This window comes from Cricetulus griseus, chromosome 3, assembly GCF_003668045.3.
Source record: "Cricetulus griseus strain 17A/GY chromosome 3, alternate assembly CriGri-PICRH-1.0, whole genome shotgun sequence".
Classification (NCBI taxonomy): Eukaryota; Metazoa; Chordata; class Mammalia; order Rodentia; family Cricetidae; genus Cricetulus; species Cricetulus griseus.
Genome location: NC_048596.1, coordinates 277036322 through 277164203, shown reverse-complemented (window position 1 = coordinate 277164203; position 127882 = coordinate 277036322). Strand labels below are relative to the sequence as shown.

General features: G+C 47.9%; 1 protein-coding gene and 1 non-coding gene across 2 annotated transcripts; both read left to right on the top strand.

Annotated features, from left to right (window-relative positions):
• Nucleotides 1-11550: 11550 nt before the first annotated feature.
• Nucleotides 11551-126187, top strand: LOC100753683 (kelch-like protein 3). Its single transcript, XM_027409730.2, has 15 exons — nucleotides 11551-12160; nucleotides 32831-32950; nucleotides 41230-41336; nucleotides 57594-57715; nucleotides 65613-65775; nucleotides 79063-79172; nucleotides 93784-93900; nucleotides 96131-96280; nucleotides 107303-107420; nucleotides 107807-108004; nucleotides 109740-109841; nucleotides 113731-113859; nucleotides 117192-117332; nucleotides 119494-119637; nucleotides 125815-126187. Exons 1-15 carry the CDS (start codon nucleotides 12123-12125, stop codon nucleotides 125841-125843), a joined length of 1788 nt encoding a protein of 595 aa, XP_027265531.1. The 5' UTR covers nucleotides 11551-12122; the 3' UTR covers nucleotides 125844-126187.
• On the top strand, nucleotides 104080-104159 carry Mir874 (microRNA mir-874). Its single transcript, NR_105269.1, has one exon. It is a non-coding gene; the product is annotated as a microRNA mir-874 (primary transcript).
• Nucleotides 126188-127882: the final 1695 nt, after the last annotated feature.

Sequence of the window (127882 nt, the reverse complement as noted above, 5' to 3'; positions counted from 1 at the left end):
ATTGCTCCAATGTAGAGATTCTTGCATTTCAAATACTTTGAGTTTAAATTCTAAAGTAATCATTAGTTGAAAGATAGTTGAGAAGATGGTCACATTTATGTTGTGTGAGTGTATGTAAACCTGTGCCTTTCACAGAGAGCACCTGTGAAGGTCAGCAAGTCTGCCCTCCTACCCTCTGGGTCCTAGGGATCAAACTGAGCCGTCTTGATGGACCTGGAAGATCTTTCTTTAAAGATGGTAAAGTTTAAAATCTGTCGTCTTCTTTTTTTTTTTAAAGGTACCTGGGTGTGTGTGTGTAGGTTTGTGAGTGCAGGTTCCTGCAGAGCCCAGAAGGTATTGAATCCTTTGGAATTGGATTACAGGCGATTGTGAGGTGACAGATGTGGGCCCTCTTCAAAAGCAGACACATGTCCAGACCCCAGAATTCCAAATCTTTAAAGCTTAGAAGTGGTTGAGGCTCACAAGGTGCTGAGGCTCTGGATGACTGTACTCCTGGCTGCGCCCTAATGTCGAATCTGCTGTTAGGAGGGAGCTTAAAGGATGAGGGACGGCTGAGGATGTGCAATTAGGGTCTTTACCTCAAGACCCCAACTGGAAGTCAGGTGATGTATACACTTGGTTGTTCACACTACAAATTGGACCACTTGGTTTTAGATTGTTCTCTTTGTGTCTGGTAATTGAATGTGTGCTCTGGGGTGTGGGTAGGTTTGCCCATCACCTGCCTTTAGCTAGTGTAGGGGTGTTGCCTGTGGAACATTCACACTTGAAGGCTTCATCAGTGTGGTAGGGAAGAGCCCCTATCAGCCTTATTTTGGCTTTCTTGTTCCCCTCGCTCCCATTTTTTTACTGTATGTTCCTAGCTGCCTTGAAAACTGCTGTGTAGACCAGGCTGGCCTTGAATTTTAAGCATCCTCCTGCCCACCTAGTGTTAGCATTATGGACATGTGCTCTCCTGCATTTTTGGAAGGACCAGCCATGACTGGAGCTAACGGTGGGACAGGTTCTATTGCAGAAGGACTTGAGGCATACCTCCCTCCCTCCCTCTCCCTCTCTCTCTCTCTCCTCTCCTCTCCTCTCTCTCTCTCCCTCCCTCCCCCTCCCTCTCTCTCTCTCTCTTCTCCTCTCTCTCTCTCCTTCTCCCCGTCCCCCCACTCTTGAGACAGGGTTTCTCTGTAGCTTTGGAGCCTATCCTGGAACTCACTCTGTAGATCAATCAAGATAGCCTCAAACTCACAGAGATCCACCTGCCTCTGCCTGGCTTTTCTTTCTCTCTTAAAAATACAAATATAATTTTTTCAATAAGAAGTTGCTTGAGAGCCTAAGAAGTAGTGTGTGTTGTTGATTTCTGTTCTCAGTCAGTTCATGAAGAGAGCCTGTTATCTCTGTTCTGCCTGCTGGCTACAGGCTTTTAATTTAAGCAGTTAGTCTAATATGAAGGATTGAAAATAGGAGATAGGGCCGGGCAGTGCTGGCCTTTAATCCCAGCACTCAGGAGGCAGAGGCAGGTGGCTCTCTATGAGTTTGAGACCAGCCTGGTCTACAAGAGTTCCAGGACAGGCTCCAAAGCCTCAGAGAAACCCTGTCTCGAAACACACACACACACACACACACACAAAAAAAAAAAAAGGAGATAGGAATTTTTTTTTTTGGTTTGGGACAGGCTCTCCCTTATTGGGCCTAGCTGGCCTGGAACTCAAGAGATCCGCCTGCCTCTGCCTTCTGAGTGCTCCAGCTGCTGTTCTGAAGGATTACACAGTGAGGTCTGAGGTCACAGCAGTAAACATCACTGTTTATCCTACATAGTATTCCGGTTATATGTTAATATATGTGATAGCAGCATTTGCTTTTGCTTGAATTGTAAATTTGCCGAATACGTCTATGAGGTTTTCTCAAGAAGTTGGAGAAAATAAAGAATGGGAACGTGCCGTGAGGTTTGCTCTGGGTCAGAAGTGTGTCAGCAAAATGTGAATTTCTAGATTGAGACATAACTTGAGTTTGCTATTTAACCTGGTAAATCAGCTTATTTCCTAGATTATGCAATTGTTTAGATCCTGGCTGATTTAATATGGTTTTCAAATCGTTCTTGGTAATTAAGGCTTTGAGAGAAACCCCGAGATTCATTCTTATGATACATTCAGCAGAAAATTAGAGGAGCACTGAGTTGAAAGGGGTTAGCCTTTTCTCATAAGGTGGCCACAGGTTTGTCTGGATGATGAGAACGCCAACATTCTGACTGTATCAGCATCTGAGTTGGACCTATAAGTAGTAGTGACTGTATCACAGGAAAATGTGACAGGTGTGTGAACTGGCTTTAACATTTGGATTAGGAAGACAAGCCACACTCCCACTGCTTAGCTGAAATGCAAACCATGGTGTACTGGGTTCCCTATGTCATTCTCCCTTTTGAGTATGAGGGCACAGAGACCTTTGAAAAAAGCCATTTAAATTTTATTATTATTATTATTTTGCCAAGTACTAATAATAGCAAAACCAGCTGTGGGACAGACAATTCAGTTTGGGAAATACCAGCCACCCGAGTTTTTAGTGAAAGCCGACAAAGGGGCTGGAGAATTGGCTTAACAGCTGAGAACACTTGTTGCTGGGGTGGAGATTCCCAGCAGCCCCGTGGCGGCTCCTAACTAATTCTAGGCCTAGCCCTCTTCTGACCTTTGAAGGGCACAGGGCTGCTCGCACACACACTCACACACAAAATGCTCATACACAAATAAGTCTTAAAAAATGACAATCGTGGTAGATTAAGAAAGCATTCCACACAGTGTAATTGGTAGCTTGAGGTACCCTGTGAAGGTACAGTCTCCATGATTCGCTGTTCTGTCAAATCACAACTCATTCTGACTCGTTTTACTAGGAACAAGCTTTTCCATTGGTTTCACCAGTTTCTGATGAAAATAAAAGTCTATTTGCTGTCATTGAAGGGATGTATATGTTTGGACTTTCCTTTGTAAGATGAAGTCATGACATTTGGGAGAAGCGAGATAGTTTGAAAAGTAGTAAATGAGCTGGAATTACTAGCTTCAGGTTGGAGTCTAGTGCACCATGGGTGTTCCTGATTTTTAAATTCGATCTCTTACTAAATATAATTATAGCAGGTTTTAATTTGGAAATTTACTAGGGTGGCTATAGTTGAGGTAAAAAGGAGCAAGGGAGTGCCCAGTGAGGCGAGAAAGTACTGGATCATATTTTGGGATTTGCAGGCCATTTTGTCTCTTTGTGGTGGTTAATTTGGTTGTTGACTTGACACACCTGGGAAGAGGGTGCCTACTTGGGGAGAATTGCCTCCATTGGATTAGCCTGTGTGCTGATCTGTGTGACTTTGTCTGGGATGAAGATATGGGAAAGGCCCAACCCACTGTGGGGGTGCCCTGAGCAGGTGGGCCTGGGTCTTTTAGACACAATAGAGCAAGCTGAGCCTGAACGAGGCAAGCTAGCCAGTAAGCAGTGTTCCTTGATGGCTTCAGTTTCCGCCTAGAGTTCCCGCTTTGGTTTCCCTTGATGATGAACTGTATAACCTGTAGGCCAAGTAAGCTCTTTATTCCTCCAAGTTGCTTTTTGGCCATGGTTTTTATCACAGCAACAGAGAAGCAACCTAAAACGCCTCTGAATTAATGAGTAGAAAGCCACCTGAGGGTGCTTGTGGTTTTGTTTTTGAGACAGGGTCTCACTTGGTATGTAGTCTGGCTGGTTGGGTACTGACTGTGCAGCCTAGGTGGCTTTGAACTTACAATAAGTTTCCTTCCTCCACCTCCTGAGGGCTGAGATTACAGGCGTGTTGCCTAGCAATTTGAGGGTTTTGAGTAGAGGAATGGCATGATCTGAATTTTAAAAGCTGCTTTCTGGCTTTGTAAGAATTTCTATTCTTTTGGTGTAACTGTTTTTGATGATAGTTTATGAGGAGAGCATTTGGTTTTTAGCCAAAATGAACCCTCATTTGGTGGCAGTCAGTAAAATGTTAGCATATCTCCCCTGATGATGCTATCATTTTAGATGGCCTATTTGTGATCTTGACTTTTACCCAGACATTTGAACTTAGGGAGTGTCCTTACCATTTTGTAGCTTATAAACAAAGGTGGTTACTGTGCCCTGGCTGTGTAGCAAGGCAATTAATGTTAAACCCTTGCATTCCTCTTAGGAGCATATATTTATTTATTTAATTTTTTAAAAAGATTTTATTTATTATGTATGCAACATTCTGCTTCCATGTATATCTGCACACCAGAAGAGGACACCAGATCTCATTACAGATGGTTGTGAGCCACCATGTGGTTGCTGGGAATTGAACTCAGGACCTCTGGAAGAGCAGTCAGTGCTCTTAACCTCTGAGCCATCTCTCCAGCCCCCAGGAGCATATATTTAACAGTGAACTTTAACTATGAGTTCAGCAAGTCCTATTAAATATCTGAACATAGGAGTTGGGCTTGAGGGTCGCTGACACAGGTGTGTGTGTGTGTGTGTGTGTGTGTGTGTACTGGAAAGAAATCAGGTTGTGGGATTGGCAGTTTGGGGCGGTGCTCACACTCAGCCAGCCTTGTCCAGGGGAGAACTTTCTCCAAACATTCTCTCTGGGGTTGGTGCCACTGAAACTGCCAACACTAACTTCTCTACCAAGCAGCAAGAAGCATCAATGAGGAGAGGGGTGAAATACAGTTCACCTCTGTTTAGTAAGAAACAATGAAGCCTTCAGATCCTTTGCTCCCGTGGTGTGAAAGTTCAAGGAAAGGGAAACAAGCTTTGCCTAAAGAAGATCACTATGTTACAGCAAACACCTGGGCACCATTTAAGTGTCAGCATTAGGGAGCTAGAGTTGGCTCTACCCTACGGTGAAACACTAACCCCGTGTCCATTAACAAGCAGACGGATAATCAAAATGGAATATTGCCAAGCTGTAAGGGATAAATTTAGGTTCATGCCACAACATGAACGAACATTGGAAATAAGGTTAGCTAAGTGAACAAAGTCAGATGAAGGAGAAGACAGACTTTATTGATCAATGCCTGTACTTTACAAGAGATACCCTAGAGATAAAATGTGGCTAAGTCTGAGGTACAGTGTCACAGTGTCACCGTAGGGAAGTATCTGTGAGGCCTTCTTCCTAATCCCAGAACAATAAAATAAAAGTACCAGCTAGGTGATCTGAGAAGTTCCTGTTTAAGGGCACACAGGCAATAATAGACGGGTTCTGGAAGTGGATAGAGGTGTAATGGGTGTATTCAATGCCATGGAATGGTATATTGCATAAAATGACAAATTTTACTTTTTTAATATAAAATTAATGCAATACATATGTAAGTATATTAAAATTATATCTTAAAATTATACACGTGAACTATGGGAAGCTGAAATTATCTAGTTGCAACTATTGATAATGATAAATGCCTGCTTCTTGCTTTTTTTGAGACAGCACCTCACTACATAGACCCGGCTGACCTGGAACTCTGTGTAGTCCAGGCAGGTTTCAAACCCACAGAGATCCCATCACCTCTGCCTCCTGAGTAACGGGGTTAGAGGCATGCACCACCATGCCTGGCCTTGATAAATGCCCTTTGTGAAAATTTCACAGACCCAGTATCTGATGCATTAGAATACCATGCATTAGAGCGTAGCCTGGGCTACACACATGGAGACCTGCTTTAAAGAGATGAGACTGGGGCCTGGAGACAGGACTCAGCAGTGAAAAATGCACACTGTCCTTGCAGAGGACCAGAGTTTGTTTCCCAATGTTCAACATTGTGGCTCTCAACCACCTGTAACTCCAGGTCCACAGGATCTGATACCTTCTGACCTCATATGCACATATAAACATATATACGAGTAATTAAAACTAAAAAATTACCAAAATTAAAAAACAAAATAAAAACTAATAGTTTTTTTGTTTTTTTTTTTCAAGATTTTATTTTTATGTGTGACTATTTTGCCTGCATGCATTGCTGTGCACCATTTGTGTGTAGTGCCTGTGGAGGTCAGAAGAGGGTGTTGGGTCCCCTAGAACTGTAGTTACAGAAGTTTGAGCTGTCATGTTGGGTGCTGGGAATCGAACTCCTCTGTAAAAGCAGCCACTGCTCATAACCACTGAGCTGTCAGAGCAACAACAACAAAACCCTGACACAAATCTAATAGGATGTAAATGTTGTTTCTATTTCTTGTTTCCACTTTCTCCAAGCTGGAAACTATCTCCCACTGAGTTCTGATGGGCACTTCTCTTGAGCCCTCAGTTATTACCATTGTGGGTGGAACCCTTTGTGCCAGCCTGTGAGCTCTCGGGCTTTCTAGTCATACCCAGATTATAGAACTTTATGCCGTAGCCACCTGTTGTAGCCCGTTGCAGAGTTCAGTGAGCCTTGGCCGAATTATAAGCTACCAAGTGACTGTAGACATTCACCAATTCTTTAGCTCCCCGCCCTTCTATACTAGGGATTGAATCAAGGACCTCAATAGGCTAGGAGACACTCATCCACCGAGTGACAATATCCCCAGGCCTGCTTTTTACTTTCTTTTTTGAGACAAGGTTTTACTAAATTATTCAGGTTGGCCTTGAATTCCGTGGCTAAGGAAGGGGTTGAAATTAGGATCCTCTTGCCTCAGCCCCCCTGCTCCTATCCCCCACCCCCCTCCAAGTACATGAGATATAGGCCTCTACCACTATGCTCAACTGCAGGTGGGATTTTATGTTATTTTAAATGTGTGAATGCTCTGTGCCTAGCTGGGCTTGTGGCGTCCACACACAACCTCGGTGCTGTGTGGGGCCAAACCATCACAAGATCCACTCACAAACACAGCCTTGGTCCTAGTAGGTAGCTGGTTGGTGTCTGCCCACCCTGTGCAGGGCCTGGGTTTCGCCATTAGCACTGTAGAAAAAAACAGTGTTTTGGACATATATTACGGTATGCTTGATTGGTGGGGGAGACTGTGTCATCTGTATTTAACCTTTTTATGCGAAACAGTTAGTTAGGTTTCCCCTTGTATCCAGAAAAGAACTGAGAGGTGAGGTGAGAGCGGCAAACACAACATCACTGCCATGGAAACTGAATCCATGCTCCTTCCCAATCTTGTCTGTGGCCCGAGCAGGTTCCCTTTCTAGACTGCAGTTGTGAAAAGCGGTTTCACTTTTGCTATGAGAGATACACAGGTTTGCCAGCAGAGGGCACCAGTTGTGGGCTGCCGCTCTGGGAAAAGCTTGACCCTTAGGTGTGCAGAGGCTGCTCTCTGGGGCTGTAGTCAGTCCCTTTGCCTTGGCTCTTGGGGGCCCGTGATGCTCATCTGCTTTCCTGGCTGGCTAACCCGCTTGGGGACCAGAGGACCTTCCTAAGAGGTGTTTGGAAGCTTTGGGTGCCAGCTCTACGTAACGTCTTTAGGATCTCCTAAATCGGAAGTGAGGTTGCAAGTATCTGGGCCAGGCGCCCTTGGTCAGGCCTTGGTTAAGTTATTTGACCCTCAGAACCTCTGTCCCCTCATGTTTACAGCCCTGAGCCCAGTGGTTCTCAACCTTCCTAATGCTTCGGCCCTTTAATACAGTACCTTATGTGGTGGTGGCCTCAGACCATAAGTTTATTTTTGTTGTCACTTCATTACTGTGCTTTTGCTACGCTCATGAATCGCAATGTAAATATCTGATATGTGACCCCCTCCAAAAGGGGTTGACACCCAAGGGTTGACAACCACTGCCTTAGAGGGTGTGAGTCAGCCACTGTGGTGAGTGTCGCCTGGCTCTGGTGATGATGGGAGAGGGGGAATGGGGGCCGAGCTATTGTGCTTACTCGAGGTGTCAGCTGGAGTCGAAGGAGAAGAGAACCCTGTAAAGGTGGAACTCACATTGCATGTGTAATCGACCGTGCCCGAGGCGGCTTCTCCAGGACGTGGGCTCTTCTGTCTTCAGAGCAGAAGGTGAAGGAAGTCAGGTGTCCCTGGGGACCAGGTTGTGGTTTGTTTGACTGTTTGGGGCCCTGGGTGTTTTTCCAGGGCAGTTTAAGTAGTTAGAGTCCATTCAGCAAGTGGCCCAGAATGTGGTGGGATTTTGGTGGCAGAGATGAGGGTGGGCTGTACCCTAGCCCCGGTCCTGTCTGGCCTGTTGGCAGTAGTGGTTACTGGGGGTGTCTGATGGCCCACAAACACCCTCTCACCCTGACTAATTTTTCCCTTGGGTCCAAGATCATGGGTCAAGGATGTTTCATAGCCTTGAAGAAGACAGAGGAAGTAGGTGCTACTAGAGTTACAAGATGCTCCCCATAGAGCAGGGTGTTTGCTGGGAGCTTCACCTCCACATTTAAACCTTACAAGTCTTGGAGGTAGCTACTGCTGTTAGCCTCTTTTTATAGAAGGAAAAAATCAATGCTCCTGAAGAAACATGCTCGGGGCTATCTATCTGGTAAGCTCACTTGCATCGTGCTCTGTTAGGATATCCAAGTCGAGGTGAGCTTCTCGTCTAACTGTGCATTCCAGTCATGTATGGGGTTCATTAAAATTCCTCATCCTAGGTTCTGATGTCACAGGCATGAGGTAGAGAGAGCCTAACCATCTAGTATTCTTTTTGTAATATAAAAAATTATGTAGAATTTCCCCTTCTAAGTGTACAATTTTTAAAACAGTAGTTCCTGGTGCACGCCTTTAATCCCAGCACTCGGGAGGCAGAGGCAGGCGGATCTCTGTGAGTTCGAGGCCAGACTGGTCTACTGAGGGAGTTCCAGAACAGGTTCCAAAACAATACAGAGAAACCTTGTCTCGGAAAAAAAAAAAACAAAAAAAAACCCCAAACCAAAAAACAAATAAACAAAAACCAAAACAACAACAAAAAACCATTAGTCTCTTTTAAAACAGATTTTTACTTTCAGTCGTACAAATATGTGTAGGAGTGTGTTTGCATATGTGCATGCCTGAATGTAGATATTCATTCTGGAGCCCCAGGTGGGTTGTGAGCCACCTGCCCTGGGTGCTGGAAACAGAATTCAGGTCCTTGGCAAGAGCAATGCATGCTTTTAACCACAGAGTCATTTCTCTGGCACTCCCCAGACCGTCACCCTGAAAGTTCCTTTGTGCCCTTTTGATCCCTGATGCTTTTAATGAGCTAGGTAGGTGGCTCAGATACACAGTGTGTCTTGAGACACAGTGCTGTGTTATGGTACCTGCAGGTGTAAGAAAGCAAAGCATTGGAGGAGGGGAGAAGAAAACCAGAAGAGATGAAAAAGGGCACTTACAGGAAACATGGTTGGCCTAGGTATCTCCAGATGAAGTCCTGCCTCCCTGTGCTGAGGCAGAGCGCAGAAGGAAGAACTTCCTAGACCAAAAAGTTTTCCTTTCCAACACTGGTTCTTCTCAAGCAGCCAGGAGCTGGAGGGTTCTGAGAGAAGCTGATGCATGACATCATCATTCTGAATGACGACCAATAGGATACATTGCTTCGGGGTGGAGGTCTGGGGTCACCAGTGTGCTTGGCTGACTGGGAGGGAGCCTGAGGCATGGAGGAACCTGGGCAGTGGCGGTAGCGGGCTGTGGTGTAACTTCAGGACAGTTCACAAAGGGAATTTCCTCCAGGTAGGCACATCTTTGGGCCCTTTGCTTCCCCTGCTAAAATCCGAAGCAGCCCCCTCTTAATCTGAGTCCTGTCTAGAGGATCAGCCCAGACAGAGCAGGTGAAGCTGTGGCCAGGCACTGTTTGGATAATAGACAGAAAACGTAAAATGTAGCGGAGACATTTCCAGCAGCACTCCAGAGAAGGGCTCTTGGCTCAGCTCTGCCCCTAGTTTGGGTAGATGGCTTTCCTGGGTGGCCTTCTCCGCTCTGGCTCATGGATAATGGGTGGTGGGAAAGTGTGGGTTTGATTCTGGCACACTGCAGTGACACTGCTTAGTGACACTGGCAAGAAAAGGGTGGTGAGGAAACCACTTGGAGCTTTATATTGGCGCTAATAATTCATTTTGAATGGTGAGTATGTCCAGACCTTAAGTATTTCCTTTTTGGATTTGTTTCCCCTTCCTCTTTCCGGTACAGTGAGGACATGAATGAGGGCATCCACAAAGGGAAGTCAGGTTTACATCCCTCTTGTGACTCACCCAGTTGCCCCCCTACGCTAGTTACATGCTTGCACTCTGGCACGGATTCTGTGGGATCCCACTTCCTTATTTGTGCTGCTCAGCTACTGTGGCCCCTGTGATTGATGGCCAGAGGAAATATCTGGAACAGAACCATGGAGCTGATTAGAGGAGGAAGGGAAGTGGTGGGAGAAAGATAGGGGTTTGGTTGTGAAAAAATGAAGATACAGGGCTCTTGGGTGTGACCATCACTCAGGGCTCTTCTCATCTGAGAGAGAGTGACTTGGGGAGTGGTCCTAGCCAAGAGGACACTGGGGTGCTGGGGAGATAAACTTGGAGACTCACACCTTAGGCAGTTTGTGGTCAGAATGCTATGTCGAGTTCAAGTTGTTCATACTCCTAGTTTTCATGCCTGCGTTTGCTCTTTGCTTGATTGCTTGAGGTCTGTGCAACACTGAAGGAATCTAACAGGTCAAAATTAGGGCAGTAACACATGTAGTGAGTGTCTCTTATATTTTCATGTACATCGCTGTATCCCCACAAACATGAGAGCCCAGTGAAAGCTCCTTTGTAAGCAGATGTCCAGGGCATACTGAGAAGGAAAGCGGGACATTTCCAACTTTGGTAGGATCACAGCCCTTAGAGCTGAAGGGCACTAAGGATTGTCTCATGAATGAGGGATCAAGTACAGCATCAGGAGCAGAGACCACGGAGCCGAAGGTCACTCAGCCAGTGTGTGCTTGAGTGACTCCAGAGATGCCAGGTGTATCTATCGGTGGGCGAGGAGTCCTAGAATAGTTACACCCTGCGCTGTCAGGGAAGCTGCTGAGCCGATTCTCATTGCTAATTGACCCAATGACCTCTGAGCCCATTGGTTATGCCCAGGAGACACAGGTAGCTTCCATGTGCACAAGACTGTCCTCTAGCCTGAGAAACTAGGCATGCAAATAACGAGCTCCCCAAGACACTCTTTTCAGGGACGATGCCCTTTGGAGTTGTTTTGGAGGTCATTGGCTGCCATTGATGTGACTTAGGGAAGGTTTTAGAAGACCCGTGATCTATTGCCCTTCCATAAAGATTCAAGGACCGAGGTTGGAGGAGCCATTCCAAGTAGGGCCAAAACTGGAGAGCACAGAAACTTTGGTTGGACTCCGCGGCTCAGCAGGAGGCAAGTGAGCAGGAGTCACAGCTGCCTAAGTCTCAGCATGGCAGACGGTAGAAAGCTGTTCCTTTACGGGGGTCTCTCAGTGTTTCCCAGGACGACAGCTTGGCAGTGTTCTCCTGGCGATCGCTGCAATGATCTTTGGTGTTTTTTGTGTTACGGTGTGTGTGTGTGTGTGTGTGTGTGTGTGTGTGTGTGTGTGTGTGCTTTGTTTCAGTTGCACCCCCCCACCCCGTACATAACAAAGCAATCTGGCTCCAGCTTCCATGTCTAATTCTTCTTATTTATCTCAATTCTGTGACACCCACCCACCCAAACCCCACTTGTCTTATTGTTACATGTCAGAACAACCGAGGGCTTGGGGAGGGGAATTAGGCAGAGCTGATGCTATTCACAAGTGGATTTCCCCAGGTGGGTAAACTCCACCGCAGGCCACAGAGGGGCCTCCTCATTCCAGCAATCTGGCCAGGCCCACAGACTCAGGCTAGGAGGAGGAGAGAAGCAGGGGCAGCTGCTCCCCCTCAGTGAGGATTCCTCTGGTCCTTTGCTTGTGGCAGAGGAGGCAGGAGACCGTGGGGTGGGCTAGTCGCTAGGGCTGGGGATGCCTGAGCAGATGAGGAAGCAGCTGGAAAGGTGGCGTAGCCCTTGGGTAGCCGCCGAGGCTGTGACTGTTCCTAGGAGACAGAGAAGCCAGCCTGCGGGGGAGGGGGAGCGAGTGGGTTGCTGCTTTTAGCAGCTGAAAGAGCTGCGGCGAGCTCCGGGTAAGACATTTTCTACCGCCGCTGCTTCTGAGTAAGTCGGAGGAAGGAGCACCGGAGGGAGGAGGTCTCAGTTGCAGCCATGCTGAATCACTGTTGCTGATCAGAATCCGTCACGGGGCTGCTGGGAGAACCCGGAGAGCAGCGCCAGTTCCCGGGTGCATGCACCCCGCCGGGCCTCCCACAATGGAGGGCGAAAGGTACGTATGTGTAAGCATGGTGTGTGCAGCATGCATGTGTAAGCAAACGTGAGCTTACGGTGCAACCTCCGGCATCTGTGTCTGCATCAGCGAGACAGGGTCACCAATCCTGACCACTACGGGATCCCAAAGCCGAGTGAGGGCAGGAAAGTCCCTTTGGAAACCTACCTCTTCCAGGGCTCAAAGCTACAGAGAGCCGGCTCCTGCCAAGGCAAGTCTGGGTTTGCTGGGCAGTAAAGCACGCCAGAAGAAGCAACTTCCTGGCTGGTGCCGGGAAGAGTTTCAGCACTTTGGCTTGAATCAGGATTGCCCTTTCAGGCTGCTTCAGGGAGGCGTTCCCTTTCTCCAGGGTGTCTTTCTTTGGTGGGAGGTTTTGATGTCATTGCACGGCTGGTTTTAGAGAGCGAAGCACTTGCCGAATTCATATCGGTGTGGACGAATCTTCAGGAAACATGCCAGGTGGATGGCTTTCCTAAAAAACGAGTCTGTATATGTATGTTCCTGGACACTGGCTGGTGAAGGAGGAATCCAGTCAAATGACATTTGCACACAACCGGTTTTGTCTACATCAAAAAGTTTAAGGTATGCTGCAAGGTCTGTCTTAGAGGAGCCGGGAGACTTTTTAGCAGAATAGGAATCAACAGAAGACATTTAAGTGCTTGTGTCGGGCAGGAAGGAGCTGGCCAGTGTTTGTCTCCTGGCAAGCAGGAGCATATAGAGTTTTACTTTGTCTGGGGAGCTGCTCCTCCCATTGTGAAGGCTCTCAGTGCAGACTACAGATCACAAGTCTGAGCGCCGCCACCTCCTCATCTGTGGGTTGGTGCAGAGAACAGGCTATGCCATTTTCTTTGAGGAGAGAAGACCACAGGGAGGGCCAGAAGGCTTTCCCTCCAAGTTGGGAGTTTGCATGGATCTTTGGAAACAGGCTCTGCTCAGTCAGGGCTGACACCTCTGGGAAACACCTTGATGAGAGAGAGCACAGCTTGCCCTGACTCCGATGAAAAAACAGCTGGGGTTCCCTTAGCTCTCCTGTCTGAAAAAGCCTTAGAAACCAGCACTTCTTGACAGCCTCTCTCACAGGAAGAGGCTAAGCCAGTGGTTCTCAACCTTCCAAACACTGTGACCTTTTAACATGGCTCCTCATGTCCTGGTGACCTCCAACCAAAATTATTTTTGTTGTTACTTCATATGTGTAATTTTGCCACTGTTACGAATAGTAATGTAAAAGTCTGATATACAGGATGTCTGATGTTCAACCCCTGTGAAAGGGTCATTTGACCCCAAAGGGTCATGATCCTCAGGTTGGGAATCACTACCCTAGGACTTTTTAGGTTTCACGGCTGTTTTCTTTCTGGTCTCTCTTCACAACAGCCCTCCGCGCCCCCCCCCCCCCCAGCAATGGGACATCTAGAGGCCTCTGGGCAGAGGTGCATGGTGTCCTTGCCCTCTCTCATCCGTCTGTAGCTAGCCGAGGAAGGAGTGATGTGATGAAGGTGTGAAATTCTGGACCATGTCTGTTACATGACCCAGAGCATATCTGGGCTGAGGTTGGCATGAGACCGCTGCCACCGAAGCATTTGGGGACAGCGATTGTGTCTACAATTCAGTGCTCACAAGCCCTTGTATCAGAGAACTTCTTACTGGTCAGTGGGGGGAGCAGATGTCTATGGCTGAGCACCCGGTGGTTTTGTCTATTAGAAGCTGCACACAGACAAGAAATCCAAGTTGAGACTTTCCAACATTCTCCAGGTTTCCTGGGTCATTACTTTTTGTTCTTATCCTAGGGAACAGCCTACCAGCCAAACAAATAAGTTCTTTGATTTGTCTCCTGTCTCTTTTCCAAGCGTACCCACCCACCCACCACCAAGAGCTCTGTTGGCGTCCTTCATGGCCACTTGCACTCCTTCCCTCTGGCCACAAATCCTTGTTCTCAGAGCTCCTTGTGTTAACACTTCTCTTCCCATCTCATTGGAAAACTCAGCTTTTCTAGTCTTCATTGATGTTCTTACACACAAACTTCTTTTTTGGTGGGTTGTGGTGGTGGGGGGCATTGAGACACAGTCTCTCTATGTATTCTTGACTGTCTTAGAACTCATAGGTAGACCAGGTTGGCCTTGAACTCACGGAGATCCACCTGCCGCTGCCTCCAGAGTGCTGGGATTAAAGGCGTGCGCCATTCTTACCTGACCCGACTTCTTGTTTATGCCATAGACCCAAAAGTCCAGCACTTCTGTTTCATGTAACTTATGAGTCCTCATACCTGGGGACATGTCCTCATATATAGGGGTGGTGACTTACACTTCTTCCTCAGTATTTCTCACTGGCTACTGTATGGTTCCACCAGCAGCAGGTGCTGGGTAGTGATTTTCCAGTTAACTGATAACTGATAGTATAAACGAGTTTTATTACTTCTTTGAGAATTTCTTACAATATATTGTCTCCCTTCCCCCCCCCCACTCAACTCCCTGATCCATTCCTGCCTTCTTAATCCATCAATCTTCATGTTTCTGTGCCCTCTCTCTTGTACTACCCCCCCAACCACCGGAGTCTAGTTTGTCTTATCCAATTACCACTGTGTGTGGGCTCACACCCCTAAAGAAGCCCGACCTCCCCTCCCAGGGGCTATCAGATGCTGGGTCTCCTTGGGTAGGGGTGAGGCTTTGTGCTCCCCCGCCATGTTGGGATTTGTCTGGCTTGAGTTTGCACAGATCTTACGCATGTCATCATAACTGCAGTGAGTTCACGTGTGCAACTGCCCTGCCATCTGGAAAAGCAGCGTCCTTGAGGTCCTCTGCCATCTTTGGCTCTTGCAACCCTTTCCACGCCCCTCTTCCACAAAGACTCATGGGCTTTTGGGGGAGGGGTTACTATGTAGACATCCCATTTTTTCTTATTCTCTTCATCTTGACCTTAGCTGGTGACTCTTGTGAGGAACTCCGGTAACTAAAAAGGTGGGAGAAAAGATTGACACCTGAACATCCTTGGCTATCAAGCTGATTATCTCAGCTCCCCGCCAGATGCCTTGACACAAAGGAAGACGCAGAAGTAGCTCTGGCTCATAGGTTTCCTGGAAACCCAGGGTTAAAGCGGAGTGATTGGCCCAGGTCACTAGCCCGACCTCCAGGGAATAGAGGGTTTCTGATCCTCCTGCCTGTTCCACATTTAACCTGCTCAGACGTAATTGGGGCTATTTTTAAGCATTAAAACATTTCAGCCAAAAGATTTCTATGAATAATTTTCTTTCCTTGCTATGAGGGTACGAAAATACCTTTTTCCCTTGAATATTATTAATTGAAAGTGTGGGCTTGGGAGTAACACAGGCTTAGTGAAGTAAAATATTTTACAAGCCATGTGACCTTGTGTGTATTGTATTTTTACTGAGCTATTTTTTTTATTTGTAAAGGGAATAATAACATTATTCTTGGTGGGGTTGTTGTGAAGAGTAAACGAGCCAGCATGCTTACAGTACCAAGTTCTGTTTTTTTCTAGCGTGGTATTTATGTCTTACAGTAGGACAGCTGCTGTTATCCCTGGACCCTCTGTTACTGTGCTGTGCCCTGAGATGCTAACCAAGCCTTTAGGATTTTCCTATATTAATTATCCAAGGCAGATTATATGGGACTGTTCACACAAGGGACAGAGAGGGAAAGCTTAGCAGGCATCACCTTGCTTAGGTGATCTTTACAGAGTGCGGTGCCTCTTTTCATTTTATTTTATTTTGTAAGGGTTCACCAAGATCTATTTTTACCCCCGTTTACAGATGCCATGCAGCACACAGATGTCCCAGGGGGCATGAGCTGTGTGCTCCTTGCTCAGGCTAAGACCTCAAGAAGAGCCTGTGGAGCCGCACTTTCTCTGCTCCATCGCAGAGCTCTCCAGCTCTCTGCTAGGTCTTCCGATGCTAAAGCTTCCTCTGTGGGGAATCACCAAGGCTTGACGGGTGGTGATTTGGGGTTCTGATCCACAAAGGGACTCCAGCTCTTTGTGACTCCTTCTCTGCCCCCCCCCCCCCACTTATCTCAGACCCTAAAATGGCAGTTGCCTTTGCTGTTGGGGTTTTACTTTAGATTGGGAAATCAACCTTGTGGATGGATTAAATTAAATTTTCTGCTTTCAAGATAAACTCAGTTCATAGCAACAGAAAGTGAAGTGGTTGCCAGGGGGTGGAGAAAGGGGAGTAGAGATTGCTTCCCAGGTGTGGGACTTCAAATCTGGAAGGGAAGTTGTAGGGATAGATAGTGGTGATGGTTGTATGGGCAATTCAGTGGGCTACACGATAAAACTTAGACATTTTGTTGTGTATGTTAGACATACATAGACACAGACAGACAGATACAGACACACACAGACACATGGACACAAATAGACACAGACAGACACACAGGCATGACACACACACACACACACACACACACACACACACACACACACACACACACACACACCACACACACACACACACCACACACACACACACCCTGAAGGTTCAGACTGGCAGATCTGCGGTGGTTCCAGAGAAAGGCATCTTTTATTAGAAGAAGGAGAAAGTGGCTGTTCATTTTTCTTGAAGTTGCATGATTTTCTTCACAGAAAGGGTGGGGTGCTCCTGCCTGAGAAGGCTTTCAGTCCCAACTCTGCTGTGACCACCTATAAGGTGCCCTTAGGGGATGGTCTTCTTGGCTGGCTCTTATTGATGGGAGCCTGCTCCTGTGCCTCAAGAAGCCCCTGGGATGAAGGTGCTTGTGGTATGTTTGTCCTTGAGAGCAGCAGACAGAGAAACACTGTGGAGACAGCCTGGACGGACAGCCATCCTTCCTTCCCCAACCCTGAATTTGCATTGACAGGTAAATGCAGCTGAGACCAGGTCACCCAGTCCTCTCCCTGGCCCTGAAAGTCATGCGTATACACTTATGCAGAAATGTCTGCTCTCACACCTCAATACTGTGTATCATTACAGTGGGGACAACAAATCAGGTTTTCCATTTGGATCCTGAGCTTATTTTTTCTTTTTTCAACATGAAAAGGGAACAAAGTCAGCAGAGGGGCCTTTTCATTTTTTTCCACACCAAGATTTGGCTTTTTAGGGTTTCTTTGATAAGTTTTAGATTGTTAAGGCCGAGCCAGGCAAGAACATTTTTCTGTGTGTGTTCCAAATCATCTGCTTTATTTGATACATCCCCACTATGGAAATGACCTATTTTTTAAAAATTTCTAGATGAACCCTAAAAATAGGTCAAACTGAGCAGACCAGAGAGAAACTATGTAAAAAATGGTTTGAACATGTTCGTTCAGAGATTTGTTTTCTTGCTATGTAGGTCCAGTGAATGGACCATATGACTTCCTATGATCTGTGAGGATCTTAGGCTGCATTTCCCTTGGGAAAAAAGGACTTGTTTATTTTTGTTGTGTGTGTGTATGAATGCTTGCTTGCATGTATGTCTGTGTACCAAGTATATCCCTGTTGCCCTTGGAGGTCAGAAGAGGCCACCACACCCGCTGGAAATGACATGATAGAGGTGCTAGGAATAGAACCTGGGTCCTCTGTAAGGGCAACCAGTGCTCTCAACCACTGAGCCATCTCTCCAGCCTCCCACCTCTGCTTTTACTTGTGAATTCACACCGTGGCTTCTGTCACAGTGGCGTACATGGCGAGTTCAGCTCTCCCATTTAAGCCTAACACAAGCGTGGCTTTCACAAAGCCACGTCACAGGGAGTGTGTCTCTTTCCTTGGCTAATTCTATTTGTATGAACTCAAGTGTTTTATATCTTTATATCACGTGTTTTTCCTATCATAATTTTAAAGAAAGCCATCAATTTGGCCTTCAGGAATGTGATTTGTAACACCTGTTCTTGAAGTTGGCCAGGGAGGAGTGTGTGCAGTACAAGCGACAGCAACTACAACAGCTTTTGTGAACCGTGGCTGCCAAGGTCAGGAAAATTAGCGTTATGCAGGATTGTCTCGACAAATTTTATCTCAGATCCTCAGGAGATAGTTCCTGCTTCACACCATTGTTCTGAAGATGAAACTAGGTAATGGATGTAAGGCCCTTTAGCGTAGTCAGCTTCCAGTCAATGTTGACTGTGACTAACTGTCCTCTGGGATTCATAGCTCTCTGACACATGTCTATTGTGTGCCTACGGGCTGTCTCATAGCGTCACTCTGATGCTGGATTGAAGGCGGTCCTGCCGAAACGTAGCCTATGTCCTATGTGTAAATGATGCCATTTGACGGCAGGGTTTATTAAGGTCTGGATCCTGGTGGCTGGACATACTCAAGTGCCAAGGTCTTCATCAATCAAGAAGTAGACAACTAAATTTTGAAGTGTTTATCTAATTATTCTTTATCAATAAAAACTCGGGAGTCAGACCTTAGGGTCAGAACCTGAATGACCAGAGAGGCAGCGGAGAAGCGGCCAGTGACCTATTCTTTCTCTCCTTCCTCAGTCCAAAAGGGCCGAGAACCCTTCTAAGAGCCTTCTTACTGCTTCCTTGTGTATCTCTGTGTAGCCTATGTCCTACAAAACATCTATGGCTAATTTTGTTCAGCTAGTAGCTAGCTAGCTCTACCCTCTGATTCATAGTGTGATCAAAATATTCTACAACAAAATTTGGTAATTTTTTTCTTGAACTTTAGGATTGGGGTAATTCCTAGATCTGTAGTTTATCTAAGGTCTCATGGGTTCAGAAATCTGATCTTTTTATATAATTTTATTATTTATGTCTATGAATGTTTGGCCTGCATGTATGTCTATGCACAGTGTGTATGTCTGGTGCCCTTGAAGACCAGAAGAGGGTGTTAGATCTCCTAGTTTTGTGCTGCCATATGGGTCTGGGAATCAAACCCAGGTCCTCTGGAACAACAGACAGTGCTCTTAACCATTGAGCCGTTTCTCTAGCCTGAAAACTTTGATCTCCTTAGTGTCCCAGATGACTCTTGCTGGTGACCCAGTGAGCGCCTACGTACAATGGGCAGCGTGCCCACCATCAACCTGTAGGGAAACTGGTAAGGTATTACTGACAGTGGCTACTGCTTCTGTTCTCTCTGAAGGGGACCCTGCAGGAGGCACAACTCGGCCTAAAGGCTGTGTAGTGAGTTACAGGTTTCAGGCTCTGTACTCTGGCCTGAGACTTAACCAGGGACATTATCTTTTCTATATAGAGTGAGATGAGACAGACCTATGGCTAATTTCTGGTTTCTGCCTTTTTCCTTTCTTTGTGAGAGAATTCTGTGAATTCAGTGTGGTCCTGCTGGACCTTCCTTAGTGTGGCCTTCCTGAGGTGACTCTGCCAGTTTTTATTGTCTCATTGCTAGTTTGACTATAACATTCTTGGGCCCCACGTATTATGCCTGGCTGAACCGACTGCTTCTGAACTCTGACCTGTGAAAACTTGTAGAGGGGAATCATTAATATATAAGTTTTGGCTGACTTGCCCTGGACTCCTTATTCCCTGGGAGATCCTCCTCACTGCCCATATTCTGGAGGTCCTTGCTCCAGAGGGCTCTAACCCTCCCTCTGCTGGTAGCTTACTAGATGCCCTCTCCCCCCTCCCCCTGCCTTTTACCTCCTCCTGCCTTTCCTTTGGACTCATTGCCTAGCATTTTCCCAGATGAGAATCCAAAGACTCACAAAGTAAGCACTGGTTTATCTGCCTTTCTCTCTCTTCTTGCTGGCCTTTTCTCTTTCCCAACCCTCCCATTTTTGTATTACATGCAGGGGTCTAGGCTGTGCCTCCTCCCCAAGGTGACAGGATAGCAGGGGACAGAAGTAGATAAAGCCAGGCTTAGTTTCAGAGCAGGGAGTAAGGAAGTGCACACATGTTGTTAGCTTCAGCCCACGGAGCCTTCATTTCCCCAAGGCTCGCTGCTGAGTACCTGTCGAAGGCTCACTATTGAGTAGCTGTCCGTCGTATGTTGCATGCTAAGAAGATGGAATTGAGGCCCCATCTTGGTTCTCAAGGAGCTCAAAGTCTCATGGAGTCAAACTTGCCAAAGCCACTTATTAAAGTTTTAGGAATTTAGTGACTCAGTTATTCAATTTGGCTATTAGGAAAAATCAGATAACATAAACAAATTATATTGAAATGTTCAGAGCCCACAACTCTCAAACATTACTCTCATCTACATCTTTGAATTTAGATCTGTTGAATCTCACAGGAAGTGGCTGTATGCCTGTACAATAGCAGCACATGCCTCTTTCCAAACCCCAAGAGACAAGGCGGTATTTTGAAATCTCTCATGAAGGGACAGTTTATAATAGGGGGAATGATAAATAACCATAATTAGTCAGGGTGCCTTCCCCTCATCTGGCTGTACCCATCGAGCAGCACACACTGTGTGGAGAAGACGGACAGGAACTCTTCAGGAGATGACATAGAGAGGTTTGGAGTGCGACGGGAACACGGAGGACACCTGGCCAAGGGGCTACTGGTGGGTGGTGGGGACGCCTCTAAGTAGACACGTGAGGGTCTGGGGCTGAGACACACCTAAGAGATCCAAGGTGGTGATGAGAAGTGTGCTTTAGGCAGACACACTTCACCAAGCCAAGGAGCACTGGTATTTAGGCTGTTGCAAATATGTTAGTTATATGGTAATAAAGACTCCCCAGGGCAATGATGAAAGACCATGAGAGTTCTCTGAGATTTGTAGTGTTATATGTATGATTTATTAAAGCTTGTCTGAGCCTTCAGAAAAGCAAAGTCAGTCACAAGCCGTAGAAACCAGGCACACACCTTTAATCCCAGCAGCCAGAAGCTAGGAGGTGGCGGTGCACACACCTTTAATCCCAGCAGCCAGAAGCTAGGAGGTGGCGGTGCACACCTTTAATCCTAGGACTCAGGATTAAGAGGTAGACGGGTCTCTGTGAGTCCAAGGCCACCAAGGGATACATGAGATTGAATCAGCCTAAAAGAGTAACAGATCACATGCCTTTAATCCCAGAACTCGAGGGGTAGAAAAGATAGAAGCAGGGTCTTCAGTACTCAGTAGGAGGCCTTCATTCTCCAGCCATGCTGAGGCGAGGTTACAGTCTGAGTGTTGGTGAGAGCTCGTGGAGACAGGATCAGCCCATTCAACCTGAAGTAGAGGTAAGAAACTAGTGGCCGGCTGCTTTGTTTTTCTGAATTTCAGCTTGAAGCTTGAGCCCCAGTATCAGTCTCTGGGACTTTTATTATTTGTGTTATGGAAAGTTCATTCTGAATCCTGTGAGGAATTGGAAGAAGCTTCATGTAGAAATGCCTTGACCAAGCTGACACTGGAGGGGGTAATGGTGCTAACCCAGGCAATAGATGAGGCAGAAGGGAGGCTGTGGTAGAGCGACCAGGAGAAGAAGATGGAGAGCAGAGATGTTAGAGGAATAGACTTGTATCTGATGTGTGTGACAGGTGTGTGCATGTAACAAGCTATCGAGACAATGCCCCAGATCCTGTCTCAGATAGAGGTGTTTGTGGGTGTTACATCTCTGCTCAGGGGTGTGTGTGTGTGTGTGTGTGTGTGTGTGTGTGTGTGGTTTCCCCAATGTGTTACAGCTCTGCTCAGGTGTGTGTGTGTGTGTGTGTGTGTGTGTGTGTGTGTGTGTATGTGGTTTCCCCAGTGTGTTACAGCTCTGCTCAGGTGTGTGTGTGTGTGTGTGTGTGTGTGTGTGTGTGTGTGTGTGTCTGTGTGTGTGGTTTCCTCAATGTGTTACAGCTCTGCTCAGTGTGTGTGTGTGTGTGGGTGTGGTGTCGTGTGTGTGTGTGTGTGTGTGTGTGTGTTGTGTGTGTGTGTGTATGTGGTTTCCCCAGTGTGTTACAGCTCTGCTCAGGGGTGTGTGTGTGTGTGTGTGTGTGTGTGTGTGTGTGTGTGTGTGTCTGTGTGTGTGGTTTCCTCAATGTGTTACAGCTCTGCTCAGGTGTGTGTGTGTGTGTGTGTATGTGGTTTCCCCAGTGTGTTACAGCTCTGCTCAGGGATGTGTGTATGTGTGTGAGTCTGAGGTTTCCCCAATGTGTTACAGCTCTGCTCAGGGGTGTGTGTGTGAGGTTTCCCCAATGTGTTACAGCTCAGATGGAAAGGTATCCTTGGAGTCAGGAGCCAGAGAATACCATAAAGTCACACCACACTCAAGAGATTTATTGAGAGGGACAATCCCAGGTGGGTAGCTGCCTCTGCTTGGGTGAGAAGTGATAGAGGACTGAGCAGCAGATAGGGTTTATATAGTATTTCTTGGGGTGGAGCTTTCCAACATAGAGCTTTCCAGGGTAGGGATTAGTGGGATTTCAAGCCTAGAGCTTGAGATAAACTCAGGGATAGTAGCATTTTGAATCCCGAGCTTGGGCTTTTTTCTCTGAAGGGCTGGGTCTGTGTCGAGCAGTTAAGGCAGTTAGAGTATTCTGTCGGTGGAACCTGGTAGTTGGCAGTCCTCAAGGGGCTTCCGGTGTTCCTGTTGGTTACACCTTGTGAGGTAGAGAATACAGAAAGAAAAACCAGCTTGAGGGAGGGCAGTTTGAGATCTGTGTGGATTCACTTGTGGGAAATCTCAGTACTGGAGAAGGTAGGAAACTGGCTATGGGATTTGGGATGTAGTAGGCAGGGAAAGTATTGACTACAGAGAGGCAGAATTAGAATGTGTGATTTTTCGAGACAGGGTGTCTCTGTGTAGCCTTAGCTGTCCTGGAACTCACTCTGTAGACCAGGCTGGTCTCCAACTCACAGAGATCTGCCTGCCTCTGCCTCCTGAGTTCTGGGACTAAAGATATGCACCACCACTGCCCAGCTAGAGTGTATGTCTTTTATGTATGCTTTTCTTTTTTTATTGGTTTTGGTTTTTCGAGACAGGGTTTCTCTGTGGCTTTGGAGCCTGTCCTGAAACTAGCTCTTGTAGACCATGCTGATCTTGAATTCACAGGGATCCACCTGCCTCTGCCTCCTAAGTGCTGGGATTAAAGGCGTGAGCCACCACCACCACCTGGTTATGTATGCTTTTATAATAGTTTCTGTGTATTCATTTCAGCTCCGAGGCCTACTCTACTGTCAGTATCTGCGTTGTTGGCGGTGTTGAGTCAGACTGTGTATCCCTACTGTGCTTTACTGTTGAACATCTGTAAGGACAGATGAAGGGTTCAGCTCAGAACCCATCCATGACTCACCAAGGGGGCCTTCTGCATTGTGATCCCGTGCTGGGTGGGCTGAGTGGCCAGTCATACAGCGTTGTAGGGGATCCACCAGAGAAGACGACTCAGACATGGGTTTAAGCCAATAGAAAGTCTTTATTAACCGGCTGGAGACTACACTGTGAGTTCAGGATCTCAGTGTAATCCTGAGTCTTTCTCAGGATGAACTTTTTTTTTTTTCTTTAAAGACAGGGTTTGTTTGTGTAGCCCTGGCTGTCCTGAAACTCACTTTGTACACCAGTACACCAGGCTGGGGCTGGCCTTGAATTCACAGAGGTCCACCTGCCTCTGCCTCCCGAGTACTGGCACTAAAGGCATGCGCCACCACTGCCCACCTTGTCTCAGTGTGAGCTTTTAAGCACAAAAATCATATCCTGGGTTTTCACACTTCAGTTACCAAGAGCGGTTAGCCAGAAGTGGATCTAACTGCAGAAGCTCAAAGCAAGGTAAGTACATTTAGAGACTTTCCCACAACTACAACTTTGACAGATTAGGCTGTGGTTTTCGTTTTTTGGCAGGTGGTGCCATCTACATGCCAAGTTTTATGACCTGAATGGCACCTCCATCATGGGGTCAGTTGTGCTAATGCCTGAGGCCCTGTTACAACAGTCTGTGACACATGGTTCCTACCCGCCAATGTGTTGACTCTGGTGTGAGGGGAAGATGGCCAGATAAGTAAATGAAAAGCAATTAAACACAGCCACGTTCTACGTCCTGGTTGGGTCACAGGTTAGGAATCCAATAGGAATTCAGGGAACAGAACAGTTGGGGCTGAAGTATCCCAAGGCTGCCTAGAGGAGGCAGAGCAGACTTGGTCCTCACAGGACAGACATTCAGGTTGTGGTACCGGGAAAGGGAGAGGCATTCTGTCTACAGCTGGCCGTCCATCCACTTGGTACACAACAGTAAACGTTGGAGTAAGGAAGGTCAGGTTGGCAGCTCAGGCTCAGTTCCGAGAAGAGTGGTGACTTAGGGTGAGGACTGTTGAGACTTTTTCTTTATAGCAAGCAGTTTTGGAAACATAGTCTTACATGGCTAGTAGATACGGAGAGCAGCTGGCCACTGTAGAGAGTCCTGCGGGTGGTGAGGATGTGACGGGCCCCACTCACCTTTCAGAAGAGCACTTTGGCAGTGGTGTGTGGTATGCAGGAAGCCTTGAAAAGAGGATGTCAGGTGGGAGGGGACAGTGTAACGGTTCAAAACAACAACAAAACCAAACAAACTGCTCAAGAAGGAAGGATAGCCGTGTCTGGCCCTTTCTGAGGCTCGATGTCCTAGTCTGACTTTTTGAATGGAGTCAGCAGACACCTGGGAGAAGCATATACAGTGAGCCAAATTGTAACACTTCCTGTGAGCTGTTGATAGGTTCCTAGTCTTTTTTTTTTTAATGTTTTTATTTTCTTCTTTATGTGTGTGTGTGTGTGTATTCGTGCGTGCACATGCTTTCTGCTGTACCAGAAGAGGGTATCAAATTCCCCGGAGCTGGAGGCAAGAGGTTGTGAGCTGCCCAATGTGGGTGCTGGGAACACAACTCCAGTCCTCTGGAAGAGCAGCAAGTGTTCTTTACCCCAAGCCATCTGTCCAGGTCTGGTTCTTGGCGTTTTTTCCACTTGGGCTGAAGGAATCATTACAGCCTGGCATCAGTGTTGGTTCACACAAGTATGACTAGTCAGTGGGACAGCGTGTGAAACTGTTGAGACAGATCTTTAGGCATTTGCTCAAGTGGATTAATCTGGTGTGTTGTAAATCTGCTGAAGCTCAAATGGAAAGCAGTGTAGGTGACTATCTCTTTTGAGTACATTCATGGCTGGTTACCTGATTTACTCTTAAGTATGGTCTGATTCAGTGTCACGAAACCCTGGACATTGGGGTGTAGATGAACGTTCCATTAATCAGCAGCCAGAGCTTCAGGTCCACTAAGAAGGGCACAGACAAACTGATTACAGAGGAAATTTAATAGGCTGGGTGCCCCTTGCCAGTTCATAAATCCTGGAAGGCCGACAAGTGGGTTGGGAAGTCTGACCCTGGATGAGAGAGCCGCAGCAGCACTCAGCGTGGCCTATGTTTCATAGATGAGAGGAGAGGGTCCACCAGCCTTGTTTAGGGGTCGAGACACAGAATGCTGCAGTGCTGTTGGTCTGTTGGTTGATGAACTATCATATCTGGGAGAAAGACCTACGGGAAAAAATGACAGGGTCTAGTAACTGGGCCTGTATCCTAGGCTGAGATACTGTGTGTGTGTGTGTGTGTGTGTGTGTGTGTGTGTGTCCATGTGTGCATTTGTGTGTGCGTACATGTGTATGTGTGTGTGCATGCATGTGTTTATGTGTGTGTGTGTGTGTACACTTTTGTAAATGCTGCACCATTTGCTGAAAGTATAAGCTGCAGCACAGAAAGTCTGGGACTCTGAACCTGCCCTGCTCCTTGCTGCGGGTCCCACGTTGGATTGTAAACGTCTCTGAGATGAACAATGGTGAAGTCACCAAGAAGCTTGCATCTTTGAGAACCTTGGATTGGTTGTGTCTTCATAGACCTATTGTAGGGCATGAGGAGACAGCAGCCTGGAGTGCTTGTGGTGTCAAGACTAGCCTGTGTCAGGGTGGGCAGGGCACGTGGGCAGTCGTTGTCCTTTCAGGGAGGCCCCAGTGTGAGTTCCACTTGGTGGACGTTATAGGCGACCGTGTTGGAGGCGCCCTTGTGAACAGTGCTGCAGTAACAGGCTCAGGGGTTACTGCTGGACAGTCCTGGAAGGCGGGGAAGCGAAGCAGCAACCGCAGAGAACACCGTGTCAGGTTCTCCAGTATCTCCCTTTGGTCTAACCCTTCGTATGTTTGTGAGGTGGAGCTAACAGCTGTCCTGAGTTCTAATGTATGAGTTCCCTGTCTAGGACCCTCAGTGGTTTCTCGATTTGCTCCATATTAGGTCTTATCCTGGTGTTTCCACATTGACAGGTGAGAAGGAATATCTACAAGTCATCATTTTATTATATATGTAAGAGCATTCGGTACAATGCAGTATAAATACTATTTAAAAGACTAAAAATAAACAAGTCTTTCCCTCCCCTCCCCTTTTTTCCCCCTCTGTTCCCTTTCCATTCCTTCCCCTCTCTCCCTCCCCTCTCTCCCTCCCCTCTCTCCCTCCCCTCTCTCCTTCCCCTCTCTCCTTCCCCTCTCTCTCCTCTCTCCTTCCCCTCTCTCCCTCCCCTCTCTCCCTCCCCTCTCTCCCTCCCCTCTCTCCTTCCCCTCTCTCTCTCCTCTCTCTCCCCCTCCCCATCTGCTCTTCTCCCCACCCCATCACTGTCCTCTTCTCTTTCCTTCCGAGTTTGACTGTATAGCCCAGGATGACCTTGAACTCACAATCTTCCTGCTTCAGCATATGATGGGATTAAGAACATGTGCCACCATACCCAATTTGGGAGTCTCCTTAACTCTATAATACATTTAGCAGAATCCTATAATTAGCATATGCAATCTTTGAAGTCGGGATTATGTCAGGAATATTCACGATTGCTCTATCTCTTGGGTGTTAATTTAACATCTTAGCCCGTGCAAAGTTTCTTTCAGTAAAGAGATGCATAAAGATGATTAGAATTATGTATTCTAACTGGTTTAGAAAAAAAAAAAAAAAAAAAACCTCAAGAGGCTGGAAAGACGGCTCAGCAATTAAAAGCACTGGCTGCTCTTCCAGAGAATCTGGGTTTTGGTTCCAGCACCTGTGTGGTGGTTCACAAACATTTGTAACTCCAGGTCTGGGAATCGAGATGCTCTCTTCTGGTCTCCACAGGTACCAGGTACACACTTGTGGTACACAGACACACTGCAGACAAAATACCCCTAAGCCTAAAGTAATTTAAAAAAATAGAAGCTAGGCTTAGTGGCACAGCCACTCAGGGAGTTGAGGCAGGAAGATCATAATACAAACACACACACACACACACACACACACACACTCACACAGATACACACACACACAGATACATACACACTCACACACACACTCACACAGATACACACACACTCACACACACTCACATAGATACACACACAGATACACACACACTCACACACACAGATACTCACACACTCACACACACACTCACACAGATACACACACACACACACTCACACAAATACATACACACACACATATACACACACAGACTCACACAGATACACACACACCTATACACACTCACACAGATACACACACACACTCACAAACACACTCACACAGATACACACACACACACACACACTCACACAGATACACACACACAGATACACACATACTCACACACCACAGATACACACACACAGATACACACACACACACTCACACACAGACACTCACACAGATACACACACACACAGACACACACGCACACACACACACAGATACACACACACACACAGATACACACACACACACACACACATACACACACACACAGACTGGGAATATTATCTCTGACATTATATACTAATACTATAAAGTTTATCTGCAAAGAACATTGAATTAATGGCAAATGATTTGATACAATGAGATCATCTGGTATGGAGGCTGGCTAGAAGATCAATTTGTAAATGTAATTTTATTTCATAAATTGCAACAACCAGAAAATATATCTTAAAAAGGCTTTTTCTTTTGGGCCACCAACCAGCTCCCAAATCATGACACAGACTGATTAGTTTTGAATCTTGGCCTAGCTTAGGCTTGTTTCTGGCTAGTTCTTTTAACCTAAATTAACTTTTCTTGATGTCTCTATGTCTGGCTGGCTGATGGCTGCCTGACTTCTGGCTCTGGGTGTCTCCCTTGTTCTTTCCTCCTCCTCCTCTCCTTCTCTTCCCTTCCTTCTCTAGCCTAGATTTCTCTCTGCCCACCAGCCCTACCTATCCCTCTCCTGCCTAGATATTGGCTGTTCAGCTCTTTACTAGACCAGCCAGGTGCTGTAAGCAAGCAAGGTGAATCAGTTGCAACACATCTTTACAAAATTAAACAAATGTAGCATAAACAAATGTAACGCACCTTTACATGGTTAAAGTAACACTCTGCAGCATCAAAAAGTGTAACACATCTTTGCTTAGTTAAAATAATATTCTACAACAAACGGACAATTTCCTCTCTCTCTCTCTCTCTCTCTCTCTCTCTCTCTCTCTCTCTCTCCCTCTCTCTCTCTTCTTTCTTGAGACAGGGTTTCTCTGTGTAGCCCTGGCTGTCCTGGAACTCATTCTGTAGACCAGGCTGGCTTCAAACTCACAGAGATCCGCCTGCCTCTGCCTCCCAAGCTCTGGGACTAAAGGTGTGCGCCACCACCACCCAGCTAAAAAGGACAATTTCTATCATAAAATAATAAGAAAAACTGTAATATACTTAGGGTAAAATCTAACAAAATGTGTATAAGATATTTAGAAATATATATATATATATATATATATATATATATATATATATATATATATGAGTGAGATTAGAAAGGACCCACAGAGGCTGGGCATTGGTGGCACACACCTTTAATCCCAGCACACAGAAGGCAGAGGCAGGCAGATCTCTGTGAGTTTGAAGCCAGCCTGGTCTATAGAGTGAGTTCCAGGACAGTTAGAGCTACACACAGAGAAAACCCTGTCTCAAAAAACCAAGAAAACAAACAAACAAACACCTGAGTGAGGTAACTAAGACCCAGATTTGCAAATATAATATGTACTGACTCATAATTGGATGTTAGACATAAGGCAAATGACAACCAGCCTATAAGCCACAACCCCAGAGAACCTAGGTAACAAAGAGGACCCTAAGAGAGACATGCATGGATCCACCTAAGAAGGAAAAACAGACATGATCTCCTGAGTAAATTGGGAGCGTGAGGGGCAGGGGTGAGGGTGGAAAGGGAGAGGGAAGAAGGGAAGGGGAGTTGGGAAAATGCATAGCTCAATAAAAACAAGGTAAAAAGAAAAGTACCTACGGGGTTGGAAAGACGGCTCAGGGGTTAAGGGCGTTTACTGCTCTGGCAGGGGCCTGAGGTTCAGTTCCCAGCACCCACATAGCAGCTCATAACTAACTGTAAGACTGGTTCTGTGGATCTGAAGTCCTCTTATGGACTCTGTGGGCTTCTGCATGCATGTGGTGCACATATGTACACTCAGGCACCCCCCCCACACACAAATAAAAAATTTAAAGGACTACATGTAAGTAAATAGAAGATCTCCCATGTTCATGGAAAAGGAGAAATAACTTAAAAGAAGTGTTGGTTCAATCTAAATTGATGTATAAATTCAATGCTGTCTCTACCACAGGCCTATCAGGGTTTCCCATGGAACTTGACAAGCTGATTTGTAGAAAGAATAAAGGGACCAGATAGAATATACAGGTGATTTCTCAAGAACAGTCAAAGGCTTGAGGACTCAACTATCGGAAATTAGACATTATGAAGCTACAGAAACAATGCATTTGTGTAAACTGACCTCCACAATTGGCTAGAGAGACACAAACAGAGCACTATGCACGGGAAGCCTTGTGAACTAAGGTGGCATGACCGGGAATGGGAAAACTGAGAATCAATAAATAGAACCCACTGGGAATTTTCCTTTTGGCACTGTGACATGCCATTCAGGGTCTCATAAATGATGAGATTGCATATCAAAGTAAAAAATTCCACTTTTACCAGGAAATAGGATGTATCGGCAAACTTTTTGTCTTTGCCTGGCGCTTCCTCTCTCTGGCCACGTTTTCTGGCTTGAAGAGGGTGTCAGATCTCCTGGGAATGAAGTTTCAGGTGGCTGCCTCATGGCAGGGACTCAAACCAGGGTCCTCCAAAAGAGCAGCCCTAACCACAGAGCCATCTCTCCAGCCCTTTGGGATTTTTAAAAACATGCTCGAATACTAATTCTAATAATCTTTGTGCATCTTGGTATTTATCTTCCTCTGTTCAGTTGGTTTCCTTGTGCAAGGACTCCAAACAGCCCCAGATCTCTCTGGCATGCTCAAGTGAAGGGAGGGGAGGGGAGGGAGGTGGGGAAGGGAGGAGCTAAAGGAGGGGTCTGCGATGGTCAGACAAACCGTGGGTCTGGCATTTCAAATAGAGACAATTCCAGTGTGAACTCTCTGAAGAGTCCCAGGGCTTGGCACATCCTCTTTAAAAGCATCTTTGTCCCCAACAGCCTGCAAGGTGAGGTGGCAACAGATGGAGGATGCTTGACAGGGGAAATCTAAGGACCACATTGGAGGTCTGAGAGCTGGGGTAAACTGCAGGCCCCCAACTCCACACAAATGGGAACATTTCTGTTTTCCTGCTCACAGAGTGGTGTCTGGCCTGAGTGGTTCCCTTCAAGGTTCTGGGTTTGACCTTAGAGTTCCTGTCTCAGGAGCATGCCCTTCCTTGGTCACTCTTTTGACCCCTCCTCCCTAGTCCCATGACATTGCAACACATTCTAGTGCAAGCAGTGTTGAGACAATGGGTATTTGTAACAATAAGTCTTTCCGCCAAAGCCCTGCCATCATGTGGGCTCTTTCTGCTAGGCCACCCAGGTTTCGTCTGCTGCCACGTTAAGGTCCCAAGTAACACATAGAGACTTATATTAGGTACAAATGCTGCTTGGACAATAACTAGGATTTCTCATCCACTAGCTCAGTCTTAATTATCATAAATCTATATATTTTATAAGACTTATCTTATTGAGGACACCTCCCACTGGCGCCCTCTCTTGACAGTGGATCACATGGCGACTCCAGAGCAGAGACCAGGAGGAAGAGAAAAGGGATGACTTCCTTCTTGCCCTTGCTTGTATATGAGTCTGCCTGCTATGTCATTTCCTGCCTGTATCACAAGACTTCCTTTTACTACATTTCCCAGAATCCTCCTCGACTCCTAGTCCTGCCTAACTTGCTGTCTCATTGGCCAAACAGTACTTTATTCAACAACCAATAAGATGAACATATGCAGAAGGACCTCCCCCACCAGGTATTGGTTGCAGCTGTTCACACAGGTCATACAGTCTGTTTCCCACAATCACCACAGACTCCTATTTTTGTTTTTAAAATTCATACTTTTACTTTGTTTTATGTAGATGGGTGTTTTGCTTGGATGCATAGTGGGCACCATGTGTCTGTGTTCATGGTGACTGTGGAGGCCAGAAGCAGGCTCAGATCCTCTAGAACTGCAGTTACAGTTGTGAGCCACCATGTGGACACTGGGAATTGAACTCAGGTCCTCTGCAAGAGCAGCCAGTGCTCTTAACTGCTGAGCCATCTCTCCAGCCCCATCACCTGTCCTGCTATGGATTTATGGTTTCCCAAAAGCTTTCACAGGCAAGTCCCTGTTCTCTAAACTCCAGCCATTGTGGTTTTTTAGATTATAGAAGTGTTTATTTGCTTTCTGTTTAAAACCCATTCCTGCCCTCCCCCTGGTCCAGGAGGATGATTCCTCTAACATTTCCTCCCATGGCCTCATTTCCCTGAGCCACCAGCACTTAGAACACACTTGGTGTTTTCCCCTTTGGTCATTGTGCCTGCTGTTGCTGTTGTCTGGGTCACAGTTGCTTTTCTAAGTTACTGGCTACTCTATGTTCCTCTGTCAGGCCTCTGCCTTCAGGCAGTTTTCTCTACTCCAGCATCACTGAATTGATCTCTTGTACTGCTGTAGCTCCTATGGAATTGTAATGTTTAAAACATGATGTTTGGGGGCTCAGAGATGGCTCAGAGATTAAGAGCATTGGCTGCTCTTGCAGAGGATCTGAGTTTGATTCCCAGCCATCACATGGTGGCTCACAACCATCTGTAGTGGAATCAGATTCCTTCTTCTGGTGTGCATGAAGACAGAACACTCATATACATAAAATACACGAGTAAATAAATCTTTTTTTTTTTTTTTTTTTTGGTTTTTCGAGACAGGGTTTCTCTGTGGCTTTGGAGCCTATCCTGGTACTCACACTGGAGACCAGGCTGGCCTTGAACTCACAGAGATCTGCCTGCCTCTGCCTCCCCAGTTCTGGGATTAAAGGTGTGCGCCACCAATGCCCATCGAGTAATTAAATCTTTAAAAAAATGATGTTTGACTGTTACATGGTTTTCTGCTTCGCCGAGCTCTGAATTTTGTGATGGGAGGGACTGGCCTTTGTTTACCACCATGTTTCCCAGAAGTGAAATAAACACCTGTCACATATTAGCTCCCACTAACTGCTAAGTGGACCAATATCCCCATATAGTGAGTGTTAGAGCACTTACACCACCCCCTTTTTGGGGAGGGAGGGAGGGTGGGAGGGAACAGTGAGGGTAAAGGCCTCTGTTCACAGAGTCCAGTGCCCGATGGGAGAACCTGAGCTGGAGCCTGGCTTCCCGCAGAGAAAAGCCCTGTGCACTGGAAGGTCCTGCAGAAGTGCTGTACTATGTATGTCCTCCACTGCTGCCTTGGGTGAAGACAACAGGCTGATGGAGACGCCCCTTGTGGGTGGCTTAAGTCCATCTACTCGTGGGAGATGTATGACTGCCCTTGCTAATTCGAGATCTCTCTTTCCCTCCCTCTTCTGCTCACAGTGTCAAGCTGAGCCCTCAGCCCACGGTGCAGGCCCAGGATGAAGAGCAGAGCCAGAGGACAGTCACCGTCAACCCTGCCCACATGGGGAAGGCCTTCAAGGTCATGAATGAGCTGCGAAGGTACTTTCCCCCTTCCAGCATCCTTTCAGACAGACCCTGAAGGGTGAGCTTCGTCAGGGGCTGAGAAGTTGGGACAGACCACCTACTGGATTCTGGCTTCCTGGCCCACTCTTGATCTACTCTTTTCAGTGAAACTGAAATCTCTCCCTTTATAATTATTTAATATCTACATTTCAGTGATTAATCACAGGAAGTACTCATCCGTGGTTAGAGCAGGTCTGTGGATAACCCTGAGAATCGATATTGGAATAATTGAACACTGACACACAGTGGCAGAGGAGAGGTGTCAGGTGGCATGCATTGTGTAGCTTCTCTCTACCATTCTTTGACCGAGTCTGGCTTGGGAAGGCAGCTGCACAAATGGACTTCCAGATTTTCCCACCTCAACCCCAGCTTCTACACCCCTTCTTTTTATATTTTGAAGTCACCCTGGTGCCCTGTTGGTTCCTGGATTTCGTGTCTTTCTCCACGAGTGTCTTCTTGACTTGGGTCTAACTGCCCAGGAGTCGTACTGTTCCTTCCCCTTTTAGGGTTCAGCACTGCGGACATCCAAGGGATGAATGCTAGCTCCTTCTAGACACTGGGAAAACAGAGTCTTGTCCTCAGGCCTGACATGTACATAGGCTGTGTCAAAGCTCTGCTGAGCCAGACTGAGCATTTTCCACACATGCTTGGCTGAGGCTCAGGCTAGTGTTTGGGAAAACACCGGTCTGAGCGCCACAGTCCTTCACTGAGATTTAAATGAGTAAGATTGTCCTTTCCCTTCCTGCTTTGTTCAAACAGACCACCTTCTGTTTATATTTGAAGTTTTTAGTTCAGGTTTACGCATGAGTTGCTTCTGCCCTCTGTCTTCGTGTTCCTCTCTGAAACATTTAGAAGATGTGAATGATCAAAAAATCAAATATAGCGATGGCTCAGTGGTTTAGAGCACTGGCTGTTCTTGCAGAGGACCAGGGTTCAAATCCAAGCACCCATACAACTGCTCACAACCACCTGTAATTCCAGTTTCAGGGTGCCTGACACCCTCTTCTGACTTCTACAGGCACCGCACGCACACTGTACACAGACTTTCATCTGGTTGCAACACTCATATACATAAAAGAAAAGTAAGGTTAATTGTTTTAAAGCCACATATGTGTTTGTTGGTGACCTGTTGCTGGGCTGCAGGGGATCACTTCATCTTCTTTAGTATATTTACAGACCTGACTTCTCTCTTAGTTCTGTCCTTGAACAATTTTTTTTTTCCTGTGTCACTATTCTTAACGTCAATCAAATGGATAGGTAGTGTCCACTTTCGGCATATTTAAAATAAAAGCCAGTTTCCTGCTGAGGGATATTGCTATTTCCTAATGACTCATGTAAAACCCCACTCTCAGCAGTTACTTTCTATCAACCTGTCCCTCTCACAAGCACAGACTCTGGTACCAGTATTGGTTTTAGGACATACTGACCATGTGGCTGGGGGCAACTCAATCTCCCTGATCTCACTTTTGTCAAACAGAGGCTAATAATAATAATAATAATAATACCAGTCTTGCTGGGTTGTTAAGAGTGTTAGTGAATAAAGTGCCCAGAACAGTGACAGCACACGTGGTGTATTTATTAAATACATGTGCACCATGGTGATTGTGTCTATAAGATCAGTTCCTGGAAAGAGAGTGGATTCAGCAACCTGGAAGACAGTGGTAATGATGCATTAGCTTCTGCTAAGGTCTGGCCCATGAGCCTTCTGTCACTGAAAGTTTGACAAACAGTAGCACTGTGTTTGGTTGCAGATGTAGGGCAGTGGGTAAGATAATCCAAGCTTTGCCCCTCGGGGAAGCTTGTGTTCTTGTGGTATTGAGAGGCAACATCAGGTCCCAAGGTATTCAAAGGCTGTCTTCGAAAAGTAGAGTAGATGGGTAAGGCCTGGCCTGCGCGGCTGTGTTACTGATACGGGTGACTTTATTGGGATTTTAGTGGAGAGCGGGTAGGCAGACTTTGCTCTGCTGAGGTGATGCTAACGAGCTGCTCGGGAGTACCCAGGGCCCCGGCTTGTGTCTGACATTGTCTCCACATTGCCTCCCTCACTTTTGAGCTATTTTAGTTCAAGCACACATGCTCTTTGCAATTTATGAATCACACAACTCCTGAGTTTCCTATTCTTTTTATCTCTGGGGCGGGGGGAGAATGAGTGGTTGGCATGGCAACCACTCAGCCTTGCTCCTCCTTTGCCTGTCAGTGCTTGGCTCTAACTGTGTCGCTTGCTTTTGGGTGGCAGAGCTCCGGTGACTCTGGCTCCTGATCTAGAGACCAGAAGGTAGCGGAGACTTAGTTCTTTCCAGAATAGCACACGCTGACCAGGCCTGAGATGGGAGAGCAGGAAGCACGGAGCAACCAGCCAGCGTTGAGGGCTCTCTCTCCCTCTCTGGGGGAGGTTGCTTGTGCTTGCTAAGGATGCATCCTTTCACTGAGCTGCGCCCCAGCCCCTGGGTGGTTTTCACCACCATCTCCATTGCTACAAACAGTTCTATGTCCTCTTAAAAATTACTATTATTTAGCAGGGCAGTGGTGGCGCACGCCTTTAGTCCCAGTACTCGGGAGGCAGAGGCAGGTGGATCTCTGTGAGTTCAAGACCAACCTGGCCTACAAGAGCTAGTTCCAGGACAGTCTCCAAAGCCACAGAGAAACCCTGTCTCAAAAAACAAAACAAACAAAAATTATTATTACTATTATTTGTGTGTGTGTGTGCATGCGTGTGCGTGTGCGTGTGCGTGTGCGTGTGCGTGTGTGCGTGTGCGTGTGCGTGTGCGTGTGCGTGTGCGTGTGCGTGTGCGTGTGCGTGTGCGTGTGCGTGTGCGTGTGCGTGTGTGTGTGTGTGTGTGCGCGTGCACTCAGAGGCCAAAAGACAACTTCAGGTGCCTTTCCTCAGGTACCATCCAACTTCTTTAAATTCAGGGTCTCAGTGCCCTGGAGCTCACCTAGGAGGCTAGGCTAGCTGGCCAGTCGGCCCCAGAGAGGTTTTCTTGGGATTACAAGTGTGTGTCCTCACACCTAGCTTTGTTTTCCTTTTCTAATTTATTTTGTAATGTGGGTTTTGGAGACCTAGGACCTGCTTCTAAGGCAGAAAACTTTACCCACTAAGCCATCTCCCCATCCTATTTTTGAGTTTTTGACTCTTGTAGCCCAGGCTAGACTGAAATCCTGGTTGTCTTGCCTCTATCTCCTAAGTGCTGCAATTCTAGGTATGTGGGTCACACTGCCTTATGCAACGATTTGCAGTTTATCTGTGTTGTAATGCAACTAAGTATTTTATTCCTTTTCTTTTGGACAATAGTGTTTCATCCTGGCCTTTGTCTATAATGAGCACTGCTTGCCATTTGTTAACTTCGCAGACAGCACGGGTGTCTGTGTGATGTGTGTCTTCATATGTTGGGTTGGATGTAGGAGTGGGATTGCTCTTTTCCAAGTTCTCCAGTTTCTCCCTAATATTTGTTGGTAGATATGACTTTGTTCGTAGGTATTGCAGTGGGTCCGAGGTGACAGCTGAGGACTTGGAATTTCTGTGACAGTTATGAGCATTGTGTCCTGCGATTAATGGCCACTTCAGTGTCTTATTTAGGAAGGTATGTTTTGAAATCCCTTTTTAAATTAGTTTATTTCCCTATTGGTTATTCAGGTGTAAGTTTGAGTTAGTTTCATATTCTGGATGTATGTCAGTTTTCATATGAATGTTTTGCCAAAAAAAAAAAAAACATTCTATGAGTTGGAAATCTGTATTTTTCCAATGATGTCCTTTAAAGTGCAGATGTTGTTGTTCATAGTTTTGGTTTGATAGCTTTAAGGCTGTTGCTTTATTTGAGCCATGATTTCCCTTCTAATAGGCTGGTATTTCTGACTCTTACACTTAGATGTTTGGTTTACTTTGAAGTAGTTTTTATATATGGTGTGAGGGAGCGTTCCAACTCCATTCTACTAATATCCAGATATCCTGTCACTATTTGTTGAAAAGACTGTTATGTCACTGTTATCATCTGGTCATGGTGCACTTGTAAAAGTTGACTAAGGGACTGGGGAGGTGGCTGGCTGGGTAAAGGGCTTGCCAGGCACAGGGATCTGAGCTCAGCTCTCCAGCACCCAGGGAAAGCCAGCTGCAGCAGATTTTGTCTGTTGACCCAGTATTGAGGGTGGGGTTGGGAGATGGAGACAGAGACAGACCCCTGGAGCGAGGCAGCCTAGCCAATGGGTGGTGAGTTCCAGCTTCAGTAAGTGACCCTGTCTCAAAAAGGAGTTGGAGAGCTCACAAGGTGTCTCAGTGGGTAGCAGCTCTTGTCAAATTTGATGGCCTGGGTTTGATCTTTGGGACCCATGTGGTGGAAGGAGAGAACTGATTCCAACCAGTTGTTCTTTGACCTCCATGTGCACACATGCTTGCCATGGCATGACCTTCTCATGTACATACATGCTTGCCATGGCATGACCTTCTCATGTACACACAGGCTTGCCGTGACATGACCTTCACATGTACATACATGCCTGCCATGGCATGCCCCGCCCACCAGAAAAATGCATAAATGTAATGAACTTCAAAAATAAGGTGGAAAATGACTGAAGAAGACACCTGACATTGACCTCAGGCCTCCACATCAATGTGAACACGTGTGTGTCCCTGCACACACATGTACATCTACACAAACTTGCACCCTCTCATAAGTTAACTGACCATAAATGTCATAAAAATACATTAAAAAGTAACAAAGCCCATTATTTTATAGGCTTCTAACTCTTTTCTGTTGATCTGTATAGCTATCTTTGTTACTATTCCTGTTGCTATGATAAAATACTCCAGTAAAGGCAACTTAAAGGGTAAAAGTTCACAGTCTGAGGTTACAGCCCGTCAGTGTGGGGAAGTCACAGCTTCAGGAGCTTGAAGCAGATGACACTGTACCTACCGTCAAAAATCAGAAACAATGATGGCCGGTGATCAGTTCATTTTTTCCTTCTTATGCAGTTCAGAATCCCAGCCTAGGGAATGGTGTCGCTCACAGTGGACAGGATTTTCCATCTCAGTTAACCCAATCAAGTTACTACTCTATAGGCATGCCTACAGCCATCTCCCAGGAAATCCTAGGTCTCATCAAGTTGACAAGTGAGATAGCATCACAATAGCTGTTTTTATGTTAGTATATTCTTTTCGGGGGGGGGGTTGGTTCTTTCCCATTTTTTTATGTCTATTTTTAGACAACAGTCTCACTGTTTTACCCAAAGTGGCCTCAAAACTGGGCCCCACAATGTTTGTCCCAGCTAAGGCAGTCAAGAAAATGGTGGAGATGCATTTGCTCATGTTCTTGTGGCTAGTTAGGGCAGAGTTGGTTCTGTCCCCTTTTGTGCTGTCTGCTACAGAATAGGTCCTAATGGTCTTGACTGCTTAGTTCCCAGAGGCCTTACTTGTCCCAGAAGCCCCTCTACTGGCACTCTATCCCTTGTCTTTTCTTACCCTAAGTGCCAGCCAGTGATAAAGCCTGGGGATACCTTGGAGAAAACCTGTATTTACAGTCTAGAGAGCTGTGTTCAGGATCCGGCCTTTTGATTTGGGCATCACTTCCCTTCTTTGGGTTTCAGAGGACAAATGCTGTCCAAGGCCAGTGAGAGCACTTGAAGTTCCTGCTGTCTCAGGCTCTTTGATTCTGTTTCTCCGAGAGAAGCTGAGACAATGCATTAGTGAACAATGGCCAAATGTACTGCTTTGGAGACAGCAAATGCATAACTTCTCTTCCGGTCTGTCAGCCATGACAGACCCATTGATCCAGCATCTTCAGACAGAAGCCAGACATGAGAAAACTGAGGTGCTCTTGTCTTCTTGCCTCTCACCCTGTTGCTAGCACTTTAAGGAAGTGACTAGTGGTGATCAGGGTATCATGGAAGGAGCTGGGGGATTCCCTTACTTGCCTTAAAATCCCATCTCCACTTTCTCGTGTGCCTTTGAGAAACATATTGATTTCCCCGGGCCTCAGTTCCCTCATTGCAGGATGAAGGCATAGCACTTAGCCTTACTTCTGTGAGTTAGCTGTAGAGAGGATTAATTGAAATCGTGTCTGGGGGTGGGGGGGTGCTTAGACAAGAACTTGGCACTGCTCACTCAGCAATTGCTATTATTACATTAGTGATAGGTGAGGTAAGAACTTGGAAGGCTGATGGAAAAGTTTTGGGATTGGCAAGGTCTTGTAGCACCTTAAGGTGCTCTAGTATCCATTTTTTGGGTCTTTTTTTAGGGTGCTGGGAATCCAGCTATAGACAAAGTTTCCTTTTCTGCATGGTCCCACAGCCAGTTAGACCAAAATAAACACACAGAGGCTTATATTAATTACCAACTGTTTGGCCAATGGCTTGGGCTTCTTACTAGCTAGCTCTCTCTTAACCAGTTTTTATTAATCTATGTATTTCCACATGGTCTTGGCTTACCGGAGAACGTCCTAACTTGTTACTCATTTGTCGGCTACATGGCGTCTCCCTGGTGGCTCCTCCCTGCATCCTCTCCCAGATTCTCCTCGTCTAGTAGCCCCGCCTATACTTTCTGCCTGGTTACTGACCAATCAGTGTTTTATTCATCAACCAATAAGAGAAACATACACAGAAGGACAACCCCCATCACCCATCACCACTCACCTCAAATCTTACATATATTAGCAGGCATTGCTCTACTGACCTATACCCGAAGGCCTATTTTACCTTTTGTTTTGAGACAGGGTCTCACTAAGTTGCCTGGGTTATCCTTGAACTTACTCTATAGCCTTGAAATTGAGATCCTCCTGCCTCAGGCTCCTGAGTACCTGGAATTACAGGCGTGTGCCATCAAGCCTGGTTATCAATTTCCCATTGATGAGTGTGGATTGATTCATTTCATATATTTGCTTGTCTGAAAACATGTCGGGCCCACTATGTAGCAGGTATGTAACCTAGTGTTCAGGGTACAAGATTAACTATGCTAAGTCCTTTTAATGTGGTAGTGACAGCCACGTAAAAAGATAGTTGCAAGATTCTGGTGTGTGTGCGTGTGTGTGTGTGTGTGTGTGTGTGTGTGTGTGTGTGTGTGAGTGTGTGTGTGAGTGTGAGTGTGTGTGTGTGTGAGTGTGTGTGTGAGTGTGAGTGTGTGTGAGTGTGAGTGTGTGTGAGTGTGTATGTGTGTGTGAGTGTGTGTGAGTGTGTGTGTGAGTGTGAGTGTGTGTGAGTGTGAGTGTGAGTGTGTGTGAGTGTGAGTGTGTGTGAGTGTGAGTGAGTGTGAGTGAGTGTGTGTGTGAGTGTGAGTGAGTGTGAGTGAGTGTGTGTGTGAGTGTGTGTGAGTGTGAGTGAGTGTGAGTGAGTGTGTGTGTGTGTGTGTGTGTGTGTGTGTGTGTGTGTGTGTGCATGAGACTGTATTCAGAGGGCAGAGGAGGACATCACGTGTTGTACTTTGTCAATCACCCTATCTCTGTTTCTGTATCTTTTGGGATAGGGTCTGTCACTGAACCTGGCGTTAGATTGGCAGCAAGTCCTAGTGATCTTCCTTTCTTCATCCCAACTCACAGGCTCTGGAGTTACAGGCATGCTCACAGTCACACCTGACTTTTTAAATGCAGGAGCTGGGGAATATGAACGCAAATCCTCATTCCTGCACACCGAGTGCTTTCACCTGCTGGGCTATCTACCTGGCCCAGACAATGGTTTCATATATATCATATCATATCATGTCATGTCATGTCATGTCATGTCATATCATATCATATCATGCCATATATACATACATATATATATATATATATATATATATATCAGTAGAGAAGATTGAACCTATGACTTTATGCGTGTTATACAAGTGTACTATGTTGCCTCAGGCAAGATTCTTAGGGATTGCAGCAATTGGAGCTTGCCTGAGATCTCTGGGAGTACTGTGTGTCAGGCTGTCTTTTGGTGATGGTGTTAAATCTGGGTGGGAGGAGAAACACCCGAGTCTGACTGGTTTCTTACCAGTCTTGCATGTGGAGTGGAGCCTCTAGAGGGAACTTCTAGTACCTGGTGTTGCTGTTGGCAAACCTCAGTGACATGCTCATGCTCCTTGGCATGAAGTCAGTCCTCAGCCGCTCTTGTCTTTATTTACTGCTGCAGAACTTGGGGACCAGAGTGATGAGGATAAATGAAGTCCCGGAATAGCCGGGCCTCTCTTCATGCCATGGGAAAGTCCGGATGTTAGTGTGTGACCTGGGTGGGGCAGGGGTGGGTGTCCACGCTGTGACCCTTTCTGTCACCTCACTGGTGTCTTACAGTAAGCAGCTGCTGTGTGACGTGATGATCGTGGCAGAAGATGTGGAGATAGAAGCCCACCGTGTTGTCCTGGCGGCCTGCAGCCCTTACTTCTGTGCCATGTTCACAGGTACGGCGAGGGCACACAGTAGCCTAAGGTGTGGGAGAATGCTGAGGGTGGCCTCGTGTGGTGGGGGAGAGACGGGGGAGGGAGGAGAGGCAGAGTTATGCAGCCTGCTACAAGGAGCATCTGTGTTCTGAGCTTTGCACATGGAGAACTTGAGAGGACAAAGCCTCAGCCAGGCCAGCTGGACATGTAATCTTTTGGTCTTCACTGGGAACAAAGGCAGAATCAAAGGGCGTACAAGTCTCACACGTGGTGCATTGGCAGTGGTGTTAGAGCCTCAGGGGGCAGAACAGTGTGGGGAGCTTGTGGACAGTGTAGACCTCTGACTGTCTACTGGGCCTGCTGAAGGCTCAGGCAGAGGCCATCCCGCTAGTAAGGACTTGCTTCTTGATGCCTGCCCAGCACTCTCCCCCAAGGGATTGTTCCTGTGCGTCTGTCTTGTGCATTTCTGGTAATTTTTCCCAGGCGAGAGCCAGGGCCTCCTGTAGTCTCTCTAAAGGTGTGGACATCTGGAGAAGCGATGGTAGTAGGACTACCAATGTCTGCCATGACTCCAGCACCTTTGCTAAGCTTTCAGGGAAGAAGTTGGCTTGCCTAAGGATCTTGCTTATGTTACGCCTGGGCTGAGTCCCTGAATCCTGTGGCTGAGCTGTCAGGCTGGAGCACTTCCTTGTACCATATACAGTGCTCTGATGACTGCTGTCACAGGACGCCATCTGTGAGACACCAAGCCTGCTCAGGGGTCCCTGCCACATGCTTCCTCCGTGGCCCATGCTTGCTCTGAGTGTGGTGTCCATCCCCTTACATTCTGGCCTGTGCCCTGGTATCTGCAACACTTGCACCCTGGCCCTCATATAACTGCTGTTGTCACCCTGCACATGTGTTCCCCTCAGAAAGCCCCTTCCTGTCATGGTCATAGCTCTACACCAAGCCTCTTTCCTTCCCATATTATAAATACTTAACCTAGATGGGCGTTGGTGGCGCACGTCTTTAATACCAGCACTTGGGAGGCAGAGGCAGGTGGGTCTCTGTGAGTTCAAGGCCAGTCTGGTCTACAGAGCGAGTGCCAGGATGGCCAGGATGTTACACAGAGAAACCCTGTCTCAAAAACAAACAAAACCAACCAACCACCCCCACAAAAAAACTATAACCATCTTTTATTTTTTTAACCTGTCTTCTCATTGCTTGTGAAGATGGGCCTCTTGCTTGTTTGTCTCCATATCTTAAACGCTCATAGCAGGACACCAGGATGTTGGTAATGTGTGGATGAAGTGTCACCTGCTTGATGGTGAGCTTCAGGTGCCCGGGAGATGTGTCTTGTCAATGCGGAGGCCACACTGCCCACTCCAGGAGACAGTGAATGGGTGAAGGGAGGAAGAACGAGCCTGAGTTTGCAGAGAGTGGTGAACGCAAACATTTCTACCCAGCAGAACCAATTTTTTCCCTACTATGGTGCACAGTTGGGCAGGAGTGAACTTTCTGGAAGGGCCATGGTATTGTCCTGTGAGAATCCCCGGTGCATGCATCCTCGGGCTCATCACTCGAAGGAGTTGCTCTCAGCTTGGAGTTGTACACTGGCTGAAGTACGCCAGGTGTCCTGTAGCCCTGGAGCCAGGGCGGGGTTTTTACCGTGTAACCTGGAAATCTGGGAATCTCAGCCATCCTCTAGAGTGGCGTCAAGCTCTAACTGCAAGAACTTTGTTTCCTTCTCCTTCTTTCCTTTGCCTGCAACTAGCTATTTTGGAATGATTTATCTCTCTCCAATAGTTACTCAGCCACAGTTTCAATACACAGCTTGGCCAGTCACTCTCTGTATGTGTGGTTTTGTAAATTCAGTATCAACAGAGGAATCTGCTCATAAATATAATAAATTGAACCGTTGGCTCCAACAAACATGCCTGTGGGTAGGAGAAATGCCTTAGAAAGCGGAAACAGTTGGGGGAGCGCGTGCTCCTAGGACGAATCTTGGCCTCTAGTAATTGAAGCGAGGAAAGAATGGAGAGTTCTGAACATGGTCTAATGTTCTCCCTGCCCAAGCCCTCACATGACCTGGTTACCATCCATCCCTCACCCTTTGTTCACCCTCCCCCCATCCACCCAAATACCTTCCGCACATATTGACTACAGAAAGAAAAACCAGAAAATGGGAGCAAGCAGAAGGTTAAAAAAAATAAATCCATGCACTATAGCATTTAGCTGACTATTCTTTCAGATATATATATATATATATATATATATATATATATAATATATATATGTGTGTGTGTGTGTGTGTGTATGTATAACTTATCTTTCAGTATAAATGGGTTCATATATCTTTGAATAGCCATGATTTAATAAATTATGTAATATTTAAAAATTGCTACTAATATGAAATATTTTCTTTCCCATTTCTGTTCTGCCTAGCTCCTCTCCATTCTTAGTGGAGTCTTGCATGGCCCCTCCAAACTTTCTTTTCTTTTCTTTTTCTTTTTTTTTTTTTTGAGACAGGATTTCTCTGTGGCTTTGGAGGCTGTTCTGGAACCAGCTCTTGTAGACCAGGCTGGCCTTGAACTCACAGAGATCTGCCTGCCTCTGCCTCCTGAATGCCAGCATTAAAGGCGTGAGCCACCAACACCCAGCTCCTCCAAACTTTCTTAAATCCCTGTCTCCGATTTCAAGGTGCCTGTGTTTCTCTTTAGTGTTATTGCTTACCTTAACACATCCCTAACCTCTGCTTTTCCTTGTCAGTATCTGAGGTTAAGAGCCTGTGCTTAGCAAGTACTACCCACTGTGAGCAGGTGCTCTGTGAATGCTAACAGCACTTCATATCTATCCTTGACATGTTCTGTGTCTGTGAAGCCATGTCTGTATCCAAATTTCAATAACGTCATAAGACTCCATCCTAACTGAAAATCCATCCCCTTATTTGCTAGAAATTATAGTTTTTCCTAGCATTTTCTGTTACAACTAATGTTTCCATGGGAATCTGCATCTTAATCGTTACTTATACCTCTAATCATTTTGTTAGACTAGATTCCCATGACAGGAAGTACGTGGCAATCTATTATTAGATCTCTCTGTTTTGTGCATATGAGTGTTTTATCTGCATGCATGTATGTGCACCCTGTGCATGCCTGGTGCCCACAGAGGGTAGAGAGGGCTCACATCCCTTGGGACCGGAGTTATGGATGGTTGTGAGTCACCATGTGGGTGCTGGGAACTGAACCTGAGTCTGAACCTGGAATCTTCTGCAAGAGCAACAAATACTCTGAACTGCTGAGCCATGGCTTCAGTCCGAGCCATGAACAATTTGAAGACCCAGGAGACATAAATACTTCACACACACACACACACACACACACACACACACACACACACACACACACACACACACACGAGTCCAATTGGAAAGGGTATGCACCTAAATGCTCCAGTACATATCATTTCTTACTTATTGTTTGTTGACATTTTTTCTGACTTTCCTTTCTGTGCTTTTGCTGGCACATTTCCTTCAGAGCCTCAGTTGTCCCAGCCTGTGCTTCTGTCAGCACTACCTAAGCCTTGCATGTGCTTGAGGCCTCTTGGTTCTGCTTAAAACCTGGTAGAGGCAAAAAAAAAAAAAAAAAAAAAAAAAAAAAAAAAAAAAAAAAAAAAAAAAAAAAAAAAAAAACCAAATCATTGCAAAATGTTCCTACTTATCAGATCTGGCTTTAAAATGTATAAATTCACCAGGAGAAGGCCCAGGTGGCTCCTGTGGAGTCTATTTCTCTCAGTGTGTTCAAGGCCAGAGGAAAAGGAAGTACAAATGACCTTTTTTTTGACTGAGGAGTGTGATGGATGTCTTTCATTCAGGCTTCAGTGCTGCTATTTTTTACATTCCATGGTGGTTCAGAATGGGAATCCACATCCCTGACCACACCCACAATAGCACGGGAGACGTGTTGTAAACTAAAGGTCCTAGTGCTTGCTAGAGTACCTACATCCATCCTGCCTGCAAAAAGACATGGAGTGTGTCAGTAACTTCATAGCCGCCACCGCTTTTAGTGTAGATTGAGTAGAGGCCAGCAGGGCTATGTGCTCCCCATCCTTTAGTTGTGAATATGGAATGCATGTGACTTCCTCCTGCGTTCCAACACCTCACATCTCTACTTCAGGGGACACAAAGTTCTCATGACAACTGTCAGTCTGGCCAGCTTTCTTCTCTCCCTTTAAAAGGAGATTTCTTTATTGTTATTTATAAGTGACTTGTCTAGGTGTGGGTATGCACACATGAATTCAGGTGCCCATAGAGGCCAGAGGTGTGGTTCCCTGGAGTCTGACTTACAGGCGGTCGTAAGCTGCCCAACGTGGATCTGGGAACTGAGCTTGGATTCTTTGCAAGAACCACACATATTTTTAACTGCTGAGCCACCTCTTTTTATTGTGATCTTTAACCTGCATTCTGTGTTCTGCTGTTTTTACTCAGAGGTCTTTGATGTATGTGTCACCTAGACACATTGAAAACAAGCCTCATTTTATGGTATTAAAGGAACTGAGGTCTAAGGAGTATGTGAACTTGGGGTCTTAGTCCTACCATAATGGCTAAAATAAAACACATTTGGGTTTTCAACCCAAATAAAACCTTGGGAATAACCTGGCTCCATTCTTCGGATCCTAGTGTGTTAGAGTCATTGATGACGGTGGCAGTGGTGATGGCGGTGGTGGTGATCATGATTATGGTAATGATAATGGCAGTGGTGGTGATGATGATGATGATGGTTGTAATGTGAGGTTTTCTTGGCCCAACTAGGTCCCGCCACAACTTCAGCCCCCAAATAACACACAGAGACTTTATTAGTTACAATGCTGTTGGCCATTGGCTATGGTTTCTTATAGGGTATCTCTGACTTAATTATTAACTCATTTTTATCAATCTAAGTATTCCCTCGTGGACTTATCTTACTGGAGAAGGTCCAGGGACCTTTTACTTCTCTGGCGTCCTACATCTCGCCTGTTCATCGTCTCAGCAGAGAGAAGAGAAGAGAACGATTTCCTGTTTGTTCTTGCTTATATATTGTTACTGCCTGCTACGTCACTTCCTACCTGGATCAGATGGCGACTTCTCTTTACTACATTTCCCAGAATCCTCCTCATATCCTAGCCCCACCTATCTTGCTTCCCTATTGGCCAACAGTGGTTTATTCAACAACCAATGAGATAAACACACACAGAAGGACATTCCCCATCAGATGGTAGTATAATACAAATAATAAAAACCTAGAGACAGATATTAGGGTTCAAGCTGAAGGATGAGAGAAGCCAAGCTGTAGAGATTTCTCACCTCTACCAATGCTCAGCTGGAAGGTGTGATTGTGTCTTCTGATTGCATCTCCAAACTGCAACAAGCCTCAGACCGAAATCCTAGACTGCAATGCTCCTTAATGTGGCTAGAGACTAATTGCCCCAGGAGACCCCTTGCTTCTTCCTTATACACCCCTCTAGTGCTGGGACTGAAGGCGTGAGCTCTCTTTCTCCTTTGGACTGATTCACTCCCGTGTAGCCCTGGGTGGCTTTGAACTCAGAGAGATCCATCTGCCCCAGTCTCCCGAGTCCTGGGATTAAAGGTGTGTGCCATCACTGCCTAGCTTCTAAGGCTGTCTAGTGTTGCTGGCTTTTCATTTTAGTTCCTAGGCAGGCTTTATTAAATAACAAACAATATATCACCACATGGTGATGATGATGGTGGTGATGGTGGGTGCTGGTGTTGGTGGTGATGATGGTGATGATGGTGATGGTGATGATGATGATGATGATGGTGGTGATGGTGGTGATGATGGTGATGATGATGGTGATGGTGGTGATGGTGATGATGGTGATGGTGGTGATGGTGATGATGGTGATGATGGTGATGATGGTGATGATGGTGATGGTGGTGATGATGGTGATGGTGGTGATGATGGTGATGATGGTGATGGTGATGATGATGATGGTGATGATGGTGATGATGGTGATGATGATGATGGTGATGATGGTGATGATGGTGATGATGATGATGGTGATGATGGTGATGATGATGGTGGTGATGGTGATGGTGATGGTGATGATGGTGATGGTGATGATGGTGATGATGGTGATGATGGTGATGATGATGGTGATGGTGGTGATGATGGTGATGATGGTGATGATGGTGATGGTGATGATGATGGTGGTGATGGTGGTGGTGGTGGTGATGATGGTGGTGATGATGATGGTGATGATGATGGTGATGATGGTGATGGTGATGATGATGATGATGATGATGGTGTGATGGTGATGGTGGTGATGGTGATGATGGTGATGGTGGTGATGATGGTGATGGTGATGATGATGGTGGTGATGGTGGTGGTGGTGATGGTGATGATGGTGATGATGGTGATGGTGGTGATGATGATGATGATGGTGATGATGATGATGGTGATGATGAAGATGGTGATGATGATGATGGTGATGGTGATGATGGTGATGGTGATGGTGGTGATGATGATGGTGGTAATGGTGGTGATGATGGTGATGATGATGGTGGTGATGGTGGTGGTGGTGGTGATGATGGTGGTGATGGTGGTGATGGTGGTGATGGTGGTGGTGATGGTGGTGGTGGTGATGGTGGTGGTGGTGGTGGTGGTGTGGTGGTGGTGATGGTGGTGATGGTGGTGATGGTGGTGGTGGTGGTGGTGGTGGTGGTGGCAGTCACAGTAGTCACAGTCACAGCATAGCATGTGCCGTCTGAGAGTGGTGATGGAGAATGTGAAGTGTCTTTATGGCCACACAGGGATTTCCTTCTGTTATCAACTAAGCAGGTAGAGGAGGGATGAGGCTCCAGGGGATCTGGAAGTTGGGGTCATCTCCCTCACTGTGGCATTGCTGAATCCAGAGCCACAACCTTCACACTCTCATTGCCTTTTTTGGTTCCTACCCAGCCTAGGGATAAAGGCAGGGCAGGAAATATCCTTATTTCCCAGGAGATGGAAGTTAGACTTTGCAGTAAAATGGCTCAGACCACCAATTGCTGGAGAACTGGCTAGGATTCAAGGAGCAGGTAGACTTTTTTTTTGCCATGTGAAGTTAACAACTGAAGTGGGCCTTACACCTCAGGTCTTGGTCACTGAGTTGGCAAGGCACATCTTAGAGCCTGGGTGAGGGTTAAATCCACCATCTTAGCACTTTTGCGGGATCACTGAGTAAGCATTTCCCTGTTTTCTTTCTACCTAGTGCGCAGGACTAAATTACAGCAGAGACCATTCAAGCAGGAGAAAGGGGGAATTCTCTAGCTCAAGGACTCTTGAACACAGCTCTTTCTTCCCTCCAAAAACATGCTCTTCAGAGACCCTATGCTAATCTACCTCTTCTTTCTCATTCTCATGCCTTTATTTGCTTAGCAACAGGATTGGACTTGTCTGGAAGAGGAGCCACTGATTTTTCTAGACTTCTTGAATCTTGTATGATAATTCAAGATTTTTCTCTTCCTTGCTTGATTGATTCTCTGCCCACCTGGTCCTGCTTGGCAGTCTTTGGCCTGCCAGACAGGAACATGTATACATTTAGTTTGCTTGTAGAATCTAGAATGTGGACTCATATCTGATAGGCTGTGAAACTGTTCTTTGAGGCTTTTTATGGTTCTGAGAGAGGGATGAGTTCAAAGTTTAAATGTGGAGCCCAAAGACTTCAAGGTCAGACCCTTTAATCTGGCACTAGACCCTCCCTTGCTTGCTATAGGGACTTTCTCATTGGCTAATCTGCTTCTAGGCTTTGTCTTTGACCCCAAACCACCTAACTGGTGTAGCTACAATGATCCTCTCCAAACAAACATGGTGCATCCCTCAGCGACTTGAAACCTCCTAGGGTGGCTTTTTCTGCTACCTCCACTTGGGGTCTGTTAGCACACAGGTAGGCCAGATCCTGCACACATCTCCAGGCCTTTCACTATTTACCCTTGCTCATGTGTGCTTCAGATAGACTAGAGCTTATTCTTTCAATATTTATTTATTTATGCCGTTGTTGTTGTTGTTGTTGTTGTTGTGTGTGTGTGTGTGCCACACAATATGTGAGGAGGTCAGAGGATAGTTTTGGGCCCTGGTTTTCTCTCTCCACGAATCGCAGGGCTGGGACCAGGTTGTCAGGCTTGTATTGTTGGTGCTTTTTCTTGGTTCACCTCACTGATCCTGCACTGAACTTCTTAGGGGTCTGTAAAGGCCACTTTCTTCCTCACTTCCGGACTTTTTTTTTTAATATTCTATTCTCTCTTCCTGGAATACTCTCCCCTTATTCTCACTTCTTTTCCAATCCAGTGGGAGTAGTGGACTCCATGACCGGGGAAGCAAATGTGTGCTCTTGTGTGTTCACCGTCTGTGTCTTAGGGTACAGGGATCCCTGCCTTCCGAAGGTCTTTCTAAGCAGAGCCCCCTTTTTAGCATTTAACACCATCTGTAGTTGTGGGTTCGATGCTGTCTGTCTCTGTCTTATGTAAGCTCACACCAGACTTAGCTCAGTGAGGACAGAAGGGTGACTTGGTCACCGTACGTCCTATAGGTTGAGCATGTGGGATGCATTTGGTGTGTGCTAGCTGAATGAGCAAATGCCTGTCCCTCATGGGACATGAATGTTAACATATGACAAGCGGAGATAGAGCCAAAAAGATATGTGAGGTGAGTTTCTCTGGGGGTGTCTGCCAGAGCCCCCCTCCAAACCCAGCCTAGGGGGCTCTTTTTGAATTGAACTCAGGGATGGGAAGAGTTATGGGGTTCATGCTTCTATTTTCTACAACTATTTTTGTCAAACTTTTAGAGATAAGTGAAGAATCAAGAATGGCCAAGTTCATAGCTTGATGTGGTGGCACACTCTGTTATCTTAGTACCTGGGAGGCTGAGGCAGGAGGATTATGAATTTGTGGCCAGCCTGGGCTACATAATGAGAGGCTGTCTTAAAGAACAAAGCAGAACAAGAATGAGCAAGTCTCTGGATGGCTTCTCTCCCTCAGGAATGACCGCAGCTCACGCCATGAGCTGCCAAGAGCAACCTCTTTCTTCAGCTCAGTGGAATCCTTCCTAGACGTTTGTTTCCTGCCAGCTCCCATGTCATGTGACCAGGCTGCTGGGTCACAAGCTAGGCGAGATCCAAGCCCTCTTGCTTCTTGCTTGCCAAGTGTTACATGGTGACTTCTCCTTAGACTTTTGACCCATGTTTTAAGTTTTACAACTCTTTTGTCAAAGCTGTTGGTTAGAGTCAGGTTCAAAATATGGAGGGGTTTATTAGCTAGAAGTCTTTTATTATATATGAGTCTAGGTTAAGTCTTGAGTTGGGCCAGCTTCAAGTCCTAGCCCTGTCCCTTTCATCTGTGTGTAAACACCTCTTGAAATGTCAGCTCAATAATTTGTCAAGTGGCCGTCATGTCACCTGGCTCTGGAACTGTTACAGGGTTAAAGGACCTTCTGTGGATAATCACTTAGCAGAGGGCATATTACACTGGAGTGACTGTCATTACCGCCTTTTTTTCAGGGCCAATTTAAATTAAAATCTGAATTTGTTATAGTCATTTCTGCTGTTTCATAAGAAATAATAAGATTGGGGCTGACAAGATGGCTCAGCAGGTAAAGGCACTTGCTGCCAAGCCGGAAGATAGGAGTTTGGATCCTGGAATCCATTGGTAAAAGGAGAGAAGCTACTGTTGGTCATCTGACCATTACAAGTGTGCCAATGCATGTGCATGCAAGCATCACACACACACACACACACACACACACACACACTAGATAAACACAGAAACTTTTAGAAAATTGTAGAATTATTTTCTACAGTTATGTGTGACAGTATTCAGGCATCTGTACTGACCTGCTCTTGGGGTTCTGACAAGATGCAGCCTCAGCTGCAGGCACAAAAAGCACCTCCGGTGCATATTCACTCTGTTCCCTTTGAAAAGGGCCCTGCCCACCTCCCATCCTCCTCCTCCTCCTCCTCCTCCTTCTCTCTCTCTCTCTCTCTCTCTCTCTCTCTCTCTCTCTGTTCCCCCTCTCTGCCTCTCTTCCTCCCTCTGCCTCTCTTTCCTCTCTCTTTCTCTCACTCTCTCTCTGTTCCCCCTCTCTGCCTCTCCTCCCCCCCTCTGCCTCTCTCTCCTCTCTCCCACTGTCCTGTCCTCGGGGGCTGGTCTCCCCCGTCCCCTTTCCCTTTTTATGATCTTTTCCCCTTAATAAAAACCCTTCTGCTTGAACTGTGTTGCACGGTGTTTTTCTCTCTTGAGCGCATTTTAAAAAATTACAACAATGTGACCAGTTAGTCTCTTAGTTTACTACACAGGAACTTTCTTTTTAAACATTTATTTTATTATTTATTTATTTATTTATTTATTTATTTATTTATTTATTTATTCAGTGTGTGTGCATGTGTTCTGTGTTCTGTGTGTTTTGTGTGTGCGTGTGTGCGTGTGTGTGTGTGTGTGTGTGTGTGTGTGTGTGTGTGTGTGTGTACATCATCGCATGTGTGCGGAGATCAGAAGGTAACCTGTGGGAGTTGCTTCTCCTCCTGTGGAGATTGAGAGCCACGGTGTGACTTGGGGTCAGGAGCCTTTGCTCACTGAACTGCCTCTCAGACCTCCACAGATCACGCTCAGAAAGTCACTGCGGCTTTGAGCCCCAAGGTTTTCTTTCACAGTGTCATTTTCTCATTTACTGAACTCTCACAATTACCCAAAGAAGCAGGAAAAAAAAATCCCCAGAATAGCATTTCTTAAACTTTTTCTACTGGTGACCACGGTACATACAAAAATATAAAGAAGCTATGTAAAACAGACATTAATTGATAATGTCATAGAGAAATTTATTTCAAAGCAGTTCTTTTTTATTCTTATTATTTTTTGAGACAGTAAGCCTGGCCTAGATACTCACTCTGTGGCCAAGGGCGACCTTGAACTTTGTGTTCTCTCGCCTCCAATGTGAGATCAAGATAGGAACAAGAGAAACACACAGCAAAAGTCACTGGGCGACCGGGTGGCGGGGGGGAGGGGGAGTAGACCTTGTAGATTAAGGGTTCTGTTTGCAGATAAGACAGGTAAGAACGAGTTCCCATTTGTCATGTTTGTTTGATCCACCTGTACCGGATGTGTTTGATCACATGTGGGCGGGAGGTACGTGGGCAGGAAATACGTCAGGATGTACAATTGCCTCTGATTGGATGTAGGTGGGAGGCAAGTGGGCAGGAAATACGTCAGGATGCGTGCTTGCCCCTGATTGGACCTAATGGGAAATATGGTGGTCCTGTGGTTTTGTCCTTGTTAAGCCTCCGCAAAAAGTGACTCGTGGCCGTTTCCTGGGAACCCAGGAGTGGAGCTGGCCAGAGTCCAACTTCCTCCCAGTGTGTAATTAAATTTGCTTCAAGTTTGGCTCAAAATTGTAAAACTGGTTTTTCTCTCAAAAACTCAGGATTAGCTGTATGTCCATTCATTTCCTTAAAGTAAAATAAATTAGAAGAAAAATATTCATAGAGTAGATGGTAAAATTGTGTGTATGCCAAAAATTTGTTCATAGACCTGAGGATGTAGTCCATTTGGAAGAGTGCTTACCTAACGCCCAGGAAGCCCTGGATGCAACCCCAGCAAGGCTCAAACGGGATATGGTGGCACAGTCTATTAACCTCACCACTTCCGGCGAGATGGTGCCAGTCCTGAGATTTTTGAAAGAAAAACCGGTTTCAGAATTCTGAGCCAAACTTGAAGCAAGCTTTAGTTACACACTGGCAGGAAGCTGGACTCTGGCCAGGTCCACTCCTGGGTTCCCAGGAAACGGCCACGAGTCACACTGGCCGCTATATTTCCCTCCATCCAATCAGAGGCAATCGTGCATCCTGACGTATTTCCTGCCCACGTACCTCCCACCCACATGTGATCCATCACATCTGGTGCAGGTGGATCAAACAAACACGACAAATGGGAAGTCGTTCTTACCTGTCCCAACCGCAAACAGAACCCTTAACCTACAAGGCTTATTTTCCCAGCCTCCCTGCCCCCATAAACATTAAAAACTAGGAAGTTAAGATCCACATACTAAGAAAGAACATACAATATTTGTCTTTCTGAACCTGGGTTGCCTTGTTTAATAGAATCTTTTCTTGTAAACTTTATTTTGCTTTATATAGGAATAAAATCCCATTGTGTATATGGGCCACATCTTCATGTTCAACTTGAATGTTTATTGGTGGACGTGTGGGCTGACTCCATTTCCTTTCGATTGTGAACAGAGCAGCAGTGAACATGGCTGTGTTTGCTGTGAACAGAGCAGCAGTGAACATGGCTGTGTTCAGTGTGATTACAGCAGTGAACATGGCTGTGTTCAGTGTGATTACAGCAGTGAACATGGCTGTCTTCTTGGTGAATAGAACAGCAGTGAGCATGGACATGTTCAGTGTGTGTTCAAGATGGATATGGTTGGGTCAACAGGTAATTCTGTTTTTAATTTTCTTGGAAACTGGTGACCAAAATGACTTCACCAGCTTACATTTGTACCAGGCATAAATACATTTCTCCTTCCTCACATGCTCAAAGCATTTATTGTCACTGGTTTTCTTGGTGATAGACATTCTGACTGGGTGGTAATGGAATCTCAAAGTAGTTTTAATACATACTTCCCTGATAGTTAATAATATCAAACAGCTTAAAAAACATTGGCCACTTTTGTTTCTACTTTAGATAAATATTTTCTTAGCCTTTTTACTGACTCACAGTGTGTTTGTGCATGTGTATGTTTAATTTGTAGTTAGCGTTGTGTATGCATGCATGTGTGTATGCATGCATGTGTGCATGTGTGTATAAACACACATGTGTGGAGGTGAGGATGGCTTTTGGGTGTTGATGCCTCCCTTTTTACCTTATTTGAGGCAGAATCCCTTCACCACTGAGGAGTCTGGACTGGACTTTCAGATTCTGGAGATCCCCTGTCTTCCCTCTGACTCCTGCAGGGTTGCTCTGGGATTGCTGACAGCTTCAACATGAGCTCTGAGGATCCAGGCTCAGGCCACCTGCCTTGTGTGGCAAATGCCTTTCCTGACTGATCCATCTCCACAGACTTTTAGTTCTTTGTATCATGTATCCTAAATATTAACCTCATGTCTAAGGCATAGCTAGCAAATACTCTTTCCTATTCTCTGTTTTTCTCTGTTGTAGTTTCCTTTGCTTCAGACAGCAATCTTCAAAACCAAACATTCCAACACAACACAGTGCAGAGATATGCACTACTTTGGTGTATGCTGAAGAATGACAATAGGGAAATACTTCCAACTCTTCGTTTTCCAGATTCAAATGATTATGTTTCTGTAGGTGCAGAACAACTTATGTGTGCAATAAAAACAAGTGGTCCATAAAACATATTCCTGAGGCCAAGCCAATGTGTTTCAGGCAGTTTCTTGGTGTGGCAGGGTGGTGGCGTGTGCGCTGCACAGTGCACACACGTGTTCAGGACGAGGCTGGAGCAAAGCTGAATGGCCATACGCTGGTAAGCACCTCCAGAGACCATGTGGGTTCTGGGTGTGCTTGATTCTGAGCACTGTGCACAATGACGTTCACAGTCCAGGAAGCTCTGTCTGGAGAAGCTTGCTTACCTTTCGAGGGCCATAGAAACCTGAAGGAATCCGCTAAATCTGTTATCATCCCAGAAAACGGATCTCCTCTTGACCCTGCGCCCAAGGGTGTGTGAATACACACAGAGGTTTTCATGCAATTTCAATAGTTTCTGTTTGTTTATCTGAAGTTCTAAGGACTGGGCTTGACTCCCACACACAGATTCCACAGAGGGAGGGCGGTCAGTCCAGACCTGACTGCGTGCCTCTGAATTCTTTCTTGCAGCCAGCTGCTCTTTCAAAATCCTATTTCTCAGGCCTAAGTTCTTAAGCCTAACATTATTTGTGATACAGTTAGCAGTTGGGCCCTAATCAGAGAACTCCTAAACAGCCACTTGGAAGAAGAAACACTAACTTCTACCTTCTTTGCCTGTGCTTGGTTTTGTTTGTATGACTCAGTGTGAACTCAGGAGGGTCAGGGCCCCCATCTTAGGGGCAGGTAGGGGGAGTCTGCCACCTTCCCCTATTTCCTCCTCACCTCTGCCTCCTGAATTCTAGATGTTGGCCTTCACAGTACCCAGAGAGGGGAAAGACAGTGGGGCTCCTGGCCAAGCTGGCCTGACAAGGAGACTGTGCAGGCAGGATTTGGCAAACCCAACGCCATCCATTCCCCCTGTTCTACAGTCATTCAGATCTGGGGCTGTGGTAGGATGGGTGCTGTGGACTGGTGGTGTGTCCCTGTAGCTGGGAGGAGGGTGTCAGAAGCCTGTGAGTTGTGCTCTACTGAATCATCTGGGCTCTGGCATGGATTTGAGAGAGAACAGGGACCAGGCTGTTTGCACACTCACAACAGCTTTTGGCTGTGTTGTTTCTTGTGGTCAGATCACCCTCCCCTTCAGTGTTCTACTGCCTTTGTGGCCTGAAGTTCCCAGCCCTCGCTGAAGAGGCCGGTTCTAGATCAGCACTGGCATCGTTTGGTCTTGTGGCTGAGAATATGGTACGGACATTGCTCTTGCTTCCTGGCCACCTACTCTTTCTTGAGTTATTATCAGGGTCTCCAGCTGCTCTTCCTGCCTCCAGTGCAGCTCTCTCCCATCCCTGCACCCAGAATTTCATTCAGAAATTTCCATCCAGAGACCATGAGAGAAATCTACAGCTGGCCAAAATGCAGATAATGGCTGAGCCTACGGTACCCACCTACAACACAACTCCTATATCTAAGGCTCATGGAGCATCAGGGAGGAAAAAGCAAAAGGTTTACAAGAGTCAGAGGACCAGGACTTGTCTGCTAAGGGATAGTTTCTTCTGATTTTGACAGGGAGCTACACCCATGAAATCACATCAGCGTAGTCATCTAAGCAAGATCTCCAAAATGAGAACACCAGGTGACATTCATTTCACAGTGCCCCACACCTAGGTGAAGAGCTACAGTCAGTGAGTGGTGGATGGGAAAGAGAGAGAGAAAGAGAGAGAGAGAGAGAGAGAGAGAGAGAGAGAGAGAGAGAGAGAGAGAAGACAGAGAGGAGCCCCTTGAGAGGTTATCCAATCCTGAATGGTCAGCCCTAAACACACAAATGTATGAACAACACTAACTGGACTCAGTAGGTTGTATTTATATATACATCTGTGCGGAAGAAGAGGTCATAAATTTAAGAGGGCTTTGTGGGGCACAAGAGGAGTTGTGGGGTTAGGGGTGGAGAGGGAAGGGTGGAACTGATGTAAAAACAGTACTCATGTATAAAATTCTCAAGGAAAATGTTCCATCTGTTCTTGTTCCCATTTAGAACCTCTCAGTGGTGCTGCCCTTTGGATGAAGCTCCTTTGTATGATGAATAGGGCTCTGCCAACTATGGCCATGTGTACCTTTCTCTAGTGTGATGTATGGGGCTCTACCAGCTACAGCCATGGGCACCTCTCTGGCTTCCTCCCCCACACTGCACCCTGTGCCCAGCCACACTGGCCTCTCACTGTCCCTCGGATACAGTGTTCTCTTGGATCTTTTCTCCGTTTCACTTAGCCCGCACCCCCCTTCCCACATTTGCTATCTTGGGAACATCTCTTCATCCTGTCACCCCCACATAAATGTGCTCTCTCTTGGGAGACCTTGATATAGCTCCCAGGTATGGTCTGTTGTTCCTTCTCTGTGTTTCTAGAACTCAGGATGACATGGTACTTAAAGCTGTGGATTCTCAAGTCAGATTCCCTTTCAACCACCTCGGCCCTCTAGATGCATGAGCACAACAGGACGAATGGGCTGCCTTCCTGGGCCTTGCTTTTCTCTCCCTGTAAGATGAGGCTAATATTACAAACATCACACGTCTCTGTGAGGTTTGGAAGAGGCAAGAATTTAAAGCGCTTCACTCAGTGTTTGGCCATAGTTTCCACTCAACAACAAGTACTCGTTTTTCACGTTGTCACTGTAGCTTGTGCATATTTCTGTTCCTCTTATAAGACCCGCCGTGCATCAGGGTTGGTGGAGAGTTTGCTCACCATACCTGGTCCTGGGTGCAGTTGTCAGTGAGTGTTGCTCCAGGCCTTGTCTACAGAACAAGCAGCACAACACAGGATGCCTGCAGTCGGTTGATGAGTGATCCGAGGCCCAGGGTCATTATGACCCTGATGTCCGTGCCCGACTCTCTCCCTGGCAGTTTCCAGGACAACACAGGAAGCAAACTGGCCTCAGGTGTCAAATCTGTGTCCTTTGTGTTTTGCTGTGAACTCTAGGTGACATGTCTGAGAGTAAAGCCAAGAAGATTGAGATCAGGGACGTGGATGGACAGACACTCAGTAAACTGATCGACTACATCTACACCGCAGAGATCGAGGTGACCGAGGAGAACGTGCAGGTAACCTTAGCCAGTGGCCCGGTGCCACACACTCTGCACCTGCCATTTAGCCCTCACAGCTCCTCAGGGGTCACTAAAGAGAAAAGCAAGCTGCAAAGAATTAAGCCACTTAACCTTCGTCACATGGCCAACCAGTGGGCCAGCTGGCCCTAAGTGCCTATGTCTGGCCTCAGTTGCAATGCTTTTCAGCATTGGGTCACATGATACCTCTGTGTGAGCCCAGCCCAGGAGTGAGGAGTTTTAGCTCATGTTATGTTTAGCTTATGAAGGAGGAACCAGCTTGGCGGCCCCTCTTTGTCCAGGCTGCCCTTTCATCCCAGGGTATGAGAGGCTGGTAATGTTTCTCATCTTCTAGCTGTGGTCATGTAAAGGCCCTGAACTTAGGGATGTAGTCTCAGCCAGAGTGTGTGGTTATGACGTAATGTGTGCATCTTTCCCTCCTTTCTCAGCCCCGCCTGGCCCTCAGCCATCTGAGGCCTGGGAGGGAGAAGTCAGTGAAGACAAAGAGGACCCAAGAGAGGACCCATACTGTGCTCCATTTGGGCAGACAATGGGGAGGCACTCTGGGTCTCCCCATATCATGGGGCTAGCCAGACAAGGATACATTCTGTTGCTTTTACTATTTAACAAGACTAATGGAATATATATGATTTGAACTTTTTTTTTGGTTACTGTTTAGTTTTGCTGTTTGGTTGTTGTTTTGTTTTTGCACAGATCTACCTAATTTACTTGAGGCAAACACCTTTCCCTTATTACAAACACCACACTCCTGTTAGAGCTGTCTGAGAGGCTGAGTTGGTAATTGCTTGTCCTTTCAATTCAGCCCCGATGTTCCTGTTCCCTGCCACACCCCCTGTTGGGCACTGTAGAAGTATCAGCACTGGTCCCCTGGTGTCTGCAAGTGGAGGGGTGAGGACTGATGAAGCAAACACACAAGTCACATCCGTGCACAGTTCCTGGCAGTGAGAGAGGATGTCGAGGGACACTGGCCTTGAACCCATAGAGATCCACCTGCCTCTGCCTCCTGAGCTGGGATTAAAGGCGTGTTCCACCATGCCTGGCTCAGCATACATTTATCCAAGATAAAATGTGTAATTTGAATCATAAGGACAGGTTCTGCTGTGTTCTTATTTCCTGGCAGGGATAAGATGATAACAGCAAGGAGGTAATAATAATTTATTATTAAGAGATTAGTTAAGAAATTAAGGTATTAATTTATAAATAAAAATAACAAGGGATCAATCAGTAAGAAGACTGTTCTAAGAACCACAATATATGTCTACATATATATAATTTTATCTTTATCTTTATATCTCTATCTATATGTAAATTTATTAAGGGATGCTATGGGTAAAACAGACTCACAGATACAGAACAAGGTATAACCGGTTACAAAGTCCTTCCATTTTGCCCAAGGGAGCTGGGAACCGGCCACATGCTGCTTCATGCCTCCTGACCCTGTCTTCACAACCCAAGAGAGCCTGTGACCTCTGTCTCTCTCCTTCTAAGAGATCACATCCACAGACTACCCTAGGGCCAGTACCACAAAGTTATTGGCAGAATGAATTCCCACAACAGAAGGCAATCTTTACAACTCTAATCTAAGCCAGTGCTGATCTCTCGGGCTCACAGATGTGTGTGTAAAGGTGGGTGACAGGAGCTACCAGAGCCAGGGAGCTCTGTAGAAAGTGACTTTGCCATTACTTTTAGAGACTACTTTGTCTAGGAGGGAGGTGTGGGGGGAGGACAGAGTGGAGGGAGAGATCTATGGGATTAGTGGGGAGACAGCCCTGACCTCCTCCATCATGACTGGTTCATAGCACCCTTACCCCAACTGTGACTGCTGGGGAAGCCATGGAGTTGGCCTGCTTGCTTCTCCCACCTACCAGAGCTGTGTCACTCTCCCTTCCCTGACACCCTGTTGCCAAGTTCCGTCTCCCCCACATAGCAGTCTTCACTCCACAGAGCACCCATTCTGTGGGAATTCGTAGACTGTGTTCTACCCCAAGCTACTTGATCAATCTGTGCCTCATCTTTGCAGTGTTTCCCTTTCATCAGTGTGGGCATGACAATATCATTTAATCTGATAGAGCTGCTGTGAGGATCATGACAATATCATTTAATCTGATAGAGCTGCTGTGAGGATCATGACAATATCATTTAATCTGATAGAGCTGCTGTGAGGAGCAAGCATGTTGACATAGCCTTAGAGCCGGGCCTGGCACACGGTGCATATAGCTGTGGTGCCTTTACACAACCACAGAAGGCATTGGATGCTGACGGGGACTGAGGCTGACGGTGGCCAGGTGGCCAGGTAGGGAGCAGGAGTAATGGGGAAGGGTGGGAGGCTGACCCTAGATCTAGAAGTGTCTGGGAATTCCTCCAAGTAGGAGCATAATTTGGGATACCCATTGGGGTTTGCCCAGAGTGCTTGGCATGGACAGAGGCTAGGCCCAGATACCAGCTATTCTTCTGAGGGGAATGGCCTTTGGCTAGAAGGCACAAGGCTAGGGCTGTCTTACTCTTCTTCCTTTGTGCTGGGCTATATCCCTCCATTTGACCGGTCATTAGGCACCTTTTTTTTTTTTTTTTTTTTTTTTTTTTTTTTTTTGCTACTACCCTGCACTGGCAGACAGTGTCTACAAAGAATTTGCTGTGACAGGCCGCTTCCACAAGGAACAGCTGCTCTGTGGGCAGAGACAGATGGTGGGCCTGGGTGGAGGCATCCAGGAGGAAGTAGTCTGCTGCTGCCTGAGGGGAGTAAAACAAGGCAGAGCACACTCAGGAAATGTTTGGGCCAAACTCTGAAGGAAGAGGGGGTGGTCTGGTTTGCCTCTTCTGACTTTGTGCCCCTCCCCTCCCCCAGGCTGTGAGTCCCCTGAGGGATCTACCTTCAGGGACCGGGGTTTGGTTGAATGGCCCTGAGAGTGAAAACTTCCTCCCTCCCTAGTGGCGTCCCTTTGGGGCAGTGGCTCTTCCATGGTGGCGAGAGGTCTGTCTGTCTGTCTGTCTGTCTGTCTGTCTGTCTGTCACTAATGCTGTCAAGACCCAGACTGTGCCAGTCCTTCCATTTCATCCTCATTAGCAACTAGTAGGAGACTAACACAATCCCTGTTTGCAGCGGATGCACAAAAGGACTTAGAAACCTGGGTCACAGTGGGAGAGAGGGGACCTGACCCTGGCTCCCTCTGACTGACCTTTGTGGCTGTGCTGAACTCAATTCCCCGTTGAGTGAGTGGCCGGAGCCTTGTTTTCTGCTCCTAGTGGTTAATTATAATCAAAACCGACAGTGGCTGTGCACTCTCGGGGCTGGCCGTGGTCACTGCTATAAGCCCTCGCCTGCCTGATTCTCACAAGCTGTTATGGCGCTCCTGTGACCATGCCCCCTGTGCTGTTGAGACTGAGAATCCCAGGCCGCTGTCCACAGCCGCGTGGCCAGAATCAACAGTCACACTCTGATGACCGTGCCGGCCTGTCACCTGAACTGTGCTCCTCTGCTGTCCCTTTCCCTCGGCAGGCTCTGACGGGCACGGCTGCTCAGTCTGCCTGCACCTGCCCTGAGTGCAGCGTCCAGGTGCACTGGATGCCTGCCCTTCACCTGGCACTCTGGGGTGCCCTCCTTGGTGTCTGGCCCTGCTCCCTCCCACACCCCTAGATGCAGTTCCAGGACTGGGCACTTTCTGAAGCAGGGCATTTCCTCTTGTTTTTGCAAAAGGAAGCGAAGCCCATGACGGGATATCCTCTGCTGTGTTTTGTGTTATCGGAGGGAGAGAAAAAACAAGACAGGCCCAGCATGTGAAAAATGGAGACTTGAAAAATGGAGACTTGGTCATTTGCAACCTGGGGAACCTGCAAACTCTGCGCCCCCAGGCCATTCCAGGGTCTTTGAGGAATGAGGCAGGAAAGGCAATCGGGAGGTTTTGACCCAGAGTAATGTTTCAGGCTGATAGGCAGCTCCTGCTGGCTCCTCCTTCCAGGACTTGGTCTTCTGTGCCCCAGTGGCCAAGTGGACCATCCTATGGCTGTACCCCCACAGTTCACTTCAAAGTAGAGGGCAGAGCAGAGAAGAGGAAGTGCTCAAGTCCTACAGATGTGCAAGACAGGGCTGACTAGTCACCTCATACATGGGAGTGTGTGTGCGCGCGCACACGTGTGTGTGTGTGTGTGTGTGTGTGTGTGTGTGTGTGTGTGTGTTTGTGTGTGTGTCCCTGTCTGATGAAGCCTCAGTCTATCCCTGAGCATGTGTGTGTGTGTGTGTGTGTGTGTGTGTGTGTGTCCCTGTCTGATGAAGCCTCAGTCTATCCCTGAGCATGTGTGTGTGTGTGTTTGTGTCCCTGTCTGATGAAGCCTCAGTCTATCCCTGAGTGTGTGTGTGTGTGTGTGTGGTGTGTGTGTGTGTGTGTGTGTGTGTGTGTGTGTGTGTGTGTGTGTGTGTGTGTGTGTGTGTGTGTTTGTGTCCCTGTCTGATGAAGCCTCAGTCTATCCCTGAGCATGTGTGTGTGTGTGTGTGTGTGTGTGTGTGTGTCCCTGTCTGATGAAGCCTCAGTCTATCCCTGAGCATGTGTGTGTGGTGTGTGTGTGTGTGTGTGTGTGTGTGTGTGTGAGTGTGTGTGTGTCCCTGTCTGATGCGGTCTCATTCTATCTCTGGCAACAGCACGTGGGAGACGACTAATCTCTCGTTCTCCCCATCCTCTCCTTCGATACTCTGACCACCCCCACTTTCCTTCCTGCCCTGAGTGAATTGGGGGGAAGGGAGGAAGAAAAGGGCCCTTGAGTGTGAGATCAAAGAGTATAGGAGCCATTAGAGAAACCAGAAGCCAGTTCAAGGTGCTCCGGTGGGAGTGGGCCAAACAAGATGAAGGCTGGGGCGTGGGCTACAGACAGGCAGAAGTCTCACTAGCTCTTGTGTATACTGGGTGGGATGTGTGAACAGTAGGGAAGCTGAGAGCTATGTGGGCAGTCTGCCCATAGAGGTGCTAGGTGGCGAGAGTGTTCTCGAAGGAAATACTTTGTTATTGCATTTCTCGAGATGGTTGTCACGAGCTTGAAAACTCAAGCACTACACTGTGCTTTCTTCCTGGAGAGAAGGGTGGAAGAGAAGAATCTGTGTCTCTGGCATGGTCTCACTGGGGCTTGGCAGGGAACACAGTCTGGGAATAGACAGGATTCTCAGTCACCTTGAGAGTCACCGGTAAGACGGAACCCCCATCCTAACATGAGTACCTGTCCCAGGTTGCCTAGAACTTGGGGGCGGGGTCCCCCTGGGACTTGTTCTAAAACTAGCAGGGTCAGACAATGCAGGGGGATTGGTCAGGGGCGCTATGGGGTCACTTGGTGTAGAACCTTCCATTCTCAACATGTATTCAGCAAGAATGGCTAACGGGCCTCCACCTGACTGGCAGGCACAAACTAATCTGGTCTTGGAATCTGCGTGGCCAGGCTGAGCTGCCCACAGGTTAATTGAGTTTTCCAGTTTATGGCTGCTTAGTGGGCAAAGGCTGTGTGGTGGGGCTGGCGCTCTAGTGGTTAGATTTGGGCTGTAGTTGGGTTCACCTATGTTTTAAAACTCTGAGGCGAAGGAGATTTTTATCTTTTTCTTCTTCAGAAATGAGTCAGTGGGGCAGAAAACACCAAGGATACTGCCTTGCTGGGGACACAGTAGGCAGGAGGGGACACAGCAGCAGGAGGCCAGCTAGAGGACAGGAGTGGAGTGGCTTTTCTAGGGAGGAGGTGAAGCTGTATGTGGGAGGAATTGTTGCTGTAGAGAGGAGATGCCTGGTCCCCAGCACACAGTGCGTGCATTCTTGGGTGGGCCCTTGATGCGTTTGGGAAGGGATGAGGACGAATGGGGCACAACTGTCCTTCCACAGCACAGGACGTCCTGTGATGTCCCTCAGTCCCATTGGCCCAGGAATGTTCAGTGGGACATTGTTTTGGGCCTAAGCACGTAGGGGTGATGGGAGTCTGTATGGAATATCTATATCTATATCTATATATCTACGTCTGTAATGCCCAGAATAAAGAAAACAACAGCAGACGTGCCTGCCCGCCTGCTGCCTTGTCTTCCTGGGCAAGCCTGGGAACAGCTGGAGTTGGTCTGGCTCTGATTCTCTCCCTGAGAACTCGGGGAACAGCTGGGAAGGAAGGACCTGGAGACAGGGAATTGCTGTGAGGAACTGGTGCTGGTCTACAAGTTACAGAATCTTAAATCAATGCTCTGGTATCCCCCTAAGTTTCTTTTTGGTAAATTATCCCGGCTGCTTGCCTCTTCCACAGAGTGAGTGGGACAGCAGAGCCGGGAGGGGGGCATGACTTTTATCTTGTTTTTATGATCTAGAGGGCAGGTTGGGTAGCCGTGGGAAGCTTGACAGGGATTGGTAGTGAGTGCCCGGCAGGCCTGCTCAAGCCAGTCTTCCCTGGTTCTAAGGAAAAACATTGCGCATGCCCAAGCAAGAACTATTCTGTTTTCCATGATGCAGAATAAGTTAAGTGTCCTGTGACTTTTAAAACGAAAACCCAGCCCTGCTCTCAGTCAGTTGATAAGCACCATAAAAGTAAGATCTGGTTGTTTTGCCTGCTACTGAATCTTAGAGCCTTGACCAGAGCCTGGCACATAGACGCTGGACAGTTAGGTAAAATGAGCTAGCGAGCAATGCAGCAAGGGCACACTGTCTGAGTGAAGACAGCACACTGGACTTTGCAGGGAAGTGGTTCTCAGACTCAGCCATCTGAAGCAGCATGTACGGGAACCTTAAACATCTCGTTATGTCCAGGTCACACCTGTTGTGTAACACTATTCCAGGGGAGATGCAAACAAACACCTATTTGCCCCAGACAGGGAACCGACAACAGACCAAAGTACAGATGTCACCGAAGTCTAACATGGCAAAGTCAATGAGTTTTATTGGGGTTACTTACAGGAACATAGGTGACCTACAGCAGCAGAAATGACTCAAAGACAGCTGCACCACCAAAGCCCACCCCAGCACGGGTGACAGCTCACAAAGCTGGGAACCTGGAGCACATGGCATGATCTACAGGCAGCTCAGTAGGTTGGAGTCCTTGGCATGTAGCTCAGTTGGTCTGAACCTCTTCCAGGAAGCTCCGCTGGTCTCCTCTTCCTCTAGGCAGCTTGTCTGAGAGTCTCTCCCCAGTCCTTATGCGTATACAAACCTGGGGAGGGAGGGCCTAGGGGATCTGGTGAGTTTCAGGGACTTCCTATAGCTGCTGGGTTATTTGCTCTCTTAGCTTAAGAGCGTTCCTGAAGGGTGGGATGTTTCTCCTCTCCTTAGGCCATCTGCTGTTTTACCTCTCTGCCTGCAGACATCTGTGTTGCAACCAGCTCTCCTCCAAGATGGAAGATTTTAATCTCAGAAGAAACCACACAAACAGCCCATACCTGTCATAATCTCGGAACAGAACACCCAGGCATCCGGATTTGTAGTTCTGTGGGTTACACCAGTGTGTAACCAAGGATACCGAGCCTCTGTATATGTTGTACATGTGTTACACATGTACACACATTTTGTCACGCTGGGTGTGGCACCTGCTCTAGCAGGTACAAGGTCGCTGGAGTTCTTAGTAATGTGTAGGTTCAGCCTGCCTTCCTGCCGAGTCTATACCTGCATTTTACTAAGGTCTTGGGATGGAGACCACCCTGGGAGACTTTATAGGTTGGAATGACACCGAGACCTCACTTTCGGGTGCAGTTTTAAGGGCAGAGCAGTGGAACGTGAGGCTGCAAAGCAGACTGGGAAGTTTGGACCACTCAGTGAGAAGGCAGTGGACAGCCATGAGAAAATCTAGAGTATAAGGCCACGGAAGCATGATGGGAAGAGTGATTTTGATGAGCTCCTGCTATGGGACCAGGATCTCAAAGTGTTACCTTGTCTTTCAGGTACTGCTTCCGGCAGCCAGCTTGCTGCAGCTCATGGACGTTCGGCAGAACTGCTGTGACTTTCTGCAATCTCAGTTGCATCCCACCAATTGCCTGGGCATCCGCGCATTTGCAGATGTGCACACTTGCACTGACCTTCTGCAGCAAGCTAATGCCTATGCAGGTAAGGCAGGGTGGCCCCATCTCCTCTGACCTCATGGATTTGGTCACATGGCCTGTTGAGGACCCTCAGAGGTTTTGAGAATCGGTTTCTACTGTGAGCGGCTATGATTTGGCTAGGGAGACAAAACACAGATAATTAACAATGGACAAGTTTCACACATTGCCAAGTGGAAAATGGTTAATTTGTACATGGATGGTGTAGCCAGCAGAGAAGTCTTGGGAGTGTCAGTGTGCGTGTGAGAGAGTATGAGAGTGTTAGAGTATATATGAGAATGTAAGTGTAAATTTGTGTGTGTGTGTGTGTGTGTGTGTGTGTGTGTGTGTGTGTGTGTGTGTGTGTGTAGCATAAACTGAGCTTAGGGTTGAAATAGATTTTTTGTTTGTTTAAGACAGATTTTCTTTGGTCAAATTGTTCTATGTATGATATTGGAAGTTAAATACGTTCCAGACGCCTGGTGATTAACGAGTATCTTCTTTACATACTGTCTTGCTTTCTAGACTCACTGATTTTTAATCACACCTGTGACTCAGCATTGCAGTGTCAGGAGGATCACCACAAGTTCATGGCCAGTGTGGGTTACATGATAAAACCCCATGTCAAAACCAAAACCAAAGCAAACAAATCAACCAACCAATCCCCAAGCAAGCATGAAAATGCAGGCAGATTCACTGGAAAGCTGGTTCGTTTGGGGTGGGAGAGACGGCTCACCAGTTGAGAGCACACCCTGCTCTTGCAGAGGACCCAGGTTGATTTCCCAACACTTTGGTGGTGCCTCACATTACCCCAGCTCAAGGGATCTGATGCTCTCCTCTGGTCTCCAAGCATGCTTGCAATCACATGCACACACCCACACAAAGACACACACATAAATATCAAATCTAAACAAAAAGCTATTTCACGTGTTGACTTCTTCCATTTACCTCAGAAAATTGGGAACACTGTTAGTTTTAGATTTATTTGTTTTAGATTGATGTATTGACTTCTCCAGGAGAATCAGACCAGGCCTTCACAGACTTAACTGTGCTTCTCCTCAGTCCATCTTCCTCACAGCTGAGTTACTCAGTTACTACAGTGAGGTGTCTTAACCAGAGAAGATGTTCACAAGCATCGGAAAGGCAGCGAACAACTGTCTTAATCTTCAGGATGTGTGCGCACCTGGACACAGCAGACCAGCCTCAGGCTGACATCATGTTTTCTGGGCAGCACTGTCCCTTCGAGAGAGCTTATCATCCTGGTGTTTGAACAGACTGTTGGGGAGGAGAAGAAATGAAAGGAGCCATGCAGTCTGCCATGTTTAGCAAGACACTTTCCCTCTCTGTTCATTGCAGCAAATGGAAAGTTAACTAGGAAATGGGTCTGGCCACTTTAACTGCTCAGCTTGTGCACAGCTTCCTCCTTGCCTGTCAGTGAAAAGTTTTATCTCGTCCCACACCCAGCTAAGAACTGCCATGCCTGCTCCCCTCTTCTGCTTCCTGTCTAGCCAGACCTGAGGACCTGCTGTCAGCCCTGTGCCCATGAGATGACAGCACGTCCACTGTTGCTTTTTGTTCTCTTATCAAATCCCTGGCACAGAGGCACAGGTGACCAATGGCCACAGACTGTCTGTCCTCACTGTATAGACACACGTGACCAATGGCCACAGACTGTCTGTCCTCACTGTGCAGACACACATGACCAATGGCCACAGACTGTCTGTCCTCACTGTATAGACACACGTGATCAATGGCCACAGACTGTCTGTCCTCACTGTATAGACACACGTGACCAATGGCCACAGACTGTCTGTCCTCACTGTATAGACACACGTGACCAATGGCCACAGACTGTCCTCACTGTATAGACACACATGACCAATGGCCACAGACTGTCTGTCCTCACTGTATAGACACACATGACCAATGGCCACAGACTGTCTGTCCTCACTGTGCAGACACACATGACCAATGGCCACAGACTGTCTGTCCTCACTGTATAGACACACGTGATCAATGGCCACAGACTGTCTGTCCTCACTGTATAGACACACGTGACCAATGGCCACAGACTGTCTGTCCTCACTGTATAGACACACGTGACCAATGGCCACAGACTGTCCTCACTGTATAGACACACATGACCAATGGCCACAGACTGTCTGTCCTCACTGTATAGACACACATGACCAATGGCCACAGACTGTCTGTCCTCACTGTATAGACACACGTGACCAATGGCCACAGACTGTCTGTCCTCACTGTATAGACACACGTGACCAGTGGTTAAGATAGCCTTGAAGCTGACCCATTTGAAGGATTTCTCTAATAGCCCCAGTTCCCAATCCTGCTGGCCCATGTTGGCTGTGAGCCTCAACTCCCCTGCTTGTTGTCTGTCCACTTGAGTTCTTTGTTCTCCATCTCTTCTCAGGATGCCTTTTCTCTCCTGGCAAGGGTCTCCAGGGAGGAGAATACTTCCCTGAAAGATGTTGTTCAGGTTTTACTTAGCAGGTGCTGGACCAGAGCAATTGTCTGCACACGTGTGGTCCCACTACAAGCATTTGTCAGTATGGCGAGGGCACCTCCTTGTCCCCTTCACCAGACCCCTCTGTAACCCACCTAGCATGTACATGAATACATCACAGTGTTTTCTTCATCCTTTCTTTTCCTGTCTGATGGTAAGCCAGGTCTTTGGGGGGATGGAGACAATGCATCACGCTGATGCTGTCAGAGTGATTGGCTGGTGCCTGTGTGTCTGTCTGTCTGTCAGTAGCCTAGGGAATTTCCTTTGCTAGTATTTGTTGAGCTTCTACTTTGGTCACCTCCTATGCTAAGCACTTCATGAACATCCTGGTTGAACGCATCCAACAGTTGAGGAAACCAAAGACCCAAGAGGTGAGATGGTTTGAGGACGTGCAGCGAGGAAGGGCAGGGGCAGAATTCAAACCCAGAGCCAGTGCTTGTAGCTATTGCCTTCCACAGCCTCCAGTTTGCACATAAGGGTTGCTCCGTGAGCCATCAGGGAGGAATGCAGGTGGCTGGAGCGGGCCTACTCCATTGAAATGGTGTGCTTGGTAGCCTGTGTCACCAAAATTCCAGCATCAGACAGGACGGACGGACAGACGGATGGACGGACGGACAGACAGACAGACAGACAGACAGACAGACAGACAGACAGCTTGGGGTTGGGAAAGTGCAATATGGATGTTGTCTTCTCTTTCTGGTTGCACCGTATCCTAGCAGACACACAGGATTGCCCCCTTCCCACGATCAGTTAGCATGCCTGGCAGACAGGGAGTCTCCTCTCTGGGGTGCAGGCCTGTGGTCATCTCCAAGATGTCCCTGTGCAGCTGCAGCTTTGTACAACGTGGGGGTCACGCATTCAAGGTGCAGATATTGCAGAGCTTGCAACCACGGTGGAAAGATGGCAGAAGGGGGAGACGGCGGTGTGCAGAGGCGAGGGTAGAATGTGTCAGTCCTCTTGGACTGGTGCCCGCCTGTATTTGTGTTTATGTGTATATTGTGTATGTGTGTGTATATGTGTATGTGTGTGTATGTGTGTCTGTGTGTTTATGTATATATGTATATGTGTGTTTATATGTGTATGTATACACGTGGGTGTGTTTATGTGTATAGGTGTATGTGTGTGTGTGTATATGTATGTGTGTGTATATGTGTGTTTATGTGTATATGGGTGTATGTGTGTATATGTGTGTGCTTGTGTGTGTGTGAATGTGTGTGTAAGATATGGGTATGCCATACTTAACTAGTATTCTGTTGATTGATATTAATGCTTCCAGGTTTTATAAAAGTATTTATAGAACATACTCAGTGAGCATGAAGTCTTTTTGCATTTATTTGACTTTCGGTGGGAGCTCCTGGATCCCATGGTGCTTGCAGAGGTTAGAGAACAACTCAGGGGAGTCAGTTTTCTTCTTTGACCCTGTGTGTTCTGGGGATCGAACTCAGGTTGTAGGCCTTGTCTGCACATCTCTGATTGCTGGCCCTTGGCAAAGTAAGCATTCTTTTTTTTTTTTGGCAGTGGGGTTTCGAGACAGGGTTTCCCTGTGGCTTTGGAGGCTGTCCTGGAACTAGCTCTTGTAGACCAGGCTGGCCTCTAACTCACAGAGATCTGCCTGCCTCCTGAGTTCTGGGATTAAAGATGTGCACCACCAATGCCCAGCCAAAGTAAGCATTCTTACACATAATATTTTGGAGTGTACTTGGCAGGATATAATCTTGGGAGCATAACAGGACGGAAGAAAGTATACATTTAAAGCGATGTGGCTGGAGCTACAGCATACGGTCAGTGCTTGCCTAGTGTGCGCGGGCCCTGAGTTTGGTTACCAATTCTGTGTCACAGAAAAATAGACAATGTCAAGTTTTTCTCTTTTTAAAAGAAGAAAGGAAAAAAGCCGGCTCTTGCTTTCTGGTAAGTCTCCCGCCTTCCAGGTGAGAGGAGAACTCAGGGCGTGTGTGTGTGTGTGTGTGTGTGTGTGTGTGTGTGTGTGTGTGTGTGTGTGTGTTTCGGGGAGCATCACCCACTATTCTGCAGACTGTTTGGTTTCCTGTTTGGAATGACCCTGGCTCTTGCAGCTGTAGCACTCCTTCCTGCTTCCTCTGGGTCCAGTTTTACTCGCTGGGTGATATGCTGTGACTTCTGCCCTAATGCTGCCGTGTTTATCCCGTGTAGGAGGAGTGTGGGTCACATTTGGAAGTTGACTGCTCAGACCTCTGCCCTCAGCCAAAAGTATCCTAGTCCTTCTGGGTCTCTGGAGGCTGGAGAAGGTCAAGGTCTGCACACCCTGTTTCTTATCCTTCGTAATTGTGGCAGACTGCTTAATCTTTAACCTCAGTGGCCAGGGCCAGGTTATGAGGACTTTGTTGTTTGGTAGCTAAAGGGCCATGTGCCCGGACCGTCAGTGGAGCTGCTTAGGGGATTTTAATGGGGCTTCATTAAGGCAATGGCAATTAAAATTCTTTGGGTACGTTGTTTACATCAACCTGCCAAAGCTGGGCTGAAACCCTCCAGCCACAAGATGGAAAAGCCATTTAATTTCCGTGCTCATGAAGAGAAATGTCCCCCCTTTTGATTGATTAGGTCATTTGGTGAACGAGGTAATTAAATCAGGAGCCGAAAAGTTTTTACAAAGCATTTGAGAAAGTGAACCCCTTTGCCTGGTGAAACCCTCTTGTGACTGGCTGCACCCCACTTGGCATGAAGAGAAGGTGGTGGGAGCGTCTACTGTTCTGAAAAGTTGCTATGACCCCGACACAGTGACTCAATAGCACTGATGGCTGGGTGGTTTTAAAGAGTGTGTGTGTGTGTGTGTGTGTGTGTGTGTGTGTGTGTGTGTGTGTGTGCACTTGAGAGAGTAAGAGAAGCATACGTGTGTATCTTGTAGGGAACATGGCACACAGGCTACACAGAAAACATTTCCTACCTTCTGTGGGGAGGGTGGAAGAAATATTTGGAGTCTGAGGGCTCGTGGCTCTGCCCCTTCTGGGAAGAGGTCAGGGTGAGCTCTGTTACTTCCCTGTGGAAGCCTAGCTTTCTCCTTGGAGCAGAGAAATGGCAGGGCTGAAAAATCAAATCCTGACTCAGGAAACCTGACCTCTGTTCTCCAAAAACCAGGACAATGAGGAACCGGGGTGGGGGGCAGGGGGGGGGGCAGGGGCAGGGGGCAGGGGGCAGGGTAGGGACAGGGGGCAGGTAGGTGGGAGGACAGGGTAGGGGAGTACCTAGGCAGTTATTTTAAAGTTTTCTTTCCCTGCCAAGGGCTTTGATTCTACTCAAGCCCTTTGGTGTCAGTCAGGGTTCCAGTGGCTGTGTCCAGTAGCTTAGTTCATGGACCTTCTTCACCGGCCCTGGGGCCTGGGGGTTCACGTCACCTCTATAAATCAGCCAAGTCACAGATGGGCTATAAGTTCCTTTATTCTGAGCGCATAGCTTAGTTGGTCCAAAGCAAAGGTTTGGCTCATTTCATCTCATTAAGAGAAAGGGCTGGGTATAGAGCTCACTGGGGAGGTGGCTCCAAAGCCTGACTCTCAAGCCATCCTAAAGAACTCGATGGAAGTGTGATGATAATTGTAGAAACAGCTATCTGGCTTGGGCACTGAGAGGTTAGCTCTGAGTGAGACAGACATGGTGCTTGCTCTCATGGACTCCCCAGTCAGTCCCTCTACTGTGGAAAGACCTCATATGATAAAGCACAGGACGCGGGTATTTCCCTGTTTGGGGGGAATCTTTGGGAACATGGGTGATATACTTTGTCTAGCCTGGTGGACAGGGTTAATTCAGACGTGATTTTAGTTACTTTTCTGTCCCTGTGATCAGACACCATCAGACACAGTTCCAGAAGTTAACTGCCCATGACAGCAGAGGTAAAGGTGAGGGCTTACATCTTGAACCTCAGACAGAAAGCAGTGAGAACACACAGGAACCAGTTCTTGGCTTTGGAAACCTCAGAGCCTGCCCCTAGTGACCTACTTCCTCCAGCAAGGCCACACCTCCTAAACCCACCCAACTAGGGCTATGAATTGGGGACCAAGTATTCAGATGCCCAAGAACAGGGTGGGTGGGGGAACATCTCATTTAAATCACTATAGGGGTTATGCCTAAATTCTGATCCCAGGACTGATTCCACAATGCTTAGAACACTATCCTTTTTTGTTTTTTTGTTTTTGTTTTTTAGGGTCAGGGTTTCTTTGTATAACAGCTCTGGCTGTCCTGGAACTCACTTTGTAGACCAGCCTGGCCTTGAACTCACAGAGATCCTCCTGCCTCTCTTTTCCCTTTAAAAATGAAAGTTCTTTGTATTCATATCCTTTGCCTCTCTGTTTCTCTATGTGTTCCCCTCTCCCATCTATCTTTATCACATCTAAGAGGGAAGTTTAGGATTTTCTAGTATCTATATTTAATTTTACCCTAATGGCCTGCTCAAGTTAGTTTTTCATGTGTGTTGGTGTTTTTCCTGCATGAATGTTTGTGAACTATGTGTATGCAGTTCCCATGGAGGCCAGAAGAGGGCATCGGATCCCAGGAACTGGAGTTATGAGCCGTTGTGAGTTGCCCTGTGGGCGCCTTGAGTGGAACCAGGCCCTCTGCAAGAGCAGCCAGTGTTCTTAGCCTCTATGTCATCTCTCCAGCCCTAGGGCTGCTTTTATCTTAAAGACCAAGGCACTCCTCGAACATTTGTTACTGTGAGCAGGCTGTCTAGCTTTACGTTTACTGTCGTGTGGACTTGAGCAGCAGACACAGCTTTTGAGCCTCTGTTCTTCTGTCTCTAAAGTGGGGAGATTGGTATTCACTTTGTCAAGGCTTTGGAGGAGATTAAATGACTATATGTTTCCCAGTGCATGTTAGGCATAATTAGGAGATGTCTCATCCATCCATCCTTCTCTGGGCCTTCGTCATGGAAACGACCCAGGTATGCCCCAGAGAAAGCCCTTTCAACACTGAGTGAGCACACGTGTTGCTTGGCTGGAGATTCTCTCTCTCTCTCTCTCTCTCTCTCTCTCTCTCTCTCTCTCTCTCCCCCTCTCTCTCTCTCTCTCCTCTCTCTCTCTTCCATCAATTCTCATGCAAATGGACAGAAACACACACACACACACACACACACACACACACACACACACACACACACACACACACAGTTCCATTCACCCACACTTGGGATTCAAACTGTGCTTGTTATTGGTAGTAAAGGTTGGTTAACTAGAATGGTAGCCAGGACCCTTAATTCTGTGGACTGCTTTTTTATGTTATTCCTTCTAGGGAAATAAACAACAACGAATTTCTTATTGGAGGGTTTCCCTCACTGGGCTGGGCCATGGTTGCAGGGTATGATGTCTCTGTGAGTACCTGTCTCTCCAAGACCTAGCTCTCCTTGGCATCTCCCATGGATGACATGGGGCCCCATGTATAGCGTGTGGCATTGGATGAACAAAATAAAGCCCGGGGCCTCATTGGACCCTGCTCTGTGTTCTCTGCACATTCTCTAATTTCCCCCATGGTTCTGCTGTTTGGTACTCGAGGCACCCCTTCTAGAGGAAACATCTAGTCCCAGTCCTCAGCCCCGAGTCCTCTGTTATCAACATGTTAGAAACAACAGGAGAAGCGGGCTGGAGAGGTGGCTGAAGCAGATGTAGTTGTCATGGCCACCAACGTGAGGCCGGGGTGGATGGTGCTCCAAGCCTGTTTGCGGGCATCAGCTTGGTTCTCTTGGTTTTTAAAGATGCTGCATTTGGTACATCGTATGCTGACTGTTACATAGCACTTGGAGGTTCTCAATAAATGCAAATCTTAGATATTTTCTTATTTTAATGCTCATAATACCTTTTTATCAGATATTCTATGAGAGCTGAGAAAATAGTAGCCTCGGGAGACTGAATACCTGTATGACTAGAAAGTTTGCTGAATTCAATGGAATTAAATTTGAGGTCTGAGACGTTTCAGGACCACCGCCCCACAGTCTCAGAGGGCGCCCCATGGCTGTGGCCAGGTATCTCTGTCAGAGTGGGACTGCCCACATCTAGACTCTGTGATGGGGGAACAGGCTGGTAAACTTCATTTCCAATGAGTTACTTAAGGAATCCGATTAAGTCAGGAATAGATTAATACACACTATTGCTTTTGAGTCTTACAATATGAACTGTTTCAAGTGTTTTAGTTACATTTTACCAATGAGGAGCCCAAAGTCTGGAACAAGTGACTGTGAGGTAAACTCAAGCAACATTAAAGGGGCTGGGGTAGCTGTGTGTGCCTACCCCTGGAAGCCTGAGACGGGAGGGTTGAGAGATGAAGGCCAACCTGGGATTCATAGCAAGGATTCGTGTCAAAACAACACCAGGAAACAACCAGCAGCAGTAACAATGAAATCTACAAGTGAAGTAACTATGCAAAGGGCAAAAATAAAAACAACACAAAGCACATCTAATTCAAAACAAAACAAACAAAAATCAGGCAACTGTAAAAACAGAAGATAATTCTCAGGAAAATCCCTCTTGGAAGCAGAGTGGGTGCTTTCTCGGGAGCATTGAGGAAGAGGGTTAACTGGGGTCCACATTCTTCAGGGGACACCCTTTTTCCCAGGAAGCTGAGTTTGGTGACACATTTCTTTTCTTATCTTGTTTCTTTTTAAAAAATTGAAAACAATTGTGAATCTGTTTGCCTGAATATGCAGCAGTGCAGTGCCCACAGAGGCCAGGAGAGGGCGTCAGGTCCCTGGAACAGATGGTTGTGAGCCACCGCCATGTGAGTGCTGGGAACTGAACCCAGGTCCTTTGAAGGGGGATCCAGTGCTCTGAGCACTGGGCACCTCTCATGCCTCTTTAGCCCACTGTCTCTAAAGAGTTGCTATCAGAAAGTGGACTCAGGGCTGAAGACTGGGGCTGACGTCTCGTCAGACTGAATCGAGGGACAGGACACTCCCCAGCCTTTCCCCTTCCACTTTTTATTTCTCCCCCCTTCTTATTTTAAGGCCTCAGAGGGGCACAGCATCATGAAGGCTCTGCGGTCCTTGGAAGAAAGTTGCTTCCAATTTGGGCACAGAAATGCAGTGCTGTTACCACGGTCACGAATCACTTTCCCCTGGACTCCTCTAGCGTTCTCTGTCATGTGTTGTTCTTTGCTTTAAGCACACAAGTGTCTCTCTCGCTCACTTAGGGCTCAGTTTCTCTCAGGCACAAGCACCTTCAGTTCCCAGGAGAAGAGATCTCTGCTTATCCACCTCCCGAAACTCTGCTCGCAGCTACTAGAACGGCTTGCAAACCATTGTGTCCCAGCCCTCTCAGGCTCAAGGGTGGCAACAAGCCGTTCTCCCCCCCCCCACGTCACCCTCAACTCCTTTTTCTCACCCCCTGTACTTCTGAGTCCCTGCATCCTAGCCTTGGATGAGAAGCCATTGCTCCTCACTCCCCCTGGTGCTCCTCACTCCCCCTGGTGCTCCTCACTCCCCCTGGTGCTCCTCACTGCCCCTGGTGTTCCTCACTCCCCTTGGTGCTCCTCACTCCCCCTGGTGCTCCTCACTCCCCCTGGTGCTCCTCACTCCCCCTGGTTCTCCTCACTCCCCCTGGTGCTCCTCACTCCCCTTGGTGCTCCTCACTCCCCCTGGTGCTCCTCACTCCCCCTGGTGCTCCTCACTCCCCCTGGTGCTCCTCACTCCCCCTGGTGCTCCCCACTCCCCCTGGTGCTCACTCCCCCTGGTGCTCCTCACTCCCCCTGGTGCTCCTCACTCCCCCTGGTGCTCCTCACTGCCCCTGGTGCTCCTCACTGCCCCTGGTGCTCCTCACTCCCCCTGGTGCTCCTCACTGCCCCTGGTGCTCCTCACTCCCCTTGGTGCTCCTCACTCCCCCTGCTGCTCCTCACTGCCCCTGGTGCTCCTCACTGCTCCTGGTGCTCCTCACTCCCCCTGGTGCTCCTCACTCCCCCTGGTGCTCCTCACTGCCCCTGGTGCTCCTCACTCCCCCTGGTGCTCCTCACTCCCCCTGGTGCTCCTCACTCCCCCTGGTGCTCCCCACTCCCCCTGGTCCTCCCCACTCCCCCTGGTGCTCCCCACTCCCCCTGGTGCTCCTCATTCCCCTTGGTGCTCCTCACTCCCCCTGGTGCTCCTCCCCATCAGACACCACACTGTGGATGGCCTTCTAAGGGGGGTTTCAGTGGGTGGTTCCTTCAGGGATAAGAAGCAGCTCACTGCAGCAGGAAGGGACTTAGGCCGACATCCCACACCTCTCCTCAGGGAAAGAGGCAGGAGGCTGTTTGCTGGCTTCATTGACCTCTGGGGCCTCTGACTTGGTTGTGATCCGTGAAGAACATGCAGTGTGGCGCTCCCCCAAGCCAGGTACTGTTGGCCTCAGGGGCCATAAGGAGATTATTTTTCCTCAGTGTAGACGTTTGGGTCTTACCTCCCATTCTCTTCATGTCCTTCATGTTTTCCATGTTTTGTCAACCAAAGCTGAATGTGGACGGCCAGAGGCCGGCTGTGTTGGTAGTGTAAGGCTCTCCTGGAACCCAAAACCTGAAGGTCCAGAGGAGCAAAGGCCAACAATTGTCCCCTTCACCAACAGTACCACTTCCAGGTTTGTCCTGTGGAACATTGCTGAGTTCCAGGGAAGGCAATCATGACCACAGTGATGTCATCAGGCTGACTACGTTTTCTCCAGGGAGCGGGGAAGAAAAAGTGTTTATAAATCCATATCTAAGAAAATAATAACATTTGGGCAATCCAGATAAAGGCAGGAATTCATACAGGAACTTACTAGGCCTGAAATTTTCTCAATCTAAAATTGAAAATAAGTTTTGTAAGAAAGGATTTGAGCAGGGACTTGATAGCTCAGTGGTTAGGAGTACTTACTGTTCTTGCAGAGGACCTGGGCTGGGCCCCACATGGTGGCTTACATTTGTCTGAAAATACAGCTCCAGGCATCTGATGCCCTCTTCTGGCCTTTATGCGCTCCTGCATGTGTGTGGTATACATGCATACACTCAGGTACACACACACACACACACATACACACACACACACACACACTCTGTCTCTCTCTTACACACACATTAAGAAAACTAACAATTTGAATAAATTCCTTCTCAATGTTTTTGAGATGGTGACAAATGTGGGAGGGAATTAATATGCTCTATTTTTTTTTTTTGCATTATGTAGTTTTACCAGTATTTTAGTAGCTTCCTAGGGCTGGAGGATGCTAAATCTTATTTGAGAGATCAACCAGACCAGGCTGGGAAACACTAGTGGGAAATGAGCTGTTAGAATTATGCAAGAGGCTGCCAGTCGAGGGGCAACGGGGTGAGGGATTGTAGACGGACCAGTCGAGGGGCAATGGGGTGAGGGATTGTAGAGGGAGTTTCTGTCCCTCCTGGTCCCCTGGTCGCTTAGTCCCAAATAAACACACAGACACTTATATTAATTTATAAACCGTTTGGCTGATGGCTCAGGCATCTTATTGGCTAGCTCTCTCTTGATTATTGGTCCATTTCTATTAATCTAAGTATCTCCACGTGGTGGTCTTGGCTTACTGGAGAATGCCCAGACATCCTACCTTCTGGGTGGCTACATGGCGACTCCTGGTGGCTCCTCTCTGCCTTCCTCCTCCCAGAATTCTTCTTGTCTGGTAGCCCCGCCTATACTTCCTGCCTGGCTACTGGCCAATCAGTGTTTTATTCATCAACCAATAAGAGAAACATGGGGGACATCCCCCATCAAGGGGGCAATGTGGGGAGGGCTTGGTGAGAGCTGAAGTGGAGCAGTGGGAAGGTCTTGTAAGCCTCTGAGCTGCCTAAACTGAAGAATACCATCTGGGTAAACTGACATGGGAAACTCTGGCACAACACTTCCAGATGGGCTCTCACCATGAAACCCACAGACATGGTGATGCTGGCTCAAGGATACAACTCATACATGGCAAAGCCAGGCCTGCATCTAGGCCCTTCTTGCCAAAGTGGGTGGCATTTCAGTGAACAGTGCTCTGGCTGATGGCCTGGGAGAACATGGGGCTGGAATGGTCTCTTGTGCTCTCCTTCTGTGCACCTCAGGCCTGTGGGGTTTGTCTTGCTTCAGCTGTCCCCAGATTGTCCTTCTCTTGACATCTCCCTAGGCTGGATGCTGTGGACAGTTCAAAGTGTTCATGCAGCCGACCCGTTGTCACCCAGATGAACACTAAACCGGGCGGGATGATGACTCAGAATAGGCTTGGTGTGGGGCTAGAAAGAGTGATGCTGCCTCCTGACTTCCTAATGTTGATGTCCTACAAGAGCCCCAGTGACTTTTGTGAACTACTTCTATGTGACTGAGCTGCAGGGGGCACTGCGCTTGTGCCTGGACAGCAAATGAGCTCAATTATGTAAGCAGGTCCCAGTGAAGCTCTGCTCCCAGGCTTTGTCCGTCTTTTTTTTTTTTTTTCCTGAGATAGGGTTTCTCTGTGGCTTTGGAGGCTATCCTGGAACTAGCTCTTGTAGACCAGGCTGGTCTCAAACTCACAGACATCTGCCTGCCTCTGCCTCCCAAGTGCCAGGATTAAAGGCATGCGCCACCACTGCCAAGCTGGCTGTGTCTGTCTTACAGAGTGCAGACAAAATACAAACCCAGACCTCTCTGCCCCACTTTCGTCTATGTCATTCAGGGCAGGATAACACAGGGTGACACATGTCTTCACTTCTGAATTAAAAGGCTGCTCCCCCCACAGCCAGGATGCTGTCTTTCTCTCTGTCTCTCCCTGGTCCTCCAGCTTTCTCCTCAGCTTCTACCCTGCTGCGGCGTTGCTCGTTGGTCTAATGTTGTCTTAACTTCTTGTCTTGGAGCAGAGCAGCACTTCCCGGAGGTGATGCTGGGGGAAGAGTTTCTGAGCTTAAGTCTGGACCAGGTGTGCAGCTTGATATCCAGCGACAAGCTGACTGTCTCTTCAGAAGAGAAGGTACTGTGCCCTCTGGTAAAAAGAGAATCTTACTTTAAAAATCCCTTTAAACTGAAAAAGAAAATGGAAGGGCCTTTACATTCTGAGTCCCTTAAAGAGGTGACAGGGATGCCGATGACAAGAAGCTTCTACTGACCCGGCACGCAGATCACCGTGCCCAGCACTTAAGTCCTCTGCTGTCTTTTCCTTCTTTCCACCTTCACTGTAGCCCAGATCTTCTTAGTCCACCCACTATTCAAGTGTCAGGCCCTTTCCTGAGGAAATATCCAAGGAGAAATACACACAGAGGAGTTTATATCGTGGATGATTTTGTTGGATGGTGTGTGTCTAGAGGTAAAACTTGCAAGTCACTGTTTTCCTAGGAAAGTTTGGTTGGAAGAGCAGTTGCGTTTGGAACTATGGGTCCTGGGCCCCCAGGACATCCATCAGGTGACTGGCACAGCAAAGTAGATTCTGCCCTGGCTGGGGGAGGGCTCAGCTGCCATTACTACCATAGACACACCCTTCAATGAGAAGTGTCTCCAGGCAGGCTGCAGGCTTCTTCCTGCTGTAGCCCCAGAAGCCAGGTGGACACTTGTCCTTTTTGCTAAGCCTGTTGATTATCCTGGCTGGATTTTTGCTGCCAGATTAACACAACTGAAAGATATGAACTGTGCGCTAGTTTATGCCAACTCGACACAAGCTAGAGTCATCTGAGAGGAGGGAGCCTCAACTGGGAAAATGCTTCCATAAGATCTGGCTGTGGGCAAGCCTGTAGCACAGCATTTTCTTAATTAGTGATTGATGGGGGTGGGCCCAGCATGTTGTAGGTGGGGTCACCCCTGGGTTGGTGGTCCTGGGTTCTATAAAAAGACAGACTGAGCAAGCTATGAGGAGCAAGCCAGTAAGCAGAGTCCTCTATGCCTCTGCATTAGTTCCTGCCTCCAAGTTCCTGCCCTGTTTCAGTTCCTGCCTTGGTGTCCCTCAGTGGGCTGTGATTCAGGGTATGTAAGCCTTTGTTTATTTAAAACATTTCCTCCAAAACTTGCTTTTGGGGCATGGCTTTCTAGAATCCCGCCAGTGTACCCTGATCAGAAAGCACAGTGAGTCTGTTTGCTGTGGCAGGGTGGGAGGCTTGGGTGGGCTGTTAGGGGGGTGGAGGCGTCACCAACCCTGAAAACCACCAGGGCTTGGGATTCAGGTGAGCCTGGGCCCAGTCTCTGCTTGCTGCCTGTGTAACTCTGGGAAATCTCCTTAAATATAAAATAATAATAATGCCAAGAGCAGTACCTCCCTCTGAGAGTTGGCATGAGCATTAGAAGGACAGATAAAAAAATCAAAAGAAAACAAAAAACCCCAGCACTGTTCACCCCATGCACAGTAAGCTCCATTTGCCAGCACAGCTCTGAGCACAAAAGGAAGAAGACATTTTATTCTGGAGCCAAACATGAGTAGCTGTGGCCCAGGAACGCAGACACAGGTTGCCCCAAATACTGTGTTCTAACAGGGGAATTTATTGAAGTCTTTAAAGATATATATATATATATATATATATATATATATATATATACAGAACAAAGAAAGCCATCAGTCAACACACTTTTCAAATGCATTGCTGGGAACATCAGGTAGGCAGGTGTCAGGAAGGCGAGAGAACTTCTGCTGGAGGCCCCAGATGCTAATGGATGACATCCTTGGCCTTGGGTTGCTGGACACTAAAGGTCTCCAGAAGAATTTACCCAAGAGTCGCAAGGATTACACACAGAGGTGGGCACAAAGTGGCTGGTTTTGTTTGCTTTTAAGATTGATTTATTTGATGTGATGGGTGTTTTGCCCATTTGCATGTCTGTGTACCATGTGCAGGCAATGCCCTTGGAGGCCAGCAAGGGTAATGGGTTCACTGGAACTGGAGTTATAGATGGTTTTGAGTCACCATGTGGGTGCTGGGAAGCCAACCTTGGTCCTCTGGAAAAGCAGCTGGTGTTCTTAATTGTGGAGCCATCTCTCCAGCTCCAATAAATGGCTACTTAAGAGGCTAAGCTAGCCCAAGATAATTTGGCTCTTCATCTGCAATGTTTCATCCTTTCCCTAATCACCGAAGATTTAGTCAGTCAGCCTGGAGAATAGCCAATGGTTCAGTCAGGGACTGCTTACCTTCTAGGCACTCCAGCTAACGCCATGCGATTACCACAGTTCTGTATTTTGGGGTTAACAATAATGCAACCGACATGACCAAGTCATGATGATGTTAAAGTGTGTTCTTGTGGAATGAGGTGGCTGGGTGGTCAACATGACAGACTGCTAAGGTGAGCACCCAAGGCAGAGGAACATGAACTTAGTGTCTCTCATTACCTCATGTCCTTTGGGGTGAGTCACTCTTTTTAAAGTAGAGTTTAGAATGTGCCTATGTATGTTCACACTGATGAAATTCTGCCTGCGAACCATTCCTGGAAATTGTGAGGACCTTCAATTTTAGGGGACACCTTTTCTAGAGTGAATTGTGATGGTTGATTTGATGGTCTACTTGAATAGATCAGGAAGTGCCTGTGGTGTTAGTGTGATACACCCTTGGGTGTGTCTGTGAGGTTTCCCCCGGGAGAAATAACTGAGAGGATGGCCGTTGTCATCCCTGTGGGCTGGGTCCCAGGCTGAACAAAAGGGGGATGGGAAAGGCTGAGTGCCATCGTTTGTCACTCTCTGCTTCCTGTCCCGTGGAGCTGTGAACCAGCAGCCTTCCCCTCTCCACCATGATGGGCTGTGCCCTCAAACTGTGGCCAAATGAATCTTTTCCCCTTAAATAGATGCTCGTCAGATATTTTGTTGCACTAATGAAGAAAGTAGTCAATTCAGAAAATTGGTATTAAGAAAACTTGTCATTGTTGCAATAAAGCTGGCATTGGGTTGCTGGGGCTTTGCAACTAGTCTGCATGGGGAGTGTGAAAGACTTTACTGCTCCATGCTGGCATACCCCTGGAACACTGTGAGCTAAGGCCAGTGGGCCATGCGGGCCACTCTCTCGGGGGTTTAGAAAAACCAGAGTGATGCCTAACGTGTGGGCAATAAAAACTGTGCTCAAGAAATTTTAGGGAGCAAAAGGACTGCATCAGGAACCAGGTTGTAAGAAATTCACGGTCCATTCTGGCAAAGAATCTGGCTGCTTTTTGCCTGTGTCCTGGCCATGTGAGTGAGACTAAGTTCACAAGAAATGGACAGAGTTGTGGGGAGGAGGCGAAAACATTCAGGCTGTGGCATGGCGGCTGCTTGCTGCTTTTAATTAGCTCTACAGTGTGTGTGTGTGTGTGTGCGCGCGCGCGCACATACATGTATGAGAGAGAGAGAGAGAGGGAGAGAGAGAGAGAGAGCAGAAATATGTGAAAGATGTGTAGCTTGCTGAGGAAAGGAATAGAGCGCAGCTAAACACGTAGACAGCACAGACAAAGGCAGGTGTGGGCACAGCAGCTCTGTTGAAAACATGAGTGTAATTTAGGACATGCCTCCCACACTTTGCAACTGGGGGAGTAGAAAATTGCCTTAAGAGCAGTACCCCACCCACTGGAGGCTTCAGGATATAATAGTAAAAATGCATTTGAAAACAACAACAACAAAAGTCAGAAACAGAATGCCCGAACCAAGACAGCCCAATCAAGCAGGGCCACCTGAAGAGGCATTTCACAGGGTCAGCACCAGAGGCACACGGACTATACAGCTGTTGTCCTCGGGGCCAGGGGACCTCATGAGCAGATTGATATTCACATGGTGCTGATCTTGGAGACATCCAAGGTGTCAATGTGAGGAAAGTCCCAGGGCCAGGGCACCTCCAGCAGGACCAGATTCCTCACAGTGGGAGCACCTGAGAAGACTTGGAATGAGAGCTGAGGGCAAGCCCAAGTTGCAATGAGTATCCCCAACTGGAGACGCCAGAAAATTAGAGCATTGGATGCAGGAAGCCACAGATACCCACTGGAGCTGACCCTAGAGAGAGGCCACAGCCGTAGCAGGCAACAGAGTTGCAAGGTAGGGGCTGCTCACATCAGAGAGCCTAAAGCAGCTGTCTTTTCCCTGCTGGGTTTTGCTTTTCTCTGGTCCCAGCCTCTTTACTAGCCTCCTGTTCCTCTCTTTTGGGATGGGATTGTTTACTCTATGACTTTATATTTTGGATGACATGAGACTCTTGGGGCCATGGATGGAAAGCTGTGGTTTAAAGTGGTTATGTTTGCGTGTCAATTGACAAGGGGGTAGGCTGGTGATGGTAAACTTGGGTTGTTAAATGGTTTAAGAAACACCTAGTCCCAGGGCATTAGTGAGGCAAATATTTGGGTGTGTCTGGGAGGGGTTTTCCCAGGGAGGATTAGTTGAGTGGGAAGACACACCCTGAATGTGGATGGCATCTCCCTGTGGGCTAGGATCCAGATTGAGTATGAAGGGGAGGAGGGAATGCCGGCCAAGTACCAGGATTCTTTTCTCTCTGCTTCTGGGTCCATGAGGATGCAAGCAAGGAGCTTCAGGCTCCTGCCATGGCAACTTCAAGCTGCTCCTACTGCCGTGCCTTCCCCGACGTGACAGACTTACTCTCAAACCATGAGCCAGATAGGTTAACTCTCCACTAACTCGTTCGTTTTTTTTTTTTTCTTTCAAGGATGTGGCCACAGCAACATGACAAGTTACTAACACAAATGCTATCTATTCCTTTAATTGCTTTAGTATATTTAAGAGTGAGGCTTATCAAAAAGGAGAGTTTGGGGGCTCAGTAGTTAAGAACACTAGCTGGATTTTTTTTTCCCCTGAGTACTGGGTTTTGTTCCTGGCACCCACATGGTGGCTCACAACCATCTGTGACACCAGCTTGAAGGAGTTTGGTGTCCTCTTCTAGCCTCTGCAGGCACCAGGCACATAAGGGGTTACAGATACACACGCAGGTAAAGCACCCATGCACAGAATGTTTTTTTTTTTTTTTTTTTTTTTAAGTAGGATTTAAAAAAATAGCTGCATTTTCTTATTAACTGCACCCTCTCTGACAAGGTCTTACTGTGTGACCCTGGTTGGCCTGGAGTAAACCAGGCTGGTCTGAAACTGAGAGATGCACACGTATGTTTGCAGGTCAGAAGCAGGCATTGGATCCCCCGAAACTGGAGTTAAAATGGTAGTGAGCTGCCACGAGGGGGCTGAGAAACCAACCGAGGTCTTCCGCAAGAGCAGCAAGTGCTCTTAACCACTGAGCCATCTTTCCAGCCCCTAAACTCAGGGTTTTGTTTTTCTTAGTAGATCAAATACTGCTTGCTAGAAGCCAAATAGCTCAAAAACTCGTGACGAGTGTTTGCCATCTGAATGTCGGTCCTTTGTGCTTTGGAAATTGTGCCCCAGATTTTATGATTCCTACTTCCTGTAATTACACTGGATATGATAAGTGATCTCTGGCACACACAATAGCTTTTCCTTTCAATTTTGTTTCATAGTTTTTTTTTTTAATGTATTTGAAGTAATGTTAGGGATCTTAAGTTGAAATTCAACTGGGCGTGTAATTCAGAACCTGGGCTTGCCTAAACCCACCCTTAGACTGTCGTGTTAGCTACTCTTGACACTCACTCTTTTGCCTGTAGCTCAGAGGTCCTTGTGAATGTATTATAAAGTACAGCCGGGTTGCAGACATCAGCTGAGGAGGTGGGTGTCTCACTGTTAGTGGCCAGTATATGCAACATCGAGAGAAGCTCACTTCTTCAGAGCTGGGAAGTCGCTAAAATAGGCAGCTTCTGTCCTGCCAGAAAGTGTCCACCACGTGGTCAGAGGTGTGGGCTGCTCTCTAGAGTGATGCCAGGCTCCTGAGAGACAATGAAAATATTTTCTGAGTAAGAGACCAGAAGACACCTTCCCAGGCTCAGCATTTTCGTCTGTACAAGTGGGTAGTGATGGTGCAGGATTTACCCTGCAGCGGTGTCCCTGGGAGAGGAGTGAAGCATGCATGGAATTGCCTAGAGCGCAGAAAATACTGATTACTGGAAGATTCTATCCTTGCCACTGTTAGGAGTCCCGCTGTGATTCCCAGCTTGCCCACTGGTAGCTTTAGGGTGCTGACTCAGGGGATGCTCTCTGAATACCCACACTGGTTTGGCTTATGGGTGTGATGTGGAGTTCAGACTCCCGGAGGCCTGCCAAGGGCACTACAGCGTTCTCTGCTGCACTGTGCACAGTTCCTGACTCCCTGTGGATGCTTGGCTCTTGTTCCCAGTAGGACTGAGGGAGGCAGTCTGAGAATGGACCTGCTGGCTGGACTCATTGCAGTACTTCCTCAGAGAAAAGAGGAGGCATGTGGGGGTGGGGGTGGGGGTGGGGGTGGAGGTGGGTGGGGTGGGGGTGGGGGTGGTGGATGTGCCAGGGCAGGGTACTAGCGGCAGATGGATATTCGCTTCTCTTGTTTCTTTTTTCATTTGGTTTTTGTTTTAAAAATTCTTGCTGCTTGGGGCTAGAGAGACAGCTTAGTGGGTAAAGTGCTCTTGTCCAGGCATGCATTCAGATATCAAAACACCTGTATTGGAGCTGGGCTGGGCATAGCAGTGGGTGTTTATAACCCTGGTGCTGAGGAGATGAGAGACTGGAAGATCCCAGGAGCTCACTGGTTGGGAATCCTAGGTGAAGCTGGGATTCCTGTTTCCTGTCTCTAGAAATAAGGTATCGAGTAACAGGAGATAACCAGTGTTGTCTTTTCACGCCTATAGGTTCATGCACAAGTGAACATACTCCTACGCATGTACGCATGTGCACACCACACACACCACACACACACACACAGACAGACACACACACACCACACACACACACACACCATCCTCACACACACACACCACACACACACACACACCACACTCACAACACACACACACACACCACACACACACACACAGACATACACACACACACCACACACACACACCACACACACAACACACACCCCATACCACACACACACACCATTCACACACACACACACACACACCACACTCACACACACACACACACACCACACCACAACACACACACACACACACACACACACACACACAGACATACACACACACCACACACACACACACCACACACACAACACACACCCCATACCACACACACACACCATTCCACACACACACACCACACACCACACTCACAACACACACACACACCACACACACACACACACACAGACATACACACACACCACACTCACAACACACACACACACACACACACACACACACAGACATACACACACACCACACACACACACACCACACACACAACACACACCCCATACCACACACACACACCATTCCACACACACACACCACACACCACACTCACAACACACACACACACACACACACACACACACACACACACACACACACACACACGTGCTGTTCCTTGAGATAAGACAAATAGAGCCGGCAGAATCATACAGTATCACTAGTTCCTTGGGTAGACTTCCCATATGTACCCTCCGGGGTTTTACACAGTGGGTATAGTGGGTCAAGTCTAAGCCTGTAAGTAGATGGTTGCTTGTTTATTGCATTCCGTCCTGAGAGGCTCTGGCACAAACTCCTGGGAGACCCATAGAAGGGTCTATGTAGCACACTCCAAGTTGTAGTGCTGTTTGCCATGGTGTTGCTGTGGGCTCAGCAAGTCAGTGGGTGTATCTGAATCTCAGCTTCCTTCAGCTCAGTTATTCCACGCCATCTCATGAAACATGATTGTGTTGGCTGCATCTGTGTCAGCTTGACACAAGCTGGAGTCGTCTGGGAAGAGGGAACCTCAGCTGAGGAAATGCCCCACCATATTGGCCCGTGGGCAAGTCTGTGGGGTATAATCTTGCTTGGTGACTGATGTGGGATGGTCCAGGGACTGATGTGGTGCCTAAGGCACCTGATTGATCGAATAAAAAGCAGGGGAGGAGGTATAGGCAGGACTTCTGGGCAGAGTGAGTAAGTGGGAGAAGGAATTTAGGCTTGGAGAAGAAAGAAAAAGAGTCACCAGGGACCAGCTGACCAGACGTAGAGGAAGCAGGGAAATAGGACATACAGAATGAGAGAAAAGTAAAGAGCCCCGGGTAAAGCATAGATGAATAGAAGCCTTAGGTTAGATTACGTTAAAAGCCCAAGCCAAGGCTGAGCATTCATAACAATAAATCTCTGTGTCTTTATTTGGGAGCTAGTTGGCAGCCCAAAGAAAATTCCAACTATCACCCCACCCCCTGCCACTTCCCCAAGCCCCCACTCTCCCGCCATCCCCCCTACCAAAGAATGGGCCTCGATTCCAGTCAGTAAGTGGCTGGTTATCCCCATAACAGACTTGCCCTGATTTGGTCAGTGGACGCATCTTGCCTGGTCACACATTTGCCTATGTCCGGCAACCAGGATGTGTGGTGTCTTTAACCACAGAGTTTTACCATCTAGTTCTCATGGGCAACCAGCAGCAGTAGCAATTGTCTGTATTGTTTTAGGGACTTCATGACCAACAGCTGGTAGGGAGGTAGTTAGTTCAAGGCTACACTGAGCTACACGAAATTGATCCAGTCCTAAAGAGAAACAGCTCACACAAAGGTGATCTCAGCACTTGGGATCACATACCTTTAGTCCCAGGACTCATGAGAGGTATTTAAGACAGGAACAGGGTCTCAGAGCTGGCACTCATTGTCTAGCCACATCGAGGATAGGAAGGCATTGATTCTCCAGCTACGCTGAGGAGAGGCAGCAGTCAGAGGGTTGGTGGAGAGCTCGTGGAGACAGGATCAGCCCTTTCAACCTGAACTAGAGGTAAAAGCTAGTGGCCGGCTGCTTTGCTTTTCTGATCTTCAGCTTGAAGCTTGAACCCCAATATCAGTCTCTGGGTCTTTTATTTCTCCTGTTACAGTTTCCAGTTTCTGGCTATTATGAAGAAAGGTGCTATGAACATAGTGGAGCAAGTGTCCTTGTGTTAGAATGGAGAGTCCTTTGGGTATATGCCCAAGAATAGTATAGCTGAGTCTTGAGGTGGATTGATTCCCAATTTTCTGAGAAAATTGATGTTGATTTCCAAAGTGTCTGCACAAATTTTCACTCCCACCAGCAGTGGAGGAGTGTCCTTCTTGCCAGCATAAGCTGCCACTTGTGTTTTTGATCTTAGCCATTTTGATAGGTGTAAGATGGAATCTCAGAGTTGTTTTCATTTGCAGGAAATTAATCTTGAATTACCGATGGGGCAGAGTGACTTTTTAGGGTTGCATATTGCCTTCATATCAGAAAAACAGTAAAGGAAAAGCAAGGGAAACAATCAAGAGGGCCTCAGGACCTGGGAGGCTGCCAACACCCACAGTTATCCACACCAGCTTTACCACCGAGTTAAGGAGGGGGCAAGAGTTCACCTCCGAGGGGTAGATGTTTGCACAGACATGGAAAGAACATTCTCCACACCATTTCCTTGCTCTCTCTACCTCATGGTGTATTGTCAGTTAGCTTTGTAGGGTGCCCAGGAATCCTGGTACATTCTACACAATGCTTTAGGTTGACTTTTGAGAGACAAAATTAATACATATTGATGATTACAAAGTGGAGTCATAGATAGGTTAATAACTGGTAGTTTATTAGGGTAAAATACTCACGCAAGGGAACCAGTGACCAGGTTTGCACCTGAGCAGGATGGACCCAGAAATGCTTTTCAGTCAGCTCAGACAAGGGAGAGAGAGCCGAGTACTCGCCTCACTGCTTCTTAGACCCCTTGACTATGCCTAAGTGGGCGTGGTCAGCGGTACCTCTAATCAGGGTTTCTCCCTACAATACATTGCTTTAAAAAGTCTTCAAAATGGTTTATTGGGAATGGGAGAATTAATTTTCACCAGCAACAAGCATTTTAATTGGTTATCCAATACTAAGTGGTCAGCTGGATGTCACATACATACAAGCAACGCTAAATGGATAAAGTAGATTGTGTATGTGTGTGTATGCATATATATATGTGTGTGTACATATGTATATATGTATAGTGTACATACACACACACAGGACATGCATTTGAGAGGGAGAGGGGTACGGAAGGGTTTGGATGGAGGAAAGGGAATGGGGAAATGAAGTAAATATATTTTAATTTAAAAAAAATCAAGAAAAGAAACAAAACCCCAATTAAAAAAGTGTGCAGCAGACTTGGCAAATGCCCTTGCCCCTGTCCCTCCCCTGGGCTGATGTCCCAGGACAGTGTAGGTCTATAATTAGTATTACAGGCTTAAGAACTTGGCTCCCAGCTCTGCAGCTGGCACAGGGTTCTTAGCGACTCAAGACTGAGATGCACTATTTGCACAGCACTCAAACTTGGGGTTCAGGGTTCGAGGTGAGTTTGCATCTGGGTCTCCTCCCTGGAGCTTGCTAACTTGTTACTCTCCAAGGCTGTTTGATCATCTCTAAAACACAAACTGTCACATCTCCTTTGGAAGTTTCCTGTGGATTAAATGAGGTTATGCTTGTAAGAAGTCCTTGATCAAAATCCTCAGGTCCTGATTAAACAATCAGGGCCATGGGTGGGGACCTAGGTTTTTTCTTTGGAATCGTTTCATGAGCTTCTCCTCTGGTTCCTGCTGTGGGGTCACTTTACTGGTTTACCATCCCTTCTGTTGCTCTTGAATCCCTCTTATTGATTTTCAAACAACGTTTTGAAAGCTAGCATCAGTGCCCAGGCCTCCAACTTGAAGCATCAGATCCAGTCTGCTTTGGCTGCCTGTGTAACCAGAGTGGGGGTAGGCATTTACCTGGGATGTTTATACCAGAGGACTGAGGGCCCAAAACAATGAAAACTCTGCCTCAATCCTTTTGCATTTCAGCATCCAAGAAAGTGGTCTAGCAGTGTAGGTCAGTGAGGGAATGACCCTGTTTCTTTAAGAGTGAGACCCCAAGTGTGAGCAGCTGTGTTTCATCAGGTAACCCGAGAAAACACTTGTCATTGAGAAAGCATTTCCCTGTCCCATTCCTGAAGCCCTGGACCTCTGTAGATGTTCCTGAGTGCAATCGAGCATACACTCATTCCTGTCAGGAGAAGCGAGTAGCTCAGGCCCTGTGCTGGGCAGCTTCTCATCTCTGCTGCTGGGCAGGAAGCAGTCTGGAGAGTCTGAGTGAGTGTGGCGCTGTTCCAGTGAAATTTTATTTTCAAAACAGGTGCAGGCTGGATTTGGCCTGTGGGCTCTCTGCTCTGCCACACCAGGCTAGTAGACACTTGAGAGGCATCTGAGACTAATGGGAAGAACAAACAGGAAATCACAGCTGGGTCTGAGGGGGACCGCACATCTGCCTCTTTCCAGTTCTGGTTTGGATAAGTCGACAAAGGGTCAAGAGTGTTGAGGCTTATCTTGAGAATTCAGGAGAATGGTGTCTTTGAGGCCTCCATAGGAAGAGCTGTTGGGGACAACTTCAAGTCCCCTCAGGGCTAAAGCTATTTGCTTGCTTATTTGTTTGTTTTCAAGCATAAAGCCCACGTGAAAGAGATGTGTGGTCTTGGGTAGGTGCTGTGGAGGTTGGTGCTGTTACTGGTTGTGGTTTTCACAGCTGAGCAACTGATGGGAGCCGGTTAGGCTGGTCCAGCCAAAGTAAAATATCACAGCATTGGAAGAGAGGTCTTGTGTTTTCACCTTAAAGCAAAGATCAGGCTGGTTGGTGGAGAAGAGTGTGACCCATGAGTCAACTCTACCTACCCAAGGCCTCATAATCTGTTCCTCAGCCAGACTTTGTCACCCAGCCACTTGGTGTCACACTACATGGGGCAAGGGATCAGACGGCAGACTTCTCAGTCCTGTAGGAGTTCACAGTCAGGGGTAGGGAGAGGGGTGGACAGCATGTTCGCCAGCCTTCCCTGCCAGTCTCTGTTCTACCCACCAAGATCCCAGCCCCTCCTTCCCAGCCCGGCTGTCCACATTAGCCTGACCAGGGGTCACGGCCTCCTCCTAGGCTTCCTCTGAGCTCGCTCATCCACCCTTCACTGACAAGAGTGAGTGAGTGAGTGTATGTACCAGGACACACTGCTGGGCCTAAGGGACAAAACTATTGAGTTTACGACTTTTAAGAGATGCAAGGAGGATTTCCAAGATATTCATGTGTTTATGGTTAATTAATATATAACTTATCAATTCAGAAACAAGAAAAATACTGTACACATATACTGCTCATTTTCTTTAGTTCTGCTTTATTCTGTTTTTGAAAACGAAGTTCTTGCCGGGCGTTGGTGGCACACGCCTTTAATCCCAGCACTCGGGAGGCAGAGGCAGGCGGATCTCTGTGAGTTTGAGGCCAGCTTGGTCTCCAGAGTGAGTGCCAGAATAGGCTCCATAGCTACACAGAGAAACCCTGTCTCGAAAAACCAAAATAAAAATAAAAACAAAGTTCTTGGCTGGAGAGATGCTCAGTGGTTAAGAACACTGAGTGCTCTTGCAGAGGACCCAGGTTTGAGTCCCAACACCCAGCTGCTGGCTCACAACTATCTGCAACTCCAGTCCCAGGGGAAGTGATGCCCTCCTCTGCCCTCTGTAGTTACTGAATTTGTCTGGCAAACAAATAAAATAAATCTTAAAAAAAAAATACAGGTTTAATGACCGGTTGCATTAGTGCACATGCCATTAATCCCAGCACTCGGGAGGCAGAGGTGGGAGAATCTCTGTAGTTCAAGGTCTACTCAGGACAGCCAGGACTACACAGAGAGACCCCATCTCAAAAAAACAAAAGCAAGCAAACAAAAAAACTACCCCCCCCTAAAATACAGGTTGTCCTGTTAATGGTAGTAAATTTAGTAAACTTGATCCCTGTCTAAGGTTGTATCTGTCAGGGAGAGTGTTGCATGCTGGGTAAGGAATGTCACCTGTGGCACAACGCTGAGAAGGAATTCTTGTTCCGAGACAACTTTTGATGTTAGTGGTAGAATATTGTTTTAAGGTGTGTGAGCATTTGTTTAACTCTGTGTTACTTTGCCTGTCTAAAACACCTGATCTTTATTAAAGATCTGAACAGCCAATATCAAGGCAGGAGAAAGGAGGGGGGGGGGCTGGCAGGCAGAGAGGATAAATAGGAGAACTGAGGAGATCAAGAGAATGAGAAGGGGAAGGATATCAGGGGTCAGACACCAGCCACCCGGCCACCCGGCCACCCGGCCACCCAGCCACCCACAGAGTAAGAGTAAGATTTACAGAAATAAGAAAACAGGAAAAGCCCAGAGGGAAAAGGTAGACAGGATAATATAAGTTAAGGAAAGCTGGCAAGAAACAAGCCAAGCTAAGGCCAGACATTCATAACTAAGAGTAAGTCTCCGTGTGTGATATATCTGGGAGCTGGGTGGTGGGGCCCCCCCCAAAAAGGCCAAAGAGACAAAAGAATAAGACATCACACCACATTCTCATCCCCTGGCCAGTTGCTGGGGTGGTGTTTGCAGAAACGGTTTTCTTAATTCTGTCATTCTCCTGCACTTGCTAGCCAGAGGTTTTCTTTATGGGCGAGCCCGTCTGCACTTCCAAAAGTGTCCATAAGCTCGTGGATCTGATTTTTATCTACTGTGCTATGATCCATTACTGTATTTTGAAAGTAAGATTGTTTGATGTTAAGATAGAGTTTGAAGAACAGTGAAATATGCATGGTAAGTGTACAGTGTGATTAATTTTAAAGAGGGCATCGGATCCCCGGGAATTATGAATGGTTGTGAGCTGCCATGTAGGTGCTGGGAATTGAACCTGGGTCCTTTGGAAGAACAAGCAATCTTAACTGCTGAGCCATCTCCCCAGCTCAGGTCTTATTCTCTTTAACAGCAGAAACCACTCTCTCAGCAGTGGTCTTCGGGTGCTTCTTACAAGCCCTACTACAATAGTACCACAGCCAACACCTGGGACACAAGCTCTTGCCTGTTCAAGTGAGCTTTTTAGCAAGCTTTCAGTTTAGAAGTATTTTTCTTATCAAAGGCTTTGTGCATATTTCCATTTTTTTATTGGCTTTGCCACATCCCTCCCTCCCTCCCCCAAAGCTATGTTTATTCATTTCAAGACCACTGGTTGGTTCAGCCTCATCAGGTCTGGATTCTGCCAGTCCCTGTGTGCACAATGGTGTGGGGTTTGAATTTGGATTTAACCCCTGTGCAAAAGAAATCCTAGTCTCTCCTCTCCATTCCAGATTCCCCAGCTTTGATTTGAATGAAAGTGAAATCTCTCCTCAGCAGAGAAGTCCCTGGGGGATGTTTTGTTCTCTGGCGTTCTGTGTCTCGCTCATCATCAGAGCCAGCTTTAGGCAGAGGCCAATCTTATTATCTGGAAAATGAGTGAGAGAAGGAAACCAGGCACCCAAGACTTCTGATCCTTTCGGACATTCTTTACATATCTTGTTTTCAGTTACCACTCTGCATCTGTATCCTTCAATGAGCATCAGAACTTACTCTAGTATGAGCCATGATGACTGCACATCTGGGATGGTGGGCTTCTTACTCTACGTGTGTGTCCTCTAGTAGGCCAGCTCGTACTCACGGCCGTTCTACTTTCGCTTTGTCCTAAACATCAAGTCTTAAGATGAAATACCCGTGTGGATGACTGTCAATTTTATTTTCCTCCCAGGTATATGAATTGAGGTAGATGTTTGCATGCATTCTCTTCTCTTCCTAGGTGTTTGAAGCCGTGATTTCATGGATCAATTATGAGAAGGAGACTCGCTTAGACCACATGGCAAAGCTGATGGAGCATGTCCGGCTCCCGCTCTTACCTAGAGATTACCTGGTCCAGGTCAGTGTTTGCATGTTCAGCGTTTGCTGGAGGAGAGCGGGGAGGCAACCCTGGCTGTGTGGTGTGCCTGCAGCGTGTCACGAGTCTGTGTGAATGGAGGGCATCAGGCCCCTGGGTTGAGTGTGAACTGTTGTGAGGACTAAGGACTGTGAGTGTCCGGGCAGGTGGTCAGCACAGAGCCTCTAACATGCTCCGTGTGAGCTGGTTTCTCTTGGAAGGACAGAGAATAAGTGTCATTTCATAATGCCCCGGGGCTCCTCCTCTGCTGTGCTCTTAGGCAGCCTGAGGTCCAGATCAGACTGTGAGAACTGGCTCTTCATAGATGCATAGGGTTCTACGTCTTCCAAGAGAACAAGAAAAATGAAGTATTGTGGGGTGCGCTTGTGTTTTCTCACATATAACAACCCTTTGAGACCTCTTGATTATGGCCCCCTTTTCCCTTTCCATTTTGGGCCTTGAAGCTTGGAGGCTAGGCTTGATCTGGGGTCCTCGGCCAGCAGGAGGGGGTGATGTGGGGTTCCTGGCCGGCACGAGGTGGTCATGATTGAGATCCACGCCCACTTGGCTCTGAAGCACGAACTCCGTGAGCTTCCACCTCTGCAAGCCTCTGTCTTGTTTACACACAGAATGGCTTATTTGGTACAGCAAATTTGTTAGCTTCTCTTGCAAACCTTCCAAATATGTGACTTTAACGTTGCTGAGGCAGTTGGCTGGCCCACAGAGGTTCCTGAGAGAGGCTCACACGCAAGAAGGAGCAGGCCAGCAGTGCCACTCTGCCCTTGTCACTCCCAACCACACTTGACTGCCAGACCCTCAGTTCTCTCATCTGGTCAAAGTAACACCAGCCCCGATAGGGCTGTGTGGGGACAAAAAGAAATGATCCATGTACGGCCCGTGACAGTGTTCAGAGAATGCAAGCTGAAAATTTACATCTGGGGCTACAGGTTCCTTTATCCCATTTGTAAAGTCCCGTGTATGTGCTCCTGATGTTCAGGCCTAAGGGGTCAGTGAAATGCTCTCTGTGTGTCTTCTTGTGTGACACCTTAACCAGGTACTTAGGAGTGTGCCAGAAGCCCCTAGAGTACTGCCACCTGGTGGCCGCATGTCATTCCAACTCACCAGAGTTACCAGTGTTACTGTCACCCTGGAAACTGCCTACTGGAGTGGCCTCCAGCGCAGACTCAGTTTCATAGCCAGGGTGGACGCCCAAGAGACTGGGTTCCACAGAGAGCTAAGGAAGGTCAGATTTGATATGGAGAGAGGGTCAGAGGCAATGCCTGAGAGAGGTTATGTGAACTCTCCTTTAGGAGAGTTTATCAGGCCTCTTGAGGTGAGCTCCTCTAGGAAAGGGTGCTTTGTTAACATTATTTGACCTTGCAACTTAAAGTCGTTTATCCTGATGGTGGTGCATGAGCCAGTGTGAAAACTTTGTTCCGCCCGGCATTCAACAATGTGCAGCCTTTAGGTTTCGCAGTTGCAAACCGTTACTCAGCTTCTACCAGGCATTTTTAAACATCATTCAAAAGGCGTTCACGCTATTCTGTGACAAAGTCGTAGCTTTTTGGGACCGGCTGCCTGAGCACTGCTGCCTGAGCACTGCTGCCTGAGCACTGCTGCCTGAGCATCAGCTGCCTGAGCACTGCTGCCTGAGCACTGCTGCTTTAATCCTAAACCGTTATGATTTGTCCCAAGCTGGTTCCATCTCCTACTGGGAAGGCGAAAGAAACCCAGATCTTGTCTTGGAAAAAGAGGGCTCCGGAGGCGAAGGCCTTGTTTCTTCAATCCCTCTTCTGCCAGCCCCAGAGCTGCCAGAAGATGATGGCCCTGGCCATATGTTCGTTCCTCATGGCCGATGGGGCTAGGAGAGGCTTGGCCAGACCTTCTTAGTACATGACTGGTTTGAGGGCTCTGTGAATCCCGTCTCTCCACTTGAGCTGCTCAGGTTGGAAGCCTTGTAGTGTCCATCGGTGTCTTCCTTGGAGCTATTGAGTCTGTTCCTGTGACACGCCCATCTTATAGACAAGGAGACCGAGGATCAGGGATTCTGTGTGTGGAACAGGGATTAGAAGTGAGACTCTGTGCACTAGTTTGTAACTCTTTGGGTCTTTTTTGGAGTCTGGGGTACAGAAAGGGATAAGTGAGGGTTGGGAATGATGACCCAGCCTGGGGAGAGGCTAGGGAAGTGTGGTCACACTGTGCTAGGGGTTCACCTGTGGACTGCTGTCCCCAGACAGTCGAGGAGGAAGCTCTGATAAAGAATAACAACACCTGTAAGGACTTCCTCATCGAAGCCATGAAGTACCACCTACTGCCCCTCGACCAGAGGCTCTTGATCAAGAACCCTAGGACCAAGCCCCGGACTCCTGTTAGCCTGCCCAAGGTAAGCCCCGGGCCAGCCTCTGCTGGGTGAGACTCAGAAGAGGCCTTCCATGCCCTCCTCAGTTCTTTCTGGCTCAGGGCTGCATTTACGGCCCAAGAGATGGAGTCTGTCTGGCCCTCCTGAATGTGTTAGCACCCCTCTCTGCTGGGTGCTTTGCTTAGAGTTTCAAGGGGGCCACATTGGTATCAAGGAGCTCTGAGCGTAAGGTGGATGTCCCTCTTACTCTTCTTACTCCAGGTCATGCTGGTTGCCGTGTGTGCGGTTCTAAGAGAAGCATAGGGACAGGCGGGCGCACTGCACTGTGGGAGTCAGGACATCCCAGCCTGATGTCTTTCCTCACCCCAGGAAGGGATTTGAAGGGCAGCTAGACTGACAGACAGTGGAGCAGGGCAGGAAGCCTGAGAGAGAACCTATGTAGAAGGAGCTGTGGGGAGGAAGGAGACCCTGAGGTTCAGAGGAGTCAGTGCTCCCGGTACTGAGTGCTCGCTGCTCTCTGTCTTGTCTTCATGCCTCATCTGTGGGATGAGGGATATGGCACTCGTGTGTGCTCCCTAGAGTCTTCAGGCTTTGCAGTCATCTTTCCACTGTCTTAACATACTGATGCGGGTGGGGTGGGTGGGTGAATGGGGGGTGGGGTGGGGGATGGGGGAATGGTCTCAGTCAACCCAGCAGGGAAGGGAGGCAGAATGAGTCACATTAGCCATTGACTACACAGTAGGATGTTACCAAGAAAGTGTTTAGACTCCTACTGTGTCACGATCCTCCTCCTCCTCCTCCTCCTCCTCCTCCTCCTCTTCCTCCTCCTCCTCCTCCCCCTCTTGTCAGCTAACTACTGCCCTCTTCCTTGCCTGCTGTTTCCAAGGTTTCACAGAGCTGGAGAAACAAGTCCTTGCCCAGCACTAACGCCTTGGCTTCTCTTCTGAGACTGGCAGCCCCCAGCACGCTCCCCCACCCCCCACCAACCCACATCCCTCTGGATCATACAGGACATGGTAGATGCAGTCTGCTCATAGTCACAAACGCTTCACCTAGTTTGAAGCAGCTTGATGTTTATGACGTTCTTGTCTTAGTTAAGGTTACCATTGCTGTGATGAAACACCATGTCCAACTACAGTGTTTGTCCCTGAAGGGAGTCAGGACAGGAACTCAAGCAGGCCAGGAGCCTGGAGGCAGGAGCTGATGCAGAGGCCATGGAGGGGAGCTGCTCACTGGCTTGTTCCTCATGGCTTGCTCAACTGCTTTCTTAGAGAACCCAGGACCACCAGCTCAGGAATGACATCACTCACAATGGGCTGCCCCCCTTCCCATCAATCACTAATTGGGCTTTGCCTATAGCCCAATCTTACAGAGGCATTTTCTCAATTGAGATTCCCTCCTCTCAAATGACTCCAGCCTTGTCAAGGTGACATGAACTATCAAGCACAGGTGTGTATTATGTAAAAGTCTCCACAACCCTGAACACTGGTCATTGTAGAACCCGAGTTCTATAAAGGAAACTGAGGTTACAGAAGTTCAATGACTTGTCCAAGTGTCAGCACAGCCATTGTGGTGACCCACTGGTGCAATTGGGCCATTCTCGTCCAGGTCCGCTCTGAATCACAACTACAATCACACTGATCTTGTGCAAAGCTGAGCGTGTGTTTGCTGGCTGAGTTTGCCACCCCATGTCCACTTAGAAGGCGCAAGACCAGGGTTAGAGATTCCGTCTTCCTGGCCATCTGCCTTACTGTCCCTCAATGTCTTTTGTTGTGTTGAAACATTAAACTGAAACTCATTTTTTATTTTATTACATTTAATTATTCTCTCTCTCTCTCTCTTTCTCTCTCTCTCTCTCTCTCTCTCTCTCTCTCTCTCTCTCTCTCTCTCTCTCTCCTCCTCCTCCTCCTCCTCCTGTTTGTCTCTGTGTTTGTGTATGCGCTTGCATGTGTGTGTGTGGACAACTGGTGGGAGTCCATTCTCTTCTTCCAAGATGTGGGACCCTGGGATTGAACTCCAGCTGTTAAACTTGGTGGCAAGTACCTTTAGCTACCGAGGTATCTTGCATTTTTGAAATGAAGAAATTTATCTCTCTTTAATTATAGAAGCATAAATTTATTGCAGATTAATAAGAATGCACACAATTTAGAAGTGAAGTAAAAGTTACTCTGGCTAATGGCCCTGCTGAGTTTTCTTTCAGGAGACATCTCTGTACATTTATTCATGAATAACTGAAAATGTGCATTTGTACATATGTAGGATCTTCTGAACAGACGGAAATGTGTCTCTCAGCCGCCACTTAACCAAATGCTACCGACTGCTTTTACTCTCACAAACATGGGTGAAGTCAGCATTTGAACTGTATGGGGCACACAGTGCTTGGTGTAGTCTGGGCCATGTGTACATCACAGTCCTCAACTGATAGTCTTTGAAATAATTTCTAGTTTTTTTGTACTGCAGGCATATCTGTGTTAAGTATTTTTTATTAAATGACATATTTTTGTTGTGTCTCTTTACTTGAGTGATACTGATCTTGGTTTCATGTCATTATTTGTATTTCTTTTGGGGGGAAGTCTCTGTTTATGTCCTTTGCCCCTGTCTCTAACAGATTATTTTTATTGGTAGATCTTAAGGGCATTTTCTATATTGAATGCATTAGGCCTTTGTATGTGTGCATTTTCTTAGTTTGCAGTTTCCTTTTAAGCTGTTTATGATATTTTCTCCCAGCCCATGCTTGTCTTTTCATTTTCTCAGAAGTATCTTTGGAAGACTGGGATTTATAAAAATTAGTTCTTTCAGTTGACAAGAAAATTTTGTGTATGCTGATCATGTACATTATTTTAAAGTATGTATACATTATAGGATGCCCAAACTGAGCAAGCCAACTTGTATTATGACCACATACACTTATTTTTTACTGCAAGAACATTTAAATTTTACCCTGAATGATTTTCAACAATGTAACATTTTATTAACCATGGGCACCACACTGCAGAGCAGAGCTCTGGAACTAGCCTTTCTACAGGTAACAGAAGCTTTGTACCCTTCAATTAACAGCTCTTTAACCCCTTCTTTCCCCCTCTTGCTGTAACACTGTAACTCTGTGTCTGAGTTTGCCTGTTTTGGACTATGCGTGCAGGTGGGAGCTGTCCTTCTGTGCCTAGGTTATCTTAGTGTTAAGCCCTCTGGCTTCAAGCATGTTGCAAATGACAAGATTTCCTTCCTTTTTCAGGCCTAATACTATTCTGCCATGTTGTGTCCACTTTCTGTTTGTCCCATCACGGCACATGGGCTGAGGCTGTGGCTTAGCCACAGTGGACAAGGCTGTAGTCAACATCACATTGACGGTGTCTTCTTGACAAATTGGTTTTATGTTCTTTGGATATGTGGTAGTGAGATGGCTGGATCATATGTCAGAACTATTTTTAACTTTCTGGGAGCCTCCACACTGTCTTCCAAAGTATGCTTGGAATAGCAGGTGCCTGGAGGTTTCAAATTTTTCCCGTTGTGATTTATTTTGAGTTTAGGCTGAAAACAAGCAACCCCTTCTGCTAACTCACACTTTTTTTTTCCTGTTTGAAGCCTCACATTTAAACCTATGGCTCCTCTCCAGGGGTTTAAAGACATGTTATATGAAGAGAGGATCACGTTTCATTTGTTCTGTGTATGAATACATGTGTGTAGCATGCCATTGCCCCTTTAGCTGTAAGTAGTTGACTGCACATGTCCTGGGCTGTTTCTGGGTTTATACCTTTCTGGGTTTATACTCTGCATCTTGCATCTTCTGTCTGCCCTATAGAGGTCACATTGCCTCGCTCTCGGACTGTAAGTCCCGAGGCACCACCAATGCCTCAGTTTTGTTCTTGGCCATGGTTTCTGCTAATTTCAGAGTCGTCTCATATTCCGTGGGTTGGAGTCCATCTCTAGGTCAATGGGGATCATCTGACAGTCCTGCCCTGCTTATTAGGCTCAGTGACCTCTCTCAGTGATGTTTTCCTATGTTTCTCAGTGTCCACCTATGGCCTTTGCCTGCCTGTTGTCAGATTTATTTATGGACATTTTTGTTTTGATGCAATTATAAATGTTCTTTCTCTTCTGGCAGTACTGGTAATGGATCCCAGGGCTTCTACCACTTAGTTACAGAATTGATGCTGACCATTTATACAACAATGTTTTATCTAAAATCTGACTTTTGATAGTTTATCACTCGTATGTGGAAATACAGTTGATGGAGAAGGGTATTCACTGGAGAAGGTTATTCAATGGCTGTGTTGGTGATGTAAATGTTGGTCTATAAAGAACAAGGGTGTTGGTTTCAGGAGCACATGTGTACCTCAGGTTGAGGCTTTGCAACTATTTAGGGTTCCCCTCTGCAGTGCACACCCAAGGTTGAGGCTTTGAAACTATTTAGGGTTCCTCTCTGCAGTGTGCACCCCAGGTTGAGGCTCTGATAACTATTTAGGGTTCCTCTCTGCAGTGTGTACCCCAGGTTGAGACTTTGAAACTATTTAGGGTTCCCCTCTGCAGTGTGCACCCCAGGTTGAGGCTCTGACAGCTATTTAGGGTTCCTCTCTGCAGTGTTGTTCTGCACTAAGCCATGTGCTCTGTGGCAGCAGGCATTATTCACGGTGTCCTTGGCACACAGCCCAGATGCTGGCACAGTGTGGCCAATAGGGTTCTCATGAATGACAGATATTTTAAAAGAAGAAGTAACGAAATGGGATTTAGCACTGACTGTTTCTCCCACCTCTCACTTGTCCCCCCTGTCTTCAGCACCCACACAGGTGTTTTTGCATGGGTATAGTAAGGATGTACCCCCTCCCCCCCCACTCTATAGAATATTTGGTGCAGCCCACAAAACCATCCATCACTGAGTGAACCTAGCCACCATCCCTGGGAGAATAGAAGACACTTAGATTAAGTAAGCAAATCTCAGACCCCCCCCAAAATCTTGGCCCCCAGTCTGCACTTGTCTGTCAGGTAGGAATGGATTCCCTCAGTGCCCTTCCACAGTTGCCCAGCATGGGTGTAGGTTGCAGATGCGCAGAGACTCCTAACTGTCCATTCTTCAAGAGACTCTCAGGTGAAGGGAGGGGACTCAGATGTGTGGGACAGTTACATAATGTAAGTGCCACAGTGGGAGAATGCCCAAGATGCTCCTGCACCATGGAGCAGAATGAGAGAAGCTTTCTGCTGGGCTGGTACCCAAGCTGAGCACTCAGACGGTCTGTGGAGCTCGTGTCTGGATATTGCTCCCACTCTCTGATGGCGTCTTGGGGTGATGGGTACTTTGTATCTCACTTCTTCCTGGGTCATTGTCCTTGTCACACAAGGCATCCACGGTGATACAGAATATTGCTCACATGGCAGTTGCTAGGCAGTCTCCCAGTGTTTTAGGCTGAGCGTCAAATGCTCCGAACTCTCCTCATCTTCTTTTGTCTTTATAACGGAGCTGCACGCTGGTGGAGAACACTGGGAGTCAGCAGGGCTGAGTGACTTTCCCACCCATGGCAGTGTGAGGGATGACAGTTCCCACAATGATAACAGTAGTGGACCTCGGTTACTGAGCAAAGGTGCCTAGCCCTGGGCTAAGTGCTCTCCGGTTCCTACTCAGAATTTTCACAACTCTAATTATTCCCGTTTTGAAGATAGGGAAATTGACTCTTAGGATCTGTCACCGCCTCCCTATGGATTATGCCCCACCCGTTTCCATATTCCCTGCTGGCTCAACACAACAAATATTGAGCATCTTGAAGTTTATGTGGGCAGGTGTCCCAGGGTGGCTTAGCTGGATCGTGTTGGCTCTGGTCTCACATAAAGCCAAGCTAGAGGTCATGGTGGCAGTCGTCCAAAGGTTAGTTTGGGGAAGACCTCACTCACACAGCCGCTGGTGGGCTTTGGTTTCTCACCTCATGGACTCCAGTGCAAGGTAGCTTGCTTCTCCAGTGAGGGACTTTACCACAAAAAAGTGAGGGGCACACTCCAGACAGAGGCATTGGCCTTGCTGTTACCTCCTCGCAGAACAACCCTCCCTCCCATCCCTCTTGCTACTTTCTTTGATAGACATAAATGACTAAGGTAGCACACACAAAGGGCGGGCGGTGAGGTGGATCAGAAGGTGGCTGCCCTTCTTTTGAAGCACCTTCGGTGAAATGATTGAGTGGAGATTTAAGCTGAGGGGGAGTGAGTGACTCTGAACCACTTTATGACATGGCCTCTAAACTCCCCAGTCCTCTGTGGGAAGACTCCTGAGTTCTGCTCTCTAGGAAGTCTCTCTGAGATGGCAAGAAAATTTGCAAATAACCAAGGAAGCAGAGCAAGAGGAGGTCCTTGGGCTTCTCAGAGGAACTCCAAGGACAGATTGGCTTGGTTGTTAGAATTTCTGCTCAGATGGGCTTTCTGATAGACCAAACTTGGAGAACTGGAGTGATGGAGAGAGACTGGCACTCTCCTCAGCACTTCTCAACATGACTGTCTGTTAGTGAAGTCCTTTCCCCGGAAGAACTAGAACTCCTTGAGACAGCTATGGAGGGTGACAAGAGAGTGTTCCTGGGCTGGGGACAGCCGGTGATCCCAACACATTCCAGAAGGAACAGCTAATAGCATGGCCTTGGCTGCCATACCTTTGGTACCCAGCATGCTCCCTGAGGCTGGGTTGCTAGGGACAACCAGAGGCTGTTTCTCAGTTTCAGAGCCTGCCTGCATTGCCCAGCTCCACAGATGGCAGCAGGAAAGAAAAAAAAAAAAAAGGAAAAAAAAAAAAAAAGAATCAGGCTCTAGGAGGGTAGAAAGGAGACCTTTGGAAATGTGTTGACACTTTCCTGTGATTCCAGCTCAGTGTCTGCCTCTATCCACCCCTTTAGAAACAATACAAAAAGCCATTTGGGATGGACAAAGGCAGCCCGATCCTGAGTTGGACCGCCTGGCTTTCAGATAAAACTGTTAGAAGCAGAGGCTGCTGGCAGGTGACTAGGGTGACTCACACCTGGCCCAAGTCCCTTGACTGGACTGCCTCTCTCCCATCTTATTCCCATCAAACACCCTGGATTCTGAGAAGAATCCTCACCATGACCCCTGGGGTTCATACACCTCACTTTCTCATTCAAAGCTCATACATAACATATATATGCATGTATACACATGTACACACACACACACACACACATATACATATACACATGTACACACACACACACACACACACACACACACACACACATATATATATATTTTTTTTTTCTCTGTGTAGCATCTCTGGATGTCCTGGAATTCACTTTGTAGACCAGGCTGGCCTGGAATGCACTGAGACCCACCTGCCTCAGCCTCCCAACTGCTGGGATTAAAGGCGTGTGCCACCATGCCTGGCCTTTTCTATATTTTCAATAGTGTCTTTCAGCAAAGTCTTCAGGCATCAATGACCATGTCAAGTGTTTGCCTGCTAACACTGCTCACTGTTCCCAAAGCCGTATAACAAGTGCATCGTATCACTGAAGCCTACAGACACCGTGTGAGAAACACCCCAGGTTCTCAGATAATGCAGGTGCTGAAAATGAGGCCTAGCGAGGCTGGAAGTCTTGCCTCTGGTTGCCTGTGGATGACTAGCGATGGACTCACAGCTGAGCCAAGATGTGTCTGACCCCAATGCCCATTGACTCCCCAGTCTTTTACTGTCTCTTTGGGCCCTGCTCTCATGCTGTCTGGTTGTCAGACTCCTATCGTTTCTTCATCTTGCCGTCAGCTCTTGCCAGGGGCACCTGTTGCTTAGAATCTGCATGGACCAGTCTTCTACTCTCCTGGACACACTTCCTTCGGATGAATTTTTTGGTGTTAGCCCTGCGGCCCCACGCACCAGGGTAAGAGAGACTTGCTTCCTGCCCTGGCCCGAGGGACCGACTGGCTGGGCCTGCCTTCTGCCCAGCTCACCTGTCGTGGAAGAGAGTTTGGACACACTCTACTCTTACCCCATGAAGAAAGTGTGCACAGCCCAGGTAGTTCCTCTGACCTGAGTGGGCATTCCCCGAAGCCAGGGTTAGAGTCTTGATCCACACATGGGTCACAGGGCTTGGCTCCAGCATTCCTATCGCTCTTCTCCTGGAAGCAGAATGGTGGATGTGAAAAAGCGTTGAGCGTGTGTTTTAAAACGCATTCTAAGAAACCAGGCTAAGAAGTCTCACTAAAATAAATGGCCATTGGACCTTCGATAGTAGTGGTGGTCTCCTTGGGAGATGCCTAACCACCCTGCCGTGGTGGAGTTCAGCTTGCCCATACTCAGTTAACCAGAAATTTCCAATGAGAAGCTGGAGAGATGGCTCAGTGGTTAAGAGTACTGACTGCTCTTCCAGCTGTCCTGAGTTCAATTCCCAGCAACTATATGGTGGCTCACAACCATCTATAATGAGATCTGGTGCCCTCTTCTGGCCTGAAGGTATACATGTATACATAATAAATAAATAAATCTTTAAAAAAAAACTCCAGTGAGCACAACTACAGCCCTCACTCAGCACAGTGACAACTGAGACCTGGGATCAGGACCCCGGGGCACCTGTGAGACTCTCAAGTACCCTGCAGTGTTGAGGAGGATTTTGTGCTGCTCAGCTGGCATTACTGTTGGCCCAGAACCTGCTCTTCAACTCCTAATGACCCCTGCATCCCCGCCCTTACTCAGGCTCACCCCAGTGGACAGATTATCTAAGAGCAGTGATTATTGCCGGGCACAACAGGGATGGCTTGTGTCTGTAGTTTCACAAGGCTGAGGCAGGAGGGTTGCTTGAGTCTGAGAGTTTGGGGCGGCACTTAAGGCATGTTTTAGGGAGTTTTATGGACACATAGCCTTTCTAGCTACCCTGGAGGAGGGAGTTGGGTATTGTCTGAAGTTTGCCAAGAAGCTGAGTTCATGAACGTCCCCTACCTCCAACCCCATGGACCTGCCCATGGCTGCCATTTAAACAAGTACAATCTGACTTTTCTCTGGGAAGAATTCTGCTGACCCCAAACTGAGGACTCTAAGCTGAGGCTTGCAGGAAAGGGACATGAAGACTTAGTCTGGGAGCACTGCAGTGAGGCCTGTGTGTCCTATATTGGGAGCACTGCAGTGAGGCCTGTGTGTCCTATATTGGGAGCACTGCAGTGAGGCCTGTGTGTCCTATACCGGGAGCACTGCAGTGAGGCCTGTGTGTCCTGGACTGGGAGCACTGCAGTGAGGCCTGTGTGTCCTATACCAGGAGCACTGCAGTGAGGCCTGTGTGTCCTGGACTGGGAGCACTGCAGTGAGGCCTGTGTGTCCTGGACTGGGAGCACTGCAGTGAGGCCTGTGTGTCCTATACCAGGAGCACTGCAGTGAGGCCTGTGTGTCCTATACTGGGAGCACTGCAGTGAGGCCTGTGTGTCCTGGACTGGGAGCACTGCAGTGAGGCCTGTGTGTCCTGGACTGGGAGCACTGCAGTGAGGCCTGTGTGTCCTATACCGGGAGCACTGCAGTGAGGCCTGTGTGTCCTATACCGGGAGCACTGCAGTGAGGCCTGTGTGTCCTATATTGGGAGCACTGCAGTGAGGCCTGTGTGTCCTATACCGGGAGCACTGCAGTGAGGCCTGTGTGTCCTATACTGGGAGCACTGCAGTGAGGCCTGTGTGTCCTGGACTGGGAGCACTGCAGTGAGGCCTGTGTGTCCTGGACTGGGAGCACTGCAGTGAGGCCTGTGTGTCCTGGACTGGGAGCACTGCAGTGAGGCTAGGCCTGTGTGTGTGGTTTGCTTTGGAAGGGATTAGAGGTCAAAAGTGACTGTTGAGTTTGAAGATTTTGTGACCTACATTTGGGTCACAGACACCGTGCACCAATTCTAAAGATAAACCCTGGACCTGCTGAACTGGAAACTTGGGGTAGGGCCCAGTGGTTTGTGTGGGGACTGCTGGGTGGATAAGACAGGCTTCAGTTTGTGCTCAGCTCGAGGCTTGTGTTGGCTAGCTGAAAGAAGGGTGTTGAAATGCCAGGACTGGTAATGTTATCATGAGGCGGGCACTGCGAGTTTGCCCAGGTTATCACAATACGCAGGCTATCGCTATCTTCAGCACTTTGATTCCTGTTCATGAGTGGCATGTATAATGTTTTGGCCGTGTGGACGCCACAGGTCAGCACAGTTCATTAACATAGGTAGAACATGGCTTCCCTTTGATTTGACCACACCCTGTAGCAAGAAATATATACGAATCGCTGTTCAAAACATGCATCTAAATATTTCATAAAATAATACCTGGCTGTGCATCTTCTGTGCTGTTCAACTTGATGTATTCTGGTCACGACCAGCTGAACTGAGTTTCATGACTCCCTGATGCATCGTGCAGTGGCCAGTGTGGACGGGGACCACAGTTTCTAGAACAGAAGCCATGGCAGCCTCCTCTCTGCGTCAGGTGGGCTTGGGTTCCTCTTTCTTCTTTGCCTCCCTCTGCTGAGGGACCTCTGGCTGTTTACACGGTGTTTTCTGAACTTTACATTCCTTATCTGTCAGTCACAATGACAAGCAAATGACAACACACCATGCATGCCTGGCTGCCTTGGCTATGGCCTTACTTGTAGCGGACAAAAAGCCCTTTAAGTACCATTTTTCAGAGCACTGTCAGCTAAGTCACTAGATAACCACCACAAAGCAGTGTTTATAAATTACTTTTTTTCTTTATCGCAGGTAATAGGTACCCTCTGCAGTCTAGGTACTCAGAAATACTTATGGTTAATAATATCATCTTAAAAATGTATCCAGAATCTGTGGTTCCCACCCTAAATATGTTTGTCTTGATGTAAAAACTGCCCCCCCCCCGCCCCATTTTGTGTGTACTGAGGTTGTAGGAGATGCTTTTGTTACGCTGTATCTCCCCGAGTGGGGGTGTTTGGAAAGTGTGGGCCTATGTGTGCTTTGTGGCCGGCTTTTCTTGAATATGTACCCCTCAGTGACTAGGGCAGCAGCTTCCTGTGTGTGTAACTCTGCAGACTGGCAGGCAGTGTGTGGAAGGGCCACAGAGTGGGCAGACATAGTTAATGTGCGTTTCTTTCTGGAGGTCATGATTGTGGTTGGTGGCCAGGCACCTAAGGCCATCCGAAGTGTGGAGTGCTATGATTTTGAGGAGGGCCGCTGGGACCAGATAGCCGAGCTCCCCTCCAGGAGATGCAGAGCAGGTAAGCAGCCCCAGCCCCAGACTCACCTGGGTTCCAAGCAGCCTTTCTCTGCTGGTCTCTGCCTCTTGATGCCGTCCAGTCCCCCCCCCCCCCCAGACCTCCTGCCCCTCCCTTCCTGCACCATGTTGGGGGTGCTTACTCTGAGGTCAGGTCTTATGTGCTTGTGAGTTTAAGCCAATTCAGGAATTTACGCAAACCAGGTGAGGTTAGAGAAACAAATAGGAAAGAAATCAGAGTCCCATAGTTCCTTGCAGATAGCGAAAGCTGGGAGTGGCCTTCATATCGAGTTGGCCATATGCCCACCTACCTTCTTTGATGTCACATATGGGCTTGGGTAGGCACCCCCTCCCTTCCCAGCTCTCATGCTTGGTTTCCCTCTGTCTCAGGTGTGGTGTTCATGGCCGGCCACGTTTATGCCGTGGGTGGTTTTAACGGCTCTCTGCGGGTGCGGACAGTGGATGTGTACGACGGCGTGAAGGACCAGTGGACATCCATTGCCAGCATGCAGGAGCGCCGGAGCACGCTGGGTGCGGCCGTGCTCAATGATCTCCTCTATGCGGTCGGAGGCTTTGACGGCAGTACGGGTAGGTCCAGGGGATGTTGCTCAGGCGGCTGTTGGGCTAGCCTCATGCATTTGTAGTGGTTGTGCAGGTTCAAGTCCACAGGCCGGTGTGGGTCTGTGCTGAGGTCGTTCATCATGGCGCTGTGTGGCTATGTAAAACTGTTCGAGTCACTATCCAGGAAGCAACAGAAGACTGTGATCTTAAGCCACTCAAGGGAGAACACCGGTGCTAAGGACCCTTTCCCAAAAGCTCCACCACTTCCCCAGAACGGCTACCCAGAAACAAGCCTTCAGCGTAAATGTGGACCTCTAGGGAATTCAAGATCCAAACTCCTAAGTGCTGTCTGTCCTCAACAAGCCTTCTTATGTGCAGGGGCCATAGCTGCTCTGTGGTGTCACGGATTCTGAGGAGGCCCCACCCTTGGAAGGGCCCTGCTCACCTCTCCAGTGCCTGCAGTCTGTTCCCTCAGAGTATCAGACAGAGAGAGGGGGTGTGCCCTGCTGGAGTCTAGACAGAAGGACCTGTGGGTGGCTTCAGGGAGAGGCACCTGGCTCAGACAGGCACTGTTGCCCAACTGGTCATTGTCCTTTATATTGTCCCACAGAGCCCTGCACGCTGTGCCACCACTCATGGGCACCTCACTCCCAGATTTTACCTCACTTCAAAATTTCAACCTGGGGTCTGGAGAGAACATTGGCTGCTGTTCGGCAGGACTCGGGTTCACTCCCAAGTATCCACGTGGCAGGTCACGACCGACCATATGTAATGGTGCTGCAGGGCATCTGATGCCCTCTGCTGGCCTCCATGGACACTGCACATGTGCGATGCACAGATAAACATGCCGGCAAAGCACCCTTCCACATTAAAAAATAATTAAAAAATTTCAGGTTGAACTGTTAGTGGGTGGTGCCATCTGTACACATGTTGTCAGGTGGATGACTGAAGATGGCGACTCAAACTGCAGTGATTGTCTCTGGGCCCCAGGGAGGGAGAAGTTGGATTTATTTATTTATTGGCCGCCTTTCTGAAGGTTCCTCAATGAGAGTGATCTAGGGAGGGTGCTGATGACTATTTCAGCAGGACCTGCTTTCGCTGAGGAGAAAGCCTGGTTTACAGTGCTGGTGAAGGGGGTTTTATTGTGATCCAGAGAGGGAACATGGAGTCTGAGTGCACACGGACACTGGGCCCAGATTCTTTAAGAGCCTCTTGGCTTTCCCCATGATAACATTATAGCAGTTAGGACTCCAGCTAGGACATTTGTGTCCCCAGTAGCAAGAAGCAGGAAGGGGCTGCCCCATATCAGAGATGAGAAGGCCATTCAAGAAGTCCTCATCAGATTTCTGCTCAGGGCTCAGTGGCATCTCGCTGCAGGGGATCCTAGGAGGTTCACTTCTAGCTGTCCAGCTTGTAAAGTAGAAGGGAAGATGGGAAAAGAGGTCGGGAGGTGTTCAGCAAGGCATCCTCGGGTCTCTACCTGGGATCGAGTTTTCCCCTCTGGAAGTTTAATGGTTTATATCTATAGTGCAATTCAGATGTACCCCTTGCCATCTCACCAGCTTCCCTGTGTGTCATATCCTGGCGGTCAGTTGTCACCTTATGTAGTCTAAGGAGTTGCCATGGCCACAGGCTAGGCAGAGGTGCACCAAGCTGGACATTGAGTCTGTAGTCCTGGCTTGGCCTCCACTTGGCCTCACTGTTCCTCACACAGCAGGGTGAGGCCCTGGCTGTAGGAATCTCATGATTCTCTTTTCCCTAGGCTTGGCGTCGGTAGAAGCCTACAGCTACAAGACCAATGAGTGGTTCTTCGTGGCCCCAATGAACACGCGTCGGAGCAGTGTGGGCGTGGGCGTTGTGGAGGGTAAGGAGGTGGGCGGCTGGTCCTGCCCTAGCCTGTGGGTCTTGTCCTGAGTCCAGCACAGTGCTGGATTGATGCCCCATTCATTGTGGCCCCATTGTCTGAGTTCTGTCCACTGTCTCTAGTTAACAGACGAGGAGGGCCAAGACTCAGAGGGCTTCAGCATGTTAGGAGAGAAAGCAGAGACATGGGGAAGAGTGACACCTGTCCCCCGGCCACCTGCCAACATCTCTGCTAACAGTGGGGCCTGGGAAGGAAGTAGGGAGCCCAGAGTCAACATATAAATTTGGGCATGCTGTAGCAAGGGCCTGAGTTAATTATGCTTGCTAAATCTCTGCTCACCTTCATGTGTTGTATGCTAACAGGGTATCGAGAAAGACAGGCTTTGTTTTTTGTTTTTTGTTTTTTTTTTCCAGGTCTAACTCATCTCAGATCTCAGGATAGGCTTGATGTGGGGTGTGGCTGAGCAGGAGGGAGTCATGATACTTGAAGGCCTGGCCAGACAATCCTCAGAAATTTATAAAACATCTTTCTCTTACTTATTCTCCCAAGCCCTCTGGAAGAACATGGGTAGGACTCAGATGGTTCTGTCTTTCAGCTGGACAGGGAAACTGTCCTGGAGAGGGCAAATGAGAAGTACTTTGTGTTTGGATAGTGAGTAGCAGAGCAGTCCTCTCCACCTAGGTCTTCTGAGTCCTAATCTAGATTGGAAACCATTGTAATGCCGATAGGTGCGAGTTGGTGAGCTCAGTACCAGTGCGGAGAGGTCTGAGCTGAATTAAATGTTAGAGATGATGGGTTAGTGAGGATTTATTAGTCTGCACTGATGTCTGCTTACCCAGATATATGCATGGGTGCTTCGTGTACACCAGTGAAAGCACACACATGCACGCTAACACAACACACACACACACACACACACACACACACACACACACAGAGACACACACATACAGACACACAGGCACACACATACAGACACACAGACACACACACATACAGACACACTCACAGACACACACACACACATACAGACACACACACACAGACACACACACACAGACATACACACACACAGACACGCAGACACACACACACACAGACACGCAGACACACACACACACAGACACACACACAGACACACACACACAGACACACACACACAGACACACAGACACACAGACACACAGACACACACAGACACACAGACACACACACATACAGACACACACACACAGACACACTCACATACACACACACACACAGACACACAGACACACAGACACAGACACACACACAGACACAGACACAGACACAGACACAGACACTCAGACACACACACACAGACACACACAGACACACACAGACACACACACACATACACACACATGCCTAAGATGCAGTGAGATGGTGTCTTAACTTGTTTTCTATTGCTGTGCTAAAGCAGTGACCCAAAGCATCTTGGGGAAGAAAGGGTTTATTTCCATCCTCAAGGAAAGCCAAACAGGAACCCAAGGCAAGAACTGAAGCTGAGACCGCAGAGGAGTGCTGCTTACTGGCTTGCTCTCCATGGCTTTCTTATATACAGCCCGGGATTACCTTCCTGAGGATGGTACCACCCACAGTGGGCTGGGCCCTCTTGCCTCAATTTGCAATCAAGAAAATGATCCACAGACATCTGATGGAGGCAATCCTTCAGCTGAGGGTCCCTCTTCCTGGGTGACTCTAGTCTGTGTCAAGTTGACAAAAATTGACCGGCATTGATGGTGGCCATCTCTTCTCTCGGCACTCCTCAGCCTGTCCCACTGTTACTAGTTTGAAATTTTCACTTAGAGGCGTATTATCCCAGTGTAGTTAAACACATTGTCTCAGTGAGGCCAGAATCCTGTCCCTCTTCCAGGATAAACTGTTTCTCAAGGTCTCATCCTCTTGGTGGGACAGAAACTGATTCACCAGCCAGATCCAAGAGCTTTGTCCAGCCACCTTCTCTTTTCCCTTGTTCCTCAGCCAGGGGGCATCAAACAATATGTCAGGGGTTAAAAATAGCAGATCCTCAGGAATGCACACCTTGAGTGTCTGTTTGCTTTAGCTGCTACAAGGTTGATGGGCTTAGAGGAGGTGACTTGATGGTAGAGATTATACTGCCAGGGACAAGGGCTTTTGCTGGTGTGCCTACTTGCAGAAAGAAGCACAGTCAAAGTGCTTGCCCCTCCTGCTCCTGAAGCTCCAGGGCTGCAGGCTGCCTCAGGGCACCAGAAAGGGTTTCTAAGAATGCAGAGGAGGAACTGGACTGATCTGTGCTTCACAGTGGTTAGGAGAGTCAGCTTTCTTCACTGGTTCATCATCTTACAACCAAGATTATGCAGTCTGAATGACCCTTAAGAATTTCAGGATAGTTTGCTACTTGCCACCAGGAAGAATCGCGCATAAGGGCAAGGCACAGTGTGAGTTGGAGTGTACATAGATACGCTCAACAGAGTAGAGGATGTGTTACAGAGATGGCACTGCCTGAGCCAGTGCAGTGTCAGCGGCCCGGGACCATCTGACCCCGCGTGGTATTCCAGCACAGTGTTAGTGGCCTGGATTCTGGGGAGGTTACTAAGTGGATTTCTTTGTCAGCTTTAACTTTGTGAGGGAGGAGCTGTGGATGAGGTCTTTTTGGAAAATGTCAGTTGAAAAGACTCAGAGAGAAAAGCACAATTCAGCAATAGTAGGAATGCTGGGTCTGCAGCCCTGATGGCACGGCATTGTTTGGGCCTGAGGAGCTAACAAGGTAATCATGGGTTTTGGCATCTTAGTCGTACCCTTCATATTAGGGACTCATATGTCGCCTGCCCATCCTTGATTAAGTAATTCTGATAAACGGATGTCTATGTCTGTGTTCATTTAGCCTGAAGCTAGTGCCATTGTAGCCTGCTGCTAGTGTCATGGTGTCCTGTAGATCCGATGTCCTTAGGTGAAGTGGGGCTTCTCTCCCTGTCCCCACAGAAGGGACTGTCCTGTTGTATCTAAGACTATAAATGCTAAGCCCATATGTTTGAACCCTTGCTCTCGCTTAGGTCAGATTTATCCCTTCCTGTTTTCACCTCATTCCCAGACTCTAGCCCCAGTTGTGAATGATCCTTCCATAGGAGCTTAATGCTATTTTTATTTAAAAACAGTTGATAAGGGCTGGAGAGATGGCTCAGTAGTTGAGAGCACTGGCTGATCTTCCAGAGGACCCTGGTTCAATTCCCAGCGCCCACGTGGCAGCTCATACCTGCCTGTAAGGGGATCTGGCGTCCCCACACAGACATACATGCAGGCAGAACTCCAATACACATAAAAATACAAAAAAAAAAAAAAGAGTTGATAATGCTTTGTGGTTCTGATATGGCTCAGAGAACAAAGGTGATCTGCAGAAAAATTCCCTCTGCCTTGCCCAGAATGAATTCAGAACCAGTCTTTCACCTGCTCTACCAGCCAGGAGGTGTGACTAGGGCCAGGCTTGGGTTCTCAGGAAAGATTATTCCCCCATGATCTTCTGACTTATCACTGTGAGCCTACAGCCAGGAAGTTAGGTATGTGATTATGGCTGAGAGCCTTGCAGCTTTAACCTAGTTCTCCAAGCAAGATTGCTTTGAACCTCAGCGATGCCAGGTGAGTGTTCCGCACTGGGTACCTGGCCCCCTTTTAGAAAGAGCTTCGGCATCGCTTCTAGGTAGATGATGCCGTCAGAGCAGATGGGAAAGCATAAGTGTGAGGGGAGTTTTGCCCTGTGTTTGGAGAATAAGCTGGGTCCGCCCAGAACTCTGAATGAGGCAAAGGTGCCTCAGCTGGTTGAATCGGAGCATCAGCCTAGCTGCTGATGTCCGTGTCACCGCACCACCCTTAGTCTCTCTGTCTATTCCAGGGAAGCTGTATGCTGTCGGGGGTTACGATGGGGCTTCCAGGCAGTGCCTGAGCACTGTGGAGCAGTATAACCCAGCCACCAACGAGTGGATATACGTGGCAGACATGAGCACCCGACGCAGTGGCGCTGGTACGTGAGAGCCTCGGGGTACGCGCTGTATCTGTTGAGACTAGAGCCATGGTGGTACGTGAGAGCCTCGGGGTACGCGCTGTATCTGTTGAGACTAGAGCCAAACAGCGGAACTGTGCATTCTCTCCCCTTGTCCCCTTCCTTTCCTTTTGCTGTAAGTAGTGCCACAACCACATTTACAGCTATGCTCACACAAGGGGGGGCTTTCCCAGGGACTCCATGCTCAGCACTGAAGGCTCGCTGTCTTCTGTGCCTTTCTATTACTACTGTTATTGTTTGTTTTAGACAACTGTTGTATGGCCCAGGCAGGCCTCAAGCTCACCAATACCCCAGGCCACACCAGAACATTCATTCTGTTTGTATGTGGGTCTCCATCCCTGGAAAGTACAGGTCCACTCACTGTGCCAGGTGTTGTTATGATACAAATATTCTCCCATCCTTCCTCTGAGTCTCATTCTGTAACCCAGGCTGACCTCAAACTTAAAACCTCCTGCCTTAGCCACTGTGTCCTGGGATGACAGCGGTGCCGTCCACTTACTCCTAACCTCAGCCCTGAAAGGCTCACTGATACTGATTCAACCTCACAGGGGTCACTTTGCTCAAGGTTATAGAATTAGAAGCCTGCAGAGCTAGAATTCTCTCTCCCGGGTAAAGCTTTTAGAGCTCTAACAATGAGCCCCGGCCCTGTGAGGGAGGGTGGTGCTGCCACCCTGGATTTAGCCCAGTTTGCCTGCCTGACGCTGGTGTCTTCAGGGTTAAAATCCAGCATCACAGTGATTATACCTGGAGATAAGCCCAGGTCCCTTATCCACACTTTTCCATTGTTCCTCTCCAACATGAGGAGAAAATGACCTCCCAAACGGCTTTCTATTTCTTTTCTGCTGTGTGGGGAAGTCCAGGCACCCAGGAACTGCCACACAGCCCCCTCCTCTCTCCTTTGTCTCCTCCACTATCCCGGGGTCCAAGGTCTGGGGGAGCAAGCAGAGGCCTTGGCCACAGATCTTGGGCTCCTGGTAACTGATCTGGTTCTCAGTTTGGGGCTGGTGGAAAGGCCTCATGATTCCTGAGACGAGAAACCACACACTCTCCACATTTCCTCTCCCCTGCCTCCATCTACTTTTGGAGGCTGGATTATGATGTCACATATCCACAGCCTTAGCATTTTGTAAAAATTAGGCTGTTTTAATTTTTTTACATAATTTTGTATACTCATTGATGGGCAATGACGTAGAAAGCCTGTGTGATTCTATTCCATAAGCGTGTGTTGGGAGCTCTTTTGGGGAAATCTCTGCTAACCCAGACAACTGGGCCCCTCATGAATTCCCTGAAGTCAAGAAACCTGAGCCTCAGAGCTAAGTGTGCTTCACTTCATCATGTCAACTTGGGCAGCCCCCTGCCCCACCTTTGACATTTAATACCTCAGCCGTGCAATACAGGGGCTGCCCAAGTTCTCAAAGGACCAGTTCCATTCATAAATCTTCCCCCTTCCTTGTCATTTAGTAATTATAGCTTCTGGCATCTTCTTTGTACCTCCTAAAAATCCATATGGTGACTTGGGGCATGACAGCAAGTGCTAAAGGCCCATGTATATAGGGACAGCCTGACACAGTGCTCTGAGATGATAACCCATGGTGAAGCCAGGGACAGCCTGACAGTGCACCAGAGCAACCCTCGTGGTGCTCAGGGCTCCAGTCTCTGCACCTTCGGGCACGCCTGTAGTGGTAATGCCTTTTCCCCACCAGTTGCTCAGAAGGTGGTTGGGGTGGCTCTCACCTGGCCCATCCTCGGCTGGAGGCCCTAGATGGTGTTGTTTGATGTCATTAACTGCTGCTTATGTTTCTGAGAGGCCTAGTGACCTCGGCTTGGGAATGAGCTTTTTGTTCAGGTTACTATGGAACCCTGTCCTTGCTTTCCTTTCTCCAAAGCTTTGCTCTGCCTAGAGTGGGCGTTGTCATCTCTAGAGTGGGGAGGCCGTGTGCTTGCCATGGTGGGTGCTTGTGAGAGCCAAGGACCTAGAGACCAATGGCTCTGTTTTCCAGCTGCCTGCGCCCAGTGTGGCTCCTACATGGGTGTCTATGGCCAGGCTGCCAAAGGGTGAGGGGTGTGGAAGAGTTGCCTGGACTGCTGCTGGCTCCCTTAACAGTGGACAGACAGCACTAGCAGAGGGATGGGTGGACAGACATGGTGGTGGAGTAGAGGCCATCTCGTGATCCTGGATGTGTCAGCTCCTGCTGACCCTGGAGGAAGCAGCGTGGAGCCTGCCGATTTTCCGAATCCCGCAACCTGACGCCAGCCATTGTTGGCCCAGCAGCACCATCTGCTGCTTGTTTAGGGCAACTGCTAGGAACCACTGGCTAACCTGTGAGAATAACCACTGACTGGATTTGACATCAAGAGCCCAGCAGCAGCAGCCTCGAGAACAGGCCAGGGCAAGACATAAGCAGTTCTTGACCTGGTGAAGTCTGCACCTCCAGATCCAGCCCCTGGACCCACAACCTGACCCCACATCCCATTCATCAAGACACTTTTTTGGGCTTCTGACCAGTGTCTGTGGGACTAAGGCCCCATCTTTCCAGAAGGTTCCCAGCAGAAGGGTGCAGCCTGACCACAGAAGGCAGTAGTAGTCCACGGACCACTGAGTCATTCCATCTCCTTCTCTCCATGGAAGGGAAGAGAAAGGGTTACCCAGAGGGGTGTTAGAGAGGCAGGTCTAGGTGTCTCAGCTTCCAGGCCTTTCCCCTTTAGGGCCTGTATCTCCTCATCTCACAGCAATGGACTGCTCATCCCGGGCAGCTCCTCCCCAGAGATGTCTGATGCCTTCTGCCATCAAGGAGAAGGCACAGGCTGGCAGGGATGTCTCCCCAATGGTGACCTCAGCAACCATGCTCTGTGGCTCTTTACTCAACGGATACAAGGCTGAATAATAGGATGCTGAAGGAAAGCGAGGCGGCATGGAAAGGCAAAACGGAAACGGGGTGTCATTTTACTGTGGAGAATTAGCCACTTTCCACACTTTAGTGGATTCCTTTATCCTTTTGTTCCTTTGTCACCCCCTGTATATGTATACACACATACATGTTTACATTTTAAAAGCAGAAATGGGGCCATGTTGGCTTTGGATGCCTGTGTTTCCAGGCCGCCTGTCTTACTGGGAGCCAGGAAGGGTATCATCGTATTTGCTTTACAGATGAGGAGACTGAGGTTCAGGGAGACAGAACTTGCTCCCCGAGTCACTCTGCTGGTGATGGCTGTCCAGGGCTGGACACCAGGCCTCTTGGTTCCGGGTTCTTCTAGCAGGGCCTGAGGTTGTGACACTGTGCTTTGCCTTTCAGGGGTTGGGGTGCTCAGTGGACAACTGTATGCCACGGGGGGACACGATGGACCCTTGGTGAGGAAGAGTGTGGAGGTTTACGATCCTGGGACAAACAGCTGGAAGCAGGTGGCAGACATGAACATGTGCCGGCGCAACGCAGGTAGTGTGACCACTCTCCTTGTCCTCTCAGGGCCGCCGGGCTTCCGCGCTTCCTTCTCCTCTCAGGGCCGCCACACTTCCTCCTCCTCTCAGGCCCCCCACCCCGTACTTCCTTCTCCTCTCAGGGCCCCCGTGCTTCCTTCTCCTCTCAGGGCCGCCGCGCTTCCTTCAGCTCTCAGGGCCGCGCTTCCTCGTCCTCTCAGGGCCGCTGCACTTCCTTCTCCTCTCAGGGTCCCCGTGCTTCCTTCTCCTCTCAGGGCCCCCGTGCTTCCTTCAGCTCTCAGGGCCGCCCTGCTTCCCTCTCTGGAGGTAATTGCTCTGAAGGACCGGAAAGGTACAGGGTTGCCAGAGTTTAGAGCTGAGCCTGTGTTCTGAGGTTCAGCGTTAGGGGAAGGGAGAACCCAGACTCCCAAAGCTGGCCACAGGACACCTCCCACCCTGAGACTCAGAGTCCCTTCTCTCCAGTGGAGGTTGGTGCCTCGGTTCACCAGTGCCCCTGCCTGATGGCTAGGCCGGTAGCCGTGTGCAGAGCCATGTGGGCCTAAGGCAGACAGGGGTGCTGTTTCGTTTTCTCTGCCAGTGTCAGGCTGGAAGATCCTCATACTTCACAGAGTTCAAGTTCCTTCCTGGCGGCAGGAGAGCCAAGCTCTACCCCACTGGTCCAGTGTCACCTCTTCCTTTATTATCTTCCTCGTATGCCCTGTCCCCATGTCCTTTTTGCTCTTTGAGTCCTTCCTAAAGGAACAGCCTGTCACAGAGTACTCAGGGTCATGTGTTCTGGGGCCTGGCAGCCCCTGCCAAGCTGACCCCTTCCATGACTCCACTTTGAGTTGTGCCCTGTACTGCTGAGCTTGCTTTGTGCTTCTCTGCTCTGGGAATGGGTTGGTTAGCTTCACCCACCTTCCCAGGCTTCACTGACTAAGATGTGCTGCCCGGTAGGCTTACTTCCTTTATTCCCACTTGACCTGTTTGCTAAACTCACCATGGCTGACTTGTCAGAAGCATAAACAGAGGGGCATTACCAATTGGTTCCCTGCCTGAGCCTGCAGTGATACCCGCTGGCGTTTGGCCTTCAGCCACAGGAACAAGGAATTACAGAGCCTGTAAGGCAGACCCTTGAATTAAGTTATAAACACGGACATGTGTAAACAATCACATGTAGATAGTTCTCTAATAGCATATGGATCTTACCATAGCACTGTTTTCAAACTTGGTTTTCCATTCTTCGTCAGCGTCTAATTACAACCCTAAACGTATCTTCATGCTCTCACTTAACACGGCTATATCATAATTTTCCCAGTTCATTATGGAATACTCCATTTATCCCATCTTTTCTTTGCCACTGGTAATGCTGTAGTTATTGTAAATGATCCTTGCAGTGAAGTCAATGTACACACTTAAAATGATTTCTCTAGAGGAAAAGGCCAAAAGTAGAGTCTTGAGGCATGACCTGTACATTCTATGAACATGTACATTTATGTCCATCTGGGCAGGAAGGCAGCACATTCTATGCTCTCACCTGTATTGAGAGTATCTTCAGGCAGCATTGCTAGTGATTACTTTAAGAAGCAGCATCAATAAACTTGAGTTTATGTGAAAAATAAAAAACAAACAAACACTATCTAGTGGACTGTGAGTTTTAAGTTCTTGAATAAAAATTACATTTTCCCCCGCTCTTTTGTCCAGCCTTGTGAGACTTTGCCATCAAACAAGCTCCCTCTTAAGAGGGAGTTACAGGCACAGCCATTAGCAGCTCATAGGATGGGCCTAGCATTCGGCTCAGCTGAAAAGAACGAAGGCACAGGGAAATGGGGACGCAGGGCAATCTTGTCTTTTCCCTAGCTCAGGCTGAAGGGGAGACCTGTGACATCTCTCTATAGCATCCCCCACAGAGAGAACCGAAATGTTCCCTCTATCCTGTGGCAGTGGGAGTCGCTCAGTGGGAACATTTGTAAGGTGACATAGTAATAAAAGCTCCCTGGTGAGAGAAGTGGCCTCCCTAGAAAGGGGCCCTCAGAGTCCAGCATGCTCCTCCATTGAGAGGACTCAGACCCCCGAGGGAGAAGGACACCAAGAGCCTCTGGGTGGGGGACCAGCGAGCTGCCCATGGGTTGCGGTCTCTGATACTTGCACTGATCCTGTGACTTCCGTTTGATTCCCAGGGGTCTGTGCAGTGAACGGGCTCCTGTATGTGGTTGGAGGGGACGATGGCTCCTGCAACCTGGCTTCGGTAGAGTACTACAACCCTGTCACCGACAAGTGGACCCTGTTGCCAGCCAACATGAGCACCGGCAGGAGCTATGCAGGTCAGTGGGTACCTGCTGCAGGGACCACCACACCAAAGGCAGGAACGGCGTGAGGGGATGAGCTTGCTTACCTGGGGACTGAATACCTCCAGCAGGATTTCAGGCAATTGTGCTTCACTGTGTGCCCACCATGGATGCTGATAATTAGCTCTACCCCCGTGAACCTGAGGAGCCTAAGTCTTGTACTGAAGTGTTTTAGCTAAGACACGAGAGGATAGGGTTGGCGAGATGGCTCAGCCGTTAAAGGCTAGGCTCACAGCCAAAAATATAAGGTATGAGAGGATAGTAACTGTGTCTCAGCATTGTGGGTTTGCGCCCCATCGTGGGTAGTTTGAATGCTTTTCTATATCTAGCCCAATCCCACTTGACTGGTTTCTCTCTGCCTACCAGGTCCCTGCAGCCTGTTATAAGATAACCACACAGAGACTTAATATATATTTACAATTGTTTGGCCAATGGCTTAGGTTCATTACTGGCTAGCTCTCTCTCTTATAGATCAACCCATTTCTAGTAATCTGTGTATCGCCATGTGGCTGTGGTTTACCAGTGATGCCCTGCGTCTTGCCTCTCCAGTGGCTACATGCACCTCCTCAACTCTGCCTTCTTTCTGTCTCTGTTCAGGTTTCCTGCCTGGCTTTATTCTGCTTAGCCATTGGCTGAAGCAGTTTTATTCATCAACCAATAAAAGCAACACATATTCGCAGCATACAGAAGGATATCCCACCTAGCACCTGGGGTTTCTAGCACCTCCCATAATATCGTGACCTGCTGGGCTCCAAACATTTAACAGGGGCTATGTCACATTCCAACTCTAACCCCTCCCTGGACTGTGAGCCAGCGTAGCAGGTACAAAGTGTACATTGCCTCTCGGCTTCTCAACAGCCCTCAGGCTGAGTGGGACTGCGTCCTTGATTTTGCAGCTGAGTTGTGGAGACTGTAATAACCACCAAAGGTCAGCCACATTGCTAAGAAACTTGCCCCAAAGTCAGAGTTCAAACATAGCTCTAACTTCTGTGTAAGCCACGCCCCTTGTACTGTCCCAGCTCAGGCTGAGCAAAGGAGCTGGGGGAGCAGTGGGTAGCCTGGGGGTAACGGGTACACTGCCCGGTGCACAGGCTGTTTCTTGTAGAGGGTGGTGCCAGGTTCAGCGCAGTGCAGGGCCAAGAGTTGATGTTGGCCAGAGATCCTGTGAAGAGGAGAACCACAGGCCCAGCTTCTTATGTGTGGACTAAATGTTTATTCACGGGGCACACGCAATGTGTCACGCGTTACCCTGCGTATTTAAAAACCACCCTCTCCAGTCACTGCACCTTGGCCCCGAGCTTCTATTACTTCCATTTCCCGGGAGAAAGGTCAGCTACCAGTAATCCCGTCTGGTTCAGGTTTCAGGACGGATGATTGTGCCGTGCGGGTGCCAAGGGCTCCCCCATGGCAATGCATTTCTGTTGCTCTCCCTTCCTTTAAGCCTTTCTCACCCTGCTACATTCTCCTTCACTAAGACATTGGAAGTGTTTTACGCCAGGACAGCCCTGTTCTCAAGAAGGTCAGCACGTTTCTCCCTGAGGCTGCGGAGGGAAGAACATGGCATTTTTGTAGCATGAGAAAGTGGGCGGTCCCTCTGGCTCCGCCTCTGTGTTAGTGAGAAGTGAGTGGGACCTGCTAGGATTTCACGTAAGTGCTGAATGCTCCAAGGCCTCTCTCCACTCTCTGCCCACTCAGAGCTGGTGGGAAGGACACAACCAGCCCACTCTGCACTCAAACCCTGAGTGTGCCGTCTCAGAATCTAGGGAGTGGATCTGATGTGCAAAGATCTAAGGCCAACGTGACCCAGCAGGGCGTTGCTTATAATAGCATCTCCCGCCCACCATGATAATACTTAATGATTAACATTAGAGAAATAGTTAAATATTCTAGCCGATGTTTATTGAGTGGGTATTTTTTCTATCTTTTTAAAAATTGAAAATAGATTTTTTTCATATGGTATCTTCTGATTATGAGTTCCCCTCCCCCAGCTCCTCCCAGCTCCTCCCCAACCTTCTCTATTTTCAATGTCTGGAGAAAATGCTTGTGCTTGACCCGGTGCTGGGTTAGAAGAGGACTTGAGTTGTGTGTGCCAAGTGTGCCGAGTGCTCTGGTCCTATATCGGAGGAGAGGGAGGTTTTTATTTTTTTTCCATTTTTAAATTTAAATTAGAGACAACATTGTTTTACATGTCAACCCCAGTTTCCTCTCCCTCCCCTCCTCCCCTGCCCCCATCAATATCCTATCTCATCCCCTTTCTGCTCCCCAGGGAGAGAGAGGCCTCCCATGGGGGAATCTTCAGAGTCTGTCATGTCCTTTGGGATAGGGCCTAGGCCCTCCCCTGCGTGTCTAGGCTGAGAGAGTATCCCTCTATGTGGAGTGGGCTCCCAAAGTCCACACCTATGCTAGGGATAAATATTAATCCACTATCAGAGGCCCCATAGATTTCTGAGACCTCCTCACTGACACCCACGTTCAGGGGGCCTGGATCAGTCCCATGCTGGTTTCCCAGCTATCAGTCTGGGGTCCATGAGCTCCCCCTTGTTCAGGATAGCTGTTTCTGTGGGTTTCACCAGCCTGGTCTTGACCCCTTTGCTCATCACTCCTCCTTCTCTGCCAACTGGATTCCAGTTCAGTTCAGTGTTTAGCTGTGGGTGTCTGCTCCTACATCCATCAGCTGCTGGGTGAAGGCTCTAGGATAGCATATGAATTAGTCGTCAATCTCATTATTAGGAGAGGGCATTTAAGGTAGCCTCTCCACTGTTGCTTAGATTGCTAGTTGGTGCCATCCTTGTAGATCTCTGGACATTTCTCTAGTGCCTGATTTCTGTTTAAACCTATAATGGCTCCCTCTATTATGGTATCTCTTATCTTGCTCTCCTCTATTCTTCCCCTGACTCAACCTTCCTGCTCCCTCATGTGGAGGAGAGGGAGTTTGAAGAGCTGTTGCTTCTCCAAGTGGATGTTGGAGTCTCAGATCTGTCACTAGCCTTGCGTCTCTGGACTAGGCATTCAGTCTGCCACTAGCCCTGTGTCTGCACTAGGTGTTCAGTCTGACAGAACCTCCATGGTATCAATTGAAAAATGGGCATAAAATTAGACTGGGCCTCTGAGAGTTTTTAGGGAATGGAACATGATACTCTGTGTTTAGTTTGAAGCCTGGTTCCTGCCTGGTGTGAGTCACCACCAGTTAACCCATTCTGATTATTATTAGAAGCTGGGAGGTGCTAAAAAGATGGTGGTGCCCTTGGAAGGGATAAAAGATTTCTTCTTTGTATCCTTATGCATTTTCCATAACGAGAGCATATTGCTTTTCTAATAAACACTACATGAGGACACTACAGGAGCCTGCTTTTTCACAAGAATTACTCAGTGAGAGCGGTTTCTGTAGCACAGTGACACTGCCAAGGAAGCGCAGGCAGCGCCTCTTGGTCCGGGGGCTAGCTCTCTTGTCTATACCTTTAGCTCTCCTGTCTACCTTTAGCCAGGCATGAGCAGGGAATGGCTGTCTTAAGCAAAATGTCTCTGATGGAGTATTCTCCCTTTCTTCAGTTTGTGCTTCCTTAATCACATCTACAGTTAGAATATTTGATAGCTATAGGGACATGTTAAAATAAATCTCTAAGCCAGGCAGTGGTGGTGCACACCTTTAACCCCAGCACTCAGGAGGCAGAGGCAGGCATAATTCTGAGTTCAAGGCCAACCTGGTCTACTGAGTGGGTTCCAGGATACCCAGGACTACACAGAGAAATCCTGTCTCAAAAAACCAAAACAAAAACCCCAAATCCAATTCAAAAATAAATAAATAAATCTCTAGCAAACCTGTTCACTTGTGGATACTTTTTGAGTTAGGATTTATCAGCAGGTTCTAGACACCTGCTTGGTACTGATTTCCACCCAGAAGGAAGTGTATGGTCCCAGGAAGAAAGAAGAGGACAAGCCGCTGTCACACTACAGAAGACTTGCCTTACACAGGGCATTTGGAAAGGCAGGCTAGCAGGCGAGTTTGTCACTAGCTCGCGTCTGTAGTATAGAACAATGTGGAGAAAGGATGTTGACTTCTTCAGCCTCTGTGTCTTCCATACAGTCACTGTAACCCAGGCAGTGGACACAGTGAAACTCCACACAGTCACTGTAACCCAGACAGTGGACACAGTCAAACTCCACACAGTCACTGTAACCCAGACAGTGGACATAGTGAAACTCCATACAGTCACTGTAACCCAGACAGTGGACACAGTGAAACTCCACACAGTCACTGAAACCCAGACAGTGGACACAGTGAAACTCCACACAGTCACTGTAACCCAGACAGTGGATACAGTGAAACTCCACACAGTCACTGTAACCCAGACAGTGGACACAGTGAAACTCCACACAGTCACTGTAACCCAGACAGTGGACACAGTGAAACTCCACACAGTCACTGTAACCCAGACAGTGGACACAGTGAAACTCCACACAGTCACTGTAACCCAGACAGTGGACACAGTCAAACTCCACACAGTCACTGTAACCCAGACAGTGGACACAGTCAAACTCCACACAGTCACTGTAACCCAGACAGTGGACACAGTGAAACTCCACACAGTCACTGTAACCCAGACAGTGGACACAGTGAAACTCCACACAGTCACTGTAACCCAGACAGTGGATACAGTGAAACTTCACACAGTCACTGTAACCCAGACAGTGGACACAGTGAAACTCCACACAGTCACTGTAACCCAGACAGTGGACACAGTGAAACTCCACACAGTCACTGTAACCCAGACAGTGGACACAGTCAAACTCCACACAGTCACTGTAACCCAGACAGTGGACACAGTGAAACTCCACACAGTCACTGTAACCCAGACAGTGGACACAGTGAAACTCCACACAGTCATTGTAACCCAGACAGTGGATACAGTGAAACTCCACACAGTCACTGTAACCCAGACAGTGGACACAGTGAAACTCCACACAGTCACTGTAACCCAGACAGTGGACATAGTGAAACTCCATACAGTCACTGTAACCCAGACAGTGGACACAGTGAAACTCCACACAGTCACTGTAACCCAGACAGTGGACACAGTGAAACTCCACACAGTCACTGTAACCCAGACAGTGGATACAGTGAAACTTCACACAGTCACTGTAACCCAGACAGTGGACACAGTGAAACTCCACACAGTCACTGTAACCCAGACAGTGGACACAGTCAAACTCCACACAGTCACTGTAACCCAGACAGTGGACACAGTCAAACTCCACACAGTCACTGTAACCCAGACAGTGGATACAGTGAAACTCCACACAGTCACTGTAACCCAGACAGTGGACACAGTCAAACTCCACACAGTCACTGTAACCCAGACAGTGGATACAGTGAAACTCCACACAGTCACTGTAACCCAGACAGTGGACACAGTGAAACTCCACACAGTCACTGTAACCCAGACAGTGGACACAGTGAAACTCCACATAGTCACTGTAACCCAGACAGTGGACACAGTCAAACTCCACACAGTCACTGTAACCCAGACAGTGGACACAGTGGGTTTACGAAGTTGGAACCTGAATGTGGTTAAGTGTGTCACTAAAGCAGTGACACACACTTCATGTTTGGAATATTTATGGAATTGGGAGCTGAGTCCTGGATGAGGGTCTCAGTTCTGTGGCAGCAAGCAGATGCAACTGAACTCACCGAAGACAGAAATACAGATCGCCCATGGCAAGGCTAGGGTTGCAAATTCATTTTTCCTCTTCCCATGAAGTCTGTACCATTTGTTCCAGTTTGTTCCAGTAACTTCTAAAAGTAGAAAAATAGACATCCATCAACCATCACTTCTTCAAAAATGATACAGATTCAGAGACAGATGCCTTGGGGTTCTTAGTGAGGGGTGTGGCAGTTGTTAAACTGGTTGTTGTGGTCTGGAAGGAGTGGGATGTGTCTGTTGGCATGCACTGTTTGAGATCATGCTTGTGGATTCAAATGTCCCACCAGGATGTTGCTGTTAGAGGGGAAACAGCCAGCTGCTGGCAGAGATAACACGTGACCCTGGGGGATTCCACAGGCTGTGACAGGATATGGCAGATTCCTGGACTTGTTGGGACTCTGATTAACTTTGGAGATGCTAAGATGGTAACTTTGTTTCCCTTTCATATTAGGTGTTGCTGTGATTCACAAATCCTTGTGACCCAGGCTTCCACTGCCAGGAGGTGGAGGAAGGAGCGGGCATTGCCTGTGACCAGAGCATGGAGCAGCGGGACCATGACAATGGAAGAGGTTAACTAGGAAGCTTTGCAGTGGTTTGAGAGCCACCCTCGTTGTCTTAGCAGACCAGCCTTGTCCCTCAGTGTGGGCATTGATGATCCACCTTCTGCTCTGAGGTGCTTTGGTTTCTGCCCTGAACAGTTGGGTTCCCGACAGCCCCACAAAAACTCCTCGGGCTTGTGTGTGTGTGTTTCTACAGGACAATGGAGAGAACCTTGAAGAGTGTGTGTGTGTGTGTGTGTGTGTGTGTGTGTGTGTGTGTGTGTGTGTGTGTGTGTGTTTCTACAGGACAATGGAGAGAACCTTGAAGAGTGTGTGTGTATGTGTGTGTGTGTGTGTTTCTACAGGACAATGGAGAGAACCTTGAAGAGTGTGTGTGTGTGTGTGTGTGTGTTTCTACAGGACAATGGAGAGAACCTTGAAGAGTGTGTGTGTGTGTGTGTGTGTTTCTACAGGACAATGGAGAGAACCTTGAAGAGTGTGTGTGTATGTGTGTGTGTGTGTGTTTCTACAGGACAATGGAGAGAACCTTGAAGAGTGTGTGTGTATGTGTGTGTGTGTGTGTTTCTACAGGACAATGGAGAGAACCTTGAAGTGTGTGTGTGTGTGTGTGTGTGTGTGTGTGTGTGTGTGTGTGTTTGTGTTTACAGGACAATGGAGAGAACTTTGAAGTGTGTGTGTGTGTGTGTGTGTGTGTGCGCGCACGCGTGTGCACACACTTGTATTTGTGTGTGTAGGATTCATTCAGTGGATGCAGGGGCTGTGCGAGTGTCTACTGCTTTTCTTTACTGCTGATCTTTTAACTATGCTAAAACACCTACCAATGTCTTCTGGACTCGTCCCATGGGGACCTAGACTACTAAAGCTGCTGTCTTCTTGGGAGGTCCAGGAAGAACTAGCAAGAAGCAGCCCTTCAACCACGTCTGGGACCATGCCTTGACTACTGTGGCTGTGAGGAAGAACTGGTGCTTCCTCAGAACTGCACTGTAATCCTCCGTGTACCTCTGGGGTGCAGCCTCATCCAGCCGTTGCCAGCCACTCCTCCTCGGCTGCACTCTAGGAAGCAGAGAGGAACTGTTTTGTCTTCACGACCTTGGCCTCTAGTCTTTGATGTCATGGATTCCAGGTTTGGAAGATTTTGTGTCTTTTCAGCAGGGAAAACAAACTTTTCAGAGAAACCCCAGGTAGAACACTGGGGTGAAAAAGACAAGAAAAAAACAAAAAACAAAACAAACCCCAGAAAAACCAAAGTGGTCTTTGTACCCACCCAGTGGTCTCAGAGAGGGACCCAGCTTGTGAGTGTTCCAGAGCACCAACCCTGTTTATTATGCTTATTATATGGGCTTACTTATTCATGGTCTCAGATCTCATGTGGAGGACATGTAAAAGGTTACCCTGCCACTAAACCCATAGAGAGACTTGCCCCTGTGTTACATGGGGCTGTATGTAACTCAGAGGGACATGGATGACTTCTAAGGACTATCCAGGCTGGATCTGGTCATTGGCTCTTTGTGATGATGGTCAGGTCTGTCTGTATCTGTCTTCCCTGTCTCCTGTTGTCTTCCTGTTTCAGGGTCCGTATCCATTCCCCAGCCTCCCAAACACCTCTTCTTACTCTCCCCTTTGGGGAGGAGATGGTAGTGGCCCCTGGACTGGAGATACTCTTCAAAGACCCTTGTATTTTAAAAATGAAAGCAACTTATCAAAGTTTTGCTCAGATCAAAACGATGAAGAATGTAACTTCAAGCCCCTGGGGTGGTGTTTGGAGGTGCGTGGAAGCACACACGTTAGGGTTGGGGGGTGTGCTAGCTGCACAGGCATGAGTTTGCTCTCTAGCACTGATGTAAAACAAGTCTGGGTACAGCAACATGTGCCTACAATCTCAAAGCTGGGAAGGCAGGGAGAGAAAAGCTGAGGCTTGGGGACAGCCAGCCTAGGCTAACCAGCAAGTCTCAGGTCCCA

Bases quoted from the DNA above. Each gene is read 5' to 3' on its own strand.
- LOC100753683 (XM_027409730.2), top strand. From the start codon at position 12,123: ATGCACCCCGCCGGGCCTCCCACAATGGAGGGCGAAAG. The intron at 32,951-41,229 runs GTACTTTCCCCC...GGTGTCTTACAG, and splicing joins GTCATGAATGAGCTGCGAAG to TAAGCAGCTGCTGTGTGACG. The intron at 109,842-113,730 runs GTAAGGAGGTGG...TGTCTATTCCAG, and splicing joins GGGCGTGGGCGTTGTGGAGG to GGAAGCTGTATGCTGTCGGG.